The following is a 140,600-nucleotide window of genomic DNA, read 5'->3' on the forward strand; positions in this document are numbered from 1 at the left end:
CAGGTGTGAGGTGTCCGTCCTACATGAGCCACCAAGGACTGACTGTCTGCCAGCAGCATCAAAGAAGTTAGCAGGAATCCATTCCAACGCGAATGTTAGGACCCATGTGCGGGAGAAAAATAGCAGCTCTGAATGTCAAGCACAGCCCCAGATGCAGCTGTCTGGCTCTGTGCAGGATTAGGAGCACAGACTGCAGCTTCCCTGTGAGAGCCAGGCCCCCATGGGCTGAGAGACTTGGGGTGTGGTGAGCGGAGATTTGGGGGGCCTTTTTTCCTGGCAGAGCCCAGCCAGGAAAGAGCTTTCTATTCGGGCCTTCCCTCTGGATGTCGCTGGTGCTTAACACCCAGCACAAGGCTGTACCGAGAGTGGATGACAAGGTATAATAAGACAGAGTAACATCTGATCTAACACTGCTCAACCAACCCCTTGACTTCACTGTTAGGCCCAGGGAGTGGATTCCCAAGGAAAAGATGTATTGAATCAAACCCTCTAGATGCAGCCTAGTGGCCTTACCAAGGGCTCTCGGGGGTCCCAGGGTCAAACCTGATAGGGGTTCCATGGGCTACTTAAGCATAAACAGTATATGAGAACAATGACACCGGAGGGTAGTGGACAGACCAGGGCAAACTGAGGCCCAGTGGCAAGAGTCCCAGGGCCACAGATTGGCCAGACATTGGGCAGAGAATGCCAGGCAGCACCTGAAGCCAGAGGTGGGCACTGACAGAGGTGGCGTAGAAGGTCGTGCAGCAGATGCTCTATAGATGATTCTGGCCACAGTGTCAACCTGAGTGGTGTCTCTCTCTGTGCTACCAGCCTGCAGGCTTGGCAGTCTTTGTCCAAGGTTCCCACTTCCAACTTTGTGTGAACTGTGCTGGTAACTGAATCTAGGACTTGTCTTCATTTTTTAAATGAAAACAACAACAACAAAAGACTTTCTGCTGGGCAGTGGTGGTGCACGCCTTTCATCCCAGCAGTCAGGAGGCAGAAGCAGGCAGATCTCCGAGTTCAAGGCCAGTGTTGGTTCCAGAACAAGTTCCAGCCGGGTGTTGGTGGCACACGCCTTTAATCCCAGCACTCGGGAGGCAGAGGCAGGAGGATCTCTGTGAGTTCGAGGCCGGCCTGGTCTACAGAGCAAGTTCCAGGACAGCCTCCAAAACAATACAGAGAAACCCTGTCTCGAAAAAACAAAAACAAAACAAAACAAAAAAAACCTTTCCATTTCACCTTGGAACAGAGCAGATGCAGCTGTAACTGGGAAGGGATTACCTGGGACTCAGAGGCATCCAGAGTCTACCTAGTAACAAGCTCCCAACCCCGGACGCCCAGGACCTGAGCCCGGTTAGAGGGACATAATCACAGAAAGAGGCCCTTTGAGAGGAGGCCAGGGGAGCAGGAGTGCTGCCTGAGGAAGGTTACCTGTGGGTCACAGTGCCTGAGGGGCGAGAAGTGAGGTGGCTTGGAGGATGTGGAATGATCTGAGATAAAATTTGAGGGAAGAGGACATTGTGAAAGAGGGTAGAGAGGAGGGGATGGGTTTGGACCCCTAAGGAGAAGATGGGATCCCAGCCAGGTAGAAGGGCATCCAGGTGGCACTAGAAGAAAATGCCAGATACTAGAGTTTGGTGTAGAAGGTCAGCGTCAGCCTGTACAAAACAAAATCGAGGCTAGAGTGTGGTTTCAAGCCAGCAGCTTGAAAAGCACAGGTGAGCTGTGAACCTTGTGGGTACCCGGGGTTCTCTGCTGTGGGAGCCCATTCAGCAACCTCCCTAAGCAGCCTGCTGCTCTCTGAAATCCCCTACCTTCCTTGCATACACACACACCGCTCAAGGCGGGAGGGGGGGTGGTGCTTCCCTTCAGGGACACCCCCCCAGGCTTGCAGGAACAAGGCTCGAGGAGGAAGCTCTTGGGTTCTCTTTCTGACAGCTGCTGTCCCTGACCGCATTATTGCTCCAAATACCTGGCCTCAGTTTCCCAGTCCCTGAATGAACAGGGTTCCTGCTTTGTGCCCCCATTATTATTGCTGTGGTGTTCTAGGGAAGCGGCAGAACTAGGGGTGGGTGTGGGGCCAGCAGCTCTGGTTGGGGTTCAAGCTGATAGGGGAGATATGAACAGGATAATGTGTCTCCAGGCACTTTGGGAGCACCAAGAGATGGTTCAAGAAAAACCTTTGAGGTCTCAAGGGACAAAACTCCAAACCCCATTCCTCCTACTCCACCGGTACTCGGCGCTTGCTGGGATCTGCGTACTAGGCCAGGAACAGCTTTCTTTTCAGAGGTCAACGGAAGTCAACGCCAGCTGGTTCTAGGGAGGTTAGGTTCCTTTGAGGTCAGGTCCTGTGGAACGGGGATCCACGGAAGACAGACACAGCTGGGTCTTGTGGAGTTTGGGCTCTGTGGAGGACATCAGTGCCAGTCCATACCCTAGGGATGGGCATAACAGGCAGTGGTGGAGGCCTTCTGGGACAGGCTGAGAGTGTGGGCATCCAGGGTATGCGTGACTCCAGACAAAGAGAAGGAACAGAGGACAGGCCCCGTATGATCCGCTCGGTTCTCTTCACCTGCCCCCTTACCTCCAGCTTGGACCTATGAAAGAGGCTGGAGCCAGATTTAAGGTGACCGGAGAATGTCGGAGAGATGGGGCTCTGTGACTTCCCAAAGGGAGACCCCCCACGTGGTAGGTGCGGCAACCCCCCCCCCGCCGGGTAGATTTGCCTCTTAAGCCACAAGACAGGCTGAGCCTTGGTGCTCTGGGTACAGCCAGGATGGGGCCTGAGACTGTGCAGGGATCAGCACAGAGGGCCTCTCTGTGTGCTGGCTCTGAGCAGTGGGCATTCACTGGCTCAGGTTCACGTCTAGGCTCAAGTCCCACAAACCAGGATCTGACATGCTTCTAGACCTTCTGCAGTCCTCTGGTCCTTGGGCCCCTAGTGACTAGTGTGGCTAACAAAGCCTTGTCAGCCTTGTCGCGGGTATGCCTGGGCTGACCTCCTGAGGGTCAGGTTCCAGGAGTCTGAATTTGCATCTGTTCAGAGCTCTTCAGGATCATGTGACTGCTGACAGGATTCTTCTCCTGGTGAGTACTGCCACCTGGTGGCCTTCCTGGGCATGGCCTCCGTGCCAACATCCAAAGCCACCTGGGACATCTATCCCTGAGAGGTACCTAGCATCTGGCCTGGCCCATCATAGGCCTAGGGAGTCATTCCCCAGCCGCCTTTAGACAGGTAACCCCCAGTGTCCTTCAAATCATTCTGGTTGGTGGCTCCTTGTCCACACATGCACACTCTCTCTCTCTCTCTCTCTCTCTCTCTCTCTCTCTCTCTCTCTCTCTCTCTCTCTTTCTCTTTCTCTCTCTCGATGAGGCAAGTCCCTAGTGGTCTCGGTGGAGTTTGGGGTCATAGTATATTTGGCCCAGATGTGTGCTTTGTGTACAGAGGTTCACAGACGGCCTGTAGGATGTTACTTCAGACCTGTGAGGGGTGTTGATGTCACCAAGGGAGAGGCCATCTGAGACAACTGGATGAGGTCCTCAGCTCTGGATGAGGGCCCTCTGCTGAAGGGATGAACTTGGCCGTGGGCAAAGGAGAGGAAGGGGAGGGAGGTGTCAGGAGAGAGACGCAGACAGGGGATAGACTTGGCAGATGCACATGAGTTGAGGAACAGGAAATGCTCTAGAAGACAATGCAAGGGTGTTAGGGGTCCCCAAGGCCACAGTCATGGGGCCTTGGGTTCCTCTGTACCCACGCATTGTCCCTGAATGCCCAAGCTCACTGCTTTCCTAAGGGCCGTCCCCGAGTGTCGGCTGTCCACGGGGTACTCCATAGGATACAGCAGCCCCCAGACTCAGATTAGGGACCTGCTTCTTATTCCTCCCCACCACCAGGCCACTAAACCCTATTGGTCTTTGGCTAAGGGACCCATAAGATGCCAGGAAGGTGTGACTTCCTGGTGAAGATGAGAATAGGGGATGCTCCCAGAGTGTGCACAGCATGGCCATCATTGGAAGAAACTTGCCAGAATGTACTTCCCTGCTGGCCAGAGACTCTCAGGCTCCCATACCCCAGTTTCCCTTTCTATGAGACGGAATGATAGATGACGCTGCTACCCTACAAAGGCAGGCATAACTCAGAAGGACTTGGCAGGGTACCATGGCCAGAACAGGTTGCAGAGATCCTGGGGCAGGTATGGCTCTAACCTGAGGAAGCAAACCATCCTTTATGTTCTGCTTTGTCTGTGGTCACTGACTGACTGACTGGCCAATGTCTAACCCAAGGCCATGTGACTCTGATGTGTGGACCAGGTGAGCCCAAAGGGGACACACATCTGGTGACACCCAGTCATCTTTACCCATTCTCTTAATAATGAGCTGCTTCGGGGCTGGAGAGATGGCTCAGAGGTTAAGAGCACTGACTGCTCTTCCAGGGGTCCTGAGTTCAATTCCCAGTAACCACATGGTGGCTCACAACCATCTGTAATTCAATCTGGTGCTCTCTTCTGGCATGTAGGCAGAACACCGAATATGTAACAAATAAATAAATCCTAAAAAAAAAAAAATGAGCTGCTTCTTTTAACCAGGTATTTGGTACCCAGTAGAAATATTCCATTTCCCAACCTTGGAAGATACTCCAAAGACAGGGCACACTTTGACCAAAACTGTTTGGTTACACATACCTCTTGCCTCCTATTTAAACTCAAGCCTAATAGCAGGACCCCGAAGATGGGTTTGGTATGTGGGGACGGGGTGGTGTGAGTAGACTTCTTTATCTCCCCCATGTGGCCACACCGAGTTAAGTCTTTTTTCTGCTTCTATTCCTTCATGACTGATTGACCTATTGAGGATGAGCGGCCAAGCTAGGTTGTTCAGACTGAAAGGATCGAGCCTCTGACCCTAAAAACTCTGGTAACAGCTCCAAGGAATATAGAGCCTGGGACTCGAGAGCCCCCAAGTTGAAGTGCTGAGTGGCTGTGCCTCCCCAGATCGACCCCTCCCCAGCCCTTATACCACCTGCCAGGAGACACACGCATGCAAATGAAGAGGCCAGGCGGTCCAAGTTGAATCACTGTGTTTTACTAAGTGCACAGAGGTCCACCGGGCATCTGAACTTAACCCCGTGGTGGCAAAACTTTCCAGAGCCACCTGCATGCATCCCTGCTGCGGGATTATGCCCCGAAGTTCCCTGCGAGCACACGTCGGGCCCCCGCTCACACAGCACAAGCGTCATCCTGTTCATGTCGAGTAAGTTAGCATCTCAGCTGGTCAGTTAGAAAACTAGAGTTCATTCCCTGGGCGTCTATCCCTAGAAGACAGCGTTGTGTGCAGGTGGCGGCACGCTGGCCGAAAGGAGAAGGCCGTTCGCTGTGGCCCAAGGGCACGTACAAAATGGTTAGGGTGCACGTCAGTATGAAGGCATTATGAAGTATTCTTTGGAGCATGAACAAAAGTGCAAAGACAGCCAAAGGCAACAGCGCAGATGGGGAAGCTGCAGCCGCGGCCGCAGCCGCGGCCAGGGGACAAGACTGCAATGGGCAGGTGTGGGCTGGAAGCGCAGGGTGCGCTGCACTGTGTACGGAAACCATCCCAGGCAATTGGATGATGTCAAGGGGATCACAGCTTTGAGCCCCTCCATGTGGGACTACTGGTGGCAGCCCGTCATACCAGCACTCCTCTCCAGTCTCAGGGACGTGGAGGCGGAGCCCAGTGTGTCTGTATCAGGCAGAGGCAGGGGTGACCTTGGTGAATTTCCCTCAACATACATTTAAGGCAACAACTTTGTAAAAAGCCAGTCCCCGTTGGGTGTGCGGGTGTTAGCAATGTGCGCTCCTGCCCGAGAGTTCCAGAACAGCCTGGGGACTATCCCTTCTCTGACAGGGAGTTAGACACCAGGGGGACTTCAGGTGGGTCACGTGGGGCCAGACCCAATATTCTCTGGCAGCCGGGATACCAAGGTGTGCATCTAAGACAGAGCTCTGAGCAAACTTAAAACCCAGGCAGGCACCTCTAGGTGTTGGGTGGGGTCTCCTTCCTAGGGCATAACCCTTTCCTGGTGCCTCCCAAGGCCTGCAGCTAGAACCGCCTCGTAGACAAGCAAAATTCACCAAACCGTGGCCCCAATTCATTCACACACAGGGACACTGGGTCCCTAAACCTTAGGGCCTAAGGCATGTGTTGTGCACATGCTGAAGACTCTTCAGAAAGAAACCCCAATTTCCATCCTAATACCTCCTCCAGGAAGCTCTTGCCTGCTTAGCTCAGCTGGGGCACAGTAGGAGCCTAGGACAGACAGACAGACAGACATGCCTGCAGACTCTTCTTGGACTTCCTTCCTAACACCCTTCATCCTATGCCCTGGGAGGTCTCAGGAGAGCAGAAGGCCAGTCTCTCTGCATTGCGGTAACAGATGACCACATCGCTCCAGCCATGTGATCAAACTCTGTACAGATTCTCCACTCTAACCCCAGCCCACCCTGCTGGGATGCAAGGTGCCCCAGACCTCTCTGAGTCCCTCTACTGTGGGTCCCCTTGTTCAAACCAAGTTTTTCATGTTTATTTCAAGAGGTTGTGGCCTCAGAGAAAGGCCCATGTGTTGTCCTGTGGGTGTCGGGGTGTGAGACACGGGCAAGTGTTATTAGTCTCCACTCCGAGCACTCCTTACAGCCGGGAAACCGAAAGACACAAGCTCTGGTGTTTCAGAAAAGGCAATCCTGTCCCAGATTCTCTCACCCCTAGGGTAAGGTCTGAAGACATCTCCCGGCCTACTTCTTTCCACAAAAAAGCAAGGGTGTTCTTCACGGTGCCCCTGATGTAGGTTAAACCCATTAGGGGTAGCAAAAGGCAGGGTGGCCTCCTTTTCCATATTCTGAATCCATAACCACCAGCTCAAGGGGAGAAGGAACCTTAAACCAGTGCATTAAAGGTGGAAGTTGGCCCTGGATATGCATCTCCTATGTCTAGGGACTGGGTATGACTACATCTTAGAGAGTCCCCTCCAAAGAAGCCCATTCGGTGTCTAGTGCGGGTTTCAAGTGCGGCCCATAAGGGTGAAAGCGTTAACAGCTAGCTTAATGGACACTTGGTCTGCCCAGACCACACGTAGGACAGCAGATGGGCCCTTACCCCGGGTGTTCTGGCCCTAGAGGACAAGGTCAGAAAGGAAGATGCTAACCCAGAAAACGCTAATCACAAGCCTGGCATGATGAAGCAGGCACGTATACAGGAGGGCATGGGAACTGGCCAATACCAAGACTGACCCCAATGCACAGACTGATCTGGACCTCAGTAGGCACCAGAACTGCCCTCACCCTGACCTAGCCACAGCCTCTCTTGGCACCTATAGACAGATACCAACTACTCCAAGGAAGAGGGGCAGTGTGGGAATTCAACGGGCTGCGGGTGGTTCCTCTACCACTGTTGCCCGGAGCTCACACCCCAGTCAACGTTCAAATTTTTAGAACATTTATCATTAACTCTTGCGGCACCCTCCCCAGGTAGCTCCCATCAGGAAGAGCCAATGAGAAAAAGACTAGTGCGTGTGGGGGGGGGGGCATGAAGCCTGTGTGCATATATGTGAATATGCAGGTATAAAAGTGGGTATTTGCTGTATGTGCATATGTGGAGTTAATATGTAGCCTGTATGGTCACATGTGTTCATATGTATGTGTATATATACCTGTTATATGAGTGGCCTGGCAAACTGTGTGTGAGCTTTCGTGTGTATGTGTGTAACAAGGAATACGTACTTGAAAGCACGCCTGTTCTTTGTTGACTCTTCATGTGAGCCCTTACCTGTGAAGAGGAGTGGATGGGGGTGGGCTGGGGGGAAGGCAGGAGGAGGGGTGGGAGAACTGGTTGGAATGTGAAATGAAATTTAAAAGAATTATAGAAAAATACAAGAGAAACAGGAAAAAAAGAGAAAGTACACCTGTTGTATGTATAGTGTCTCTGTGTGTGTGTGTGTGTGTGTGTGTGTGTGTGTGTGTGTGTGTGTGTATGTGTATACTTGTGTGCATATGAAGGTGTGGTCTGTAACCTTTTGTGTGCACATACATGAATGTACATATATGCCCAGTGTATGGGCTTATGCTGGTAGGCATGTGAGGGAATGTGTTGGGACAAATGTTTTCTGAGGAAAATTTCGCCATGGGGCAGCTGCTGGCCTTAAGCCACACTTGGTCACATGTAAATACCCAAGAAAGTGCACAAATTTTTTGTAGGATCTTCCAGCCTCCATCCTGTCCTCCTTCCCTGAGGGTAGGGATGCCAAGGCATTGCACATTTGTGTTGCTCAGGCCTGGGTCTGGGTTCCCCAAGAAGGGGCTCAGTCATCTCTCACATCAGGGTTCCCAGGTCACCCCTTGAGATGAACTTCCTCTGAGTACCCAACACTGCGGTCTTGACCAGTGTTCCTCGTTTGCAAAGCGTCTGCCTCCCTCTTGCTGTAACCTAAATAAGGACTTCTGGTAAATTCTGCATGGTCAGGGTTTCTGGGGTGCCTGTCCACTGTCATCCCACAAGTCCCTAGCTCAGGGTATCCCAGGCTCTTGTGTCCATGGCAGCTCTGGGGGTCAGGACGTGTGGCTCCACTGTGGGGAGCATGTAGAACAGATGCAAGCCTCTTTCCAACATTCCCTGGAGCTGAGACAGCTATGGCCTAGGGCCTCTAGGGGAGGAGTACTCTGGTGGCTGATCTGTCCAGGGTAGATGTGCTTGCCCGTCTTCCTGTGTGTCAGGTGGAGAGGGTCTGAACCCAGGTTCAACTCTCCAAGAGAAGGCTAGTGAGAAGGGTAGCTCCTCCTCCTGTCTGCACTGCCTGCCGTGCCCATATAGGAAGAGGCTGCTCTCATACTGAGAAGTGGACTTCAGCACTGCCCTAGAGAACCAACGTGCACATACTGAGACACAGGTTCTCAACCAGGAGCCTAGCAGAGGCCTCCTGAGGTACAGTTCTAGCAGCCCTGACATGGAGGACTTGGAGGCCACCGCAGATGACACAACTCAGATGCCCAGATGCCTGGCAGAGACATGACCTCAGGCTTCTCCTGGGAGACAGGGTACCTCCTGCTGAGCACGGACCCCCCCCCACACCAACCTACTTCTACCCCTGCCAGAACACACTTTTTTTTTAAGGGTGGGAGAAATGAGTAGAACTGTGTTCAGGCTCAAGCTCTACAATACTTGCCCTCAGAGACCAGGAAAGTTGTTGCCTCAGAGACGCTGGGACCCCCACCCCACCCCAGAATGCTACCATTCAATGCCAAACACCTCTGGGCCAGATGTTGCAGGACCACAACTGGGGGGTCCTACCTTGTCTCCTAAAGCTGGCTGCTATATGGTCCAAGATGCGCCCCCTCACAAGATGGACAGAGAGTCCTCCTCACCAGGGTAGAGGACAAGGTGTTCCCAATTCTCCAAACACTGAGAGGCCACAGCCAAGGGACCTATAGTGGATGAATGGCTGTGGGTGGTCAGCCTCCAAGGGAAGGATCCTTGCCAGGCACAGAGGCCACGCTCTCATGTGGAGAGAGCCGGCAGTTTGACGATGTCATGTCCATTCAGCCCTGCCTGGATCTGTAGAGCCAAGTGGGCAAGCTGGTCCCCTGACTAAGGACGGTCGGTGCTGGTCTGTTTACCAGGTGGTTCTCTTGAAGTTCCCGCTACAGCCTGGAGACCAGCGCCACACCAGGAAAGAGCGAGGCCATGAGGTGTCAATCCAGACCTCCTGGGCTACAGTGCCAGGGACGAGCAGCCAGAACCTCCCAAAGAACCCCTTTCGGAAAAAAAGGCTGTGAGCTGGGTCCTCCCTCCCCTAAGAGGTGGAACCCGTGGGTGGGAGGTCCCAAGGGTCCGTTCTAAGCTCCAGGTTGATCCCTAAGGACTCACTCCCCTTCCTCGGCTCCAGGAAGAGGGTCCTGATCTAAGGGTGGCTCCCATGGAAGGGTCCACAGATTGTGGAAGAGGGAGGAAGATGCTGGCCGGCAGCTCTCTAGTTAGGTGCCCAGGGATGAGGGGCATTTCCCAGCCACACACAAACAGTGGGCCTGGTAACGCTTTTACTGGGGCAGTCAGGAACTGAGGGGTAAGCAGTCAGGTGTGAGAGTGGGCCATTCCCAGCCACCTACTGTACCTCCTGAGCTCCCAGCCTAAACTGGGAGACCCATGGGCCTCCGGACCGGCCATCAGTAGTAGACAGACCTGCTTTACCACGCCCTCCCTTGTACTTGATCCCCGCCACACCCCCACTTACAGATGCCACCATCACTCTGCTGCTCCTCACTCACAGGGCAGTATCTGTCCCCCAAGAAGATTGGGCAGGGACACCTTTGCTGCCATAGGTAGCTCCTGGGGCCTCCAGGGCCCAGCCTCAACCTCCCCCTCCTGGTTGGAAAAGAACTTCTATAAAACGGTACCGTGTGTGCCAAGGAGCCCTGCCTCATCTCCACTCCACACGAACCCTGAGAGCCAGATCCCAAGAGCACCCTCACGAACCCACACTACTCTATTCCTTCTGTCACTTTAGGAAAGGCCCTGGAACTCCAGCTCCAAACCAGGAACCAGAGTGGGTGTGGCATGGGGGGGCCCAGCAGCCCAGCCCAGTCTCACTTCCTGGGCCCTGCCCAACCCACATCTCCAAAGGGGCCCTCACCGGTGGCAGAGCGTGGGGGAGGCCCACATGGTGTGCAGAGGTCTGAGTCTGTGTCAGACTCCCCCTCTGCAATGTAGGGCCTGACCTTGGCACATGGCGCCACAGCTGCATAACAGCTGCCTAGGGCATCCAGGTTCTCCTTGGACTGGGAGATGCTGAAGCCACTGAAAGAGCGCTCTAGCTCCTCATGGTCCACAGATGGGATGGAGATGGATGTGTCGCTATCCCGCAGGGCACCCTCAGGGGGCCTGCAGGCTGGGGCGCCCTCCAGCCTCAGGAATTCGGTACTGGCCCGGTTGCCCCCACCGTAGGCAGACAGCGACCGCTCGTGTGCAGGGGGTGGTGGGATGCGTACCAGCGAGCCATGGTCTCCCACAGGGGAGGTGCCGTGGCGCTGGTGGCTCTGCTGCCACGAGGTGGATGGAGGACACTGGGTAGGGGGCATGGCTGGGGGTGCAGCGTAGTTCCTCTGGCCTGTAGAGCTGGTGGAGCGGACGATCTTGATGATGCAGCCATGCTTGTCTGCGTGGTCGCGGCTGTCCTCTGGGCTGTGGTAGGGTGGTGCCGGCTCAGGTTCCTTGGCCCCAAAATAGGCCTCTGTCTCTGCTGGTGGGATGCCCATCCGCTGCGTGTAGATGCTCACCAGGAAGTCTAGCTTCTTTTCCATGGATAAGACCTGCAAGAGTGGAAGTCGCTTGGGCTGGGCTTTTGAGGAGAGGTCCCAGGATGCACCCAGGTGAGAAGGGGCAGAGGCAGGAACCCGGAAGCTGCCTCTCTTCTACCCCAGCGTCCGTCCTACAGCTCAGCCTCTGAGCTTAGTGTGAGCCTGATCTCAGGTCAGCTGACAGAGGCACTCATGTGGTAGCTGCTAAGGGCCCATTTTCAGGAGAGTAGAGATTGGTACGCCCTTAATCCCAGCACTCGGGAGGCAGAGGCAGGTAGATCTCTGTGAGTTTGAGGCCAGGCTGGTCTGGTCTACAGCACCAGTTCCAGGATAGCCTCCAAAGCTACAAACAGAAACCCTGTCTCAAAAAAAAAAAAAGTGGGGAGAGGGGGGAGAATTTGGCCATGTGCAACTTCCGGCAAGTTCCACAGTGGTTACCACTGCCAGAGGACCCTCAAGTGAAAATCATGCCCAACAGCTACCCTTCTAGGGTACGTCCAAGCTCCAGATACTATGAGAAGGGAAAGTGCCACACCAGGGGCATCTCACAGAGCTATGCCCCCCTCTTCCTGCATCTTCTCTTATGCCTGGGCTACTCGGCAGCCACAGGCTAACAAAAATGAGACCTGAGAGACAGCAGAGGACATTCCCCTCCCAGGCTTCTCCCACCTGTTTCTCCACCTTCCCAAGCCGTCCCATCATGCTGGGGTCTTCCGGCAGCTCCGTCTCCGCTGGGCCTTTGGTGCGGTCCTTGTCCGTTATCGTTGGGCCCCGCCCCACAATCTGGTCCACTCTAGCGGGAATAGAGACCCAGCCCCCAAGTATGAGTTTGAGAGGGTATGATCAGGCCCCTGCCCCTTCTCCCTGGGCTAACCCACAGCCACCCAGATCCGAGCTCTGAACCCTATCCAGAGCCGACCGGGGGAGCAGCAGGTGCCAGGCAGATGGACACTGGTGCCTCGTGATCTCAGGCTGCCTCCTGACACCTTGGGTCCTGTTTCCTGTCTGTTTCCATCCCCCATGGGATCTGGCACATTAACAAGGAGTAAAGGGAAAAATCTCTCCCCCAAGGGCCCTCTGTAGTATGGCTCCATCCCCATTGGTCTCGCCTCATAGATCTTCCCAGGCCCAGACCCAGCTGGTCTCACAGCATACTGGGACCCGGGGGAGTCAGAGGTGGTTGGTGGGCATCCAACCGAGGGACCAGAGTAGGGGAGGTTGTACCTTTGCCCAAAGCCAACCCCCTGCCAGCTTTACTCCCACATTAATGTGCCATAGAGTTCCTTGGACCCCAGTGGGTATGACGGGGGACAATGTTAAATGTCTGCAGCAAGGACAACAGAAGCAGGGAGGTGGTGAGTGTCAGCTCCATGCGTCGGGACAAGGGGAAAGGGAACAAGGTCCACATAGGAACTGCCAAAGCACAACCAGGGGAGAGATGAGCAATGCCAACCAGGGATTTTTTTGAGGTGGGGGGTCGGAGGGTATATGCACCCAAATGTGCTGATGCATGCATGTGAGTGTGATGCATGTGTCCTCACATTGTGTGTGGGGGGTATACTCACACTCATGTGAATGTACATGTGTGCACTTAAGTGTTGGGTGAGATGAGGAATTCAACTGAGCTGATTGGTGATGATACCCTAATGCCAGCAAGAAGGGAAGGAATTCCTTCGTCCTCAGAGGATGGGCGTTCTTATCTGCCCAGTGTGGCACCGGGAGATCCATGGCATGTTATGAGGGCATGTAGGGCTGTGGCAGGGCTGGTGGGTGTCACAAGAGTGAGCTTGGGCTGGGATCCGTAGGCCACTTGAAAACAAAAAAGCCCGCATAGAGCCTGTAAGCTCACTGCACCCACAGTACGGCTGAGCGAGACTTCTCAAGATGAGCTGTGCAGCCCCACACGCAAAGCAACACCCAAGCAGGTACGTGTCAGCAGACTCTCCCTCCAGTTTCTACAAAACGGGGTGCCCTGCCTGCTTTTGTGGCAACTCCAGAGGAAGGTAGGCTCAGGCTTGCATCAGCCAGGGGCAGCCTCTGCATGCTCCGCTGGACCCATGCTGGGCTCATGCAAAGGAGGGTGGAAAGGGATGGCAGGTGGGACCTTCTGGCTCCAAGCAGATGCCAGTGACAACGGCAAGGGAACGGGTTCCCTAGTGTCCCACTGTCAGCATGGTCCAGGCACAGACGCACAGCCCCTTCACCCCCGCCACATGACGAGCCATCTGCCTGGTGGATCTTGGGTGGGCTTCAGGTTGCTGCAAGGTGGCCCAGGCAAGGGTCCTCTGAGGACCTTGTACCATCTCCTCCCCCGGGACTCAGGCCGGAGCGTCAGACTCAATCCCCGGGTGCTTCTCACCTCTTGGGTGACGTGTGCCAACTGTGCTGTTAAGACCTTCCTGTATGTGTCTGGACATCACCCTGCTGCAACACAGGAGAAGGCTGAGGGGGACTCTGAGGTCTGCAGGGCCTTCCCAGCCTATGGCCTGGATGATCAGCCCACACGGCCGGCAGAAAGACCCAGGGGACTAAGTGGGCTTCCGTCTCCTTGTCAGGTAGTGTCACGGACCACCCTTAGTCTGAATGTCATCTGACTAAGAGCTGCCTCACTCCCTGCTACCCCAGGGTCCCCTTCTCATGGACTGATATGCTCATCACATTGGCATTTGACCTCATGGCCTAAAGGGTGGACAGAGGCTCCATCTGCCAGTTCCAATTTCCCAAACTCTCTGAGCTGCCCAGAGCTCTCCTGTCCCCAGCTGACAGACAGGGCAGTGTCTACCTGCCCTCCTGAGCCTGCTCTTGAGAGTTTTTGCTTTTCCTGGACAGCCAGGCCCACCAGAGGGAGACAGGGAATTATCCGAGTGGTCCTAAGGTAGCCAGGGCTTGAAGCCTCTATTAACTACATCAGAGCTGGCTTTTGCCATCTGACTGTTCTCTGCCCACCACCCCCCCATCTGCCATCTGCCATCTGCCAATCAGCTGAGGGACAGGATAAGGTAGTCTGCCATCTTTCTTATCAATGGCATCAATGATGGTGGTGACAACTTGAAATAATACCAGAACTGACAGAGGCAGCTTGTTGCTAGGTGTACTGTGTGTATGTGTGTGCGTGTGTGTGTGTGGGGGGAGGGTGTTTCTCATCTATTTCTGCCCACCCACTGCAGTGCTGGGAACTGAACCCAGAGACTTAACACATGGCAGACAAGTGCTCTACCACCAAGCTACATCCCCAGTCTTCATGCATTCTTCAGAACAATTTTGGAGGCGGGTGCATCTCACGCCTAAGGAAGTTGCCCAGGAAAGCGTGCACCCACCCATCTGCTTTAATCTACATAGAGCCAAGGTCAGGACCATGTGCATGGTCCTGTGTGCAGGGGCAAGTGTGAAGGGCCTGAGCTGGTCAGGGTCACAGTGTCACTGGCCATCGAGGTCCTCTGCTTTAGCAGCCTCAGCAGATGTCATGGAGAAGTCCCTGGAAAGGCAGTCCCTGTAGATGGAGGACTCGGGACGCTACCTAACAGCCCTGGCAGGGACAACAAGCCCCTTCGTAAGAGAGAGAACCCAGATGCCCCCTGCCCTGTGGAAAGAAAATGCAAGGTGCTGCTCTCATGCGGCCTAGAGCAAAGGGGCTGGCCATTCAGACAGGTTGGGAGGAGGGCAGTGCATCCTAACCTAGGTGAGTACTGGGGTGACTCTCTCGAAGGGGCCGTGGGTCCTTTGGTAGGGTACTTCTTGTGCCGGGGAGTTGAAGGGGGTGGGGGGCCCACAATCATATCTATCCTGGCAGCATAAACAAGAAGAGAGACACCAGCAAAACACAATCATAAACAACCCAGGGTGACTCGCTGGGCATGCACAGAAACACGGAACAACTTGACAATAGTGATTCTTCCGGCAGGCGTGCTCAAAACGGAGCGCGGCGGACCCACACTCTGGCCCTCACATCCGTCAGGCTTTTCCCACGTCCCAGGCACTGTGTCCAACCTGCCCACTGAACCGCAGATGGAGGACAGACAGGATGGATTGATGCTGGGAGCTAAGTCCCAGAAGGGTACTACAGAGCAGCAGGACTCTGCCTCAGAGGCCGGAGGCACAGGGCTCCTCATTGGCGTCTGATTCCCAGACAGAAAGAGAAGGAAAAGGGAGTGTGGAGTGGAAGAGACTGTGCAGCAAATAGTCATGGGGATGGGCGTGGCGCTAGGCTAGAGGCTGGGGAATTCTCACTCACCCACATGCGACACATGTACAGCTTATGCTCTGGGGAAGCCAGTCAGAGGCCCCCAGCCTGAGCTGGGGGACACCTGCCTGGCTTCCACTTATGAGAGCAGCTCATGGCCTAGACCCCCTGCCTCTATGACATCTGCCTTTGCTGCAACTTTCTTTGACCACAAGGAGTTCCCCAGACTGTCTTTGTCGTCCTTACTCTCTGTCTAACCAAAACCCATGTGCCAGTTCCAGGACTGAAAAGCTGGGTGTGCCCCCTGCCTTAGGAGACAGGCTCCTCACAGGCATCACAAACACACATGCGTGTAAACGGATGTATGTGGCTAAGGGTGTGTGCCTAGGAACACGGGGAGCAGCGACACGCTGGAACAAGTTGTAGATATATATGGTCTGTGCATATACCTGTGTCCTCCTGCACATGGGGAATGAACACTTGTATGTGTTGAGGATGTGTCCCTGTGAGCATGTTGGGGGTAGGCTGAGATAATCATGGACCACGTGTCTGCATGTGCACACCGCACATGTTGAATGCATGTGTATATGTGGGTGGACCAAGGCCTTACTCATGTGTACACAATGCATGTGTATGTAACTTCTAGCGTAAGCAAGCCTGTTCTCACACACAGACAAGCCAGCGGTTGCCTCTGATGTGCTTCCTACTCAGAAAGTAGCCCCCCCCCCACCATGAGGAAGCAGATTGCTGTATCTTGGAGGAACAGATCCAGGGTTCCCAGCACTGCCTGGATGGCAGGACTCACAGAAGCCCTGTGTTTCCATCTCTTCACAGAAAACACTCCTGTCTCAGCATGTATGTGCATGCCACACACATGCATACATATGTACCAACACACATATGCACATACACAGCATAGCGCTTGGCGCCTATGCATACACCCGCACTTCATATGCACATGTTTGCACACATATATGCACACATGCATGCATACATAGACACATTCACACACATGTGCACACATATGTGCATGTGGACAAACACACACACACACTCACCACCACAGTGCAGGTGAGTGGGAGAGAAAAGGGAGGGACAGACCAAAAAAAATACTAAAAACAGAAAGATCGTGTGAAAACACAGCAGAAAGCAATGAGAAGCCAACAAGGCGGGAAGAGACCTCCAATGGTGGCACTGGCCCTGTTCTGCACACCTGTCACCCAGCCCTTGGTGCCCCTTGTGCCACGCCTGGTTTTGTCCCGGAGGGCCCTGTTCATGCCCAGACTGGACAGGCGGGGGCTCTTGCCTGGACTGCAGGCTCTTGATGCGGGACAACATGTCCAAGTGTCCAGCTGAGTACTGTTCGATGACATCCATCACGTCATATGGGCGCAGACTCTCCTTGAACTTCCGCTTAGATACCAAGAACCGCATAACGCTGCAGAGATGGATAGATCGTGAATTCCAGACAGAGACTACACTGCCAGGGGCCAGCTCCCATATCCAACTGCCTGTCGCCCTCAAACAACTCCAAGACCACACAATTCCTGGGAAGCAGCATCCATTCTCATCTGGGCTACCCACACACCCTGCCCCACCATGGGCTGGCTACTCAGTGCTCAGCCTCATGACAATCCTATTCTCCTTGGAGCCGCTGGTATGTGGCAGCTGTTGGTTTTCTGAAAAAAACCCTCCTGCCCTTGTCCTTCATTTCATTCACACAGTCAGAAGCTTGGCTCTCAGGTCCCCAGACAGCTCCACCAGGGCTCCATGGCCCTCTGGGAACAAGATGACAGGCATGGGAGCTAGAATGGGCAGGGGTCCTCCTCGGGACTCCCTGTGCTTTCCCAATAGTTACGGCCTTTGGTGACTCGGCAAGATCCCTTGAGGTCACTGATCTCATGCAGGATGGACAGGAGTCCCTCACCACACAGCTCTGATGCTGACTTTGAGGCCAGGGGTGAGATCTTCAGTCACAAACTCGCAGTTACAGCTCTTGTTGTCCTCCACAATGTCCTCCCCGGGGAGGCTTGCTTCTGGGTGGAAGGAAGCACAGGCTATGAGAACACCATCACGACAAGGTGCAATCCCCAGACTGACCACCGGGGGCCACTCAGGCTCCCCCCAGGAGACCCCTTCGATGGCTCCGCTGCACTGGAGTAACCATCCCGCCACCCTCCCCATCCCCCCACCCCCGCTTCTCTGAGGCTCTCCTTTGTCAGTCTCTTCTCCAAAAGCTATTACCTGGACAACACGAGGGCTTAAAGGACACCCCTGCCAACAGATGCATGGATGGCCACATTGTGGTCACTGTTCAGCCAAAGAAATGAAGACCACTATCACACTCCCTTCCCCCCGAAGCCACCAGCCTTGGGGTGGCAGCTGACCCACCTTCCGAGTTCTGCCGGGATGCGGCACCCTTGATGCGGAAGGCCTGGCGTGCCCGGCTGCGATCGCCAAAGCTCCAGCTCTTGGGCACCTTGCTTGGGCTGTCGTCGAGGCTCTGGTCAGCACTGGGGGACCGCCGGACCGTCTGGGCCTGGGGAGACCCCTTCCCCTTGGCAGCCACACCTCGGGGGCTGGAGAAGACACGATCTTTCAAACTGACCTTCTGACTGTTTCCAGGATAACCGACCGACCAGCAGGCAGAACCGGCATAGACAGACACACACAGAAGAAAAAAAAAAAAAGCAAGAGAAATCACTCTGGAAACAGCAAGTCATGTCTCTTGGCAGCTGACGCCCCCCCACCCCGCCCCGCCCCACCCCGCTCCACCCCACAAAGCCAGGAGGGAGATGCAAGTCCAAAGAGTAACCGACCACGCTGGGGAAGAGGGAGCAGTGGTTGGAGAAGCACAGGGTAGAGGTGAGGAGCCGCACGGGTGTGGCCAGACCTGGAGAGGCAACGCGGCGGGACTCCTAAATCATTCAGCCATCACCACCACAAGGTGCCAGAGCTCTCCCCACACTGCCCTGTCAGCTTCCCCAAATGACTCCCAGACACTGGAGACTGGATGTCTTCCCTGGACCTTTGTCTGCATTAGCCCAGCCAATGGCTTTCCCTGTTGCCCATTCCAACTGCCCCTGGAGTGTCCTGTTATCCTATGACTTCCTGTCCCAGGATCATCAGAGATCAGGGCTACTGGAAGCTAATGTGTCTAGATCCAACTTTTTCTTTGAGTCCCAGGAACTGTCTAGCCTCTATGTGGGGCTGGTGCCCAACATGTCCTGTCTCTGGACTTCAGACTCCTCCCCTTGGGATGTTTCTAGGAGGACATCGGGGATGAGGTTACTCAGAGACTAGGCTTCTACTATGTCTGGACTGGCTGTCCCAAGCCTCAGCCAGCCCCAGGCGGTGGCTGTAGAAATGGGAAAATGACAGCCAGCCCCTGCCGAAAGCTCTTTCCCCCTGGGCTACTGTTTACAGACTCTAGAAGGTCCTAGACCCTCCCTCACCCTGTGTTCTTCATAATCCCAGAGTTCAGCAGCTCACTGTGATCTAGACATCTGGTCTGTGACTAGGGTGCTTCAGACAGTAGTGGCCTTCACTCATTACTCCGGGGGCAACATGCCTCAGTCCAGGCCAGCTACTTTTTCTACTGACGACTCCACTATAACTCCAGAGGCAGAAGGCAGCAAGTCTCTTGTGAAGTGGGACTCACTTGTTCAGCCACACAGGAGTCACAGGACTTCCCAGAGTAGCTTCAGGCAGGGTCTATGGCAATACCTAGCAGCCATAAGGGTAACTCCAAGGAAGTTTCAATGCTTAGTATTGCTCATCATCAATGCCTCAGAACCCAACTTCACACCCAGCCAGTGACCCACCATGGGCCACCAGCCAGAGAGACATGCCCAAGAGATAATCACAGAGGAGATGGCCACAGTGCTAAGTCCATCCACTTGGGACTGTGGATGGGACTAGTGGCCCTCGGCACCCCATTGTGACAGTAGGCAACTTAGGAGACCATCCTTGCCTTCTCAAACTCTTTAAAGGAGGAGGAGGGAGAAGAGGAAGCCAGAGGCACAAAACCCACACAGGGAAACTGAGGCAGCTTCAAAGTGCCCTGTGTCCTGGAAGCATCAGGAGCCAGTGGTATCTGCTAGCTTTGGAAAATGTCCCTGAGTCGAGACTTCTGTGCTTCACTGAAACGCTGGCAGCCACACAAAGGCATGTAGTGGCCAGGGGCACCCAGAATCCACCTGACCTTCTGGCCCCCTTCCAAACAGAAGATTCTAGTTGGGTCTAGGGAAAACTGGATATTCAGGGGTCTGTGGCTTCCAAAATGTTTTCTCCTCCCATGGGCCCCTCTATCGCAGGAACTATTGAAGACCCAAGACAATGTGTCTCTCATGGTCCTCCCAGGGTAGACAGGGTAGAGCAGCTAGGCTGGGGGAGTTCACCCTTCCTAGTGTCACTCAGGGGTTCTTCCTCTGTCCCACCACCCATATCCCAGCTCACACAGTGAAGGAAGGGAAATGAGCCATCACTAAGCAGCCTGGCTTTGACCGCCCTGAATCAAGTTACAGAGCTGCCTGGGGGTCCCAGGAGTCACTCCGTGTTGCAACAATTTATAACCAGTGTGCATTTAACTCTGGCTGTCAGGCAGACTGAACTTGCTATAGCTGGTGATGTCGAGTCAGGTTCTCACTGCCTCCCGACACCCAGCCTCTGCTACATCAAGAGGGACTGAAACAGATCCCTCCGGTCAGGTTACCCAACGTCAGCCACTCTCCCTTCCTAGTGGTGACTTCTTCCACAGCCACCAAGAGAAGTTGTGAACCACACACACAGAGACCTGGACTCTAGCTCCACATAAGGGCTGCGGCCCACAGCGGAAGTGCAGCTGCCAGGAAAGAGGCCCCCACCCTTATTCCTGGTTCCTCAGTCTCCAGCTCTTCACACTGTCCCTTCCCTAGAAGGAGGCTCTGACAGAGAAAGGGACAAAGTGGACTGCGGTTGACATTCAGGCCCCACACAGTCTTCCACATCTCTGGGGCCTGGACAGAGGCCGTGGAGTCTCAGGGACTCCTCCTTACCTCCCAAGCCACCAAGCCAAGATCACAGCAAACATCAGGCAGGAAGCTCTCCAGAGCATCCTCTAAAGCCCCAGCAAGAAAGCCCGTAAATGACTATCCTGCCTGTGAGTTAGGAGTTAGCCAGGAGTCAGCTCAGGAAGACTCTGGGGAAGCAAGCAAACCCCAGCCTCTCTCTTCCTGCCACCCTCCCCAGAGTAAAATTCAAAAGGAAATCAGCCATGAGATGGTCCTCGCCCTAGTCAGTGCATGGGGACCCAGACTCAGCAATGCAGGGAGCCAGCATCCATAGATGAACTGCCCAGCCTGTGTATGGACCAAGGATGCCCAAAGGATAATCCACAAAAACACGCACAGCAAGGCGGACTTTGGCTGGGCTCCCGCAAGCCCCATCCTTCCCAGCCCTTCTGGTCTTCAAGCAGCCTGACCTTTAGCTTCTGCCCTTAGGGTCCAACCTGTGGCCAGAAGCACCTGAACACAGATGCCATGGGCAAGCAAGGCAGCTTCAGCCAGGGCCTGAGCAGGCCGCCCTCCCAGGGCAGCCCAGACACCCAGCTCCCTGTCTGCAGCTGCAACACTCTCCCCATAAGCACCCACCTCCAGTGCACAGAGCCAGCAGAGAGGCCTGTGAGGTGAGGAGGTGGCCTTCAAGCCCCTCTCCCAGTGGAGAAGGACACAGAGCATGCACGGGTGCAAATGCACAGCATGCTGCTCGGCACAGCTGGCCACATGCACGTGATGGGGGTGGGAGGCTCCCCCATGCGGGGGCCACCACAGCTGCCTGCATATGGCTGGGTTGCACCAGCCAGGAAAGGGACAGGCATGGGAGGGCAACCAGGAGGCAGGGGTCCCAGAGCAAGCAGGACAGATGCCTTCACACATGGACGACAGACAGGGGAATGGGACGGAAAAGGTGTAATCAAGGTGCAAAGGGTTAGGAGGCTTTTCACCATCCCGTTTCCAGTCTTCCCTAAACCAGGCCTGCAAGTCAGAAGGGGGAGACATGGCCTCTGGCTTTTGGGGGCCCTCAAGAGCCCAGAACACAGCGAGCTGCCTCCCTCAGTGAGGTGCCGGCTAAGGGTCGGTCCTTAATGCCTAGTAGAGGTACCAGAGTGGCCGGCCCCAGAGGAAAGGTTTCCTGAGGGACATTGGACTGTTTCTACAGCAGTAACCCTGGCCAGCCAGCCCCTGCTCTGACAGGAGGGGTCTCCATCTAGAGTTGGAGGCCAGGCGCCCAACTCTGCCCTGTGCTTAGGCATCATGGGACTCAGAGTTGGGTGGGCACTGTGCCGGCTCATCCTGAACCTCTAGTAAGCAGGGAGGGCAGGAGCGTGCAGCGTGGTCAGTCCGTGCGAGCATTGCGTGGTACCTAGAGTGTCCGGGGCAGCATCCACACAGGCACCCTCGGCACGGTCTGCCTTTACTGGAAATGAGGAGAGCATAGTTAGTCCCGGGGGCGGCAACAGGACCCAAACAGAGAGCAGGTAACTGAGGCACTGTGACCACCCAGGGAGTTGAGGCTCACAGCGCCCCCAGCCGCAGTGTCTGCGTCTGAGCAGGGACAGAGAGAGAGAGAGAAACGGGTGCGCGCGAAAGTCTTCCGCGGCCTGGGAAAGAAAAAAAAAAAAACAGTCCTCTATTTTTGGAGAAAAAGAATCCCCGTGGTTTTCCTCCAAAAATACCTTTTCCTTCCAAAGCCAGAGTGTGGGTTCATGTTTTAAGAGATGTATTATTTTTTGCTATATCCATGCCAACAAAAATAATAATAATAACACATGAACCAAGATGTTGCAGGAGGGCAGGTGTGGATGGAGATAGAGTGTGATGTGACTGCCGCAAAGCAAGCTCTTTTTAGGGAGGGAAAAAGAAATGTGCAGTTTAGCTTTACAAACCAATTGGCAAGCGGCGAGGTTTTGCCACACCAGCCTACAGCCCCGTTGGCAGTGGACTTGGATTTATCCGGGAGGTAACCGCTGTCCTCAATTAGAAGGAAGTTCAAGAGAAGAGGCTTGGGGACACACTCGTATTTAGAAGGACTGACCAAGTACATTCATCTGGGATTCCACGAGTCCACCTCATTGCCATGGCCTGAGTCAACAGAGCTCCAAGGAGGTACCTGAGGTACCTTAGCAAAATCCTAGCCAACACTGGCCCTTTCCAAGAATTCCCTCCAAACTCTTGAGATTTGTTTTGCATTAGAACATGCAAAAAAAACTTTAAGTAAAAAAAAAGAAGAGAAAGAAGAAGAAGAAAATGGTGTCTAAGACCAGTCTGGTCTACAGAGTGAGTTCCAGGATAGCCAGGACTATGCAGAGAAACCCTGTCCTGAAAGAAAAAGAAAGAAAGAAAGAAAGAAAGAAAGAAAGAAAAAGAAAAAAGAAAAGGGGAAAGGAAAAACAAAGAAAATAACAAAACACTCTTTTTTTCCTCCAAGCCTTCCCTCTTCCTATGTAGTTAAAACAGCACTTTGCAAATTTTGCACCTGAGGAAACCAACATATAGGACCATCTCAAGTCAGAAATGAGCCCCAGGAAGAAAGTGTTCAGGGAACCATTTCCCACTACATATTTATTCAAACCACTTCCACTCTCTGCTCTGCGTCATTGACGCACGGGCCTCTCCACTTAGGAGCAAAGGACATAGTTCTCTAACTAGCGTAAACAGAAATTGGAATTAGAACTAGATTCTGGAAAGCAGGCTAGGCTAGTCGCCAAACTGTTTGTACTTCTGCCCAAGCATCCACATACGTTTGACACTCTCGGTAGACAAGCAGCTTCCGGCTCCTCACATACTCTGGGGATGTAGGACACAGGCTGGACGCATGCTACCGACCTACTACAGGGTGCTGTTGCCAGCAGCATCCCCTATGACTCAACCCCGGGTTAAACAGCCTGTTAAGCAAGTGAGCCTACCCCCTTGGACCCTGTCCATCCTAACAACAAAAGACAGGTAGTCCATTCACAGCACCTTTGACAAATGTCTTTTTTGTTCCCTAACAAAAGAAGCCAGGACCCAAGACTCTGTTTTGCAATAGAGACCATGTGTGATAGTTGTGCCGTCTAGTGGGGTAGCCACTGAACACCCCTGGCCACTGAAACTCGGGAATGAATACCAACTGTGTCCACTTTAACGAATGCCTTGTCCTTCCTGTCTGGGAAAACATGGCTTGAGCGCCTGACAAGATCTGAGGAAGAGAAAGCTTCTTCCGCAGCCTTCTCTGATTGGTGGGTGCCAAGGACTCCAATTTGTGCTGGTGTGACATTGTTCATTCCCTCCGACCCCATTTTTTTCTGCCCCATCAGTAAAGTGAAGCTCTATCCTATCTAAGAATGGTTGGCCAATCCCATTCCCAGGCAGATACCAACTAGCCAGCATACAAGGAACCCAAACTCAGTGGGGAACAGATACTCCCACAGACACTGGCTAAGGCCAGACAGGGTACCAAGACACACACACAGACACCTCCATCTGTGAAGAGTGGGACCATGTGGACAAGAAAGGAAAGGCTGGGGTTAAGGCTCCTCTAGGCATAGGGTAGGAGACAGGGAGGAAGAGGACAGGCCCACAAAGGACAGTCACAGGAACTACAGTCACAAGAAACACCAGTACAGCACAGGCCTGAGCTCCCACCTGCCCTGGATCCCCCAACCCAGATGCCCCCAGAGATTCCAGCCTAGTCATATAGGTCTCCTCAGGAACAAACCGCCCCGCGCACCTGTGCCCTGAACCACAAGATGCTGGGAAAGGTTATCTTCAGCAGCTGAGGCAGAGGTCCTGGGTTCACACTTGCCCAGATAGATAATGCTAGCTGATACTTTCGGGCAAAGTGCAAGGCTGTGCCTAGAGCCGGACAGAGCAGTGGCCACCGACTTCTGCTAGACTGGCTGAGTCCAAGGACAGCAAGACTCTGGGGAAGTAGGCTTGCCCCCACACACTTAGCATTTCAGACAAGAGCCCAGGGACAGGCTCAACCCACTATTTTCACGTAGGTAGCGATTTCCTGCACACTTCCTATGTTCTTGATACTTAAAGGGGGAGGGGTGGTTATAGCTGCCCCTGGCAGAGGCCAGAGATCCACCCCACCTTCCATTACCTGGCCAGCAGGTTATACAACCCAATGAAGGAGCTGGGGGTCTTCACTGGCAGAAACCACTCCTCACTCCCTCAACACTCAGCCCTCCAGGTGCCCCCAACCTCCTTGAGGAGCCCCAGTGTCCGTGCAAAGGTCCTGCACACCCTTCCCAGGGATGGCAAATGTGCTGCCCCCCCCCAACGGAGCATTTTGGGAGCAGAGTGTCCTGGGAGGAGGACTGGGTTGGTGGGCACTGGCCCTCAGGGAAGGGTGTGGAGGTACAGGCAGGCAGGGCCACTGACACGCGGGGAGGACAGAGGAGTGGCGGGGTGGAGAGCAGGGGAGCCACGGAACATACCGGAGAGCCGGGGGAGGGGGGGACGGGCTCCCGTGGGTCCTCACCTTGAGTCCTGATTTCAGGGTCAGCACCTCATCCCAAAAGACAGAGCAGACGAGAAAGGGGCCCAAGAAGGGCAGTGACAGTGATTAAAAGCACTTGGGGGCAGCAAGATTTTTCCAGATGGGGGCAGAAGAGGAAGAGAGAGAAAGAGAGGCTGAGACGAGAAACGCGCAGGGCGTGCTAAAGCTACGGCGACAAGTGCAAGAGACTGCTGGAGCCCAGAAGCCTCCCGGGGAACTTGCTCCCAGTCGGGGTGCGAGTGTCAGGCAGTCAGGGCAGCGTGGAGACAAGACAAAAAGCCTCCAGACCTATCACCCACCAGGGCAGTCTCGGTCCACTTGGGTGGCACAGCCGAGGGTTAGGCCAATCTCAGGCCTGGTGTCCAAGACCAAAGAGACTCCCAGGCTCAGGGTCATTGGAAACAGCGCTGAGTGAGGGACAGACCAGAATAGCCCCCGATGGACAGTGAGGAGTTGATGTGGGTGCCAGCGGCAGTGAGGGTGTCAGTACTCTCCTGTTTTACCCACATCGAGGCCAGGTGAGGCCAGCTCTCTTACCTCCACTTGTCAACAACCAAGACTGCACTACCCTGATTGCCCATCTCTCTCCAGCTAGTTTTCTTAGGGGCCAGGGCTCCCCATCATAGGTCGTCCCTCTAGCTGATTTGGGAAGCCAGTCTTGGCAATTCAGGGCACGACCCATAGGTTCTCCTTTTGTGGTGTGGGAGAGGAGGACAGTGTCCTTCTCCAGTGGATAGAGGGTGGGTTCGGCCTAATTCCACCCCCGCCTCTGCTTAAGAGCAATATATATATTAAGTCTGGGGGCCATAGCCACACTGCACCTTACGGACAGGTTACTTGGGGGAAAGGGTAACTCAGCCTAACGGCCTTGGAGACCCCAGGCATATGCACACCAAACTCAAAAATCTGTGAGATGGTCTTTCTTTGCTTATAAGTGCCAGGACAGCACGGTCTGTTTCTGTCTTTCTCTACCAGGAGGAACTCACACTGGAGCCCTGTCTAACCAGCCTGAGCACGTGGAACCTGGGAGGCCAGCAGGGACCAGGAGAGCGGGCAGTGAGGTAGGAATCTCCATGGAGGCATGAGAGGGGATGGGGCATCTCAACCTCCTCAGGAGGACTCTGGCTCTCTCCCACCCAGGGGCTGTCTATCAGGATAGCAGGAACCTCTCCCCTCTGCCAGCATCTGACCCTGTACTCCCCCCTCCCACTAGAGTGCTTGGGATTCCCAACTGGGCCGGCCAATACCTGCAGGGCACATAGGAATCTGAGCCTCAGAGTCCCCTGTGGGCCGTGTTGGGGAGAGATGACCTCAAGAAGCCCCCACCCATTTGCTGTCCGGATCCCTGTGAGGAGGCTGTAACTGAGCAGTGACCCTGGATGTGTGCCAAGGCACACTATCACACACTGCACACAGAAGCACACATGGGGTCCCATGGCAGCCCTGCCCCCGTGACACATGTACAGTGAGGGGGCAAGATGAGCGCAGCACACATCAGGGCAGCTGGAGGCGCACACATCAGGGCAGCTGGAGGCAGGAGGGACTGACCTTGGTGATGGCTCTGGCTGTGGCTCCTTCCTTCAAACAGAGGAACAGGGAGTTAGTAGACACCCACCTCCGGCATCCCCACGGCATATCCAGTACCCCAGGAACGGGGACCTCCCTCGGTACCCTTTAGGATCCCTCTGATCTACTCAGGTCCTCAGCCTCAGACCTGACACCTGTCCTCATGCCCACAGATTAGGTTGTATGCAATAAGATCCGATGCAAAGAGCCATCCTCCTAGAGTATCTGTTCTCTTGATGAGGCACTACAAGGCCCCGGAGCAAGGCTCGCGGGAAGGAAGGGACTGCCAAGGGAGCTGCGATCCTCTAACCCAGAGGGCTCTTTTATTTGAGATTAATGGATAATCATTTCAGCAGACTCATACGAGCATGATAATAAAGTATCAAAAATCCGCGGCTGAAGAAAGCTCTTGACTTAATGGGATGTCCATCCTTCTGTTCAGTTTTTCAGTGGGAACAGGAATCAGCCAAGAACTTTGCCGTGGTCCATGATCAGTGTTTGTTTCAAGGCCAGTAGTCATCCCCAGGCCCTGATTTACTTGCAGGGCTATTTTTTTGTTGGGATTGGTTCTTTCTAGTAGTGATAACTAGATGGTGGCCGGACCTTATTTAGCTGATAAGGAAAGATGAGGAGTGGCCCCTGTCACCCTCAGCCGTATAGTGCCAGACAAGTCTTTTGTGTGACAAGGATTTGCCACTACATTTCCAAATACTGTGCACAATAGCTACTGTACCACTATGATGTGGGCAGAGAAGTTAAAGCAGAGGAAAACGGGGTTCAGCCAGGTTCCGGAATCTCCTGAGGATAAGCCCAAGTCACTTCAGTTCCCTCCATGGCCCTCATGGAGGAATCACACGCCTGTGAGGGTCTAGCCCAGCAGCCCTGCTGGGAGCTCAAACGGCCTGAACAGCTGAGGAGGGCATGTGCACACCCCTACCCACCCTATCGGCCCCCAGCTGCGTCTAGAGGAAGTTAGACATTTGAATTTTCCTTTCTTGGCTTCGGGGGCCACAAATCCAAAGTCAAGGTGTGAGTAGTCACTCCTCCAGTGGACCAGGGAAATGGCTGCCTCTTCCAGCTTCGGGGGGGGGGTGTTCTCGCATCATTGGCTAACAGCTTATCTCTCAAATTTCTTCTTCCATCTTCCCCATCTGGTATCCTGTGCCTCCTCTCCTGACCTTCACGCAGAGAGTCACATAGGTGCTGAAGCTCTTCACTTTACAGACTTAGCAAGGGCCTTTTTCCAAAGTAAGGTCACAGTCACTCACAGACACGATTTGGGAGTCAGTGCTCATGCACCCCCGTTTGTGTACATGTGAGATATACCATTCGCCCCTAAATTCCTCAAGTCTCAACCCTCTCTGCAGCATCAGCTCCGTGTTTAAAAAAAAGTCACTCAACTGTCTGTTAAACCACATACTTGAGGTTATCAAGACTAGTGTGTTTGTGGGAAAGGCCTCTGCACACAGGCATGGGTCTCAAAAGTAAATCATTCATCTAGTGGCTGTGATGGCAAGACAAGCACAGGGTGACAGCTCCTTTCAAAATGAAAAGGTTGATAAAGGGGGTCCCTGGCTACCAAAGTTTGAATCCCAAATGGCAAATTCTACTTAGATTCAAGGGTTATTAAAATCTAACGCCTGGCCCTGCTGATCTCTACTTCTGCTGTGCTAGGTGCAGTATAAGTGACTGTAGGAACACTCCCACACACACGCACACACTCACATTTGTAACCATCTACAATACTGCCTATATTTCACTTGTCTCTGTCCTGTACAGTCCATTCTAGCCGTGTCTCTGCTGCCCAGAATTTTGTGGTACACCGAGGAATCTCAAGAGTGAATATTACTAGTCACAGGGGGGTCCTCTGTGTAATCCTGATGTGGCCCAAGGTGGATGGCACTAGTCAGCAGTGTCTTAATGTCGGACACTGAAGTGACCCATCGTGGGATTTACTGGTCAGGAGAGTCCACTGTAGAACCCTGAAGAGGCTCGGGATGAATGACTTAGTCAGGGGAGTCCTCTGTGTGACAAAGAGGTAGTCCAAGAATGGATTCCATTAGACATGAGCATCCTATTGGGGAACTGAGGTAGCTTGGGGAGTGGATAAGCACCTTCATTCCTGACTTCCACCAAGATGATTGATTGGATCTGAGTTGAACACACAGACTTTCTGCCTCATCTGCAGCCTATACTCTGTGTCTGAGCAGCCTCTCCCTGAACTGCTTCTCCTCAGGCATAGGTTGAGAACATCCAAGATCTCCAAGCTCAAGTTTCTCATAGGGGTTCCTCAACTTCTTTCTTCTGAAATTTGACAACAAACATCAAGGAGAAATCAGGCTGTACTCTTCAAGTTGGCAGGAAACCTCCTCCAGTGGCTGAACTTCCCAATCTACCGCTTAATGATTCTGTTTCCACCCAACAGGGGAATACAACTCAGGCAAGTCTTTGATACTCTACCCCAACTACACCCTTTCCTACTTTTCAGTAACATGTTCCATGCTTACTTCCTTCTCAGTTGGGGCCAATTCCCATTTAGTTTGGATGTGAAGTGTCTCCTTGAACATAATGTGTGCTAAAGTCTGGGTCCCCAGATAGTGGTGTTATTGAGGCATGATTGGGTTAATCCATCCACGAGTTCATAGTGAATAGGCTATTAGCAGGTACAGGGAAGGCAGATAAAGACCAGTGGTGTGTGCTTGTGAAGCGTGAGTCATGCCGCGCCCCTGGCTTCTTCCTGTCTCTCTTCTCCATAGCCATCAAAACATGGAACAGTCTTTATCCATCACATCCTTCTGCCATGACGTTTCTGCCTTCCCACATCCTACAAGCAATGGAACCGACCAACCGTAAACCGAAACATCACTTCTGTTGGGAGACCTACAAGAGTGTCTTTAACACCTATACTTCCATTAACCATCCCTTCAAGGTACTGTGTGTTTGTTCTAACATGTACTTCAAACCTCTTCCAAGCCCAATCATTACCCAGTTTGGAACTCACTGTCACACTTTTGGGTGTTTGCTACAACAGCACCCCATTTTATAGACACAGAATTTGAGTTAGGTCTGGAGCTTCAGTAACGGGACATCGTAATCAAGTTGTTGAACCCACAAAAAGTTACTCTCTCACAGTCCTGGAGTAGGGACACCAGAAGTCAAGGTGTTGGCTTCACTCCTTCCACGAACTCCAGGGGAGGATCCACCTTGCCCCTCCAGATAGCCTTGGCTTGGGGCTATATCACTCCAGTCTTTGCCTATGTCTTCATTTGGCTTTTTCCCTGTGAGTTACTCCGAAATTCCTTCTTTTTTTTTTTTTAAATGCAAACTTTATTGATGGGAAAGAGGCAGATAGAGGGGGTGCAGGGGAACAATCGGGCCCACCCTTTTCTTTTCTTTTTTTTTTAATATTTTATTTATTTATTGTGTATACAGTCTTCTGCCTGCATGCCAGCAGAGGGCACCAGATCTCATTCAAGGTGGTTGTGAGCCACCATGTGGTTGCCGGGAATTGAACTCAGGACCTCCGGAAGAACAGTCAGTGCTCTTAACCTCTGAGCCATCTCTCCAGCCCCCGAAATTCCTTCTTCTTATACGGATATTACGAATGTATCCAGGATCCACTCGGAAAATCCAGGTGTAGAATGGTTTCTGAAGGCCACATTAGCAGGTTCGGAAGCACCCATATATGTTTAGGAACAGGGCCTACCATCAGCCCCCTGCTACCCTCCTGCCCTTCCAAAGGCTCTTCAGAGACAGGAAGTTGCTTGGGGTTCTAGTTAATCCTATTCTCTGCTTCTGTAGAAAGCAAGCCCTTCTTTTGCACCCATCACTGGTCCAAACACTGTGATTCACAGATTCTCTAATTAAAGAACCAGTAGGTACAAGAACATGTTACCACCCAACACTGGGAGATGCAGTGCTGGGTCCTAAGCATGAGCCATGAATGGAGCCAGATGATCCTTTATCAAACATCACTCTTTACCCCATTCACCTTGCACCCATCCCCTCAAACAGCTACTCTTCTAGGAATAGGATCCTCAATCCAGCCAGATGAAGCAGAAGCCACCGGCATCAAGACTAGTAGTCAAAGATACCCCAGCCCCAGAGGTTTTGGTCACTGGCCAAGGTCCTGTAGCCTCTCAGGAGACTCAAGCTGCCCAGCTTGCCCAGTGTTCCCCAACCTTAGGAGGAGACACCATGCTGACCTGAAGGTGAGTCCAGATTTGCTCTTGAGGTTCCGCAGTAGCTCCAGCTGATTCAGAGGCGGGATGAGTCTGGGGCAAGAGGAGGAGAAGTGAGTAAGCCTGACCTCTGTAAGATCTGAGGTTCAGCTCTGTACATCCATATCTACTTCACCCATGGGAGCAAACAGCAGCTTTCAGAGCACGAATGTATGACACCTGAAGCTCTGGGCTTAGTGCCTCCACCTCTCCCAAGCTCCAGGGCTGTCTTTACTCTCTCTCCCTCTCTCCTCTCATGTTGCTGCTGGGGCCTCAGACACAGGAAATGGTCAAGACCCAGCATGGACGGCAGGCCACGAGGGCCTAGTCCTTCAGCATGGAGTAGATCAAGAGAGCAGAGTCCAGGTAGGATATCCCTCCCCAACTCTCTTCCATTCTGCTTCCCCGCCCCCTGAAATTTTTCAAGGTGCTGCAAACACAGCAGCTCAACCTATTCAAAGTCTCAGACCCGTATGTCCCCTGGTGGAGTTTCTTTGCCTCCAAAGGCTGGAATGGTGCAGGGGGAAGGTCACAGAAAAAGGTCTTTGCTGGGCAAAGAGAAGCTCATTTCCAGGTCTATAGGATGATTATTAGCCTGGACAACTGGTCTCAATCAGGCCCTGATGCCCCCAGGGGACCCTCAGCATGCAGCCTGACTGTTCCTTTTCCTGACCTGGCCACTCACCACTCTCAGTCCCATGCCTGGCCTCTGCCTTCCTGCCCTGGCATTTGGTCAGCCCATATCCACAGCTCCAACAGTCTCAGGGAAGGCATGCTCCCACGTGGAAGGTAAACGTATCCCTTCCCACCTAGGGGTAAAAATCTCACCCCAACCCATTTTCTGCCCTTAGATCCTCAGCTTCCTCTTGGTTAGTGTCTGTCCCATGAAATCCCCACCTCATTTTAGGATAGACACAGCAAGTCCCTTGGCTCCTGTGGCCCTGGAGGCTGACACTCTTATCCCCATTATGACCCTACCTGCTCTAGGACAGCCTCAGCGTCAGATCCTCTTGCATTACTTTCAGTACTGGCCTCCTAGAGCCCCAGCCACGCACCAGGATCCTCAGGACCCCCGGCCTGTCCTTGTCCTTCGTTCTTGACCCCTCAGCTAAAAAGTACAGAGCCTGGGTTCTTGGGCTTGGGCTCCTGCGGCAGCTGGCCACCTCCTAGCCCATCCCCTCTGCGTGACCACAGGTGCCTCCTACTGGAAATGTCCTGTGTCTTCCCCATCCCTCTGCCTACCTCGCCTAGACTCTCTCAATACTCTCACCCTACCCATTAGATCTTTCAAATATGCCCAACAGCCTTGCCATGCTCGAAGTCAAACATTTAATCAATGGCTCTCCACCACCTCCAAAACAGAAGGGTCATTGGGTTTACTGGCAAACTAGTCTTGCTCTTCAATCTTGTTCCTCCACTCAGAGAGACCCACCCTGTACCCCTGGGCCACTACTGCCTCGGACTGTCTTCTCCCCCCCCCCACCTCTTCTTTTACCTTGGCAAAGGATAGCTACATCTGGGCCCTCTTGCTTCATAGCCACTACCCCATGCTGGTTAAAAAAAACTGAAGTCCCACTCAGAGCTTCTCTCCTTATCCCTTTCTGCCTCCCCTCCCCCAAGGCCATTCACTGACCTTGACAAGTCAGCGTGAAGCAGGAGCCTAGCAATCAGAGTTAGTGGCTAGTGCCACGGTGATCCTCCCCTCCACTTTTTTCACCAGCCCTGGGGCCTGGAGCAGGGTCCTCGGCACAACCCTCTCCTGCGGACCCCCCCACACAACCAGCGCCACATAGGCCCAGGTTAGACACAGGTAAAACCATCCCTCCCAGCCACACTGGACGCATGCCCAGGACACACAAAGCAGCCACCAGGGGCAGACACATGGAAGTGGGGCCGTGCACATAGCTGGTCGCCAGTCACAGACGGCTGGGGGAGGGGCAACCCCAGGAGAGCGGCAGCTAATCTGAGGATGCTGTTGGTCTCATGGGACAACTCCAGACACACAGGTTGGGGGGGTTCTGTGTGTGTGTGTGTGTGTGTGTGTGTGTGTGTGTGTGTGTGTGGTTGGTTGGGGGGGTGCATCTTCTTTCTGGATATGGTGCTGGCTGGAGAAGATGCGCTGGAGGAAGAGCATAGTAGGACAGCACACAGGTCTTCCACCTGCCAGGGGACTAGGCTCCCCAGGAAAGGTTGGACCTTAGGGTGCTACTTCCACAGCTACATGTGCCTCTGGGGTCTGGGAAGGAGAAATCCAAGGTCGTGGTCAACTGAACAACCCTTCTGTTTTGAGAGTCAAGGGCTTACTCTCCTAGCCCAGTCCCTACAAAAGGCAGGAGACAGGTCACAGCTCCAAAGAAAAGAACCTATACCTGCTACTGGACCGGGGGGGGGGGGACACGGACGGGACACTTTGTAGGGCTGTGCTGGTATGAGAGTCTTCCTCCAGCACAGGCCCCACCCAACCAGGGAGGGTGTGGCTCGCCTTGTACGTGTTGAATAAAGCTTCCCAGGCAGCTCAGCTGCATGCAAATTGGCCCTAGCTAAACACAGCAAGAGGGAGCCACCACCCAGAATAAATAACTCTGTTTCCCAGGCCTTCGTACTTTCTCCACCGTAGTATAAAGACTCTGGAGTTGTTGGGGGGATTCAGACTCTAGGAGGGATACGCTAGAGCAGATGACCAGAGTAGGGTTCTGGTCCCGGGTATGCTCCTGGTCCTGGACATGGATCCCTCAGAAACATGGTGAGTCCCACGACCACCACTCTGCTCATAAGTGGGGGAGGCAGGGTTGAGGAATCACAGCTGTTAAGACAAGGCAGGAAGCAGGCCAAGGAACAAGACACACCGAGAACAAGGGGTCCAGCAACAGGAAAGCGGCAGCTGAGGAAGCAGGAGTCAGAGAGGCAAGGTTTGCTCACACTGCCCAGGAGGAGCTATGGGTTAACACAGGGACTCCAGGCAGGGAAGGGCCACAGGGTAACAGGGTCCAATGATGGTAGCATGAGGTCTAAAGGGCGGGTACTCTAGGGTGGGATATAGGCTCTAAAGGGTTTGCCCCACCCCAAACTTAGACAGACGAGAGCTACACACATCTTCCATCCCATGCATGTCCTACCTGGAGGCCCCATAGGTTTGAGTTTGCGAGCTTTCAAGGGTTTCACACATACACACAAAGGGGAAAAGAACCAAAAAAATTTTTTAAAAGAACGGGATAAGAAAAAGAAAACGAAAAATAAAGTGGAGGGAAATAGGGGAAACAACAGAATAAAGAAAATTAGCCCATAGCTCAATCCTGTCCCAATGCCCTGCAAGGAGCATGGAGCTTGGGGCAGGGCCAGCCAAGGGCTCAAGGCTCCAGAGGAGCCAGGGGTGGGTGCTGAAGAAGGAATGGCAAGGCCACCTTTGTCCTAAGCAATGCCCTGCCAAGACTAATGCAGGCAGAATGGCGTACGGTCCATCTGACCATTGCTGGTCGTCAGGTCCCTGACGGTAGACAGTCCCAAGCCCAGGAGCCCTGGCAGAGCTCTGTGCCCAGTGCTACCTGGAGATGACTCAGATGGAATGAAGTGCTCTGCCATCGGTAATGGAGCTGGCCCAGTCTCGTCTCTCTCAGTTCAGGGTGAAGGGATAGCACCAAAAGGGCTCTGACTTAACCTATCTATCTTCAAGTATCACACCTTCAGCTAAGCGCAAGCTTTGTGCACACAGTCCCCAAACCAGGGCTGCCACCTGCATTCTGAGCAGCGGTTCACAGGCCAGCTGGCACTGCTCCCTGGCGGCCCCCAGAAAGGCTCTTCCTGACCTCTTCCTGCTTTCTAGATTTTCCTGGGGTATCCCGGACTATCCTGGGGTATCCTGTGCTCTATTTTGCTGTGGATGCCCGGAGCCCATTGGACAATAAGGTGACTTTCCTCTAGACTCCCACTTTAGTCTGCGTTATTACACACACACACACACACACACACACACACACACACACACACACACCATAGTTTCCCTGGTCTTTTCTGGAGAACACAGTCACCACTACCCTTCGTCTTAAGTCTTGGGCTGCTGGAGGCTTCTTGGCATTGCAGCACTAAGTCCATCACTCATCTCATGGGACAGCTCGGGTTGGGGATCACAACACAATGTACCCAAAAAGAGGGGTGGAGGGCGAAGGATGAGTACAAGACTAAGAAATGAAAGCCACAACACTCACTGTAAAACAAGGAACAAAATCAATACTGCGAAATAAACCGCACAGAATCCTTTGTGGAAAAATACATACACTTGGGGGCAAAAAAAAGAAAAAGAAAAAGAAATAGAAATCAATGGGAGTAAAGAACAAATGGAAACGAAAAAAACAAACCGCCATGCAGGGTGGTGAGGCGGGGCCTGGCGCGGTACCTGTACATGGGGACAGTGACTGTGCGCTCGTAGTATTGCCACGTGGAGTGCAGGTCGGTGCGTGAGAGGTTAGTAGCATAGAATCTCCAGGCAGACTGCGGTGGAAAGAGGTGAGATTGTCGTGGCTGGGCAGAGGCTACCCTTCTCCCGGGACCTCAGCAACATAGAACTGCAACCCCATGCCTGTCTTCACCCCCACAGCCTCAGTTTAACATTGTGGGACAAGCATGATACCCAACGGAAGCTGGTGGGGTATGGGAGATACTCTTGTCTCTAGCTCAAACTGAGTCTGCGGTAAGCCTTGGTAATCTCCTTCCCTTCTGTCTTTCTTGGCATCCAGTGGGTGACTCGATTGCCCTCCCTGGCCCAAACAAGACCTAACCCCAACCCCATGAGACCTGGGAAGGGAGGTGAGGTTAGGGTGTAACTCCTTCTTCCAGGCAAGGTGGCCCAGGCTCCATCTTCCTCACTGGCTCAGGCTTCTTTCCATTCCCCTATACATGCTTTTATATATGTAGCATAATCCACATGGCATGTAGTCCATCGTTTTGATTGCTTTAAAGTACACACACCATTGTGTAACCATGGCCACTCTCTACCCACAGCTTCTGACCCTTGGAAAGGCATGCCCATACATAGACATTTCCATTCCAACCTCCTCCTAGGCTCTGGCAGCATCAGTCTTGTAGTCTCTGCAGATTTGACTGTTTTGGAAACTTCCTGTCCATGGAATCTCATGGTTATGTGGTCTGCCTGTTAGTTTCTTGCACGGAAGGCAAGGCCCTCAGAGCTGACCTGAACTTTGGTGTGCACTGAGCTTCATCCCTTTCCTTACTAAATGACACTCGGTTGTACAGATGCGTCACACGCATTTTGATCATGCCCCCAGTGAACATAGCCACCCCCCCACGCTATACAGCTGTTATGTACGGAGCACTATAAAACAGGCAGGATTTCGGTTGAACACCTGCTTTAGGTTCTAACAAGGGAGTGACCATGTGGGTAAGGAAACAATTCCATGTGTCACTTAGAATCCAGAATTTCCACACATGAGACAGATGCTCCCCCAGAGAGCCCAGCTCTGATTATTGTTTCCTGAGTGGTCGCTGCACCGTGCACCCCCTCAGTGATGTGTGAAGGCCCAATGCCACCAAGTGCCACACTTACTTTCCATTTTTTTTTTCATTTTGACCATTCCAGTGATCGTGAAGTGGCCTCTTGTGATTTGATCTTCATTCCTCTAGCAACATAACTAATCTTTTCACGGACTTGTGTCCAATTGTCTTTCCTTCTTGGAAAAGTGCCTATTTGAGTCCCCTGCTCCCAAACCCTCTGAGTTGTTTGTCTTGCTGTGATTGAGTTTTTAGGGTTCTTCATATGTCCTGGATATTGAATGCATTTCCAAGCTCTCCCCGCCTTCCCATTCAATGGGTTTTCTTTTCGCTCTTGAAGGTCCTTTGAGGCACGACTTTTAAATTTTAATGCTCTCTAGTTTTACTTTCGTTATTTGTGCTTTTTTGGTGTCACATATAGAAGATAAAAACAATAGATCTTGCTTACTTCTAAAGAGTTTAACAGTTTTAACTCTTTAATTTAAGGCAAGGTCTCACAGCGTATCCCAGCCTAGCCTCAAACTCAAGATCCTCTCGCCTCAGCCTCCAGAGTTCTGGTATTACCAGTAAGCGCCACAAAGCCTGGCCAAACATCATTTAAAAAAGAAAAAAAAGCTCCAAATAAGGCATGACAACATACGTCTGTTACACAGAATTTAGGAGGCTGAAGCAAGAGGATCACATAAGTTTGAGGCCAGCCTCTGCAATAAGACAAGCAAACGACAACGATCACAATAACAGTAAAACAGGCCTTCAGCTGCACCACACCACGTATTGAAGGAGTTCTCATCTGTAATCAGTCTACAAATGGGCTAACTCATGCATGCACGGTCCTGCTGGTACATACACTTGTCCTTGTGTGAGAACTACACTGTTTTGATCATTGCAGCTTTGCAATAAATTTAAAAATCTGAACTTGTAAGTGCCCCTACTGTCTTCTCCTGCTTCAGCGCAGGATTTCCATTTTGTTTCCACAGACACCTTTAGGATTAGCTTTTCTGCTTTTGCAGAAGGGCATGGAGGGCATTGGACTTACGAGAAGTGCACTGAGCCTGCAATATCAATGTTTGGGAAGAACATTTTAACGAGGTTAGATCTTCTAGTCCGTGAACATGAGATGCCTTACTTTGGTCTCCATCGATAATTTCAGTAACATCACGGACTACATGGTGTCCAGGCTGGCGAGGCTGACTTCTACAGAATGGAGATGCTTTTGGGGGCACAGGAGGCCCTGGGACCTCCTCTGAGACTCCCCTCTGAGATTTTTTTTCTGCTTGGGAGTCAGAATCAAACTCAGGTGATAAGCCTTTTGAAAAAATCAATCCTTCTATCCTGGCCACTGGGGTCACTGCTAACCAAATCTTTGAACCCCCAAAGTACAGGAAGGTCAGCCTTGCTCGGAGGAAGGATCTTTGGATCCGCTATTCTGCCACACTGCCTTTACCCTATGATCACGCATCATGAATGGGTTGGAGACGTCTTGAAGCTCTAGGGACCACCTTGAAGTCCACAGTGGGGAAAACTGCAGGCAAGGCAGAGAGACCGCTCTGTCCTGATAAGGACACTTTATCCACAGGTGTCCTCTGTCACATGTGGGTAAAGCAGAGACAGCAGATGCTGTCGCTCTTTGGTGGCACTTCTGACTTTTGGAAGATTCACAGGCTGTTGTTGAATGGCCTTTGAGAGGAGTGTATGGGGGGTGGTGACATTCAGTTTTTGCTGTCCCATCTTAAACCTTTTGGCCCCATGGACCTGCAGTCACTTTCTTTTTCAAACGGGCATTCTGCTCTTCTTTTTTGTTTTGTTTTGTTTGTAGTTACAAAACAATAGCCGTGTGTTTTGTGGTGAGAGCTATGTAACACATACACAAAAGGAGGCTGGACCCAAGGTTGAGACTGTGATGGCCACATCTTTTAAAGAGAAAGACTGATATAGAGCCACATTCAACTGGCAGGAAATACTGGTCAGCGCTAGGGTCCAGAAGGAATCTCTGTCTTCTTGCATGCACGTCAGGGGGCCTCTACATCCCCCTGCCCCTCAGTGGTAAGACCAGCTGGTAGGTTTGGGGAAGGAAGGCACAGTGTTCACAGGTTGAACAGCCAGACGGAAGGACCCCAGACATGGCTCAAGAGCCACTTGCTGCCAGATTGTCAACCTCTATAAGCTGTGAGTCTCACAGCTGCACGATGTGATGAGACACCTACATCACAGGGCACTGGAGGTGATCTGGATGGTTACTGGAACAGTATGGCCTGAGCCAACTGCCCACTGGGGACAGGACCACCCAGCATCACTAGCATGAGTCACGGGGTACGGCCTCAGGTGTCAGAACACAATCCCGTCTTCCAAACATGGGCCTATCCATAGACACGGGAAAGCCTGGTACAGCCATTGTCAGTGCCAAGATCTTGGTGGGCTTCCCTTCTAGATAAGGTGGGGGTCAGAACAGGGGTTGGTCCCTAGCGGGGACTAAGGCTCACCTGGATCAGACCTGCCGCAGGGTTCCGCCGCTTCTCAAAGTGTTTTTGCCGATGCTGCTCCTGGACTTTCAGAGCAAAGCCAGATCCCAAGATGCCCTGCAAATCACCGAGGTCAGACCACATCCTGGGACCATGCCCCTCCTCACCCTTACCTACAATGCATGTGCTTCACAGGTGTCACCTACATCCTACATCCTTGGAACGCCCCAGTAGTTCATCACCTAGAGACCAGGCTGGGAATCTCTAACCGGCAAAAGGCACCCTCCTAACCTACCCTGTCCACGGGGCAGCTGCCCTCTGCCAAACCCAGTGGAGCAGTCGGCACACCCATCCCATTCTGTATAGGGTGAATGAGGACCCCACTGTCTAGGGTCATTCAGATGGGAGAGCCACAGAAGTCAACAGAGCTATGTCAAAAGGCCCGGTCTATGCCGGGCGTTAGTGGCGCGCACGCCTTTAATCCCAGCACTTGGGAGGCAGAGGCAGGCAGATCTCTGTGAGTTCAAAGCCAGCCTAGTCAACAGAGCAAGTTCCAGGACAGGCTCCAAAGCTACACAGAGAAACCTCGTCTCGAAAAACCAAAATACAACAACAACAGCAAAAAACAGGCCCGATCTGAAGACACTGTAAGTCTGCCTACTGAGGTTACAGGCATCTAAAACAGGGGATCCTCACTCTGGCCAGGTCAGGGGCCTCTCTAGAGACTGTGAACCCTACAGGGACCTGCTCCTGTCTAAGATCCTCACAGTTCACAGGTGGCTTGTAGTCAGGTCTTACAGGGAGCCTCTGAGACATCCCTAGGGCTGGAAGGGGTGTAGGACTCACTGCGGGAAGAGCGAAGAAGGAGACACCAATGAGGGTAAACGTCGCTGCCAACAGCCTCCCATTCCAGGTCTGAGGGTACTTGTCCCCGTAGCCAATGGTCGTCAGGGTGATCTGAGGAGCAGGGGGCCCTGGTTACTTGGGCAGGCTGACAATGGCCCACCAGAGGTCTACAATCCCAGGCCAGATGTCCCTACTCAGTCATGGGAAGCTCACCCAAGTAGTTTGCCTGCACCTTTGGGGGCAACTAGACACTGATGGTCACTCAGACTTCGGGTGGATGGGCGGGAGGGTCAGCCTTGTCCTGTCACCCATACTAGGGCAAAGCAAGGCCAGGGTCAGCATAGGCTGTCCTTTATCCTTTATTCCACCAAACCCCCAATCTCTTTTCATTCCCAAGGCTCCCCTGGTTAACACTTGGGACAGGTAGACTATGCAGTACACACCAGCACCAAGCAAGGACAGGAGTTTCCATCCAGGTGAATGGCTGATGTATCTGGGCCCCCTGCCCTGTGCTCAGAAATAGGGGGCACCAGTGAGCTGATGGGTACCCACCAAGTCAGGGGACAAGAGCAAGCAAATGCAGGGTGCCAGGGTCTGTAGAGGGTAAGGAGTCAGCAAAGGCCAAGGAGAGTAGGGTTCAGGGATGATGGGGTACGGACTAGGAGAAGGCCTGGCCCAGGACAGGAGGAGGCCAGTAGAGGCAGGTAGGAGGTGGCCAAGAAGACAGAAGGGTAATAGCGAGGGGACTGCATTTTAGGAACCAGTAGACATCTTAAAATACAAAGATTGCTTTGAAACGATAAAAACAAAACGTTTGCTTCAGTTCTAAAAGAGAAGGAAGGCCTAGACCCAAGACATGCTGAAGAGAATGAGCTGTATCATCCTCCAGGGCCCTGGGGCCAGCTGGTTTACATCTCAGGTCCCCTGGATGCAAAGCTGACTCCCTCGGCAGAGCCCGGGGCACGCAGTCAGACAGTCCAGCTGCCCCTGCTCAGTGTCTATCACGTACTCTCCACTGCCACGTACCTCCCAGCCTTAAACTCACTTCACTCCCAACAGTCCTGCTTCTTCCCAAGAGGACACAGGATCCCAGGCCCGTGGCCATTAGTAAGATCATTAATAAACTGCCCCGTGGCTTCATTCCAGGAGAAGTTGTCTGATCCTCTCCCAGTGACTGCAAGCACAGCACCCGTCCAGGTCACCACCTCCCGGCTCTGCCCTGAGCCCTCAAGGAGTCCAGAACATTGGGGGAGGAAGGGCTAGAAGAAACCCATTTCTGTCTAATTAGGGTGGGTCTCAGGGCTAGTGCGATGTTCAGGAAACAGGGACCTAGGAAACCTGCCATCCATACCCACTCCAAGCAGATGTCCAGTGGTATCTAAAAGGCCCTTCTGCAAAGGTGCAATGACAGAGGACTTCCGGAATATTCCAGGCAGAGTCGAGCATGGGGAGCCTCAGGCACAAAGGCCAGGTAAGGTTCTAGCATTTGGGCAGCACCAAATGGTGTAGGATTCAAGGCCACTGTCAGCAGAAAAGCCCCAGAGAGTCAGGGCCTGTGGTTTCCTTTTGCAGTGTGTGTGTGTGTGTGTGTGTGTGTGTGTGTGTGTGTGTGTGTGTGTGTGTGGTGCATGCAGTGCATGTGGTGCATGTACATGGTGTGTGGTATGTGTCTGTAAGTGTGTCTGCACACGGATGTGTGTATGTGATGTATGTGGAGTGTGTGATGTGTGTGTGTGTGTGTGTGTGTGTGCACATGCGCATACACATGTGTGGCGTGTGGGGTGAAGCCAAACTTTTACATGGGTGCTGGGGAATTCCCGTGCTTTAACAGCAAGCCCTTTACCCACTGAGCCGTCCTGCCTTTGTCCCCTCCCTTATTCCTCACAGTGACAGGCAGGACTGACTGGAGGTTGGAGTTCAGAAACAAGTGGCCTGGAATGGTGGCAACTGGCCTTGGCAATGGGAGGCCGTGACAACAATGCTGCCTCCGCCCTCCAACTGCTCCAAAATTGTGAGGGTTGTTCATACTCCTGAGCTGGGGAGCCCCGGGGATGGCTCTATACTGGTCACTACTCTCAGAACCCCAAAAATCTCCCACCCCAATCTTCCTCCTCCAAAATTCAGTGGAGGTTTCAGGAAGGCGATGGGAAGGAAGGAACCGTCTGCCCCCTGTCACATCTACCAACACAATAACCACACCAACCGCAGCCCTCATCTCCACATGCCATCATGTCTACAGCCAGCCACCAGATGGCCACCAAGAGACATGCCCATCCAGGCTAGCCTAAAGGCTGTTAGGTCTCTCCTCAGGTCCTAAGGGGCAGGGTATACTCTCAGGACGGCTGTACCAAGAGGATGTGGGGGAGGAAGCTATCAGTGACCAGGACTTACCAGGCCCCACCAGAGTGCATCTGCATAGGTGTCAAAGTGGTCATTCTCACCCTTCTCGGCCAAGTACACCAGAAACGAGGCCAGGATGAGGCAGAGGAAGCCAATGTACCAGGCAGTCACCAGCTCCTGCAAACGCAGGAGACCGTATCATTGTCCCGCTCAGGCCGACCTGGACAGTGTCAAGCATGGGAGCCCTGCCCTGAACTCTGTGTGCATCACAAGGGCTTCAGAGGATGGGATCCCCTCAAGGCACAACTAGAGTAGACATTGGTCGGGGCTGGCAACAGGGCTTGTCCTGAACAATCAAGGGTGGCTGCTGCCTATACAGTACAACTTTATCAACTGACTATTTTAGACCTGGGAGAGGGACATCCAACAGCCCGGTAAACATCCTGCCTGTGGCTGGGGAACACATACCCCAAGCCAGGAGTTGTAGTCCCCGCACTGTTTAGATACTCTGGAGATATCCTCAAGAGGGGCTCTGGGACTCAACAGGTATATATTCAGTTCCCAAGACTGAGGGTGCAATGCAGTGAGTGAGAGAGACCAGGCCTCAGGGAGCTCAACTTCCCCAGGGTCCAGCGCTGTCGTGGTCACAAAAAAAGGGGGCCCGGGCAGGTTAGAGAGCATTTGACTCGATGAGCCCATGGGGTGCACAGAGGACCCATAGTGTCACCTGGCAGAAACCAAGTCTTGCCCACCGGGGACTCCCTCAACACAGACCGTGTACACACACAGCCACTCCATGAGTACCCTGGACCAGCAGCCACCACAAGCCACAGCTTAAACAACCCCTCGGCCGGTGATTCAGGCAGAGTATCGATCGGGGCCCTCAGAACCAGGAAGGGAAATGCTCAGCTACAGGGGCTGCCAGCTATATATAGGGAGGATGGCTCAGACTGGGAACAGAAACAGCTTTCCTGGCTACGCCCAGCTTAGAGACCCCGCCCCCGGGAGGGACTTTGGAGCCAGGGTGACCAGCAGGCCCCAGGCTGGGTGGGCCAAGGCTCACCTTACTGTGAGCATACACCACCGATCCCAGGAGCTTCCAGGTGCCGCCCCTCCGGTCCATACGGATCATCCGTAAGATCTGCAGGAACCGCAGGCTCCGGAGTGCAGAAGTGGCAAAGACATTTCCCTGGGAGCCAGCAGCCAGCACAGCAATGGAAGCGATCAACACCATGATGTCTGTTGGAGACACGCGCACAACTCACAGGGTCTCCCTCCCCTGGGCCCCAAAGGAAGGGATCAGTGGCCCCATAGACATGCCAGGTCATGTAGGGCCCTGGGAAGGGCGGTTTCCTGTGCCCACCCCGCTGCCTACCTGTGGTACCCAGGGCAGGCTGCCCACCACTTTGTCCCTCCCGACATCTATTGCCCTGTGGGCACCAACTCCAAGTCACACTTGGAAGCAGTTCCTGCCCCAGACCCAACTCTGCTGGCTATGCCCACCAGGCCTCACCAATCACACAGAACGGCTTCCTGGCAAACTTGAGCCTTCCCCTCCAGCCTCGGTACCGGCAGCAGCAGCCTGCGGCCCAGATCCTCACAAAGTACTCAACGCCAAACACCACGATGGTCACGATTTCCTGGGAGGTGGGAGGGATACAGATGAAGACGCTGCCAGGCACCCTTAGGAGGGCTGCCTGTATGCTACACATGCAGTCTCAGGCCAGGGCTGCATAAAGCCCCCACGGCTCAGAAGCTAGAAGTGACAGGGCCCCCAGCTCGTGTCAGCCAGGACCGGAATCCCTTCTAGACACAGATGACCTCCCAAGGACTCGCTGCTATCAACCAGTAGGTCCCGGGCCTTGGACCGCCTAAGGAACCACCCTTCTTACCTCCCTTCTGAGCTAGATCTGCCCTGTTTGAGCTGGAGTGGTAGGGCTCTGGTGTTAGTGGGCTGGGTGGGCACACTAGCAAACCCTAGCAAAGGGAGAGCAGGCTCTTCTAGAATTCAGGCAGCCCCCCCAAGGGGGGCAGTGGGGCAAAGTGGGTGGAAGAGCCTTCTAGTGGGATCACTCTCCTTGAAGGGCCACCTCCGTTACCAATAGCAACAGAGAAATTACAGTACTGTTTCCATGACGCCCACCCCTGCCCCATCACAGGGTTTATGCGAGTGAGCATCAGGGCCTCCCACCCCTTCACCCACACCTCTTGGGGAGCAAGCACCACACACGTCCAATGGGGGCACCCGTGTACTTAGAATCGGTGGTGAGAGCTGCCTGGTGTGACGTCGCTTCTCCTAGGGGCTGGGAGGCTTGGAAGGGGCTTGAGGGCCTACACCACAGTGCCAGGAGCAGCAACAGTGGCTGTGGTTGCAAGAAAGCTTTTTATTCCGGAGGAGACCCTGGATACAGAAGGCCCGGCTCACTCAAACAATCAGAGGGACCCGGGGGTCGGGAGGGCAGGCTACTGCAGAGGTCTCTCCACCCGATTAACCAGGACTCTTTACCAGCCTCCAGGCCTCTCCCCACTCCCTGCCCAAGTGTGGAGCTTACCAAGATGTAGAGGGCCCCCTCTGAGCTCTTCTCGTACTCCTTGATGGTGGAGAATACGGAAAGCACGAGGCAGGAGAAGACCAGGAGAAACCTGCGGGAGGTGAGAGGCATGCAGTCATCAGGGGGCCAGCAGTCATCAGGGGGCCAGCAGTCACCAGGGGGCCAGCAGTCACCAGGGGGCCAGCAGTCACCAGGGGGCCAGCAGTCACCAGGGGGCCAGCAGTCACCAGGGGGCCAGCAGTCATCAGTGGGCCAGCAGTCGCCGCCACATCCCAAGCCAGCAGCCCATGACTACTTGCTGGCACACCTGCTTCTAAAGCCATTGGAGGGCCCTCGGAGAACAGCAGGGAGAACACAGCCCGACACACCCCAGTTTCCAAGACTCCATAATCACACAGATTGATGACAGGGCCCTTCCCAACTCATGTCTATCTGGTTTTGGCCCCCGACAGCCTCGGCTAGTGCAAGAGCGATAAAAAGAACCAACTCCACACCGCTCACCCCCCACAGACGGCAGACACGCATACTTCTTCATGGAATGCAATGCTTCCTCCCTAGGTTCAGAGACAGAAAACTTCTCTTCCGACTAGATCTGGTGCTGGACAAGAACTTCCCAGATCACCTTTCTAGCCTTGGCCCCAGCTGCCGTGGTCTCTCCATTTCTCTTTCTAATTTAAATTTTAAAAAATTAAAAAGAGTCGGGCGGTGGTGGCGCATGCCTTTAATCCCAGCACTCGGGAGGCAGAGGCAGGCGGATCTCTGTGAGTTCGAGGCCAGGCTGGACCCATAGCCTCCAAAGCAATACAGAGAAACCCTGTCTTGTAAAAACCAAAAAAAAAAAAAAAAAATTTAAAAGACAAAGAAACAAACAAAAAAAGTTGCAATGATGCCTGCTCATCAGCCTATACTTTCTGCTGTAATTATTCCTCTCTCCTTTATTACCCAGCCTTTCCTGACCTACCAAAATTCTCCTGCAAAACTCTCCCAGCAAAATCCTCTGTCTCTTTCATGTCTTTGTGCATCCTCTGACAAGCCATCTACCGTCTCCCTGATCCTACCCCAGAGGACAAGTAACAGAGTCTACCATAGGAACCCAGCTTGTGGCCTTTGACAAGGTCATACCAACCAACCTAAACACACGATAGGCAGCATGGCAAGAACACTGCCTGCCGAGGACCACCACACCCACGTCTCATCCTGGGAGACTGGAACAGCTCCAGCTAAATCACAGAGGCAGATTCTAGGGCCAGTGAGATGGCTCAGCAGGTACAGACGCTTGCTGCCAAGCCTCAGGACCTGAGTTTCATCCCCTAGACTCACAAGGTAGAAAGAGAAAACCATCTCCCACAGAATGATCTTCTGATCTCCACGTGTGCACTGTGCAGGGCGGGGAGAGAACCAGAATACTAGAATAGACTTTTTTTTTTTTTTGGTTTTTCCAGACAGGGTTTCTCTGTATTGTTTTGGAGCCTGTCCTGGAACTCGCTCTGTAGACCAGGCTGGTCTCGAACTCACAGAGATCCGCCTGCCTCTGCCTCCCGAGTGCTGGGATTAAAGGCGTGCACCACCTTCGCCGCCCGGCTTAGAATAAACATTTTTAAACAGAAAATGCAAACCCCAACACAAATGGGATGTGTGTGTCACTTCTCAAACAGCTCAGGTAATACTAACGTTTTTCTGCAGATGGCAACCTGCCACACAAAACAGGCACATCCAACACATAGTCATCGAGTCCTGTGCACGGAACATGCTTGACCACAAGGCACCAAGAAGAGCTCCACATCCATCGGAACCACAGATCTCTTGCTCAAAGAGCTTTCTTTCACCTGCTCCCCCCTGCCAGCAGCCCCCTGCTACCTTCAAGGGCCAGACATCCGTCCACACGCCCAGCACACAATGGTAATAACGATGATGACTATGACGACAGAGGTACCATGCTCCTTCCTGTCGGGTCTTAGGGTCCTCCTACCACCATGGCTACCTTTAATAGCAGATGAGTCCCAGGGGGGTCAGGTTCCTTCCACATAAACCTCTCTCTCAGCCTAATGTGTGGAACTGGCCACTGTCCCCACCTGTTCTTCCCTCTTACCATTCTTTGATGTCCTCTATTGCAAGCCCAGGGTACGCTGTCCATGAGGACATGCCCCCTTGGGTAGTCACCCTCCAACCCAGACAGGTTGGGAACACAGCACAAAGGCCCTTGCACCCACAGATCTCCAGGAAAACCAGGAATATTAGGCACAATCATCCTCTCCAAGGAATGGACTTAAAACCTGGTCTTCCATCCAGAAATCTAGGAATTGGAGGCGATTAACAGTCTGGTGATCTGCATTATCTGTTGAGACAGGCCATATCAAGTTCTACAACCAGGACCAGAGGTGGCTAACAGCCCAAATGACCTCTACAATATCTGTATGACTGAGACCAGGCCAGGTCCTTCCTTAGGCCCCTAAGCTAATACAGGTAGTCTGTCTCTAGAGTCCATCTTCCTGGAAGAAAAAGCATGTACCCCGAGTTGAGCTTCAATGTAATTATATGCTCCCTTGTGCACCAGGAATTGTATTACACCAGAAAAGTTTTCCCCCAATTCTATTGTGCCTAAATACGCTGACAATACCCCCCACCTGGCATCAGACTCTATATTCCAGAGTCTAGGAGGTTTGGTCCAGGTTGGCAAAGTCAATCTGAACAAGGTTTCATGCTTACATCCTCACGTTTCCCTACCTGCCATAACCACCTGCAGGGTCCTTCCTGCAGACACACCCCTTGTCACATGCCTCCTAGGGGATCCACTTGACACTGAGTTACTGTTGTCAGTGTGGGAAGCATGTACCTGCCATCTCTCCTGTACAACACAGACATACTCTACCACCTAACTGTCCCTTCCAGTCCAGGGTTCAGAGATGTCCATGGGTAAAAGCCTGGCCAGCTGATGTCAGAAGTCTCAGCCCAGGGTTTTTTTTTTTTTGCCCAGACAGACCACCAGAACACAGGTGTCCCCTTCCACCTGGAATATGGCTGTGCACTTGCATCCAGCCCTGCCAGGACCTCTGGGGCATGACTAAACATTCTGTGTTTTGTTGCTGCTCCTGTAGATTAAAGACCTCTGACTTTTCTAGGCTGTAAGTGTCTGAGGGTCAGGGTAGGTCTTACTCCAAACTCACCACTCACCATAATGGTGCTGTGGTCAGTTTCTACCTAGCCCCAGATCCAGCCCCTCCCCTTCAGACAAGCCACAATGGATGAGACATAAGCCAGAAAACAAGGAGCTAGGGATCCTGCTTGGTTGGCAGAGCTCTTGCCTTGGGTTTAGCGCCCAGCAGAACATAAGCCAGGCATGGCCATGCGTTATCTATCATCCCAGCACTCGGGAGGTAGAGGCAGGAGAATCTTGAACCCCCAAAGCTGGGCTACACATCCCGAGAGGAAACAGCACACAGTACCTGATGTCTGTGTGAAGAAAAGCCTAGGACCACCAGCCTGGCAGTTTCAGACCCTCAAGGTCCAGGTCCCACACTCCCAAAGCATAACTGGCCCATCAGGAAAGTGACATAAATTCAAGAAGTTCATTGATAGAACCTGGAACATAACAGTGATCAATACATGCCCATGTTGTGTTATCAGTAGCCCGCCTGGCCACCTGAGCCCAGCAACCTGCTGTAGGTCTTACTCATAGGTGCTTACTATCTCATTCCCCCATTCAGCAGGCTCCTGGCACCACACAGGGCCCTGAGGCCAATCCCATCTCCACCCTCCATGGTCCCAAGCACCTAAACACTGTAGAGGGTCACCTCTGCTATGGTTGCTGACTCTAAGTGTCCATCACACCCGAAAACACAGCAACACCAAGATATGTGCTTGTCTAATGGGGCATACTGGCACAGTCACACCGATATATATATACAACTGACTTCTACAGGTAAGGAAAGGTCAAGAGGACTCAGCCAGGTGCTTGGGAACCCCAGCTGACTTAGTGGCCACAGGAAAATGCCCTGGTGATGCTCTAGGGCTGCATGGGAAGAGATAGGTGGCCAAGAGCTACCAGCAAATGTCTTCCATCACCCAACACTGACCTCACCCACACCCCACCCAGGACCCAGTTGCCCTACTCTCAAAATGCCAGCTGGCAGGTTCCAGGAAGACCCACGCAGACCAGTGAATCCACCATGCCATGGCCTGTGCAGCAGCAGCAGTATATCCAGCCTAATTAGATGGTGAGGGTTGGGGTGGTACTCTCAGAAAGACATCGGGAACTGGCCAAGGAAGACATACAAACTACAAAGTTAAAAAAAGCTGAAAGGAAACCCCAAGAGACCCAGAGGAGACCAGCTTGTGTGAGAGACAGTGTACCCTATCACTCCAATCCCCAGCCAGAAGTCAAGACACCAGCTTTCGCCCAGCAAGAGCTGAGGGTGCTGCGGGGCCCACCCTGCATGTTCCAGCTTGAACAGACCACAGCCACAGACAGCCAGCAGCTTTCAGTGAGCATCTGTCACCAGGAGCCTCGGTCTCAGCCTTAGATAAAGCTCCAACCACACTGGCCCTAAAGAGATGCACAGGTCCCTGACGATCTTCCTGGGTGTAGGCCCCGGGTGTGTGAATCCTGAGAAAGCCCAACGCTAGAGCCCAAGCTTCCGAGCTCCTGAACAGAGAGGCACGGGCAGCTTCTGGCACAATCAGAACGACGCAAAAGCCACGGTCACATTTCAAAACTGCAATTAATTTCCTTTGTTCATTAGTCAATTTGTTCAATTAACTAAGCCCTGAAAAATAAATAAATAAAAAGGAAGTACAGACATCTCGTATGCCTTCTAGCACTGATTTTTGACTGCCTGGGGGCATCTACTCCCAACTTGGTCAGCAGGGAAGGAGTGGAAAGGAGAATGGGGATCCCCATACCCTGATAAGAACCCTGGAGGCTTGAGTGGTAATGAAATCACAAGAGTAACACCAAAGGTGCCTGTAACAGAAAGTACACCAGGAGCAGCTTAGCCCACAAGGCAAGGCAGGAGCCCAGAGGAAGCTTCCCCAAAGAGCAGTCCCTGGAGCCAGGCCCTGCTGAGTAAGGAGGAGCTGGCTTGGCTGGGAGGGAAGCAGGGAGGGTGTTTTGACAAAACTAAGGTTTGGTAGAGAGGGTGGACATATGCTGGACCTGTGCAAAATGGAATTCAGTGTCTGGGACAGACCTACAAGGGCAGACCTCAAAAATAGAGATATCCACCCTGCCCATACCTGTAGCACTGACCACGCCCAAAACCACACTTAGTCCAGAAAATCCAGCTACAACATATTGCTTTATTGTTAAAACCCTGAAGTGCCTTCTATCCCCTATCTCACTTAACCCTTCCTGTACCAGTATCCCCTCCCCACCCCCTTCATATCATCTGTATTCTGGCCTCCCTCCTTGATACCTCCCTGTGACCCATTAATGGTTTCTTGAATTCATGCACAAGACCCGTACAAGATCAAGATCAAGCCAGAATGGGAGGGTTAAGGGGATCATGAAGTCCCACCTCTGGCTGAAGAGCTACTGGCAAATTATAGATGCTGGATGAGAGAGACTCCGTTTTCTTCAAGGATCCTGCCCCCAAGAGGCTACCTATCCCCAGTCCATGGCTTGACAACTCGTTTGAGTACCAGCAACACTAAGTGGATTCATCGTGCTTTTTTTTTAAAGAGCACATGGTGGTGGGTGGATAAGGGAGTGATTGGAGAGGAGGAGATGAGAGTAGACTTAGAATAATATTACATGTACGTATGAAATTCTTGAACAATAAAAAGTGAAAAATAAATATATGCCGGTTTTTCTTTCCCATTAAAGACAAACAAAGAGATAAGGAAAGAACCTTGAGGCTGAACCAATGAGATAGCTCAGCAGGAAAAGGAGTCTGCCACCAACCTGGACGACCTGAGTTCAATTAGACCCGCACGATGGAAGGAGAAATCAATTTGGCACATATGTGCATGCCTGCATGCAAACACACACACACACACACACACACACACACACACACACACACACACACACACACACACCAAATAGTAAGTACATAAGTAAATTTAAAGAGAAACAACTGAGATGAAGGTACTAGTTGACCAAGCCCTCTCAGAGCATTCTCGAGGACCTACAGGCAGGGGCAATTATGAATGTGGCTATGATAACCAGGATATACAAAGCAGGTCACTAATCTTGGGGGAACGCAAGCCTAGTTCCTCAGAACACTCTGGGGCAGCCAGAGGATTGTATATCATTCATTGTACAGAAGAAAGCCACTCCGGAGCCGTGCTACCCCAGCAGCTTCCAGAAAGTACCCACCATGGCTCCTCCGCTCCACGGTTTGTTTTTTAAGTTTTCAGAACAGACAGAGCAGATGGCCCCCTCCAGGAAGGCTGGTGCAGGGGAGGCTGCAAGGGACACGCAGGAAGAGTAGCGCCCACGCCGCTCTTGGAGGCTCAGAGACAGGAAGGAGCTCAGGCTGTGTGACCAAGCTTCCTCCCCAGGCAGGAAGCCTCCAAGAAGAGTGCACCTAGCCTAGCCATGTCTCCAGGCCCAAGACAACTGCCTAGACACGTGTAACCTCATCCATCTGTAAGCACCTCAGTGACTGGCAACTGTCCTGACCAGCACGTACCAGACCCAACACATCCCACACTCATGCCCACTTTAGAGATGAGGAGGGTCACTGTGGCTCCAGAAGGCTGGTGGGGCTCTAACACTTCCTACCTTCTATTCTTAGGAGCGGTAATGGATTCCCCACTAGTCTCTAGCCTCCATGATGTAGGCACTTCACAGGATCCCAGGCTCAAGCCTCAGCACGGGAAGAAACAGCAAGAGAACAATGGAGGTCTCCCTCAGACATGCCCCCTGCACAAAACCAGCCTCCTCCAGGCTAAGCCATCATGTGCCAATGACTGTTCAACCACAGGCAGAAATTGTGACTTGGGAAAGTCCATTCCCTCCCTTCTCTCCCGCCCTGCTATGCTGTGTGACACTCACAGAAACTGCAATAGGGAGCCAAGTATAACTTTCCTTCCACTCTGGGAGAAGACGGAGACCCTGGAAGTATTCAGCCAGCATGAACACCAGTGTTCAGAGGGGATTGGCCATCAAAGGAATTGCCCTGTAACAAAACATTCAGACTTGGAATTTAGTATTGTCCTCAACCAGATGGGATTGGCAGTGGGGGGGAGGGGACATAGGAGAAGCAGTTTTTTTGGGAGGGGGCTCCAGGCCCTGAGAAAGCCTCTGAGGCTTGGCCACACCTCACCACAGCACCCGCAAACCAAGGTAAGGAGCCTTGGATGAGGAGAGACTCATCACAGTCTGTAGTCCAGCTATTGCTAAGCCTGGAGACTCTGACAGGACAAGAGGCCTGGGTCAGGAAGAGGGCTGGTTTTTCTGCAGCCCAGAATTACAACACAAGGGGTTTCGGGCTAATTATGATAATAGATTCAACTTCAGGAGGCTTCCCTGACAGCAGTTGCCAAGGAGACCAGCATCACGAGCAGCTGGTCCCCAGCCCCAGATTCCGAGAGCCAGAAAGGAATAAGGCAGGGACCTCAGACAGCCCTTGGCAACCCACCCTAGCATGGGGAAAGCCACCTAGAGATGGAGTTTGCACGAAACTGTTTTGTATCTAGAGACACGTCCAGGCCCAAATCACAAGGAACCACTGGGAGAATTAAAGTCAAGCTGTCATTGTGCAGCAGCAAAAAGGAATTTATGGGAGGGACTACTCAACTCTGGGCAGAGCATGGTCACTTGAACCATGAGACAAAGAAGTAGAGACAGGCAGGGAGCAAAGGTGGGGGGGGGGGCAGAAATGCAGGGCCAAAGGGCCCTCAGTCAGGCCCAGAAACCTCACAGCCGTCAGCAATAGCTGGTGCCAGCATATGCTGAGATGCTGTGGGCACAGATTTGGATGTGTAGGCATCCTACGCGTGGATCTCTGCACACTAGGAAGGCTGCCACCCCAGGGAAACACTCTCCTCCTCCTCCTTTCTCCTCCTCCTGCCCCCTCAGTCTTATAACAGGGAATCTTTCTCTTCTGGAAAAACAACAAAGGTGCTGCCATTCCCTTCAATGCTGCCTCACACACTGGCTATCCCTCTGCCAGACCCTGAGAATATACTCTATCCCAGCTCCTGACTCAAAAGCTGACTCAAGGAGGCCACTTTCCCATTGCACGTTTAGCAACTAGGAAGAAGAAAAAAATCTAACATCCGGACAGTAGAGGAAGATAAGTTATCCCAGATCCCCAGCCCTGCTCACAACTCTTAGACTACGACTGAGAGCTGGATCCATGAGCCGAAAGTCTCCACTTGCATGCTTCATGCCAGGTGTGCGATGACCCTAAAGGCAGGCAACGCTCTTGTCCCCACTTACAAATGGGGAAAAAAAAAACAGAGGCTCCCAAGTCACTTCCATGGCCCACATGGTATCCAACTAGAGCAGACAAAGCTACCCTGTACGGGAACCCTCTCCGTAGAAGAGGCTTGTATGCTCACACAGGGCCTGCACCATCAGGATAATCCCCATTCCCATAACGTTGGGCCTTCCCACCTTTGGGGGCTGGAGTACTGTAAGGCCCGAGGAGGGCAACTACAGTGAGGCCACACACATCCCCTCTGGTGCAGATCGCACATGACTCCCCAAGGACCTCCCGCCGCCTCGTCCATTAGGCACAGCTATCGCTGTAACCTGGAATCTAATTTCTCCCCCTAATAAACTGCTCTGCTGCCAGGACCTACTGCCTCCTCCGATGTCAGAAGTAAAGCAGAGCTGGGATGCTGATGGCTGCTTCTAGTAAAAAAAAAATCACACACAGTTATTTATCCCCTGGGCTTGGATAGGACAGAGGCCACACTCCATACAAGGACCTCTCTGCTGGAATGAGTCCTAGCCTCATGCTGCCCTACCCTTGGGTAGTACCAGCCTGTGCGTCATGCCAAAGCCCATCTACCCAACCCAGAATCACCTACTAGAGCGTAAGGTCCAATGGGGATGAGAGTAAGTGGCCCAGGAGAGTCAGACAAGGCCCAGTACACACCAGATGCTCAGAAAGTGCCTTAGCGCCCCCCCCACACAGAGAGAGACCATAGCTCAAGAAGCCCCTGGTTCTCAGAGGCTCAGCTGCTCACTCACTCATTTTGAGGCCTCCATAATCAGCCTTATCTAGTCCCAATCCTGTCCCTCATCTCCAAACACCAAGGTCAGAAAGTATTCTCAAGGGACCCCTCACCCCTACTGACCCTGGTTATCTCAAGGATGGGGGTGATCCAGAGGTCAGGTGCTTCCGCCATTCCTGACCCACCTCCACACATTGCTCTCTAGTTATTCACCGCATCAGAAGCCCAAGACTCCCAAGGACTCCAGCCTCAGTCGCTTCTATAGACACCATGGGGCCTCCCCAGAAAAACCAGTTATCTGCTACAGGCGCACAGCTGAGGACCACAGAGGGCTCAGCTTGGCAGGAACCTGCCAGCTCAGCAAGGGAGAGCCCTTCCCAGGCGCCAGCTCATGACCTGGCACCTCTTACATGAGATCCCTAGAGGCTGAAGTTCCCGGTTGGTTAATTTGCTCCCATTAGTCATTGTGGGTGCTGACCAGAGCTCAGTGTACTCGGGTAGGGCTGTCCCAGGTCTGCACCCTGCATCCCTGCCTGTTGAATCATCCAAGAAGATAGCCCTACTGAAGGCTTACAGCCACCACTACCCCCAACCTAGCATCCTTTACCACTTCCCAGGAGCTTATCTCAGCCCTTCCCTCCACTATAGCCCACACTCCAGCCAATTGTGCACCCCCCTGACACCACGGGGAAACCTGTCCCATCTCAATCCTAGGAGCAGCCAGAGGGCTGTGGTGGAAATGGCTGACCATGTGCGTGAGCCCTGCTCACAGCTCTATACGGCCCCAGGGTCCTAAGATCCTGACCATACCTGGTTCTCCCAACAACAATTTCCCTTACTCAGCCTTGCCATGGCATTCCCATTCATCGGGGTCTTTGCACACCTCCTTTTGATACCTGGAGTTTCCCTCTACTCGCAAAACCCAGAGCCATCTTTTCTTCAGACTCTCCTTCCTCAGGCAAGTTCACTTTCACTGAGGACACAGCCTCATCTGTTCTGCCCTTCCCAATGCCCAGGGCGGCGCCAAGCCCATACCTGCACACGGGCCATATGTTCTGACTAGTGGGATCCTGCCCTGACCCTACTGGGCCCCCAACTCGAGAACACTCACTTGTCCCTGTCACACATGTTCTTTGTGGGGGTTCTTTGTGCTGTTCACAAGCGCAGCCAAGGAGCCTGTATAGGTCTGGGAACAGATGAGGTAGGGTCTGCACCAAGACCCTGGCCACCCCAAGCCTGGCATAGAGCAAAACAGCTCACCACAGACAAAGCTGTGTCCCCAGAGAAATTATATATGCATCCCACAAATTAGCACCTACCTTATGGCAGCTGGCCTTGCATAGCCTAATGGCAGAGATAATCCACACATCCATCAGCAGACAGAGGATCCCAGAAACCCACAGAGAGAAGTAAGGCTCCACCACCCTACAGCTCGGGCACTCAGAAGTAACCACACACAGGGAAAAGCATTGGACACGGGGAATAGGATGATCCCACTTGTAAGAAATGTCAAGAACAAATTTGTCACATACGGGAAGACATCAGTGAGCACCACGACATGGGAAGGGGCACTGTGGGGAACTGCCCATACAGATGGGTGCCCTTAACACTATAGAGCACTGACAGTCACACAATAATTACACAAACTGATTTATTCACCCACAAATGGTAAGGGTTATGCATGGAGGATTTCATCTCAATTTTAAAAAGATAGCAGGCAAACAACTCCTTGGCAGAGTAAACTATTTCTCCAGAGTGGTTAACTCCGTGCTCCAAGAAATGCTTCCTCTGTGCTTAGTGTCTCTTTGCAAGAGGACAGCCTGCATGTACTGTACCAAAGACTCTCAAGCCCATGAGCACTGGGCTCCATGGGGCCATCCTGAAGATGGAGATAAAGATGAAGGGTGCTCTCTGAGAGGCCTCTGGGGCAAGGCCAGCCCAGTCTCTCTGGGAAGGCTTGAATACGTATATCATATGTATCGTTTTCCCAGATCATGTAAAGACCTCAACAACTATGGACTGGGCATCACCTTTTCTATTGAAATGTTGAAATGATGCTGTCCTTGGTCAGTAACAGTCCCCCCACCCTCCCATGCCCAGGCACTTCTCCCATATCTGCTATTCCCTGACATTCAATGCTCAACAAAGATACTGAACTTAACCAGGGCTCCTCCCCCTATAGGCTCCACCTTGCAGCTTTGAGGGCTAGAAGTAGCATATAGAAGCCCTCATGAGAGGGGCATTTCTCCCTCGCTGCTGGGGTGAAAGATCACCATGGAATCTTAACCCCTCATGAATGTGAATCTCCATTATCTTTCATGGCTCAGGCAGCCCATCAGGTGCTAAGGGTACCTGATGGGGGGATGTCCTTCTGTATATGTTTCTCTTATTGGTTGATGAATAAGACGCTGTTCGGCCAATGAGGCAGGAAGAGAGACGGGACTAGGAGACGAGGAGAATTCTGGGAAAGGTAGGAAGGAGCCCACCGGAGTCACCATGCTGTCGGAGGAGTAACACTGTACCAGGCATTACCGGGGTAAGCCACAGCCTCGTGGCAATACACAGATTGATAGAAATGGGTTAATAATTAAGACAGAGGTAGCCCATAAGAAGCCCTAGCCACGGGTCAACAGTATTATAATTAATATAAGCCTTGTGTGTTTATTTGGGGCCAAACAGCTGCAGGAAGCTCCAGCAACAAGTACCCCAACAATGGCTCCCCTGACAGAGTACCTCACAGGCCTCCCCATCCACTATCCTAAGTTTGGTAGACAGTCATGTCCTGCCTCCTGCCCCAGCTGTGCTCCTGGGCTGGCCCCACAGCCTACAGCGTCGATTCCTTACCATGGCTGAATATGTTCTCTCATAAATGTGCCCAGCTCCAGCGATGGAGATCTGAAACCTCAGATAGAATCTTGTCCTGACATTAGCCTCTCCTGGGCCATCCCCAAGCCTCCCTTTCTCCTCACCAGTCTTCTTAGTGATCCAAGCAAGCAGAGCAAAGGACATGGCCACAGGCAGAAGCATAGCCTGCAGAAACAACCCACCTGGACAGGACATACCTGTGGCCAAAGGCATGTCTAGACATACAGGTATACAGGACACTGACTCAGACACCATCCATCCTAACCTGGGTGTCCCGGAGTGAATTAGATGGAGGGGCAGCAGTCCATAGGAGAAGACACACCAGTGTGGTGTGAACACAGGGCAGAAACCAGATCCCAGGTCTCATTCTGTTCTACAAACTCATAGAAAAGCAGAGCTGGGAAATCTCTACACACCTTGTTTCCCAGTTTCCTACATTGGGCATATAATAATAATAAAAAAAACAAATAACATCCCCAAACCAAGTGCTTCTGTGAGAGACGAAGCAAGCTGGTCATACCAGAGCCTCCAGAGCTGTCTGCCCACGCAGTTCCTTCTCCACGCTAGAATTCAGCACTTGACTAATTCAACAAGGTGTCACGGAGCGCCATTATGGAGAAGGCTTTCTCATGCTGACCCGGGAAGAAGGGAACCTCCCTGTGTCTTTGTCTATAGTCCCTGGCACCCTCTAGAAATCACCCCCTCCCAGCTCTTGCCCCTTCCAAGGCTAACACCTGTAAGCTAAGCTTCATTTTGAGGGGAGGCAGGAATAGCAATGACACCATGGAGCCACAAGGAAATAACACTGTGTGCTTTGAATCCAGGACCATGGTCAGCACCTCAGGGCCATTTCCCCCTGTCCCTTCCCAATTCCAGGGATACAGAAACTCCCACCTCCTCCCCAAGTGTAGCAGCCCCTCCTCTGTGCTGGCCACCTGATTAGAAGGGGTAACAAGAATGGTTCCAGACCCTTGCCTTGCTCCACATGCTGTCTCCCACCAGAGGCTTTCTACAAATGTAATGAACAGCAAGCATCAAATCTGTCTATCTAGCCTGAGGAGAAACACTGTTTTGGATGAGAACATTTTCACAGTAGTCAAAAGCTTCTTGCAGTATCTCTTACAGCCCGTGTGTGTGTGTGTGTGTGTGTGTGTGTGTGTGTGTGTGTGTGTTAAGAATCCAGGAGCCTCGCAGAAGCAATGTTAGCAGAGACAAAATCTCAGCTCTGTCCTTCATTTCCATCAACAAGGAACCCTTCACAGGTGTTAGGATGTGCTCAGGCAATGGGCTTTGAGTGGGGCTTTGGCACCTCCCTCACACTCAGCACAGGAAAATGCCAGGGCTGGCACAGTAAACGTGGCGAGCACAAGGCCGTTACAGATTCCATGGTGGCCTACAGAATTCCCTGGGAATTCACCTATACAACATCCCCAGAAGAGAGGAGAAGCTGGAAGACACAGCTGACCAGAGAGAAGACCAGCCTGGAGAATCACTGCACTGCAAATGACCTCATAAATCCCCAGGTTTTTTCCCACACACACATTGGCACATCTTCTGTGTGTGTGGTTCATGTGAATTGTGCCCATCCTGGAAAGAAGGGGCTAAGAAGGGTGAGAGACGCTCCCCCACAAGCTGGTCCTAATAACTACCCATACACACACACACACACACACACACACACACACACACACACACACACACCAATGCTCAAGGAACACCAAGGAAGAGAAACCAGAAGAAGGTAGAGCAGGAAGAGTGGGAGGAATACTATGAGATGTCCTCTGGACATGACATGGATGTTGCACACAGGAGCTCACAGCATCTGTGTTTATCTATACAACACTTGCACAAGTTCAAGCCAGTTAGTAATTCCAGCGCAAAGAGGAGAGGAGAGTCACCCCTATAGCTAGGGAGCTATTGACAGCTGATGGCTGCTGTGGGATGGAGAGTCACCTTTCTTAGGAAGGTGGCAGGTGGTAGGGTAACCCCACATGCATGTGTCAAAGGCCTTACTAATTGTATTCAGTGGTTATAAAAAGTAAAATAGCCAAGTGTGGTGGTGTGCGCCTTTTAATCCTAGCACTGGGGAGGTACCGGCGGGAAGATCTCTGTGAGTTTGAGTCCAGCCTGGTCTACATATCAAATTCCAGGCAGGCCAGGGTTACGTGGTAAGAACGTCTCTCAAAACTTCTTATAAACAAGATATAAAACAAGATTTTTAAAAAGGGAGGGACATGACGTAGAGAAGACAGTTGGGGAGGGGAACAGGGAGAACAGGAGTGGGTATGGTCAGGATACACCGCACATGTGAATGGAGTTAAAAAAAAATAACCAGACAAAAATAGAGCATTCAAATAGCCTCCCACCCAGTCCTGGTGCTCCAGAGGCCCTTAATGCACCTCCTGCAGGCAACACACAGCTCCATTGCATCTGGCCCAGAACCTACACTCACTGCAATATCCCTCTGCACAGCCTCTTCTGAACAGGGTTTGCAAATGCTTTCATTTCTACCCTGCTTCCCAAAACTGAGACTCATGAAGAAGCTCGCCCTTGCCTCATACCCACCAACCAGCGTCTTTCCAAGTCAAAGCAGGAAAGTCTCCAGCACAGGACAAAGCTGATGGCTCTTGGATGGAAGGGGCCAGGAACCAGGCAGAACCTGGAGTCAGGACAGCCCCTCTACTTAGAGGAAGGAAGGATTTCCAGGGACGCCACCTTGGAAGAGGCTGACACCCGTGAGATCATCAAGGAATCTGTGCAGACAGTTTCCAAGCAACTCCCATTTAGAACATTCTAGAATAACGTCTCTGCTGGGCATCCATACAACTATTCCTAATATCAAAAGGGAAATTGAAGACCTAATTCTGTTCCAGCCGGATAGCCAGCAGAGCCCAAAGACAACCAGGGGTGTGTCTGGAACATATCCTGCCTCCTTTTTCCATGCAGAGAAGCCGCTGTCCCAGAGTCCTCACTTCCTCTGCAAAGGCTTTGATAGCCCCAGCAGCCAACTGAAAGGGCCAGGGATGGCCAGGGGAAATACCAAGAGCTTCCCCTTGGGTGGGTCTCTTACCCAGATCGAAGACCACCTGCTCAGCAGGAGTGCATGGAAGCAGCTGCTATATAGTTCAAGAGCCCACAGCCTTCTCAGCATATCCCTCTGGAATATCACTCATCCTCACCCACCAAGCCCCCCTGCCTTGGGTAGTGCCTGGAATGATAAACAGAATGAAAATAGGGCTAGAGAGATGACTCAGTTGGTAAAGCTCTTGACATGCAAGCATGAGGACTTGAATTTGGCCATCAGTTCTTGTATTAAAAAAAAGTGGGAGCAGGTATGATAGTACAACACTTGTTATCCCAGCACTGAGGAGGCAAAGAAAACCTAATCAGTGAGACCCAAGTCCTGGTAAAAGACCCTGTCTCAAAAAGCAAGATGGCCAGGGCAGGGGTGGCACACACTTGGGAGGCAGAGGCAGGTGGATCTCTGTGAGTTCGAGGCCAGCCTGGGGCTATTACACAGAGAAACCCTGTCTCTAAAAATAAACAAAAACAACAACAACAAAAGGAAGATGGATAGCTCCTAAGTAAGAACATCTAAGGTTAACTTTCTGCCTCTACACACACGTACGTTCATACACAGACCTGCGCACACACAATAAGAGAGAATGCAGAATGCCAGGACTCTTGTTGTCCCCAGTCCTGCACAAGGCAGTAGCCCTAAACGGAATGGCGTGTCTCCACACTATACGGTTGCTCTCAAGACCTACCGCTTGACCATGGACACGGAGTACAACACCTGCACACAGCTCATAGGACACACTTGGGATTCTGAGAACTACAGACAAGTCAACAAGAAAGCAGGAATCAAGAGTTCACTTGGAACAGAGACCTCAGTGGAGGCCTGGCTGTACAGGGCTGGGCAGGCACAAGGCAGCCATGAGTCACTGCCAACCTGATCATTGGAGAGTCACATGTCAGACTCGGCACCCTGCATTTGCTCTCGGATCGGCTAAACTGCTCCTGCTGTTGTTAGGCAGTTGGACGGATGCTGCTGGGTTTCCTCCTCCAAAACATGGCTTGGTGTCTGGTATGTCACTGAGAGTGAGGCACTGTTTGAAGGAGCTCCTGGAGCTGTCAGCAAATTGTTGTCTGGAAGCAAAGCTCAGTTCTTAGCCGTGGAAAGGAAAGGCCCATGCTTGGCAGGCATCCACACACAGAGGACCGTGCTCACTGTAAAGGGGACCCAGCCAAGCCAACTCATCCACATCTGGGTATAAACAAGATGTCTGCAGGCCTTACAACAGAAGTTCCTCTACAGTCTGAGGAGCTTACTGGTAGAACTGGAACACTGTTTTTCAAGTCAAAAATCATTCCTCCCCTCAATGCCCTACCCTGAGGGTCCCATAACATATGTCACTCAGCTCCACACAGGAACACATCCTCAAACACACAAACACACTGTTCTGGGGGAAATGGTTGGTATTCCTGGAGCTGGCCCAGCAGATAAGCATCGGGCAAGCTTCTGAGACTCAGAACTCATGCCTAAGCCTTCTAAACCTGTCTCCTGCTAAACAATGACCCAAATAAGCTTGCCAAGATCAAGGTACAGACTGTATCCCAAGGCTTTGCCTAAGGATTGGCTGATGAATGGGAGGCTGAAAGTCACTACCTACAACTAGGCCAGCAATAGTCCCTAGCCTTCCACGCCCACTGGATAAGGTCTGACTTTGCCAAACCTCCAGCAGCACAAGCCAGTGAACATTGTGTCTAGTGACCCAAATCTATACCCACCCAGGAACATCATTCATGTATTATGGCCTGGGAAACCAAAGTCCAGAATCTGGACCTCATCAGGGGAAATAGGACCATCAGAACCCTCAGTCCCAACCCTGTCATCCTTCACCCCTAAAGGGTAACAAGAGTCCTCTGTCAGGTGGGCGGTGGTGGCACAGCACACGCCTTTAATCCCAGAACTCAGGAGGCAGAGGCAGGTGGATCTCTGTGAGTTCAAGGTCAGCCTGGTCTACAAAACTACACAGAGAAGCCCTGTCTCAAAGAAAAAAGAAAAAAGAGTTCCCTACCAACCCCATCTCCAGCAGCTACAGCACAAAGATGCACACTTGGTGGGCAGAGGACACACAGATAGTTGTGTGGCAAGGTGGTCTGCTTCACTCAGAACTATTTGTAATTAGAAGAAATGGGGCACACGCCAAAGTCCCTGAAAAGAAGCATTCTCCCTTATCAACTTTGCCTTAGAGGGGACAGCAGCTGCCAGCTCAGAGCTTACTCCCAAAATGGGGCCCAGTAATATCCACTTTAGCCTTTAAAGGATATGACCAGGATCAGGGCTAGGGCCAACCCTTCCATCCAACTTCAAGGATGCAGAAGGCACAGCACACAGGCCATATCCCTTCTCCATCTTTTCACACGTCAATTCAGCCCTCGTATGCTCTAGTCCAGCTGTTAGTACACGCCATAAAGTTCTCCAGAGAGCCCTTGGTACTAGGGACTTGCCCATTTCCCTAGACTCAACCCTACAGTAAGTGGTGAACTCACTGTTCTCACTGCAACAGACTGAGGAACACACCAGCCCTATCTTCTCAACAACAGGGGGTCAGAACACCTCACCTGGGGTCAGTGGCATAGCCAAGATCACAAGGATCTATGAAAGCTTGTGTATTTGCTCACTGGAAGACACTAAATGGCCTGCATTTACCACTGGGTTCCATCTGCTCTCAGATACTGTCCCTGGCTCCTTGAAAGTACTCCAGACTCAAGTACATTCAGAGTCAGAGAAAGGCCTCCTACCTACAAGGCCACCACCTGGGAGCATTCCCAGCACCTAGCATTTTCCATGTCCAATTTCTTCAGGCTGGTGACACACTGTGGGTCCTTCCGAGTCTCTACAGATGGCTTTGCATGCCTGACTCATGCTGGTGTCCGTAAGAATGAGGTTTCTCTGCTCTCATCTGCAACACTACCCAGAGAGCTCCCTGCCTACTTGCTAATTCATTGTTTCTTTACAGATGCAAGGGTGTTTAAAAATTTACTCTACACATAACCAGGGCAGAGGGACTGCAATTGTTCTATCCCTTCAGTGCCGTTTAAGTCATCGCTGAGGGTTGGTGAGCAGGCCTGGGAAGAAACACAGGTTTCCCTGGAAACCACAACTCTCTGAGGTATTCCCATCTTTTGGGAAATTTCCATAAGATTTTTTTCTGAATCTCAATCAATGGGGCTGCAGGAAGACCTGCTCCCGGAGAGAAGCTGAGCACATGCTGCCATTCAGTGATCAGGGTTCTCCTCTAAATGCCACATACCGTACAGTCAGAGACCAGACCTTGGGACCCCAAGTGAACATCTCTCCTATCTGCCTCAGGTGAGGACCAAGCCTGTACCTACTCCTCATATGGCCTTCCAACTCCAACTTCCAGGGCTCTTACCAGCTTTGGAGTTAAAAGCAGTTAAGTGGGCCGGGCATCAGTGGTGCACACCTTTAATCCCCAGCACTCAGGAGGCAGAGGCAGGTGGATCTCTGTGAGTTTGAGGCCAGCCTGGTCTACAGAGTGAGTTCCAGGACAGCCTCCAAAACAATACAGAGAAACCCTGTCTCGAAAAACCAAAAAAGAAAAAAAAATCAGTTAAGTGGGATGAGAAAAAGCTACAAGGCAGCCTAGACACCATTCTACTGGGGAAGGAGGCCTATCTGGGCCCAAAGCACCCAAAGACCCTTCCTTGAGCAAGGCCCTGATCCTGGATGTTGCTCTTTCTATGAAACGGGAGGTGACACCTGGTTGGACAGCCTCTGACCACAGCTCTGGAACTACTAGGGTCCCTACAGGGATACCTTGGATACTGTGGACAGAGGGGCCTTGGTGATCAGCCCAAAGAGATGAGCCATGGGCCAGCCCAGAATCTACAGTATAAATCCTCACGGCTTGGTTTTCCACTTAGTTGTTTCAAATGCCTTTTTTTTCCTAGCTGTCTACTGGCCTGGATGTTGGAAGCACCAAGTTGTCTACACTCTCAGCTCTAAGGCAGACCACCTCTCAGCTTACACAGGTAAACATTTTTATCCTCGGTTTCCCCATCAAGCTCCTCTAGCCATCAGGCAATAAGGACAGCATGTGGTAAGGGCAATATGACCCAGCAACTTTTCCCTATGAACCAAGTTACTTGTAGCTACCACCCGCCTCTCCTGAGCACAACGGATGGACATGATCCCCCCCACAATACTCCCATCTTTCTGCCTAGATTTGTCTTTGCTGTGGTTCACTTTTGAGACAGAGCTGGGCAAGCCACGGTGTCTCTGCCTGGGTGACCCCCACACACACACTGCCCTCGCTGAGTGCAGAGCTGTTTCTGAAAATATCTCACACAAGCAGTGCATAGTGGCATCACTTTGTAAAAGGAACAGGGCAGAGCCCTGTGGACCTGGGGTCTTATCAACCATGTTCACCAGGGTCCAAACCGAAGGTGGCCACTTCCCTCATGACTCTGGACTGTGGCTGACCTTCGGAGATCCAGCAGGACTGGCCAAGAGGCTGGTACAACTGGACCTCTGACAAACCAGGCTTTCATGGCCCAGGAAAACCCAGCACTGCTTAGATGAGGGACTCACTTCTATGAGCCTTGGCTCTGTTTCCCACCCCCAGATACCAGGAGGGGCTGCATCTTCTTTACTAATTAGTGAACTAACCAAATGCTGTCTAACACAGAGTGGCCCACTCTGTGGCTGTCAACTGTCAATGCAAGAGCTGACCACAAGCTCAGGAATCTCAAGCCAGTGGGTTACCTAAATCAGATAGGGGTCAGTGTGGAGAATTCCATGTCTGGAAACCGAGGGGGTGGGTCATGAGCAACAAAGGCAGTCAGAGATGTGTCATCATTCATAATGGGATCAAAAGGCAAGCCTAGAAAACATCAGTTGGTCTTTACAAAGTCCAGGGAGCCAGAAGTGGCTGTTACCACCTTACTGATGAAAAGATAAGGCTAACAGGGGTTCTGAAACTAGATACTTGTGTCTGGCCCCAAGTTAGCAACCAGAAACTCTCTGGTCTTCAATGTTCTCTCTCTCTCTCTCTCTCTCTCTCTCTCTCTCTCTCTCTCTCTCTCTCTCTCTCTCTCTCTCTCTCTCTCTCTCTCTCTCCTGACCCCAATCCCAAGACACCTCCCTGCAAGAGCCAGCCACAAAGTAAAGATGCCAAGGGGCCTGCAGGATGCCTTTATGCTACAGGTCTAAACCCTAACCAAAGTCTGGCACATTTCAGGGGCAGGGGTTACTCTATGAGGCACTGGGGCAGACTTGGGGATATGTAGGAGGGAGGAGGACAGAGTCCATAAAACAAGGGCCTCCCACACTGGACTCTGAGCTCTGGATGCTGCTGGTTTTAGGAAACAGGATGCAGGCATCAGAAATGGAGATGCTAACAAGTCAGACCCAGGAACAGGACAGGGCCCCGTGGAAGCTACAGACAAACAAAAAACAAAAGAAACAAAAAGAATCCCAGATAACTCCTGGATACCCACGCCCAGCCCTGTGGACACAGGATCTCATCCTGTCTGTGTCCCAGGAGTCACCTAGGGCCAGGACCTGGCTATCTAAGCCAGCCACAGTAGAAACCCTTAGGCCCCAAGACAGGCAGAGAGAAGGTGGCTACAGCAGAAGGACCATGAGAGACAGACACATGGACTCTTCCTTGGAGTAGAGAGAAATACAGCACCTGGGTAGAAGAAAATCAAATTCACCTCTCTGGAAGGGGTGGGGGGCTGACACCACCTTCTGCTCCCCTTGGCCAGCCTATCTGGAGAAACCTCTATTAGGACTACCCCCAGGAGCGCACACACACACACACACACACACACACACACACACACACACACACACACACACCAGGTTGTGGCTACTCCCAGGACATCATTCTGCAGGCAGCCCCCAGAATTTCCCTCTATGGACCTTCCCTCATCCCCGAACCTAACTAAATCACTTACAGAACACTCCCAGACACATTGGCCCACTCACAGGACACACACTCTGTCAAGGCCAGGACAGGTGGGTACCTTGATAGAGACTTTTCCTGAACATGGGTCTCACTCCCATCCCCAAATGCTTTTCATACAAAATGGCCGAGTCTCAGTGCTCCTCCTCTGTCCCTGGTTCCACTGGAATGGGAGAGCCAACGTCCTTGCACTGGGAGGTTATGCATACTAACACCACACACACACACACACACACACACACACACACACACACACACACACGAACACTCATATACTCATGAATGCAGGGTTGCCTCTGCCAGCTCTGCCCCAGGAGGAGTGCCAGACTTGGGGACAAGGACCAGCACCTTCCAGGCCCAAAACTGGCAGTGCTGGGGGATAACAGCGGTCCCTACTGCTGATCCCCACTTAGGGATTTAGAGCCCGGAATGTATAGAGGGGCCATCAGGTGCGAAAGGGTTGCTTGGAACATAGAGGACAAGGAGAATGGGCCTCCACGGATGGGTGTAAGCAGCTGCCCTCAGCCCAGGGCTGAGGTGATGTGATGTTAGGTCCCCTCCCCATTTCTGCAACCCGGAAGCTCAGATGGGTAGCAAGAGGTTAGGAGGATGGATGAGAAGAGGCCAGCCCTCTTCACCACCCCTATTTGGTTGTCGGGGAGATCCATGGGTGCAGAGGGGCGGATGAGTTCAAACCTAGAGCCTAGCCTAGCTCTCTCCTCGCCGGCCCTTTGTTCCGCGCTGCGGGCCGTGGGGAGGGGCCTCTAGGGCTGAGGGGGGCTGGGGCACCAGCACATCCCGTCCTGCGGGGGGGGGGAGGAGAGGAAGGGCTGGAACAATCCAGCAAGGCGGATGTAAAGACCCCCCTTCCCCCCAAAAAATGAGTCCAATATGATCTCCAAAGTCACTCTCCAGTCTCTGTCCTTCGCTTCAAACCAGGGACTGCAGTGCCGTGACCCAAACCCCACGCCCACGACGCGACCCAGGCGCGCGCGGACACGCATACCAGGGCCCCTCAGTCCACCGCAGCTGCGCCCGCAATCAACCCACGACCGGGCTAGGGTCTCGCCGGCCCACCGCGCACCTCACTGCGGGCCACTTACACGTAGGCGTGGTAAATGAACGCCCAGCCGCGGGGCCGCTCCAGCACGTTGTAGAGGAAATTCTGCAGCTTTCGGTAGAAGGCGTTGCGCTTCGGGGGCTTCCCGGCTCCCGCACCGCCCGCGCGCGGCTTGCTCAAAACGCTGCCGCGCTTGGGGGCCTCGGAGCCGGCGATGAGCAGCGCGCCGTCGCGAGTGGAGTCGGGCGCGCCCGGGTCCAGCCCCACGAAGCCCACCTTGAGCTTCTTCTCCCCGCTAGTGCCGGGGTACACGCCACCGTTGCGCGACTTCTGCACCATGGTGCCTGCTGCGCCCAGTTGGGCGCGGGCTCAGCGGGGACGGCGCGCGGGGGGTGGCGCGGGCCCCAGCCCAGGCCTCCGGTCCGGCAACCGCATGACCGAGGCGGCTGCGGCTCCGCGTTCCTACCTGGCCCGGCCGCGCGCGGGGACGCAGCAGCCACCAGGCTCCGCGCGCGCCTCGGAGCCTGGCCCGCTTCCGTGAGGGCTCCGCCCGCCGCCCCGCCCCGCCTGCCTTAACCCCTACGACGCCATTGCAGGAGCAAGCAAGAAGAACAGGTCCAGGTGTACTGCCTCACCAAGCAACCCTTCCCACTCTCTTAGCCTGGCAATCCTTGACAGGGAGTCCAACAATGCTGTCACCTCTGAGAAGGGCAAAGCTACACAAGTAAGCTCTGTGACCCAGCTCCAGCTCCCTGGGGAACCCCAAAGTGGGGCCAGAGTCGACCTGGGGTGAAGTGGACGCCTTTGGGAAAGGAGGACATTGGCCACTATGAAGTTCTGAGTTAAAGATCAGCCCACCGGGATCTTAGCTCTTAGCATCAAGTGGACCAGGCATCGGACTCCATCTCTTTTCTGGATATGCAAGGAAGTCTGTAGAGGCTCTCCAAGAAGTAGCCGGAGCAGTGCCAAAAGCCCACTCCAGGCTTACTGAGACAACTGGATCTGATTAAGAGAAGAGGCGCCACTGCCGGGGGTGGGGGGGGGTGCACGCCTTTAATCCCAGCACTCGGGAGGCAGAGGCAGGTGGATCTCTGTGACTTCGAGGTCGGGCTGGACTGATAGCCTCCAAAACAATGCAAAGAAACCCTGTCTCGTAAAAACCAGAGAGAGAGAGAGAGAGAGAGAGAGAGAGAGAGAGAGAGAGAGAGAGAGAGAGAGAGAGAGAGAGAGAGAGAGAGAGAGAGAGAGAGAGAGAGAGAGAGAGAGAGAGAGAGAGAGAGAGAGAGAGAGAGAGAGAGAGAGAGAGAGAGAGAGAGAGAGAGAGAGAAGAGGCGCCAGCCCAATCCACTCAGTCAGAGGAGGTCTTGGGTTTCCAGAGGAGAAAAAGTGCTGCCCAATCCCTGCGCAGACTGGCATTATCATGACCTCTCTGGGTCATCTTCTCCATGTAAGTCTCTAAAGAGAACTATGTAAGGCAGGCTGGAGAGATGGACTCAGTAGTTAAGAGCGCTGACTGCTCTTCCAGAGGACCTGGGTTTGGTTCCCAGCACCCACATGGCAGTTAACGACTGTCTGTAAGTAACTACGCTTCCAGGGGGAGTCAACACCTTCTTCTGGCCTCCTTGGGCACTGCAAATGTGTAGTACACATCTTAAATAATACTTTTAAAAACAACTAGTTAAGTGACTACAACTCATAGATGGCAACTGGGAAGGGCCTGGCTCATCTTATCCCTCCTCCCGGGGCAGCCATTTTTTTTTCTGATTAGAAGTCAGAGACCTGAGGGACAAAAGGCCCTAAGCATGGAAATGTGTTCCAAGAGTAGGCTCCGGGAGGAGGGCAAACTTCAAGGCTGTCTGTACTTCCATAACATCAGCAGAGACAAACTTGCTCACCTTCTCTCTCAGGAAAAAAAAAGAATAGAGACACATCCCTGAGGTTGTTAAGAGCCATCGGTGAGCCCCACTAACTCCCTGATACTTCAGAGTAAGAATACACACACACACACACACACACACACACACACACACACACACACTAGGAAAGCTCATAGGGGAGTTATATTGGCTCACATACCACTGCATTCCCAAGATCTCTGTTCTCTACCAATGCTGTTTGTACCAACGGTTTTGCCACACATTTCAGAAGATTCTAGAAAGTGACTCCTTCATCGTGGCTTATAGCTCCCTGCTTCCTCTGCTTAGGAGGACTTCCCAGCAAGCTGGCTCATTAATCATTTATGTTTTTTTTAATATCATGCCTTGCATACCTATGGGCCGTGCACTGTCAGCAGCTCAGTTACCAGTGTACCACTGGTCTCCCCAAGACCCAAGAAAATGGGTCATGAACAACCAAGTCAGAAAAGCAACAGGAATTATTTTATTTAAAAGTAGACGGGAAAAGCATACAGGCTCAGGCCATCTTTGCCAAGGCCGCATCGACAGAATTCCAGAGGGTGGGGTGGGGTGGAAAAATTCAGAGGCATGGCACATGATACCCAGCTCCAGCTGGGGAAGAGCCCTGGTCCAGGCTGCAGGCACCAGCAATGTCGTCCTTCAACCAGGCGCTGTCCCTTCAGCACCTCCTTCACAACCTGCCTGTTAGCTCTCCTGCTCCTGGGAGTCTAGGTGGGCGGCTCCCCTGTTCTGCTACCCTGAGCTACTTGAAGCAGGCAGAGACGTTGGACCATCAAAACCCAGGATCACACTGACTTCTGCTACATCAAAGAGCAGTTTGAAGTTCTTGCCAATACCCACTGCCCTTGAAATCCTATACAAAACAAATGGCCGGGGACATGGGTTGGTGGTAAAGTTCTTGCTTAGCATACATAAAGTCCTGCCTTCCATCCCCAGAGCCTTTTTAAAACTAATGTAATTTGTTCAGGAATAGTGGCTCACTCTTGTAATTCCAGAACTCGGGAGCTAAGACAGGAGGAGTACCAAAAGCTTCACGGTCTCAAGAAACAAGCAGTAAGGGGGCTGGAGAGATGGATCACTGGTTATGAGCATTAGATGCTCTTCCAGAGCATCTGGGTTCAATTACCAACACCCATATGACAGTTCCCAACTATCTATAGCTCCAGTTCCAGGGGACCTGGCATCCTCATACAGATATGCATGCAAGCAAAACTCCAACACATATTTTTTTAAAAATCTTTTTTAAAAAATCCAAAAAGGCTGGGCAGTGGTGGCACATGCCTTTAATCCCAGCACTCAGGAGGCAGAGGCAGGCAGATCTCTGTGAGTTTGAGACCAGCCTGGTCTATAAGAGCTAGTTCCAGGACAGCCTCCAAAACCACAGAGAAACCCTGCCTTGGAACTCCTCCCCCCCAAAAATTTTTAAAAAAGAAACAAGGAATAAAATCCAAGAGGTTATGGCCACAGATTTTCTGCCTGGGTCTTCCTGAGCTTGTATCTTTGTACCCAGTGTCCCAGAGACTGGTACAGGTAAGTGTCTAAAAGCCAAGGTTATTGTGGCAGCTCATGGTGGAGGCCCACCAGCATATCCTCTGGAGATCTGCACACAGCAATGCGGGTCAGAGGAACCCCAGTGCTTTCTGGATGGAGGCCCACCATCTCTTCCCCTCCAGCTGAGGTTGGGGCTCTGTTCTCACAGACACCAAGCACAGGGAGCATGAATGGAAAGGTTGTTCAGCCTCCATGGTCTGTGCTGGCCACACTGTCAGAAGCCTAGGGTGAAGCCCCAGAGAGTATGGGCAGGCAGTTGCCACCATCTGAAACCCCTGCTGGAAAGCCCAGCTTCATACTTTCAGCACACCTGACGGTTACATAATAGCATTCACACCCAGGAGTTTAGTCGTCCTCCTTCTAAGGGTCAACGATCACAGCAGTACATGGGGATGCTCCCCACTGCAGCCCTTCTGACAGAGACCTACTTCCAAACAAGATCTCAAGAAGACAGAGCAGCTGCTGAGGACCAGAAGGGAAAACGCTGCCAGCCGGGAAACAGACTCAATTTGGGGAAATGAGAAGAGACAGGTTCTCAGTCACTCTGGCTGGGCAGAGCTGTGGTTGTTTTAATCCTATAATTTGGGCAACAGGAAGTGCCTACCCAGGCAGAAAGGCCCCCCTCAAAGGAATTTTCCACTATTAAGAAGCAGGACTGTGTTAGTCTGGATCATGGAGAGCAATGAAGTGAGGAAAAGACAAGTTATGAAAGCATTGTGTTTTTTTTTTTTTGCTTTTTTAATTTGACAGGAACTGATTGAAATCAATAGGAATTTAATTTATAGTTGTTGCAATTTTTTAAGGACCAGAGCTCTCAACAAGCTGACCTAGCTAGCCCCTGGCAAACTAGCTAATTACATGAGGAACTGAACTTGTACTTCCCAGCCACCGATAATAGTTTCACTGCAGAAGTCCCCACTGCGGTGACAGAGACCGCTAGGGAATGGTGGCGACCCTAGAAGTGTCCAAAGAGGTCCCAAGACAAGCTTTCCAGACTTCTAGAAAGCTCTGACCTCTTTTGTCAAAGCCAAAGTGGTGTTAAGGGCAGGGCCAAGCCTGCTATAGAGTGTGGCCCCCAGGGGACCTTTGGCAGTCCAACGGTTTGACTCAATTTGCTTGAGCAAATCCTGCACTAGACTCAATTTGTTTGTGTCTCCCAAATTGACTTGTTAGAGTCCTACCCCAAATCGATGGTATACGTTCAGGGCATCTGGGGAGGAGCAAATGTTGAGGATGGAGCCCCATGCTCCTGTTCAAGGCTAGGGAAAGAGTTGAGGTGTAAGTATGTTCTCTGCCCCCTGCTGTATGAGGCCACTGGGAAAGTTGTAGGCCCAGAGGCAGATCCTGCCCATCCTGGACTTCCACCTCCAAGACTGGGAAATAGATTTCTCTGTTTAAGTCTTGGCTTTGGGTTCTTGTGCTACAGCTTCCAACGAAGTCTCCAGTCTTGCTCTAGCAGAAGGAGAATCACAGTCTCCTATTAGAACAGGACAAATGGCAAAACAGCCTGACCTTCTATGTCCAGCTGCTCAAAGACAGAAGAGTGCCCACAGAGACCCAGGTCTAAGCACTCACCTCTCCCATGATTCAAATACAGACCTTCCCACGGCTGCAGCAGAAGGGGTAATGCCATATAACTCAAGGTTGGTTCTTGGGAACAAGACGGTAAAACGTGCACTGTAGAGAGGCTGTCTGTTCCCAAAACTAGCACAATCACACTTAATATGGCGCCACAGTGTAAAGACATACCACCCCCACAAGAGAATTATCCAACTCAAATGCCATTGGTGCTAACCCTAACCCTAACCCCAACCATATCCTTTCCTTTTGTTGTTGTTATTGTTTTGGGTGTTTTTGAGATTGTAATATAACTATATCATTTCCATCACCTTTTCCTCCCTCCAAAGCCTCTCATATAACCCTCCTTGCTCTCTTTCAAATGGGAGCTTTCATGGTTCTAGAAAGCACCATGCAAGCTTCCAAAGAAAGGACACAACCAACAGTCAGTCCTACCTAGCTATGATGCCTGTAAGCGACAGCAATGACCCTAAGGGTGTATTAGTAGTAGTAATAGTGCCACGCTCACCTTGGCGATAACCAACAGCTCACTTATGGGACTTAAAACTCAATCAACAAGAAGGGAATCATTCTTGGTCTTAGAAACCTAGCCAATAACCCATGTGAAGTCACCGGTCTTGGAGGAGAACCTCCGGCCATCATTTTACTAAACCAACATAATCCCTAGCTACACTCCGAATATTTGACCTTATCCCCGCAGGCAAGTGTAGTTCTCACCCTTCATCAAGTAAACATCTCCTTGTAACCATTAACCGAAAAACCAATCAAAATGAAGAGTTTCAAAGCCCAGATCTACAAAGGACAGATCTACAAAACAACCCCTGGACCTAACGGTGCAGGAAACATAGAGGAAAAGGAGGTGGAAAGATTGTAAGAGCCAGAGGATCAGGGAAGTCTCCCGTGAGACTGTACCTCCTAGTAATGTCGGAAACATAGCCTGTTTGTGGTGTGTAACAATGTACAACCTAGCTCGAAACAGCCAAAATAAACAGATCTTCTCTCCCTGCCCCCACCCCAGCATTGCTGAGATGATAACTCTCTTGAAAAAGGAGGGCAGGGTGAAAGAAGGCTACCCACCCCCCAGGAAGGGCTTTTAGGACACCCAGAAAGGATTGGCGTGAGCCCAGTGTCCAACTTCAGCAAAGCAACTTTGGTGCTTTTGTTCTCAGTCAGTGGGACAGCACTCCTTTGAGAGCACTGCAGCCGTGGGACCGCCGCCTGCCTGCGTTTCACAGCTATGAGCTTAACTTCCCAGGAGTGGTTTTTGGGGGAGGTATCTGAGTCTCTGTGCCTTTGTTTCTTTACCTCTAATGGGAGTAAGACTGCAGGATTATGATGGCAGCGGGATGAAATTTGCGAAGCACTGAGGCGGCGCCTTGCGGTGTTATATAAGTGTTAAGGTAAAAATAAATGAGCCAACTCTAGCCAGCTAGGCGCATCTCTGCCGGGCTCTGCCTTCCTCAGCACTCTGGACAAACACCGAGGCCATCAGGGAAGCAGGGAGAGGGTCCCAAAGACAGCCAAAGGGCCGGTTGGAAACAGCCTCAGCCTTCTGGGAGGTGGGACTACAAGGAAGAGTTCTTTAAGCCTATGACCCACGCCATGCCCTGCACAGACCTGGGTTAGAGGATCTCTTCCCACTCAGGATGTTGACACCTAGAACAAGGCAGGGTGGCAGGTTTTTTTGTTGTTTGTTTGTTTTTTCTTTTTGCATCTTTAGGGAGACAACCAGAGAATGCAAACTTCCCCCTGTTGCGCAATCCCCTTCCCAGACTCACTATACAAACTCTGCCTATAGCTTCATCTCCAGCTCCAGCCACACCCCAAGACCCTGCTACAACCCCAGCCCCTTCTGCGCCCCCAGCTCCTGTTGTATCACTGGCCTCTGCTACAGCTACAGCTCCTACTATACCCCCAGCCATGCTGTATCCTCCTCCTGCTACGCCCCCAGTTCCTACTACAGGCCCCAACTCCTTATGCACCCTAGCTCTTGCTCCACCCCCAGATTCTGCCATTTTCCCCAGATTACACCGTACTCTCAAATCCTGCTACATCACTAGCTCCAGCCCATCCAGCCTGCCTGCCCCCCCCCCATCATGAGCAAGAGACCATTAGGAACTGCAGCCATTCCCCTAGTCCTTGGTGCTTGCAGCATCTTCCAAAGAACAGAGTGAGCCAGTGCCAGGAAGACTAGGGGTCCGTAGCCAGATAGTGACCCACCCTACCTCGTAGCCAGGACAAAGGCCTCATCACCTTCCAGCTACTTGGAGACAGAGAAGGAACAAGTAGGGATCCACATTCTCTAACACTATCCCAGTTTCTGTGCCTCCTGTCACTCAGACCCTCCATCCAAATTCTGACTCTGATTTGGTGGGACTAAGTTGATCGACTTCCCGGCAGGAGCCACGGCCAATGCCACACCTGAGCAGCTCTCTGCTTCATGAAGTCTCAGTGGCCTGGCTGCTGCTCATGACCCTCTTCTTCTGCCAACCAACCCCAAATGAGACATCAGACATAGCAAAGGAAGCCAGATCTGAGCCCGCACCTCCCAGCTCCCCAGATTCCATGTAGGGTCCCCATTCACCGCCTATAGGGAAGACATTTCCCTCAAACAGAGTCTAGAAGTAGACACCAGGCCCGTGCATGTGCCAGTACAGTCCTCCTGGTTCACATTAGCTCCATACATGACAAAAACAGCTTCTCCAGGGCTGTTTTGGTCCAGACACCCAGAAGGCCCCTCCTGGACAGTCAGCCCCAACCCAGCAGCAGAGATAGAACTAAAACAGGGACATGAAACACACACACACATACACACGCACACACACTCACACACGCACACACGCAAAGCATATACTGGTAAGCAAGAACACTCACACAAGCATATACGTGTGCAGATATAAGCTACCTCTAGCATCTCTGAGACATTCCTTCAGGTCCTCTGCTACACAGCCTCACATGAGTGCAGCTCCACACCAGGCTACAAATACACAGGCCCAGGCCCACACAAGCACACAGTTGGTAAACACCAATCCCCACACCCGCAGCCCCATTCAGAAGCTCCCATGGACACCCACAGCTATCCTCAAAGGAAGTCATTACTAAAATCACGGGATGTGGAAAACTCCAGCATCCCAAAACTGCCACAAGGCTCAGTCCTTAATGGGGGGCTCAGAAGCCACAATCCAGACAACAGACTGCTACCCTCAAGATCCTGGGGAAGGAGCCGGGCGTTGGTGGCGCACGCCTTTAATCCCAGCACTCGGGATGCAGAGGCAGGTGGATCTCTGTGAGTTCGAGGCCAGCCTGGTCTACTAAGTTCCAGGACAGCCTCCAAAGCTACAGAGAAACCCTGTCTCGAAAAACCAAAAAAAAAAAAAAAAAAAAAAAAAAGATCCTGGGGAAGGAAGGAAAAGTCCCTCTGCAAACATTACAAGAGGGTACAGCACCCCTAGTCATCCCACAACCTTCCTGTCTAGCTGCCTACCATGTGCCCCAAGCCAACATCCAGGAGCCAGCCTTCAGTCTCCACTTCAGGCTACCACTTGCCATGAGTTATCTCTGCTCTAAGTTCCCCTCCGTCTCATCCCTGGCTCAGGCAACAGTGGAAGCATGTACAAAGGTCCCTGTGTGCTCATACTTCAAACTGGGCATCCCTCAGGCAAGCAGATGCATCTCCTACCCGTTTTATCTTTCATCTCTGGCATGCGGTCAGTGGCTACTACCCTCTGCCGTCCCTCCTGACATAAGTGTGGGCAGCTCATGGAATTCCCCCAGAACCCCAGGAGGAGGTGGAGAATCAGTCCTTGCCCTCTGAAGAGATAGAGACAGGATGGACATAAGAAGCCCCAACTTGGAAGGGTCTAGGCCCTGCCCTATATGAAATGACAGACTATGGACACCCCCATGGAGGGCCTCACCCTCCCTGGGGGAATGAGGGGATAACAGGGGGGTTTGGGGGAGGGCACGGGAGGAGGAGAGGGAAAAGGAGAGGGACCTGGAACTGACTTGTGAAGCAACCTTGTTTCCTATCTAAATTTAAACTGGAAAATAAAATTTAAAAAAAAAGAAGCCCCAACTCAGAGGACCGAGGGAATGTCTTAGCAGTCTCGGAGGTGACCCCATGTGTTGGCCTCACTGACTACAGACGCCAGGAACCCAGCCCAGATTTCTGTCTCCTCCAGTGTACCACGGAGTTCTGCTCTGAACTGGAGTGTCAAGACCACAGAAAGGTCCAGAACCCTTCAGGCCTCAGACCCAGGAATTTATGCCTGCCTTCATCATCACCACATCCTTGAAGAGGGGCCCAAGGCTTAAAGACCTTCCCCAGAGGTTCCACCAGAGTCAGCAGACACTCACTTGCCAGTGACTCCAGGGGGAAGCAGGAGTGCAATCCAGAGAGCCTTTGAAATGTGTCTGCCTAGTGAGGGACAGTGTGGCCCAACCTATGCCACTGTGACCAGCTGGCTGGATAGAACTGGGACAACCTGTAGTGTTTGGGCAGCCAGGGTTCCCAGAGGACACCAAAGTTTGCTACAGCAACCAGGGACAAAAGAATGAGACAAGGTCTGCCATAGGACTTCCTTTTAACTCCAGTCAGGGGCCGTGTCTTACGTTTGTCTCAGGCTAATGAATTTCCTTAATTTGACCCCAATTCTAAGAGGACTAAGTGTTAAAACACCTTCCTGTGGCTGACACACCCTACCTGATCTCTCCTGCCAATAATGGTGGCCCAGGAAAGATCTAGAACTGACCAGATGTCCAGGAGATACCTAGTGTCCTTGGATAGAGTCATCAAACAAAATACAGGACACCCAAATCAGAATTCCAGATAAACAATGAACTCCTTTTTACTATAAATGTCTCAAATCTTTTATATTAAAAAGTATCTGCCGGGTGGTTGTAGCGCACACCTTTAGTCCCGGCACTTGGGAGGCAGAGACAGGTAGATCTCTGTGAGTTCAAGGCTAGCCTGGTCTACAGAGCAGGTTCCAGGACAGCCAGAGCTACACAGAGAAGTCCTGTCTCAAAAAAAAAAGTATCTGGCCGGGCGTTGGTGGCGCACTCCTTTAATCCCAGCACTCGGGAGGCAGAGGCAGGCGGATCTCTGTGAGTTCGAGGCCAGCCTGGTCTACAGAGCGAGTTCCAGGACAGCCTCCAAAACAATACAGAGAAACCCGGTCTCAGAAAAAAAAAGTGTCTGATATTCATCTGAAGTTCAGATTCACCTGGGTATCTGTATCCAGCAGCCTTCCCTCAGAGGCTCATTAGTTCAAAGCCACCCTGTGTGGGTCTGTTGCCATTCAGCACAGCCCTAAGGAGCCACCTTCCCAAAGACATCCCTCCCTTGCCATGCAGGTCTTCCTCCCTTCCTATCCTGCCTTCATGGATGCTGAGGTGCCCATTCTGTTTTGTGGTTAGGTGGAAGAACCCGGACCATGTGCCCAGTTCTCTGGGTGTCAGAATGCCCATCACAGCTGCATTCTCTGTCTTCACCTATCATAGAGGCTGAAGGTATTGAAGGCATCAGGGACCTGACACCCGAAACCTAGAACAGCAGCTATGTGGGAGGAAGGATTGTTGAAGATGCAATTGAGAAGGTGGGAGCTTATCAGGGCTCTCCAGTTATGCTCCACCTATAGCCATGGGTGTCCTTATAGGAGAGAGATTTCACACTCATAGAAGAAATGGGACTACCTGAAAAAAAATTTTTTAAAAAACAGACTGCAAAGGCTGGGTCATTAGCCCAGACGTGCCAACTAAGCCAAGAGAGGAAAGGAGAGCTACAATGGTTTCACCTCTGCCCAGTGGTGCTGATTGCACCATTATCTGGCTCCAAAGTCACACTACGTGTGGTCATTTGTTGCAGTAGCCCTGGGAGATTGACACAATGGGGCCTTGTGGGAACAGAACACCAAGGACCAGTGGAGCTTTACCGTGGCCCTGTGAAGGGAATCTGCTCACCCTACCCAATCTCTACCTGCAATAGCAGGAACAAACCTTGAGAGGTAAGAAGTGGGGAGGACAGCTTCCTGGGACAGCAGTGAGTGGAGAATAGTCCTACCATCTGCCTTGCCTGGCCACCAAAGTCATAGCATGTTCTGGGACAAGTGGATCAATCCCACCTCACCTGATGAGTCATTGGCCTCCTGATTTCTGGAGGAGGTGTTGCTACAATTTAAGGGTTGAAGAGCTGGGTCAAGGGGCAGCATGGACATGGGGTGGGCTCAGCAAGGCAGGAGTGGGAGCAAGACGGGCTTCTGTCAGAACCCGGAAACCTAGGGGAAAGAAGTGTGTGCCCACATCCGTGGGGAGGAGCTCTAAGGTGTCACGGTTCCTTAGCGGGTCCTTCAGGATACCCAGCCACGGTTTTGGTTCTACCAATGGTCTTGCACATCCTACCAAGACACACAAACTGAATCATAGCCATCAAAGCAATTTGATCCTTCTATCCTCACCTAGCTGGGGATTTCCAGCACCCACGCAGTGTGCCCCACCACCTACCCACGATGCTTAGGAGGGCAGTTGGCTAGGTCACCTGGCAGCGGTAACATGTGCCAGTCACCTTGGGCAACAGGACTTTGATAAAGAGGGCCCCAGCAGTAGGCACACACGGCTCTGGGGTCGCTCAGTTTATTGGGAAAATGGGCACTGAGCGTGGTGAGTGCTGGTGCGGAAGCTCGGGGCGGGGGCGCTTTTCCTCTTGAAGAATTTCCACTGGACCTTGATGGCGAGCATCCAGTCGCTGACGTAGAGCCTCTTACAAGCGGAGGTGCAGACATGCGCCTGGCAGGGGAGCGGGGTGGAGGGGCCGCGCCTGGGGCGGGGGCGGGGGCGGGGCCAGTTCCGGGGGCGGGGCTGGGGGCGCGGCGCGGCGCCGTCAGGGAGGGCCACGCCGCGGGCGCCCGAGCTTCACTTGCCCGCTTTCTGCGCCTTCTGTGCGGACTTGGTGACCTTGCCTGCGCCGCCGCTCTTCTTCTCGACGTTCTTGATGACGCCCACGGCCACAGTCTGCCGCATATCGCGCACGGCGAAGCGGCCTGTGGGGAGAGATGCGTAAACTGCGGGGGGGCGCCCAGGATGCAGTGCGCAGGTGCATTGGGCATCCGCAGAACTGCTTAATGCCGCTTAAGGGATGTTAAGGGGGGGAATCACTCGACTTGCTGTGGGTCCCGGGGAAGCCCTTTGGGGGTTCTTCCTCAGAAAAGAAGCACCATCCCAGATGTGTCTGTCAAGCACAGAGAGGGATGGATGGTGGTGTGTGTGCGTGTGCGTGCGTGTGCGTGCGTGTGCATGCGTGTGTGTGTGTGTGTAATAAAACCTCCTACTAAATGTTGCATGCTGCACGTTGCTCGGTAGTTTACCATAGTAAAGGAACCCCTGGCCCCGCCCACAAGCAGTGCATTGGTGCGTTGACCCCAGCTTGGGTCAACCACCATCTTGGGTTACACCTTGGATCACCCAGCTCACCGAGAGGTGGGTACTGTGAGAAACTCTCCACACACATGGGCTTTCCGGGAACCATCTCCACAATGGCTGCATCACCAGACTTCAGGGACTTGGGGTTGTCCTCCAGCTTCTTGCCAGAACGCCGGTCAATCTTCTCCTTCAGCTCGGCAAACTTGCAGGCAATGTGGGCCGTGTGACAGTCGATAACGGGCGAGTAGCCGGCGCTGATTTGCCCGGGGTGGTTCAGGATGATGACCTGGGAGCAGAGTTGAAGACAGGGCCAGTGCTAGGTGGGGTGGGGTGGCTCCAGTCACAGGGTCACCTCCCAGTCCCCAGGTTTTTGTGCAAGGAATGCTCGGACCACAGGAACGCCGCTTCTGGGTTCATACCCCAATAGTCTGCCAAAGCGTGTGGCAAGCCGCGAGGCAGTCAACAGATAGTTGCACTGTTTGAAAGAGCCAGGACTGCACAGACATATTAATCCTGACCAGAACCGAGGACCGGGACAAAACTGAACCTCAGTTATAGTGCTTCTATTACATTTCAATAAAGCTGTTCTAAAATCCTTGTCCCATGAAGAGATAGATGACAAAGAGGGTACAAGATGACTCTGGGACAGAGGTGTTTGCTTCCGGGTCTTGACCTGAGTTCAGTCCCTGGGAGCCGCAAGATGGAAGTGGAGAACTGATTCCAAGTTGTCCTCACCTCCATACATGTACTGTGGCGTATGCACACAAACACACACACACACACACACACACACACACGCACACACACACACACATACAAACCACAAAATAAGCGGGTGTGATATTTTTTTAAATTAAGAGAATGAAGTGCTACAGTGATACCCCAGGCAGTAAGTTAATAAAAGCCTTTCTAAAGGCCAAAGATCCCAGAGTATAACTGCCCTGATGTTCTGCTTACCTGCTGGTAACTCTGAGCACACATTTAGCCTCTGAACACTGAGTGGCCTTAGGGTGAAATGGAGGGTGTTCCCCTTCAGCGCCAGGTGAAGGGCCAGAAGCCACTGCTCTTTGACACCCCAGCCCTTCTCTCCCCCTGTTCTGAGAGAAGGGGTGTCCACACACACGCTCGTGCAGCCACCCACCTGGGAGGTAAACTGGGCAGCCTCCTGGGGAGGATCGGATTTGCTGTCCCCACAGACATTGCCCCGGCGGATGTCCTTGACAGACACGTTCTTCACGTTGAAGCCGACGTTGTCACCAGGCAGGGCCTCGCTGAGCGCCTCGTGGTGCATTTCCACAGACTTCACCTCTGTGGTGATGTTTACCGGTGCAAAGGTCACCACCATCCCAGGCCGAAGGATGCCAGTCTCCACTCGGCCCACAGGCACAGTCCCAATGCCTGGGACAAGAGGGGGTTAGGTAAGAGGGCGGGCCAGAGGAGGGGGTGCAGGGCAAAACAAAAAGCAGAGGGAGGGTCAGCGAGTAGACAGAGTTCAGGGCTTGCTCCTCTCTGAAGGTGTCAAGGGAAATGGACTCGTGGAGGGAGTAAGGAAACAGGGGGTCCCCAGACAAGCAGAGGGTGATATGACAGCAGGAGAGTCCCCCCTGGCCCAGCAAGGGAATAAGAGACGAAATCAGAGTTCCCGGGATTCAAAAGGTAAGGGTCAGGGCAGAGAAGGGGGGAATGGGGTCATCTCCCAGAGGACAGCTATCCCTCATAGGGAACATCAACAACAGCATCCTCTCTCTGTCTCTGTCTCTGTCTCTGTCTCTGTCTCTGTCTCTGTCTCTCTCTCAGAGCCACAGGCAGGCATGGGCCAACTCACTGGGATGCTCTCACCCACACAGGACTCCCCAAGTCCTGCTGTAGCATTGTGGTTCTACCACTGAAGAACCACATCTGGCCCCAGCACTTCCGGCAGGCCTGCCCACACTGGCAGTGTGGTTACCACAGGGACATCCCAATGAGCAAGTGGCCGGGCGAGGGAGCACCGCTCTCTGCCATCTCCTGGAAGCTTGGGGGTGGTGTCATTATGGGGTGATGGAGAAAAGCCAGCAGTTGTGTCCTGGGTTGGAGTAAGCATCAGCATGGTATCCTCATTCCTCCCCCTTTGCTTGTCTCATGTTTGGCTTTGGTTCCTACTGACTAATGACTTGCATTTCTCATTCCTGGACTAGGACCGCCTCCCATGAGACAGGCGTCCCCTCACCCTGCAGGTGAAGTGCAAGTCAGTTCAATGCTCCCATCTAATGTCCCCAGCTCCTAGCTGAATGCTTGGGGAGCTGGAGAGTGGAGAGGGAATCCTCTCCAGGTGAATGGGTGGATGATTGGATGGATGGATGGATGGATGGATGGATGGATGGATGGATGGATGGATGGAGATGGGTAGGAGGGGTGACTGAGTAGGCAGATAGATGTGGACGGATGGATAGAACAAGAATCAAGGGTGCTGGATAAATGGATGGGTGTGAAAGAACATGGTGTTGGGAGAGAGGTGGGAGAGAGACAACCAGCCTGAGGGTTTCTTGTTGATGTCCTTCCTGGTCGAGGTTAGGGACAGAGTCTGCAAGCCCTTACGGGGAGCAGTGAGCTCCCATACTCATCTTGGGTCTAGCGAATTCATTACCACCCGCCTTCAATGCTGAGACCTCACTCACCACCAATCTTGTACACATCCTGCAGTGGGAGGCGGAGGGGCTTGTCAGTGGGGCGGGTTGGGGGCAGGATTGTGTCCAGGGCTTCTAGCAGGGACACGCCACTTGCATTTCCTTCCTTGCGTTCTACTTTCCAGCCCTTAAACCACGGCATCTGGGCAGGAGGGAGGAAAAAAAAAAAAGGTGCCAATTATCGGGCAACCCACCTGACCACACCCTCAACATCAGATCTTTGAGATTCTGGGAGTGGCACCTGCCTAAGGGATAACCTGGGCAGGGGGGAGGCTCACTGTTAAAGCTTCAGAATAGCTTGCTCCCCATAACCTTCTCACTCACATTCCCAACCTCACAGGGACCCTGAACAAACGTAACTTAGAGAAGAGTGACGGGGCAAAAAAGCAAAACAAAACAAGCAAACCAAAACACCTCCCCAGGCTGTACTGTCATGTCCCCAACACTGACAAAGGAGACCTCCCAATTGGGCCTGATTCCCTAATCCCTCAGGGACCTGGTCAATCACAGCCCTAGACAGGTCAAGTACCAGGGGGGGCAGAGGCTCAACCCTGGCCAATAGCCTTGTCAAGGATAAAGTCCAGCCTCTGCCCCAACCCCAGAAGCTCTGCTGGTTACCAAGCTGTCTTCAAGCTCAGGGTCTACCACCACCACCACCACCATCACCACCACCAGAGCCTCTCTGGAGGATGACTTCAAACCCTCCTGACACAGAGCTCCTCACGGTCCAGCTGCCACAGACAAGAAGTAAATCCACGGGGGGGGGGGCTGTGTGTCCTCCTGCCTTTGTCTTTACGACAAGATCTCAGGCACCTCACAGGTCAACAGATGGCTCTTGAAGCATGGGTGAACAGAGCCCCCAGAGCACAATAGAGTGGTAGGAAGCAGGGAGGACCCTGCTGGTCTAAGGTCTCCAGGGGATTCTAAGGTCCTGATAATCGTACATCAGCAAGAACAACATGGAGTATCCCCTGCCTGCCAAACTCTATCCTCATACCACCCTTGGTCTCCTGCCTATCCCCAGAGAGCCTATGCAAAGCTGGCCAAAGTTGAGTGCCCACCTCTCTAGGACAGGGGTCTCTTCTGGATAGACCAAGATCTATGTCCCAGGCTCTCTCTGGAAAAAAAAAATGTCTCCCTCCTCACCCAAAACTCAGAGACCCAGAGCTGCAGAAGCTTCAAGCTTCCCAGAGGACCAGCCAAGAGACATTCTTCTACTCTCCAGGCCAACCCAGGGATATGCATGCTTCCCAGATACAACCCACTTCAGACCTCAGAGGAGGCCTTGTGACCTTGCTGGTCCTGCACAGTATCCAAAATTAGGACAGTGGCTTGGGAGAAATAAAAACTGATGCCCTCACCTCCGGCCCAACAGGCTGTGGCCAGAGGAGGAGCCTCGCCTTCCTCTTTTGGCCTCATGGGGAGGCTGAGCTAGAGGACCCCAAGTGCAGGTCCCTTACGAGGAGGTGTCCCCAGGAGGCTGGCACTCATCACTACAGAAACCCAACTGAACCACTGGAAGCTCAGCCCAGCCTGACTTAGAGTCTTGTAGCCTGGGGCTCCTGGGAAGGTCAGTACTGCCCCAACACCTATCTTCACTCACGTTGGGCGAAGGCTCCAGCATGTTGTCACCGTGCCAGCCTGAGATTGGCACGAAGGGCACCGTGGCTGGGTTGTAGCCAATCTTCTTGATGTAGGCGCTGACCTCCTTGACAATCTCGTCGTAGCGCTTCTCGCTGTAGGCTGGCTCCGTAGAGTCCATCTTGTTGACACCCACAATGAGCTGCTTTACGCCCAGAGTGTAGGCCAGGAGGGCATGTTCCCGGGTTTGCCCGTTCTTGGAGATGCCCGCCTCAAACTCACCCACACCGGCTGCCACGATCAGCACTGCACAGTCCGCCTATCCAACAGATCAGAGACGGTGAGGCTCCTGGCCCAGCCTTTTACTTAGCCCCGCCACCCACAAAATGGGACCTGGGCAGTTATCCTGGGGATAGAGACTCGGGATCTCCTCCTTTAGGGTAGCTAGCAGGGGACTCCTTCACTAAGCTCTGAGTCAAGAAGGCCCAAAACTGGTCATCAGCTCCATCACCAGCAGGCTATGTGCCCTTGGATGGGGCATTGGCTTCTGGTTCTGTCCTGCCTGCCAGTGATTGTCTGGTTCTGACTTATTTTCTACCCACATCTCGTCCCTAATGTGGCCTCTTCTACAAAAATCTGTCTGTGAAGGACATGCCTTCAGTTTCCCCTCCGTCTGACTGCTGGCCCCGACCGTGGCTGGGTAACCCTGCAGGCACCCCATCTAGCTGAGATATAAGCACTGACTCAGTCCTTGAGGAACTCTGTGCCAAGCAGGATGGAGGTGACCTGGGGTGGAGCTCTGTCCTGGCAGGGAATACAAGAGGCACTGACACCTCAGGAGAGCCCTTGGGCTCGGTACCCTCCATGCACACCTGCGATGTGCCGGTGATCATGTTCTTGATGAAGTCCCGGTGGCCTGGGGCATCAATGATGGTAATGTAGTACTTGGTGGTCTCGAACTTCCAGAGGGAGATGTCGATGGTGATACCACGCTCCCTCTCTGCCTTCAGCTTGTCCAGCACCCAGGCATATTTAAAGGAGCCCTTCCCCATCTGGAAGGGTAGGGGCACAACTCAGGATAGGGCACAAGACTCAGGGGGTCACATTCACCTGTCAGGCATGCCTTGGGCCATGGAAACAGCCATGAGAGGTTAGGGTTGGGCTAAAGCACCTTGAAGCAAGGACCTCCATACCATCTCTCTGGCACTGACGCCCAAACCCTGCTCTGCTACCCAGATCAGCCAGCCCCATTCCCACTCACCTCCTAAGTGGTTGTGGACACACAAGTCCCCCAGAAGGGGGGCGTGAGGGTCTGTATATTGCCAGACTTCATTAACCTCCCATCCCTGGTGAAGGGTCCCTCACTACCTGAGGCTAAGGTTCCACACCCTAGTCACTTATAGATCAATTATCTCATTGGGTTTGGGACTATTAAAAAAATTCTGAGTCATTATTTCAAAAAAATGAAATTAAGAAAATAAACAAATTGGTCAAGGTTTTGAGCTCTTTCTGTAGCTGATGAGTACTTCCAACTAGCTTGGAGGCATTCCCTCCCCCCCCCCGTCCCCTTACAACAAAATAGGAGAAGAAAGAACACCCCCACTCAGAGCAAGCCTAGCTTCTCTCTGCCAACTAGTGCCAGGGTGAGACTCCTACAGCCTGGGCCACAACTGTGGTCATTGCTCAGCCAGAATCTCACAGGACAGGCTTCTGCATTCCAGGGATGATGCCCAGCCTGGAGGAGCTGTCCAGACAAAACCCAGCTGGGACCTGACCCAGGTGACCTTCAATCCCTCAGCTCCCTGCTACCACCTCCCCTCAGAATAACCTCTTAAGGTATCCCCAGACACACAGAGTCGTGGCTCAAAACCCACATACACACTGGAGCAGAGGTTCAGCACAGAGAGCTGCTGCCCTCAGGCCTGGCCTTAGCTCTTTTCCAGGAGCCAGCTCTTCTTGGAGCAGAGAAGAGAATCCAGTTACAACCACTGCTCATTCGTAGGTCTCAGCCAGGAGCAGGCTACCAAGACCCCCTACTCCAGGCACCATCCTGAACCAGCAATCTTCCCCAGCTTATCTGGAGAAAGTGGAGCTGGCAAGACTGCTGCCTGTCAATCAGCTATTAATAGCATCCTTGAGCCCTGGCTGTTGCAGGGCAAGTGAGGGCAGCACCACATCCAGTATAACTTCAGCCCTGGGGAGTGAAAGGATAAGGCTTGAGGGCTCTCTGGCCCACTGAGGCCAAGAGTCCAGAGCCCTCTGGTGGATCTGGGCAGGACACACATCCTCCCTCCCTCGGTCTGGAGCAAATCCTGCAACATTCTCAGAGGGAGGCTGCCCTACTTACCCCCACCCCCCAGACACCCATATCCTTTGCACTGAAGGTATAAACCAAGCAATGCAAGCAGAAGGCCCATGGTGCTCACCTCTGCTGCCTCCTTCTCAAACTTCTCGATGGTCCTTTTGTCGATGCCCCCGCATTTGTAGATGAGATGGCCTGTCGTGGTGGACTTGCCTGAGTCCACATGGCCAATGACCACAATGTTGATGTGTGTCTTCTCCTTGACCATTCTGCCTGGTTGAGGGAGGGGTTATCACTGTGGGGGCTCTGGCACTGTGTTGAGGGTGTGCTGGGCAGGAACTCTGTGGGGCCAGTGACAAGGGAGATGGGTGATTACGAAGCCGGAGAGAGCCCAACGGAGACGCCCACACTATTCTTGTTGTTGTTTGAGAGCTTGCCCCCACCCAGCCACCTGAGGTTGGATGAGGGAGAATGGTTTGCCCCCCACCCTGATCCTAGCCCAGTATAGCCAGGTTGCACTCATAAGCCACCTGTTCCTCTACCTTAGCCCAAATGGTTCCTTGGAGTGTAAATATTTGGAGAGTTGATTTGGAAGAAAGTTCCTTAAGGAAGGGTTAATCCGGTCTGGACATCACAGAGCTGCAGGCTGAGTGATCCTCTGTGGCAGCCAGGAGCTCTGTGATGAGTCACTGTGCCCAGCTCTCCAGTGCCTCGTCCTCCCTGTCCTCGATGCCGCCACCACCACCACCACCCCCCCCCCGACACACACACACACACACACACACACACATACAGCCCAGGGAGGGACACTGCCCTACCCCCATCTGCTGCCACCATGGAGAAAAGGCCAGCACTCCTCAGCCCCTCCACAGGCAAGGGCGCCATCTTCCTATCTCTGCCCACAGGCTGGCAGGGGAGACAGCTGGATGGTGCCCAGGCATGGGCCCAGAATAGCTCAGGCCCTCCCCATACTCAAGCAGGGGGCAGCCATCAGGGCTGAGAGGTGAGTGTCCTGTTCTAGCCAGAGGAATAAAAATCTCACCCTAGTCCAGCTCAGCAAGTGCCCTCACAGATGCCCTCTCCCTTGCCCCTACCATCTGATCCAGGCCCTGGGTCTCAGTACCTGCGCATCACAGGTCAATGGAGAAGCTCGAGGCGGGGGCGGGGGTGGGAGGGGTGTGGGGGAGCAATCCTAGGGTGGGAGCCACGTAGGGCAGGGTAGGGGTCATCAGGTTTCACCACCTCTCCCGCCCCTCTCTGACAAACCACTAATACCCCCCCAGAGCCCGGAACCATACCAACACCTGCACCAACCAGCCTGTCCAGGCCCGCAGGAGAGCCCCAAGGTCATGGTGACAGTGTGATCGCAGGCTTCAGGAGAAGACCCCCCCCACAGTCCCCGCCACTGTCACCAAGTAAACAATCGCCTAGGGGGCACACTGCCCGACTGCCACAGGGACCCACCATGCCCAGTGTGCAACCGAGAGACCCCCAGCCCAGGGGTGTAGCACAGCTAGGTGCCGCGTGTCCCCTCTACCTTGGGTTGGGTTCCCAGGGAAGCGAGCCTCCGGTGGAAACCTAAGCAACAGTCGCAGACCTGGATGTGCGTCCTTACCCAGAGCCGAGGTCTCAGTCAGAGGGACTGGCGGCGGCGGCGCCGGCGGTTTTATCTCTCCAGGAGGGGGTCCACCTATTGACGGTGCCGGCGCAATGCACTGCGCCCCTGCAGTACAGCAATGCGGTACCGGCGGGGGGAGGCGGGCGCCGGGAGGCTGGCAGATGGGGTGCGAGCTATGCGCGGACGCAGGGGCCGCGCACCCACGGGCGCGGGCCGGCGTAACGAGAATCCGAGAGGACGCAGCTGCAAAGATGCACCGGGAGCAAGCGGGAGAATCAGCGATCTAGAGCGCAGACCAGGAGAGAAAAACAGGCAAAAGGGCGGGGAGCACGCAGAGGTGGGGGCAGGGAAGCAGGGCCAGGAAGGGAGGGGCAAGGATGGAGAGAAGGGAAAGCAGCAGCAGAGAGAAGAGCTGGGATAGCAGAGACAGTGGTTGCTGGAGAGCAGGGGGGAAAAAAGGCACATCCAATGTAAAAATTGTCCTCAGGAAGGTGGAACGCAAGACGGGGAGCCAGTGAGTGGAGGGGGGAGAAGAGGCCCAAGCCCACGTCAAGGTCCCTGAGAGTCCTGATGTGGGTGGACATCCAGTGTTGGCCCGGTTCGTGATCGAATCCCAGTGAACATGAAGTTTAGTTTCCAGAGGCTCTCCGTGGCGTGATCCCCCGGTACAGTGCTTGTTCACATGGGCCCAATATGGCAGGCCCTTGAGGCCATCAGCAAGTCCAGCCAGATACAACCCTTTTTCTACCTGTTCCCTTAGGTGTGTGTGTGTGTGTGTGTGTGTGTGTGTGTGTGTGTTGCAGGGGAGGGGGATACATGAAGCCCATTGGAGCTCAGGCACACTCCTGATTGCATTCCTGCTTAGACTGTCTTTGCTAAGACCATCAAGCACATCCAAACAGAGTTGAGACCAGCCTCCTTCAGCCCCCATAGATAGGAAGTAGGGAGACTTTGAGGACTCTAGGAAGATGAATAAAACCAAAATAGGTCTTGGGGAGGGGGGTGGGTTGTGGCCACCTCACCAGAGGCTTCTTCAGAGACAGCATGCCCCGTGCTAGACATAGAAGGCCCAGGTCGGGGCCCAGCACGTCCTACTGAGACAGTGCCCATGAGGAGCCCCTGGAGATGGGTGCCCAGTAGGGCAGGCAGCTAGCAAGTGGGAAGAAGGAGTAAAAGGTGAAGCCTGAGGGGTCTGCCTGGCAGAGGGCAGCCAGAGACCAGGCAGGCCTCTCAGATGACCGGGCACTTACGAAGCCTGCTGATACTGCCAACTGGGAGCCAGGAATTAAAAATAAATTCCTGGCAAGACATTAGCATTCACCCTGCCCCGCTTGCCCAGCTCATCTCTCCGCAGGATGCCTTCCTTCTTGCATGGAGATCAGGCCTGGTTTGGGATTCAGGAGGCTGGGAGGGCTCAATAGAGGTGTCAGGAGGGTCCAGGGTCGAGAATCCTTGGGAATAGCCCCCAGTCCTTCAGCTCTGGAGTTTTCACCAGACTCCCCCTTGCCTGTGTAGTCTTCCTCTGTGTACATCTGGGACACAACAAGTCAGCAAGACTCAAGGTCAGGAACCTGCCCACCTAGAGGACTGACCACTGATGACAAGATGTCATATCCTTCCTGAAACACCTATACATTGACCTAGGGGAGGCAGGTCAAAAGTACCTCCCTATCATTAGGACGTACTTTGCCTACCAGTGCAAATCCCTGAAGCCTTTGCTGGCATGGAAGATCCTAGGAATATGCAGGAAAAACAAATCTTCAGTGGGTAACAGTGCTAACCCCACTGAACAGCCTTGAAGCCCACAGTTCCAAGAGGCTACTAACCCGGCAGCATTAAACAATTGCCAGACACTCAATAGCTCCAGCAACTGAGCAGCTATTGCCCCCATCTGCATGTAGCCTCCAAGCTCAGTGCTGGGACTAAACCCCAAGGCAATAGTGCTGGGATGGGGCTTCCTAGGGGGCGTTTAGGTTCTGTGAGCTCCAGCCTTATCCATGGATTAAATGCTACCATTAAAAGTGCCTATGCCATCCTAGAACCTTCATCGAGTGACTGATGGAAGCAGAGACAGATACCCACAGCTAAACACTGAACTGCACTACTGAAACCCAGTGACAGAGATGGAGGAGTGATGGGCAAAGGGGTCAAGACCATGATGGTGAAATCCACAAAGACAGCTGACCGGATAAGGGGGAACTCTTGAATCCCAGACTGATGCCTGAGAGGCCAACAGGGGACTGGTCCAGACTCCATGAATGTAGTCTCAGTGAGGAGGCCACAGAAATCACTGGGGCCTTAGGTAGTAGATCAGTGTTTATCATGGTTTATGAATGATCTTTGGGAGCCCATTCTCTCAGCCTAGACACAGGTCCTTCTCTGGATGAAATGACAGACTTTGGAGATCCCCCCCAAGGAGGGCCTCACCCTCCCTGGGGAATGATGTGGGGATTGGGTTTGGGGCTGGGGGGGCTGGTGGAGGGACAAGGGAGGAGGGATGGGAGAGGGAGCAGGGATGGACATGTGAAACACTCATGTTTCTAATTTAAATTTAAAAAAATTTTTAAAGTGCCTATGGAGGACTCTCCTGCTGTCCACTTTCAGCTATGGGGCCTAGTTGAGCCCGTTGTCAGGATTTTGGGTTTCTAGTCTCTTCAACTGCATAGTTAGTAGTAGTACTTAAATGACTAAGAAGTCAGCAATACCGCATAAAAGCGGGTCCTATAAATAGACCTGGGGACCCCAAAACCTATGAGGAAACTGGGCAAAGAAAAGCTAAGCCCACTGCCTGAGATGACACAGCAAGTAGGTGATTGAAAACATTAGAACCATGGACAGTACGGCTTCCAGATTGAAGCTGGATCTCACCTGTGACCTGCTTCTCAGTTACTGATCACAGTGACCCTGGGAAGCCGCTAGAGGGGGGGCAGGGAAAGCAAGGAGGGGCTACAGGAAACCAGGATTCTTCCTAGGGGCAGTGTGGAGGGCAGGGCACAGGCTCTGTCCCTCCTCAGCTCCTCTGGGAGCCCCCCAGATGCCATCTTCAAGCTGCCTGGGGAGACAGCATCCCCCTCGTTGGCTGGTGGGGGTTTCACAAATGTTGGGAATGAAGATCCAGCTAAAATTAACCGTTATCAAGCTGCCAGCCCTGCAAATAAACCTGCCTCCCATTGGCTGGTGGTGATGTCACTGTCAGGTTAATAATAGCTACAGTGCCCAGCTAACCACCTGTGTGGGTGCCTTCTGTGAGCCATGGCCAGGCCAGCCTCCTGGAGTCAATGTCCAACAGATGTGTGCCATTTGGCCTCAGGTGGCTTATTCGGGGCCTTAGAGACAGGGTGAGGGTCTGGGGACGCCTTCTAGCCAGAGAGTTCCCAGGAAGCTTCACCTGGTTTGAGCTGCCAGATACCTTCTGGTCCCAAAGCACAGTCCTTGGGCATGGAGCCCTTAACCAGTCATCTACCTGAGCCTGAGTCCTGGGCAGTCACTGAAACAAAGTCCTCCCTTGAGACCAGCTTCCAGGCAGGTACCAGGAGACTGAGTGAGCTCCTGAGGCAGTAAATAAACTGAGGGGATGTCTGGGCTCTGGGGCCACTCCTTGATAATTCAGTACCTTCCTGAGTTAGAGCTGCTGGGCGGGTGGCAGATAAACTGCATACCTGGAAAACAGCTGAATTTCAGGCTAACCAGGACCCCAAATATACTATCCTCCAAGGCATTGGGCCTGTAAGGTCTGAGACATCCTGAGTCTGTCAGAGAGCCCAGAGCTGCAGGGAGCTGTTGCCATGGTGAGCAGCAGCTCAAGCAGGCAGGAGGCTCCTCCCTCCTCCTCCAGGGAGCCCAGCCCTATATCATCCAAGGAGCAGAGAGAGCTGTTCATCCTCTGGAAACCAGTAAGAGTATGACAGACACTGTGGGACACAAGTCACATTCCACCAACGCCACACAGAAGACCAGTTTCTACGCCCAGAAACAGAAGGTAAAAACCAGGAGAGTCTTCAGGCCCCCGAGCTGGCAGTCATTTCATCTAGAGGGAAACACATCAGACAAGTCACTCTCCACGGTCAAGTCCAGCAGTAGGATGGAGGGGTGTGGCAGGTCTTCTCGGGACTCACTGGATGCAAAGCTCTCTTCAGTGTCCCTGTCTTTAGTTGGGGAAAGGGCACCACAGCAGCTGTGTATTTGACTGCCCAGGGAACAGTACTCACAAGGGCCTGTAGGAGCCTCTTGAAAAGAATTGCCTTACAGTAGGCAGGAACCCTGAAGGGGACAGCCAACCTTAGGTGTAACCATGATCTGCATCATCCAGAAAACCTGGAAGGCCATCATCCAAGAGTCACACCTGGGGCCAACGGGACACAGAGTAGGTACAACATGGGGAGGGTAAAGTCCTTAAAAAAATGATTTATTCGAAACTATGTGTATGAGGGTGTGCCTATACATGTAAGTGCAAATGAGACGTTGAATCCCCCGGGCACTGGAGTTACCGATAGCCGTGAGCTGCCCGATTTTGCTGTTGGAAGCAGTTCTCCCAAAGGGCAGTACATGCTCCTAGCTACTGAACTATCTCTGGTCCCACGCAGATCCTTTTGAAAGAGCGTGAACAGACTTAGAACACTGCACAGTTTCCAGACAGTGAACACACCCTTGGGATCAACATCCAGCTGGCTCCCTTGTGCCCCTCCTGGCAATTGCTACCTCTCAGAGGGCCACCCAGTCAGGACTCCTGACACAGATTCATTGGAGCTGTTTTTTTGTTTTGTTTTGTTTTGTTTTCGGGACAGGGTTTCTCTGTATTGTTTTGGAGCCTGTCCTGGAACAAACTTGGTAGACCAGGCTTGGTCTTGAACTCACAGAGATCCACCTGCCTCCGCCTCCCGAGTGCTGGGATTAAAGGCGTGCGCCACCACCGCCTGGCTTGGAGCTGTTTTTTAAACAGTACAAAGTGAAGCCTCCAATCGGCATCCCATCTGACTCCCCTCCTCGTCAGCTTCCTGTAACCATGACAGACACCTGATAGGAGCTGCTAAGAAAGTGGCAGTCTCATCTGCCCTCAGCTTCGGGGTTCCATGCCAAGGCTGCACACTGTGGTAGGGATATGCCAAAGAACAAAATCGCTCACCTCCTATCCAGGAAGCAAAAAGAAAGAGAGAGGGCCAGGCCTCCCAGTCCTCCTCAAGGGCGCATTCCATCATCCTAAAGACCTTCTCCTTGGCCTCTGCTCTAGAGAACCCACAGTCTCCCAACAGCCCCACCTTAGGGACCACGCCTTCAGACACACGGACCTTTGAAAGCATCCACCATCCACGCCACGGTGTACATCATCATGGCTGTGAGATTCAGCCACACTGTGTCAGATGCCATAATTTGGTTTTTGTGGATGAATATTAATTATTCCACACAGTTTTAACCTGCCATGTGTAAGCAAACCTGTCATAAACGGGTGTGTTTGTGTCACGTGTGATACCTCTGAAACACAGGGTCAAAGGCTTTGGTGTACTGCCTCTTGACTCTGAATTCAACCCCTGTGATGGAGGACAGGATGTGTATCAATACCTCCGTGGGACCAGGCAGAATCTATTCTCCTGGTAACAGTGACTCACCAGGAGCAGCTGGAAGCCCTTAGTGACTGAATGACTGGGTGACTGACCTCCCTCACTGTGCATGGCACTGTCCTCATTCCTCACATATCTGGTTTCCTTTCACTGTGTACAGAGCTTTGGGAAGTGACGCTGGGTTCTGTGGTCGCCTCTGAAGATGGCTGGCCTTTGTTCAATTGACGTTCAGCTACCAGATCTACACAGACTGCTTTCCAAGGTGTTAGAGCCACCCTCGTGACTCCTCCTGGGTGCCGTTCAGCCTTCAGCCTCTGTCTCCCCTGGATGTATCTAGGGCAGGCATTACTATAAATTGAAGTCCTTCCTCAAATAAATAAAAATAAACAAGGAGGCCCACACATGCTGGCGGGACCCATTGCTGCTCGGTGCTGTTTGTTTTCTTAGAATCTCCTCTCTATTCAGACATGCGGTGGCCTCAGCCTGGATGAAGTCCAGTGATTCACACCCTTGGGTATTTCTCTGTCTTGGTTCACAGGGCCCTAAGACTGTAAGCAGCTGGAATGTGAGAGCAACTAGTACCTCCAGGCCCCATCTCATAGCCTACATGACAGATGTTCCTTCTGGCTGGGGGGAAGCCAGGAGGGTACATGCATTACTAAGGAGCTTCCAGGCTGTTAGTCAACGAGAAGAGTTAAGTTTCCCTGGTGACCAGAGAACATCTTTTCACGTAATGACTGGGTGTTTGTCCACCTCTGGAGAAAAGTCTAGTCAAGTCCTTGACCCAGTTTAAATTGAGTTATTTATCTTTTTTTTCCCCCGTGTGTCAAGTTTTGAGAATTCTTTGTAGATCTGAGCACAAGTTCTTTGTCAGATGCGTGATTTGAAAATATTTTCTTCTAGTCTATAGGCTGCTTTTCAGTCTCTTAACAGTATGCTCACAATGTGTGTGTGTGTGTGTGTGTGTGTGTGTGTGTGTGTGTGTGTGTGTATTTTTTTTCCAGCATGGTGGAGTAGACTTGCAGGGTCAGCAACTCTGGGCTTTACACACCATCAGCCTGGTGTCTGGTAGTTTTGTAACCCTCTGCTTCCAGGAGGAGTTAAATGGCTTCAGCAGCTTGTAACAAGTGACACTAAGTGACATCTTCTAATGGGACAGCTGTCACACAGGCTTTGAGTATTGGACTCCTGGCTCCATGGCAAGCATTACACCCCAGCCCAGGGTGTCTGTCTGGGGTCTAGCTTTTGGTCTAGTATATCTGAGACCCTGTGTCCTGAGGGCTCTCTGGAACACCTGCAGCTACCCAGGCATGCAGTTTCTCTCCCTTCTGTCCCTGTTTATCCCCATCTCCTAACCGCTCTTGACCTACCTGTTACTTTCACCATCTTTCGTGGTCTCTGCCCCCCCCCTTTCTCATTGTTTCTTCAGCTGACACCACGGTGCATGCCATCACCAGCCCCCTGTGCCGCGGCCACCTCTGCCACGGCCACCGCTGGTGCACTGTTTCCTGCTCAGCTCTCTCCACCAAAGGTGATCAAAAGTAGGCCAGGAAAACCACTGCGGTGTTGCAACACCAGGTGGCAGCAAAAGAAGTCATCTCCCTGCCAGCCTACAAAATAAGCACACAGCCTGAACCTCGAGCTACGGAAGGGTTCTGACCGAGGTGTGTGCACCAATCGCAACATTCCTTCATGCAAATAAAAGACCGGGTCTGTATCAATTCCAAGAGCATGCTGGGACATCAGGAGAAGTGTCCACTTTGGGTCTCTGTGCAAAAGTCTGGTGTCATCATTCTCATAGTATCTTAATCTTTTTCCACTTCTCCCTGGTCTTGGGGCTCCCCTCCCCTAAACTACCAAGACCATGGGCCTAAACATTTCAAATGTAACCCCTAAGAAAAAAATCTTCCCCCAGACTCCTTAACTTTACCTCTCTGTCTGTCCCCAGTCTATCTGTCCCAGCAGATTTCAAACCAGCTACAGACTGCTCCAGCAATTCCCCAGATCCAGGTGTTACCTCAGAATCTACATCCTAGGCGGATCCAGAGTGGCTAGCCCCAGTTGGTCCAGCCTCACAGACTGCTCCAACTTGGCCTATGGTTTCCCTAGCCCTAGATGGTCCCACAGAGCCTGGACAGCAAGTGAAAACAGCCTGTTCTTCCTGGACTTGGCCAGCATTCCAACTCTCTTGGAGCCCTAACAAGTGCACCCCAGTGTCAGCAGGAAGTAGTCAAAGAAGATGATGTTGCCTCTTATCATTTATTATCAACAAAAGGCCGGGCATTCAGTCTCAAACCCTGGGACAAATGGCTGAAGTGCCTATTTAACATATCAAAGCAGACCTGGCCACCAGGTTCTCCCAGCATCCTTCAATGGTAATCTGTTACAGGGTATGACTGGCATACCCCCGCCCTCTACCCTCCTTCCCCCAACTCTCCAGCTGAGGGTATGGGCTCCTTCCCCCAGAGGCTCTTCCCTATATAATCCAGATGTTTTGGTTACCTGATCCTTTTTATATACCTTTGTCCTGTTGGCTGCTGTACCTGGTTCCCCTCTCTTCTCCCTTCCCCTCCCACTCTCCTCACACGGCTTAGGGTCACGTCCACTCTGGACTCTCCCCCAAATGTTTCTTACTCTGGCTATGCTCTCCCTTGAATCTACAATAGACTTTCTCCTCCACCATGCCTAGGAGCAGCCATGTCCTTTCTTCTTGTTTCTTTCTTCCTCTTTTTGGTTTTTTTTTTTCATTCACCTTGTTTTTCTTTTGTCATATGTTTTTTTGGCCTGCTTGTGTTCCTGCCTTTCCAAGACTGGAAAATCCTGCTTGTATCTTTAACAGCTAAGAGGTAAAAGCATTTCAGGCTGTCTACTCCCATCTGAAAATGTACACACTAGGTATCAGTCTTACAGAGGTTCAAATATCTTTTGGGGTATGAATAATATTGACATTTATTTCATGCTATTCTACTTTAGAGAAGCAGCTTTGGAGTTGGAATTTAGCCCATCTGCTTCAGACCCAAACATGTTTGTTTAGAAGTTTCCTCCAAAGTCCTATCCTGGGTCAGACTAGTCACCTGACTGTGATAAGAGAAGGGAAGAAAAAAAAAAAAAAGAAGAAGAATAGGCCAGAAAAAGACACTTTGAACTTGAGAAAGATTAAAAAGCAAACTTTTCCCATTTTGGCTAGTGACCTTCTGAGTCACGGTTGGCACAAATGTAATTTATTTACAGCAACCGTTCTCAACCTTCCTAATGCTGCAAACCTCATGTTGTGTTGACCCCCAGTCATAAAATTACTTTCATTACTATATTATAATTATAACTTTGCTACTGTTATGAATTGTAATGTAAATATGTGATATGCAGGATGGCCTTAGGTGACCCCTGTAAAAGGGTCATTTGACCCCCTTCATGACCCAGTCATGACCCACCACTGATTTGCAGGGACAAACTTGAAAGGAAAGATCAACATTTATATATACATTGTCAAATTTAAGCCTAAAGCAAGTAAGGCAAAACAAGTTTAAGGTAAACTTGCTTAAGGTAAAATAATTTTCAAAATCAGGTCTATTTTAAAAATTGGTTATAAAAAATTGGACAATTTGGGCCAGGAGGTGGTGGCTCACGCCTTTAATCCCAGCATTCCGGAGGCAGAGGCAGGCGGATCTCTGTGAGTTTGAGGCCAGCCTGGTCTACCAGAGCTAGCTAGTTCCAGGACAGCCTCCAAAGCCACAGAGAAACCCTGTCTTGAAGAAACAAAAAAAAAGTGGACAATTTGATGCTAACAAAAATATGTATTGTCATGTTTTCAAATACTAGATATGATTGTTTAAATAGCCCAATTTTTTAAATTTCACCTTACCAAATTGTTTCTAACCAAGATTTTGTTTTACTCAAGATACTCTTTTTTTGCCCATTAAATAATAGCTGGTATCGTTAATATTTAAAATAAATACACAATGTTCATTCTACGTAAAAGCAAGGAATACCACTTAGATGCTTTCTGTTCAGATTCATCCCTTAGCTGCTGACTTCTTTTACAAAGCTTCCTCACACAGGAGCCTGATGCAACAGCTGATTGCAGTTACTTTATCCTACTATATAGTACACGTTCCAGTCAGTTGTACAACTGGATTTAACCTTACGTTAATTACATATTTGACCTTGTGTTATATTGCTTGATGCTGACATTGATGATGCAAAGGTTTCCCTCGTGTAACTTTGTCTCCTGATGTCCCCCCACGGGGTTGTACAGTTTTTAACCTCCTGACTGATGTTCTGGATCTTTGCCAGCTGTTACGTTTTATCATGTTGCTGAGAGATCAACACCCCCCAGACTCCTGAAAGCAGTTTGGGTGACCTCTAGAAGGGAGACTAATTAGTGCCGTGGGCCATCCAACTCATCCCTCTTCTTTGCACTCTGGACGTTGGCTTGGGGACTCAGAACTTAAGCAGCTGGACTGAAACCTTCTTTGAATCCGTTCACCTCCTCTGTCTCATCATCTCAGGTCAGCTTGACGTCCTTGATCAGCTGACTCCTTGACACAGCAGTACTCCAAAATTTAAGAGATTAGATCTAACTACTGGGGACAGGATTTTTTGGCCCCTTCAACAAGACCGCTTTCACGGCAACAAATCCTAACTGGTTTGTGATGGTGCCTAGAGACAGTGGCCCAACAAAAATCTCAAACACAAGCCTCCTCCTGTGAGCCGGCTTCTGGCTCCTCCCCTCACTTCCTTCTCACCTCCTCTCCCAATTACTCCTTTCCTCATTACCCTCTTACTTAATATTTTACCCTGTCTTTTAAATGTTTTACTTACTGAACTCCACCCTATCCCTAAACAAAATGTTCCACGAAAGCGCTCCCCGAAGCTCTCATCTTACAACGGCTGAATTTGTTCCTGACACGTCTGCAAAAAGACCTTTTAGAAGCTGTGGAGAAACCGGTCCTCAGGCTTGCCAACTTTCTAGCCCCCAGGAGCAGAAAAATATTTTAATTATACCCAGCTCAACAGTCTTTTCACCCCAAGCCAGACACAATTCTTTACGTTAGTCCTCTATTTTCTCCTGTTCCCTTCCTTCTTAGTAGCCCCCTGCTTCTTCCGCTGGCTCATTTGGGTGAAACAGCCCTGGCAATGGGACCAGGCACTGACACCCTGAACCAACTCTATGCAGACTTTCTCTCGCAGGCACACTCTGCCTCACCTACCTCCATTCCTCCTCCTTCCTCCAACCGTCCCAGAAAAATCTCTCTGCCTGCTTACAGCCCTCTAATAATCGTTTTCTTCAGGAATGCAGGACAACACTCGAATGATCTCACTGTAGCCGATCAAGCTAAGACTCTCCCTGTTATGTCACCAGACTCCCTCTTCAATGGGCCCAGAACTTACCCCTGTAAGGATTCAGGCATTATGTTGGCCTGCCCCTGTCACCTGGCAGAACACACTCAGGCAGGACTCTGGTCAGCCCAGGGTTCCATGACTGCACAGTCTGCATGCAGGTGCAAAGGGCCCCTTTAAAAGATAGATCCCTGACCACTTACTCTCTCTTTCTGCTCTTTTCCAGTTCTCAAAACTACTTCCTGCTGACCTGGTTGGGGGGGGTTGTTGACCGTCTTTGGGAGACCTGAGAAAGCTGGGGTGCTGCCACGTTCTGAGGTAGCTGGCTGTTTCATCGCAGTCCAAATTGTACGGAACTCTCTGGCACCTCTTAGTCCTGGCAAGATATTGGCAGACCAGAGAACAAGGTTAAGTTTAGGGGGAAAATTTTTCTTACGTCCTGGTGCTTGAGGGGAAGAGGGTCATAAGATGAGGGTGGGGGTCCCAAGATGAGGGAAGGGAGTCCCAGGACCAGGGAAAGGTTGAATAATATTTATCTAGAGTAAATCTGACCTGTTTATGTGGGTCCAACTTGACTTCCTAGAACTTATAAAAATCCTTTGAGTTTGTGAAAACATAAATTTTAGACACATTAGTGGTATAGTCGTGTCAGAAATGATTTGGTCGAAAGCATTAACACTTTTAAAACTGACAGATATCTTTAGCCCAATGAAAAGCGCCATAGTCTTGACCTTGCAGTTATGATAGCATAGTGGCATAGTATGGTGTTTTAGTAGTCTGTCTTGGATTAGTAGCTCATTAAAACTTTATTGATCAATGTTAAGACTATGAACAGCAGCATAATGAGAGAGAGAGAGAGATCTGAAACATATTTCATTCGTTTGAATGTCTCAAATCACTTTTTTTTTTTTTTTGGCCATCACTTAAGCCTTTTTTATCCTCAGACCTTCGTAACTTCCATTCACAGACCTTCACCTTACACTTTCCTGTCTTTACATGGATAAACCTTAAAACACCTGTTCCTGAAACCTGTTTTGTGACCGTTGGTGCCTTGCTTTAAGCTGGCAGAGCCACCAGTCATCAAAAGTGTGAGAGTTCTCGAGAAGGATAAAACTTTACCTGAGTTAATGATTGTAGAGCAGACACTTACTAGCCAGCAGCATGGACAGTCACAACCCTCCTCCCAAGTCCTTCACAGCTGCTGAGGGCAGAGGCTTTAAAACACCTGCCTCCTGCTGATAGCGTGGGACCTGTGGATTAGGAGCTTTAGGAAGGCTTGCCTACCACTGGCCCAAGCCATGTGGAGGAACTAGAAAAGAGCAGAAAGAGAGCGTAAGTGGGTGGGTGGGGGTCTGTCTTTTAAAGGGGGTCCTCTGCTCCTGTGTGCAGACTAGTACTCTTGGAACCCTGGGCTGACTAGAATACTGCCTGAGTGCATTCTGCCAGGTGAGAGGGACAGGCCAGCAGAATGCCGGAGTCCTTACACTAAGGCCCTACTCAGCGGAAACCGGCTATAATACTCAATGTGAATAAATGTGGTCCCACTTAAGGTTAAACCACGCCTCTCCTTCTGCCTTCCATTTCTCTAGAGCTGCCTTTTAATAATCTAACAGTTTAGAGACCAGAAAGGGCTTGGGTCTCCTAGATCTGGAATTACACACAGTAGTGGTCCACCCAACATGGGTGCTGGTAACCAAACTTTGGTTCTGGAAAAGAACAAAAATCAGTTTTACCTACTGAGTCACTTCTCCAGCCCAAGGATTCCGTTGTTTATTTGTCAGTTAGCTGAAATTGTAAGGTGGTTTTATAAGGTGTGCTGCTTAGATTTAGGGACTAGGCGAGCTTTATCAGTTAAACTGAAGGGTACACACACGTTCTGACCCCGTGTAAACACAGTATCTTATTTCTGACATCTCCTTTGAGATGTCTTTGGGACAGGCACTATCTCTGCAGACGTTTTTTAGTTTACCAGCTGTGTTGAAACCACTTGACTCTTATGCAGCAGGAAATGGAAACTGGCTCTCAGGGTGAGGGACTCCTTTCCCTCCCTGCATTCCCATAGAGATCCCCCCATTCTCTATCCTACCCCAAGTATCTCCAACAGCTGTTTTTAAAATCAAGCATTCTAATACAATATAGTCTATAAATATGCTAATTTCAGATGTACATGCTAAGAAATGACAGTAAGAAAATTATAAGTCTTTGTTTTCTGTAAATAAACCATTGTTTGCATCCCCAGAACTTAATAAAAGCTGGGCAGCCATGGCAGTCACTTAGCCTGGCACTCAGGAATCAGAAACAAAAGATCCCTGGAGCAAGCTGATTAGCTAGAATAGCCAGAATTGGCCAGCTCCAGATGTACACACACACACACACACACACACACACACACACACACACACACAGAGAGAGAGAGAGAGAGAGAGAGAGAGAACTTCTTGAAAATAAAATAATTGGTTTAACATATGTAAATCTGACCTCAGTATTTAAGACTGGAATGGCACGGTTCTCTATATTCCACTTTAGTGACTTTAACTTCTATTGCCAACTTAACTTGAACATCTGCTTGTTTGTATCTTTAAAACGCCTGGCAGATTTTCACTGAGAGTGCACGAAATCTGTAAGTCAGCTTGGATGTGTTGGCATCTGACTGTTGAATTGCAGCCTGTGGTCATGGGCTCTTTCCAGTTCTCTCCTCAGTACATAATTAAATCTTTTCTATTCCTAGGGGTGGGAAAGTCAGCAAACGTGAGGACCTGAGTTTGATTCACAGCACCCACTTAAAAAAGTGAGGTGTGCTGGCACACACTTGTCATCTCTATGTTGAGGTTGCAGCTAGATAGATCTCTGGTGCTAGTTAACCAGCTAGCCTAGACTAATCAGCAAAACCAAAGTCTCAGTGTGACATGGTCTCTCCCTTGAAACCGTTGGTTTTTAAAGATAGAGCTTCCAGGTGTAGTCCTTGTTGTCCTGACTGTGCTGGATGTCCTGGAACTCACCATGTAGACCAGGCTGCCTTTGCATCCCCAGTGCTGGGAGTAAAAGCATGCACCACCCAGTTTAGGAACCCATCTCTCTCTCTCTTTTAAAATTAATTTATTTATATTTTATGTATGAGTGCTCTGCAGGTATTCTTGCACACATAAAGAGGGCATCAGATCCTATTATAAATGGTTGTGAGCAACGTATGGTTGCTGGGAATTGAACTCAGGACCTCGAGAAGAGCAGCCAGTTCTCTTAACTGCTGAGCCATCTGTCCAGCCTGGAACCAATCTCTTAACCAACAGTTCTTCTATGCTATTTGGGCTTTGACTTGTCTGAAGCCATGGAGTGTAGAGAGCTGCAAAGTGCCGCACCCTTAAGATGGTGCTGGCTTCCGCCTCTGCTAGCCCGACAGCAAGTGCTCTCTGTGATAAACAACTCCTTATTTGGTCAAGGCTGGATATCTGGCTTGCTTCCTCGTATGTGGACCTATCTGCTGTCGCCACATGGCTTACCAGGGTTGGCCGCCCAAGGGCCTTTTTAAGCTGTGGGCGGGCACTCCCTGGGGTCAGAAGATTTGTTCAAGGTCCTGAATAAACTGCTTGTGAGAAGGATTCCTGAGTCGCGTCTTCCTTGCTGGTCGAGGTGGTCGTGACAGTTGGTGGCCCGTACGGGGAATTCAGAACTCACGGCGGTCAGGGGGTGCACCGGTAAGTCCCCAGGTAAGGCGGGGATCCGCGAAAAGAGCGGGATTATTGTTCTCACCCATAGAGAAGGGGAGAACGGTCAGCAGAGCCGCGTCAAAGCGGACGGGAAAGCTAAGCAGTAGAGCCGCGTCAAAGCGGACGGGATAAAACGAAAGTAGTAGAGCCGCGTCAAAGCGGACGGGACAAAAGGGAAAGTAGTAGAGCCGCGTCAAAGCGGCTCAGGAATCCTTCTCCTGTCTCCATGTGGCGACAGCAGATAGGTCCACATACGAGGAAGCAAGCCTGATATCCAGCCTTGACCAAATAAGGAGTTGTTTATCACAGAGAGCACTTGCTATCGGGCTAGCAGAGGCGGAAGCCAGTACCATCTTAAGGGTGCGGCATTTCGCAGCTCTCTACAGTTCCCCCTTTTTTGTTTAAAATGCAACAGGCAAGAGTAGAGGTCTGATCTCTGACAATGACAGGGACATTGTACTGATTTTTGTTTGGCGTCATCCACCCAACAAACATCAGACCCGTCCGATACCCTTTTTTTCAGAGGCGGGACTCTTGGGTACCAACCCGCATGCAATCAGACATGCTCTTCTCTGGGTCATTATTAGCTGACTCAGAGTGCAGTGCTCTGCCTCGCATCCTGAGCGTATTTAATTAGTTTTTAAGGTGGCTAACCATGCCTGTGGGGGACTGTCCTGCTTCAATAGCGGTAAAGGCCTGAATGATCATGGCTGCATTGTGTCTTTTTGTGTGACTCTACTCTTACATAGAAACCACAAGCAAACCAGGGAGACCAACACCAAGAGACCTGTTAATGCTCCTATACCCGCCCACTCCTTAAGATGGTTCATTGTAGAAGTCAGCCAGGATGATAATCCCGATGCAAAGGAAAGGTCCACTCTGGTGGAATTCACATGGACCACTGCCAGCCTCAACTCCTTCAAAGTATCTTCAAATTTAAGTGACCAATTCTGTAAAAGAAAACTGGACAAATACTTGGACAAATTTGTAGCTTTTGTAAAATTGGCATAATCCTTGCATTTTCCACTCGCAGACTCCAGGTGCCAAGATTGTCACTCACTTCTCCTTAATTTGGCAGTGATTTTCCAAGCCTTAATGGCTATCTGATCCACCTGTTCAAACACCTGTCCTGGATATCCTGTCTGCATGTTTGCAAATCTACCTTTTCATTGCTGAAAGGGGGCACTGTTCATACCATGGGAATCATGACAATAGTTTGGAGTTCCTCCTCCTCCTCCTCGGAGTCCGTAGACTCTGAGTCTTCTAGAGCTGAGTACATCTTTCTTTTCTGTTTTCCTCCCTTTTCACCGTTTGTCTGCTCTGATCTCTCCTCTTGTAATTGTTCTAAAGCATTTCTCCCCTTTTTAACTGCCTCACTACATTTCTGATCCTCAAGGGAACTTTTTACTAGTCTCCAGACAGGCCGAACACCACCTCTGAGCGTTTGAAATAATTCAGCAGCATTTATCATCAAGTGTACTTTAGCAGTTGTTCCTTCCTGAGCAATCAAAAAACTGAAAAACACAATTGTCACGACTGCTGCGCGGCCTGTGTCCGAGAACGTGCGGAGGGTGTCGGGTATTGATAACACAGAGACTCGTTCAATGATATAAAGAGAACTTTAAACAGGCTCCAAAAAGGTTCAAGAAAAACGTCCTAAGAAAGGCTCCCACCAGAGAAGCCTCTGCTCTCTCCTCTCCCCTGGCTGGTTCTGCTCTCACCAGAGGTGGATGTGTGTGGGTTTTTGAAGGTGCGGTTAGTCTCTGGACAAGGTCGAGGTCAGGGCGGTTTCCGTGGGAAGGCCTTTCCCAGGAACTTATTGTATCATTTTTAGTAAACAGGTTTTTACTAAACATTGTCTTACAGCTGCCTACTCCCAGGCAGAAGGGGAAGTGGCCAGGAACTTATTGTATCGTTTTTAGTAAACATGTTTTTACTAAACATTGTCTTACAGCTGCCTACTCCCAGGCAGAAGGGGAAGTGGGTCTCTGCTCAAGGTCTGGTGTTCCCACAATTCACCCCTTTTTATTTTCAAATGAGGCACTCCTGGCTTAGGTCAAGTAGGGTCACCCTCCCTTTCCCGTCTTTGGGGGACCTTGAACCCCTGTTTTAGGTGGGAGGGGTCTTCCCCACAGGTTGCCCGTCATCGGAGATACCCCAACCTTAAATCATCTGTAACCAACCTTTATGGCTATCGGGATTGCCATGGGCTAAGCTAAGCAATACTTGGTTACGGATCTCTTGTCTCTGGAACAAGGCACGTTTGAGCTCGGCATAAAGCCAGAATGCCTACCGCCACTGCCACCATTTCCAGGACCCCCATTGACATAGCGCCTCTCCATCACCATACCCATCACCAGATCTGGGCCATAACATTCTACCAGCCTTCATCTGTTACAAGGGTAACCCGCATGTGATTTACACTTACAATTTGATAAAGTTTCCAATTGTTTTAAGATCTGCTCAGGAAAGCATTTAGAAAGTGCACTTGCACAGATACATTGGGCACAATCATTGATGTTATACATGTAGCATTACGAAAAATATGAACAATAGTTGTCGCATTAGGACAAGTTGCATTTCTCCAGAAAAATACACTGGCCTAGTCGTGATTCCAGAAACAGGAATCATCAAGTGACCATGTCCTGTTCAAATACTGAAAAGAGGCTTTTGCCACTCATAGTCCATACCAATGTCCAAATACTTTAAATGGGTCCTTTTTTCCCCTAAAGGGAAAACTGGCAAAATGAGTTCTGTTGTTTTAAGATGTGTCAAGGGCAGACAGTTAGTCTTTTTAGTTCTCTGTTGGCTTTGGGATGAAAACTCACGGGTCCGGAAGGTTAATGCAGCAGGTCTGCTGAGAAACTGGAAATCTCGAACCAACTGTTTTTTTTCTTTCTTGGGCTCTAGATTTGATGACATCAAGAATCAGGAACACTGATTTAGGAGATCTCACTCAAACTGGCTTAGGTAGGCTCCCATGGTCTCAGGTCCAGTTTTTCTCTGCTCCATGCATCTCACTAAATGGTCTGACAGTTGCCGAAGTTTTATTCTTTTCCTGCAAGAAAACACAAACATGCCCTCGACCCCAAATTAGGGTCTTCTCCACTGTCTAGTGCATGGATGTCTCCATTTGACCTGAGCAATGGTTGCTCAAGTTCCATCATGCCAGAATCTGTCTGAAGCTCACTGGCATTCACATTATAAAATTTTTAAATGAGGAGTGTATTACTTGATGAGTCATGTGGGGACTGGGGGCATTATTTACCCTTTTTTATTTAAAAAAAATTTTTTTGAACTGTTGAAGTTGGACCATAACAGTAGAAGAATTTGTCTACCCTCCTTGGTTGACTATCTAGGTAAATTGGGATTATTACTTAGATTATTTGTAGATGCCCATTAAAAAGGACATATCCATTAAATATTTCCCAAAAACTTTTGAAAATCACTCAAAGATTGTAAACTATACTGTGTCCAAATAAGTTTTTTTTAAATTATTTGAAGTCTGTGAGTAGTCTTTCCCAATCTAACCTGTAGAGCTCTCACTAGCTGACAAGGCCTCGTTTGCATCTTAAATTTTTCTGTTAAAACATTAACAGACTGGCTGGATGTTCCTTTTGGCTATATTTAACGCAATCTAGGTAGCTTCTTAACTATTTTTGAAGGGATTTAAGTATCCTTTTAATCATATAAGCAGTTTACACTCACACATTTGCAATCACATTTCATACATACCGGTGTGGCCACACCATACATTTAGAACATACATGCATCTTTTAGTCATCCTTTTTCCCTAGGTCATGATTAGTCTGTTGTAATGAAGCTTCCTTAATTGAAATCTATGTAAAAGAACAACTCCAGTCAATCCTTGAACTAAAAAGGTTAAAAAGTCCTATATGTTTTTATCATTTTTTCATTTGAGCTACAGTCATGGGGTACAGCCGTACCTACTCCTTGTAACTCTGTAGATGTAAGGTAGAGAGGCCAGGCTTTTGGCCAAAAGTTTCTAGAGATGACTCACAAAATAGAACTTAAATGTAAACAAAACCCTCTATTTTATATACCTTTGTCTTTTTCTTTTTTTTTACTCAATACCAGTACCTCTTTACTGTTACCAATTTTTAATTTACTCACTTTTAATCCATCCTCCAACTGAGGGTGATCTCTCAGGTTCCCCTTTCTTTCCTGACCTTGGTGTCAGGCGAAGGCCTGGAGATTTAATCCAGTACCCCTAGCTTGGTACCCCTTTTTAACACATCCGCATAGCCTTACTGGCCAGCCTTTTAGATCTCTCAGTTTCCCTCAAAAATGACCAAAACCCTTCCTATCCCCTGGGGCCCTGGTCTCCAAAGGGAGGGATGCCACAGGGCAAACCTCTCCCTGTTCTAGTTTACCTAGTTCCCTCCCCGGGCTCCAGCCCCTCCCTTGCATCATCTGGGGGCCCCTGCTTTTGGACTTGGGTGCCTGAGTGGTGAGGACCACTCCCATTTCTTGCATGAGGTCCCGTCCCCAGAGGTTAATAGGGAGGCCAGGCAAAACATATGGCTGGAAAAGCCCTGTGTGGCCTTTAGAGTCTTGCCACTTTAAGATTTTGAGGCTTTTTTGGGGCACAGCCTGTCCTATTCCCTGGAGGGTCACTGTCCCTTCCTCTTTCGGCCAGGTGGGGGGCCAGAATTTATCTGAGAGGACAGAGAAATCTGCCCCAGAATCTAAGACGCCCCTAAAGGACTTGCCTTCTATCTTTAATGTAAGCTGGGGGCGGTTCTCCATAGTGGCTACCCAAAATGCTGCCGGGCCGGTACTTACAAAACCTTGGTTGCCCCTTTTCTCTTTAATTTTTCTAGCCTCACAAGGAGCTGTAGGGAGAAGGAGTATCTGAGCAATCCGTTCTCCTGCAGGGATGGCAACAACCCCACTGCCCACTGATGTCATTATTTTAATCTCCCCTCACTATCCTGGTCTATAACACCGGGGTGTACCTGGATGCCTCGAAGAATAGTACTGGACCGTCCCAAAAGTAGTCCGACCGTGCCTGGGGGCAATGGCCCATGCACCCCAGTAGGGAGGGCCTGGATCCCCATTTCCGGTGTTAGGATTGCCCGGGCAGAGGGAGCGAGGTCCAATCCTGCACTCCCCGAGGTGGTTCTAAGGAGGTCTGAGATATGAAGGGGTTGCTCTGGGGGAGAAAATGAGTCCTGCCACTGCCCAGAGCAGGGGTCATTGCCCCGTACACATTGGTTTTGGGGCCCTGGGGCGGGGCCCTCCTCCCGTTTCCCTGATTATTATTAGCAGAAAGGAAATTTCCCTCCCTGTCAGTTTTAGAGTAGCAGTTATTGGCCCAATGATATCCCCTTTGACAACGGGGGCATAAACCAGGTCTCTTGAGACCCGTAGTACTATTTTGAGGGCACTCTCTACGGAAGTGTCCCTCCCTACCGCAGCTAAAACATGTTTTTCTCCCTCCCAGAGTAGGTCTTTCTTTCCCCACTTGGGGCCGAATAGCAGCAGCTAACACTTGGCCCTGGATGAAGTTCCCATCAATGTCCCTACAGATCCGGATATAGTCATTTAGACTTTTATTGCGATAGGGGCGAAGGGCTTCCTTACAATACTTATTTGCGTTTTCAAATGCCATCTGCTTGATGACTGGCATCGCAGGCCCAATGCCCCCAAATATTCTTTCTGCTACCTGACTGAGACGGTCTACGAAGTCTTGAAAAGGTTCGGAAGGTCCTTGAAGGATTTTGGACAGATGATCCCCTCCTTCCTTGGAAGGCAATGCTTTCCAAGCCCCTTGGGCCGCTGCTGCCACTTGGGCATAGACTGCGATGTCATATTGCATTTGTTGTTGAATGGTGGCGTATTGACCACTCCCGGTAAGCATCTCCACATTTCTCTGGGGCTGTCCAGCCTGTGCATTCCTTTGGGCTGTCTGGCTGCATCTTTCCTGAAACTCACCTCTCCAAATCAAATAATCTCCCCCCCGACAGAGCTGCTCTGCAAAGCTGCTGCCAATCGCCAGGTGTCAAATTAAGAGACGCAAAAGATTCCATTAGGGAAAGTGTAAAGGGAGCCTGTGCTCCATAATTTAAAGTTGCCTCTTTAAGTTGTTTTATATCCTTAAAATTTAAAGGGTTATGATGCCGAATGACCTGTCCAGAATTGTTCGGATCTGGAACTTTCATTACTGGGGCCACCACCGGGCAGCATTGGACCCCTCCTCTGGGTCTTCCCTCCAGGTCTGAGAAGGACTGGGTTATCTCATAGGAGGAGTCCCTTTTTCAGAGTATGGGGAAGGGTTTCTCTCCCTGTCCTGTCTTTCCTTAATTAGAATCTTTTTTAGTTCTTTTTTAAGGGCTGCGATCTCAGCAAGTAACCGTTCCTTTTCAGACTGTGACGAGTCTGAGTCTGAGCTACTTCCATTTTCTAGGTCTGATAGAGAAGGATATAACCGATTTTGACCGGAGTCCTTCTTTTTGGGTCGCGCCCGGAGATCTCTACCCATTTTTTTGTTGTTACTAAGAGACTCCCCCTCATCCTCACTAACAATGGAGCCTCTAGTTTCAGTCACGGTCTCTTCATCATCACTCTCTGCCCCTGAACTCAAGGAGGCTTGAGTCTCAGTCTCTTGTAACTCTAAAAAAGCCTCTTTTGTGTCCTGAACTACCTGGCGGTGACGAACCTTATCTGTCAAAAGTGCTCCCCTCACTAATCTCCATAAGGAGAATGTCGTAGGGGGCAAGGACTCAGATCCCTCTTTTCGTAAAAGTCTATGAAGATCACGGCGAACCTCCTCCCAATCTGGAATATTTAAGCTTCCCCCAGTAATGAACCATGGACTGGCTCGTTCGATCGATTTTAGAAAGCCTTCTAGGGTTTTAGACTTGACTGCAGTCCCATGTTCTTTAAGTAACTTTTTTAGTTGATACTGTAATGATTCTAGCTTCCCGGAACTATTCCCCATAGTTTCTTAACCCCGTCCACTTACCTCGCTTTCACGATCTCGGTGGAACCTCCAATTGTCACGACTGCTGCGCGGCCTGTGTCCGAGAACGTGCGGAGGGTGTCGGGTATTGATAACACAGAGACTCGTTCAATGATATAAAGAGAACTTTAAACAGGCTCCAAAAAGGTTCAAGAAAAACGTCCTAAGAAAGGCTCCCACCAGAGAAGCCTCTGCTCTCTCCTCTCCCCTGGCTGGTTCTGCTCTCACCAGAGGTGGATGTGTGTGGGTTTTTGAAGGTGCGGTTAGTCTCTGGACAAGGTCGAGGTCAGGGCGGTTTCCGTGGGAAGGCCTTTCCCAGGAACTTATTGTATCATTTTTAGTAAACAGGTTTTTACTAAACATTGTCTTACAGCTGCCTACTCCCAGGCAGAAGGGGAAGTGGCCAGGAACTTATTGTATCGTTTTTAGTAAACATGTTTTTACTAAACATTGTCTTACAGCTGCCTACTCCCAGACAGAAGGGGAAGTGGGTCTCTACTCAAGGTCTGGTGTTCCCACACACAATAGTATACAGTATCCAGAATTTTTGTGTATTTTCCATATTGTTCCTCAGTCCCATGTCTCCCTAACTTCCAAAAATCTTAGATTCTTAGAACGAAGCAGCTCATTCAGAGCCAAAAAATTGGGTGCAACTGAGAAGCGCCCATAGCCAAACTAACAATGTTTTTACTTTTGGTTTGCTGCTAGCCAAACTAACAATGTTTCTTTTAAGCTTCTAATGTTTCTTTTTAGCTTTTACTTTGGGTTCCCTGCTAGCCAAGCTAACAATGTTTTTACTTTTGGTTCGCTGCTCCACGAACCATTTGTCCTGCTCTCTTTACCTACAGAGAGGAGCAAACCAACTGCTCTTGTTCCAGTCCTTTTTTTGCCCCGTTCTTGTCGTGGTCCCTTTTTTAGTCTAAGATTCTTTGATGGCAGCAACTCATTGAGTGCCAGAAAAATTGGGCGGGATGTGGAATTACCCATGTTTTAATAACAAACAGTGAAAAGAAAACCCAAAAAATCCTTTGTTTCACTTTTACTCCGTCTGCTTTGACGCGGCTCTACTACTTTCCCTTTAGTCCCGTCCGCTTTGACGCGGCTCTACTTTCATTTTTATCCCGTCCGCTTTGACGCGGCTCTGCTGCTTTGCTTTCCCGTCCGCTTTGACGCGGCTCTGCTGACCGTTCTCCCCTTCTCTACGGATGAGAACAATAATCCCGCTCTTTTCGCGGATCCCCACCTTACCTGGGGACTTACCGGTGCACCCCCTGACTGCTGTGAGTTCTGAATTCCTTTCTTCGTACGAGCGTCCCCGTACGGGCCACCAACTGTCACGACCACCTCGACCAGCAAGGAAGACGCGACTCAGGAATCCTTCTCACAAGCAGTTTATTCAGGACCTTGAACAAATCTTCTGACCCCAGGGAGTGCCCGCCCACAGCTTAAAAAGGCCCTTGGGCGGCCAACCCTGGTAAGCCATGTGGCGACAGCAGATAGGTCCACATACGAGGAAGCAAGCCTGATATCCAGCCTTGACCAAATAAGGAGTTGTTTATCACAGAGAGCACTTGCTATCGGGCTAGCAGAGGCGGAAGCCAGTACCATCTTAAGGGTGCGGCATTTCGCAGCTCTCTACAATGGAGTTCTTCAGTTTGTTGATCATCCTCCTCATCCTCTTTGCCATGTGAGGCTCCATGGGGTCACAGCTGTCCCTGCTGCTTCAACTCTATGCTAGTCCTGGTGCTGGAGTGTGCTAAGCTTTACCATTAAATCAACATCTCTCTCTCTCTCTCTCTCTCATACACACATACACATCTGTCTCTATCTCTATCTCTCTCTATCTTGATCTTGATCTCTCTATCTCTTGGTTTTTCAAACTAGGGTTTCTCTGTGTAAACAGCCCTGGCTGTCCTGGAATTCACTCTGTAGGCCAGACTGGTCTTGAACTCACTGAGTGGTGGGTTAAAGGTGTGCCCCACCACCAGCCAGCTAACATTTCTCTTTTTGAAAAAAGAAGAATGACATCTGGCCTACACACACACACACACACACACACACACACACACACACACGATTTTTTCTGCGTCTAACTAGATGTTGTTGGTATCTATAAGCACATTGATTTTTGTGTATGGACCTTGCGTTTTGCGATCTTGCTGCCCTCACAGATTTGTCCGATTATCTTCTTCATAGATTCCTTGAGACCCTCTACAAAAAACATCACATATGTTACCTGTTAATAGAGATAGTTTCACATCTCCATTTATAATCTGCATGCCTCTTGTGTCCTTCTGGCTAAGACTTCTTGTGGGTGTGGAATAATTGTGATGAGAGTGAAGAATCCCATCCTGCAACCAGGCCAGTGCAAGTCTGGCTGTCAAAACTTTATCCATGCTCCTTACTAGATTGAAGACGTTCCTTTCTGGTGGAGAGTATTTGTCATGAATTGACACTGGATTCCATCCAGCCCTGGCTCTCTGTTATAAGTGTTCATATTTACTTGCTGATGCATTTTGTTTTACAATCATTGCTTTGTGAGATAGTTCTAACATCTGTGTGGTCTCAGAGCTAGTGTTTGCTGCCTGTCACTTCCTGTGTGAACTGAAATTTTCCTGGTTCTTTTCTGCTGAGTTAGCAGGATAAAATTCAAAGATTTTTGTCCTGTGGTTCAGCATTTTTGGTGAATAAATATCTTCGGTTGAAATCCAGAGCACTAGGCTATATGGTGGCACATGCCTGTATTCCCAGCTCTCACAGGTAGAGGTGGAAAGAACAGGAGTTCAAGGTCATCTTTGGCTACAGAGCAAGTTAGATGCTAGCCTGGGCTACATGAGATCCTGTCTCAGAAGGAAGGAAGGAAGGAAAGAAAGAATCTAGAACACTAAAGTAAGTGCTTGGGACAGCCTTTCCCAGGTTAACCATTATATTTAGGGGGACATGGTTCGTAGATTTCCCAGCCATTATGACTGGAAATACTTTTGCAAGTATATGTATATGTAGAGTGTGTGCATGTATGTATGTATGTATATATATGTGTGTGGTGGTTTGAAAGAAAATGGCCCCCAAAGGGAGTGGCACTATTAGGAAGTGTGACTTTGTTGGAGTGGGTGTGGCCTTGTTGGAGGAAGTGTGTCACTGTGGAGGTGGGGTTTGAGGTCTCATATATGCTCAAGTCACCCAGTGTTTCAGACCACTTCCTGTTGCCTGTTGAGTCAAGATGTAAGAACTTTCAGCTCTTTCTCCAGCACCATGTCTGCCTGCATGCTGCCCTGCTTTCCGCCATGACGATAATGGACTAAACCTCTGAACTGTAAGTAAGCCGCCACAATTAAATGTTTTCCTTTTTAAGAGTTGCCAGGGTTGTTAGTATTCAGGCATTTGCACTGGCTTGCTCTTGGGGACCTGAAAGGGTGTGTCATCAGCTCCAGCAACTTCCTGTGTGCATGCACCTTATCCCCTTATAAAAAGCAAGCCCCTCCCACCTCATGCTCTCTTTCTTCCTCAGCTCTAGCCCCAGAGGTCACTTCTGCTCCTCCTCCCTTCCCTTCCCCACAATAAACATCCCACATGAGTTCTGTTGTATGGTGTAACCTTCCTTCCAACAACAACAATGGTATCTCTTCACGGCAATAGAAACTTTACGTAACACACACACACACACACAAATACATGTTAGCATTGTGTGGGCACAGGTGTAGGTGTGTGTGTGTGTGTGTGTGTGTGTGTGCGTGCATGCACACACGCACACACACATGCACACTAGCTGTGAATGTGCCTGAAAATCCAGAGGTTGATGAAGATGTGTTCCTTGATCATTCCCACATTATGTTTTGAAGTAGGGTCTCTCTCACTTAAAGCCAGGGCTTGCCCATTCAGCCAGCTTGCTCTCAGAATAGTTTCCACCTCCTGCAATTACAGTCTGACTACCACGCTCACCTGCATTATGTGGGTCCTAGAAATCCAAACTCTGGTCCTCAGGCTTATGTTGCAAATACTTCATTCACAGAGACATCTCCTCAGACCCTGAAAATCTTTAATGTCACTCTGTACTATTTGTTTTTACTTTATAAACTTTATTGTTGAAAAACCTTGCAAATAAATTGAATCATCACACACCAGAATTAACCAGATTCAATGTCTATATAACTCAGCAAATTTCTACACAGTTGGAAAGTACATTTGGTGGTTGGGTGGTGGTGGTACATGCCTTTAATCCCAGAACTCAGGAGGCAAAGGTAGATAGATCAAGGCCAGCCTGATCTATAGAACAAGTTCCAGGATAACCAAGGCTACACAGAGAAACCTTATGTAGAAATTTTAAAAAATTAAGAAAATAAAATATATTCAGAAGGGAAGATGTGGAGCTTTGCATTAAATTTTATGATTTCAGTATTGGATATATTTTATGCACTTAACCACATGGCCCAAGTGTTTCATGACAAAGGTTTCATGAAGGGTGGAAAGGCTCAAGTTTGCCTTGTAACACCTGCCAGCCACCTGCCACTCATGAGACTTGTCCCTTTATCACAAACAGTTGATGATGGAGACTTGTGAAAGGCTTGGCCACTGTTCAGTAATGGGGGTGGGACCTGCCATTGTCACCTGTATTCTACTTTACTTAAGGCCTACTACATGACCCATTCTACTTAGCTGCTAGGAACCCAGTGATGGACAGGTGCATTATCCTGTGTACTTCACTTAGCCAGCAAATGAAAAATGAAGACAAAACATTTGCCTTGTTTTGTTCTTTAAGGCAGGATCTCACTGTGTATTCTGGACGCTTTGATCCGCCTGCATCAACTTCCTGAGTACTATGATTACAAGTATAAGCTGGGGTGGGGTGCACTTGTGCTTGTGTGTATTTCTAGAGATGGGACCCAGGGCCTTGGGCAAGCACTCCTACACTGAGCAACTTCCCCACCCAATCTCTAGCTTATATTAAGCACATACCCTGAGCCAGGCACACAGATCATAGCATTTACAGGAAACTTCCTAACCTCAAGATAGCCCATCCCATAAATAAGATACTTTTGCATTTTGCAGAAAGGAAGTTGAGGGAATAAAAAGTTGCTGGCCACATAAACTACTACATATCTTGTAAGGCTTTATTAAAGTCATTTTATGTTCTTCTGCAATAGTGACACCATCTAGATGGTACCAGGTTCTGCCATCTGCAAAGGGGTTAGGGCTGGGCATTCCCCAAGAGTAGAGTAAGGAGTCCTGAGGACTCTGGTTCTGTCTCAGTCTTTGGCAGGACTCCTACTTTTATCCCAGATGCCTGTGGCTGGAGCAGAGTACAGGCAGCAAACATGGGTCCCATCCCCATTGCTCAAGAGTAATAGATCCCATGCACCCATCTGTGAGGATGCAGGCTCAGGAGTGGCAGGTGGCAGGTAGGTAGGCATTACAATGCAAACTCTGAGTACCAGCCTTTCCTTTCCACCACTCAGTGTGAAATCTTGGTCATGAGTCACTTGGGCCATGTGATATGTGCCCATCAGTGTCATCTGTACAAAGACGGCATCCAAGCAGCAATCTGGACACAACTGGCCTCTGTGCATGCCAATGGTGAACTCACATACACATAGTTTTCTGCCCTTGTTTTCTATAGCTAGAGACAGACTGCACCTCCAAACTGTCCAGCCCTGAGACATCCAGAAAGGCCCCAGGTAGGACACAGCCTTAGTCCCACTGAGCAGATTCAGAGAGGCTGCTCATCCACAGGGCAGGACAACACGGGCTGTGAGGCTCAGTCAGTGACCACAAGTCACACACACACACACACACACACACACACACACACACACACACACACACTCCCTGTTTCCTGTGGTAAGTAGGCAAGGCACCTCATTGTGCACCAAACAGGACCTGGGTTTGGGACCTGGCTCCAACCTCCTTAAGGAACCAATAATGTACTATAGTTCCTGCTGTCTCGGGATCTTCATATATGCTGAGCAGGTGCTGAGGCTGGTCTTACTCAACTTCCACTTCCTGAGTGACAAGGGCAGCTGCCTTTGCTTCAGTGAATGTATCTCTGCATGTTGACCTCCCATGGTCCCCAGCACACATCAGGATCCATTCGATGAATAGAGAGATAATCCAATCCCGGAAGAGGCACATGAGAAGCTCTGTTCCTCCCAAGAAAACCCTAAGTCCCTGATGGTCCTCCACTTCAGCCCCACCCTGGGATAGTACTATGCATATTGCCTGGACCCTTAGAGGTGGCACACTCATATCTGACCCATCTGTGTCCCTGCTGAGTAACCACCACGCCCCAAAATCAGGGCGGATGAGTAAGCAGCGTGAGTCCAACCCCTGACCCTACAAGGTGTACGAGACCCTCTTCCAAAGTTCTCTGCAGTTGGGTCCTAGTAGCCCTTTCCCTCAGACTGGTCTCTCTAGCCTTGACCTGAAGCACACAGATGTCGCATAGCTTTTCCTGGGGAACATGGACAAACATCTGTTCACCCCAGATAGGACATCAATGACAGACCAAAGAGAGTTCCGAGTTTAGCTTTGAACCAATGAGCTTATCAGAATTACCGACAAAAGCATGGGTGTGGTGGTTTTAATCCTAACTGTTAACTTGATGGAATTTCGAATCACCATGGAAACAAACCTTTGAGCACATCCGTGTGGGAGTTTCTAGATTGGAGCTGAGCCGGGAAGACGTTCCCTAAAATGTGGACAGCATTGTTTTAGCATGGGCTGTGCTATCGAATAAATGAAAAAGGGGGAGAGTGAGCCCAGAATTTCTCTTTCTCTGTCTCCTAACTCCAGACATTGTTTAGTTGGAAGCCCTCCATATCCAAAGAGGTTGGGCTGTTTGGGAGTCCCGGTCCAAGCCGCAGGCACCCTCCCCTGGAGTTGCCTCAGTCCAGACTCCGCCCCCCTAAAAAGCCTGCCATTGGCAGCTCCACCCACGAAGGCATCAAAGGCCCCCACCTCTGGGTACACCTCATGGTTTTCTCCTACCCCTGGAGCCATCCAAGAATGCTTTGCTCATCCATTTTAATAGTTTTTTTTTTCTCGTTGTTATGACAAACTACCTGACAAAAGAGACTTAAAGAAGTGTGCAGTCTGTGGTGGGACATCATGGCAGAAGGAATGTTAGGCAACTTGGTCAGCATTAAAATGGATGAAGGGTTAGTCACAAAAGTGTAGGAGACTCGGACAGCTGCATCATCAAAGGCTCACATCAGCCTGGGTGACAACACATGGGAGCTGCATGACTTGAGTTCCCCACTTGTAGGCAACTCTGCTGAAGAGTCTCCTTGTCTCCAGAAATTGTTATATAACCTGGAGAAAAGTGTAGTGCGAGTTGGAAAATCTCTTGTGAGTTCCTGTAATTGTTGCTTTGTTTTTTGTTATGCATGGTACCCCAGAGAAGAGGAATGAGGCAAGATCTTCTGAATAGATTGAGAACACAGCAAGGGGGGGGGGGAGTGAGAGCTGGGAAGAAGAGAGGGGGAGAAGAGGAAGAGATAGTAGGTCATGGGGGAACAAGAAGGTTGAGTGGAGGGTAGAATAGGGGGAAGAGGGAACCATAGGTTAGAAGACAGATCAGGTACCAGTGAGACCTCTAGTGATCTAAAGGGATGATACCAACTGGAAAGCTAAGCAATAGTGGAGAGACCACCTTGAATGCCCATTCCTTGATGTCTATAACCACCCTGGAGCCTTCATCCAGAGTCTGATGGAAGTAGAGGTGAACACCTACAGTTAAACACTGAACTGAACCCATGGAACCCAGTGACAGAGAGAAGAGCGATGAGCAAATTGGCAAAGAATGGGCTGGCAAAACCAGCAGAGACAGCTGATCTGAACAGGGGAGAGCTCTTGAACCCCAGACCGACAGCTGGGAGGCCAACATGGGACTGATCCAGCCCCCCAGAGTGTGGGGGTCAGTGAGGAGGCCTGGGCAACCTATGGGATCCTGGGCAGTGGATCAGTGTTTATCCCTGGCATATAGACAGACTTTGTGTGTCCATAACACAAAGGGGGATGCTCTCTCAGCCTGAACTCTTGGGGGAGTGCCTGGACCCTGCCCTGAGTGAGATGACAGACTCTGGGTATCCCCTATGTGGAAGGAAGTGGCGATAGGGTGGGAGGCTGGGAGGGATGGCTGGGGGGGGTGAGGGAAGAGGGGAGGGAGAGGGAACTAGGATTGACATGTGAAGCAAGCTATTTAAAATTAAAATAATAAGGCACTGGGCTGCTCTTCCAGAGGACCCAGGATCAACTCCCAGCACCCATATGGCAGCTCACAACTGTCTGTAACTCTGGTTTCAGGGGATCTGACACCTTCTATACCAATGCAAATAAAATAAAGTTAATAAATAGTTTTTAAAAAATTAAAATAATAAAATAAAAAAATTTTAAAAAGATTTATTATATATAGTGTTCTGCCTGAATGTATGCCTATGGGCCAGAAGAGGGCACCAGATCTCATTACAGATGGTTGTGAGCCAACATGTAGTTGCTGGGAATTGAACTCAGGACTTCATGAAGAACAGTCAGTACTCTTAACCTCTGAGCTATCTTTCCAGCCCTTGGTTTTGATTTTTCAAGACAGGGTTTCTTTTGTGTAGCCTTGACTGTCCTGGAACTACCTCTGTAGACCAGGTTGGCCTCGAACTCAGAGAGATCCGCCTGCCTCTGCCTGAGTGATGATGGCATTAAAGGCGTGCGCCACCACTACCACCACCGCTCCAACCTCCAGCAACTCTGCTGTTTTCTTGAACGATTCCTTATTTCCTTTCCAGAGGGAATGTTTCACTAGAAGAAACAGCTAATAACCATTGGAGATGCCCATATACTTGATCAGGGCAGTCCAGGGTAAGTCACGGAGCCTGAAGCCATGAAGCAAGCCTGGTTTGGGCAGAGGTCTCACCCTCCTGATGTCATCTGGACTGGCCAATCTGCCTTACCAGTGGTCTTACCCACTCCTGCCGCTGTAATGTCAACTGCCCCCAGCACTCTTTCATTATATCTCAACTCAAACCTTACCTATATCCCTATTGCCTCTAAACCAGCACCCCTACTGGATCACTTCTTGTCGGGTTTCCCATGCCTAGCTCAATGATTGCACAGAGTGGGTCTCAACAAATCCAAGCAAAGGATCTCAGCCAAAGCCTCCTTGAGTCCTTGGGGACATGAGAGCACTCCTTGGGTCCTACTAGTCCAGGTTCTTCCTGACCCCCCCCCCCCATGAAGGCAAGTTTAGCATCTCTGGTTATAGGAGAAGCATCCTGCGCATAGGGGGCTTACGGTCCTCCCAATCCCCATGGGGATGCGGCAGAAAACTGACTGCCTGGGAAGGGAAGGGAGGCCAGAGTATGCAGCCCTAGACCTCCAAGCACTTGATTCCCCCAAACACAGGACTCCGACCAATCGTGCAATAGTGAAGGCCTCTGCCTGATGCTAGCAACTAGAGATTGCGTCTGTTCGCAGTTCTCCCTGCCCCGCAAGCCTTCGTCTGTATCTTATCTCCCATCACTCCTTTCTAAGCAACAGAACAGTGAGTGAGAACCACGACTTGGAAGGGGCACGGGTGGCTCCTCAGCTTCCCAAGAGCGGGCTAGTCCCTGAAGGGACGCTTGGGGGCTCCAGGCACTATCCAGTGCGACAGAAAACGGGGATTGCGACGCAGAAGCTTGCAGGGTGGGGGGTGGGGTGCAGCTGCCCCTTCTTTAGTTATGTGAGTTACACAGACCCACTCTGCCAAGAATCGGAGTGCGGCACTTGGAAAACAAAGCCTGCGAGGACCCGCGCAGGCAGAGGACAGCAGCAAGTAAAGGGGAATAGACAGGCTACGTGAGGCCACACCCGAGGAGACCGCACAGACTGAGGGCACAGGTCCTGCGGGAGATACTTTAACCACTTCTATCTGGGGCAAGGTGCTCCCAGTCCGAACAAGGACGGAAAAAGCAGCAGAGTTGGACTTTGCCTAGAGGTGGACCACTGATGTTTGATCAAGGCGGTTTGGGCCAAGGTAGAACCTGCAGAGCCCAGCGTTGCAGGAAAGTGAGGCGGATCCTCGCTCGGCTCCGGGAGGAGTCGAATAGGGAAGGGCGGGTCCTTATCGTGCCAGGGCTCAGAGGGAAGGCTCAAAGATCTCTAGGATGTGGCCTCCGTGGTGGAGGCGGGTCCTTGCCGCTTGCACCGCCTCACCGTGATGCGTCTGTTGTGGCCTGTGCAGGCTGGAGAGTAGGTGCGCGCGTGCGCAGAGCGCACGGGTCGTAGCGTTGAGGGCTCCCGTGGGTTAGCCCTGCAAATGGGTTCCCAGGCCTAGTGCCCCACGCATTACCACCTGTGATCGCGCGCCGAGGTCTGCGAGGAGGGGTCGCCGCCGAGGTGAGGGCGGCGGTAGTGGCGAAGGTGGTGGCAGCCGGCTAGGGGAGGCGCGCGCCTTCTAGGGGCCGGGTGCATACAAAGCGCCTTTGTCTCACCGCGCAGCCGGTCCTGGCTGGTTGGAACCACCCGGAAGCCTGTCAGGGCCGAGGGACTCGGAACCCACTTCTCTGTGCGGTGACCAGGCCCGCGTTTTGCTCAGGTCTCCACAGCTCGCGGGTCCTGAAGTATGGCAGCCATCCCTTCTAGCGGCTCGCTCGTGGCTACCCATGACTACTATCGGCGTAAGTAGCCCCTCGCCGACCCCGCCCAGAGCTGGGCCAGCGCCCTGTGGCTGACCAGCCTCCCCTCCCCAGGACGCCTGGGCTCCTCGTCCAGCAACAGCTCCTGCGGAAGTGCAGAGTACCCCGGGGACGCCGTGCCCCAATCCCCGGGTGAGTGCAGAACCAGCAAGCAGCGTAAGGGCAAAGTTCACATCCTGAGGTGGGAGGAACGTGGAGAGGGACAGGGATGCCACTGGGATGACAACATCCTGACTCTCCTTTGCACCTCCCAGGTCTCCCCAAGGCCGACCCTGGCCACTGGTGGACCAGCTTCTTTTTCGGGAAGCCCACTCTCCCATTCATGACCACAGTGTTGGAGTCTCCTGAGCAGTGAGTCCGTCTTCCATAAGGTTGTGGGAATGGTCCCGGTTAAAACCAGCTTCTGACCCACTGACTTGTCCTCTCCCTGCAGCTCGGCAGAATCCCCCCAGGCCTCCAGAAGCCCCATCACCCGCGGCCTGGATCCTGAAACCATGAAGCAGCAGCAGCAGCCAGTCATCCATCCTGACCAGGCCAACACGAGGGCCCCGTCCTGACCTGGCAGAACCACAGCAAACTCGTCTTCAGCGAGGCTAGGCCAGAGCCCCACCCATCCGCCCCACCCTGTAAATTAGGAAGGCTGCAGCAAGCAACAGACACCAGCAGGAGCTGGAGAGAGCCCCCCCTCTTGGTTCACAGCACTGAGCTTTCCTGACCCCATAACCGTGCCTTGCACCAAGCAGAGAATAAACTCCCAGCAGCCCTCCTCCCCGTGGTGTGTTTGAGACCTTACTGAATCCCCTTTTTTGCTGGGACTGCACTGTTACCAGGGCTTCCTGATAGCTCCTTTGAGACCTTTCCCAGTGATATCCCCAGATCTGGTGAGATGTCCTCTCAAGTGTGCCTGGCCCAATAAGCTGGGGTACCTCTGTTTCTAGAGAGCTTAGAGTAGCAGTTAGCCACTAGGTAGACAATACAGAGGATGCTGGGCCTCTGGCTGAGTTTGGTAGCTCTCAGCTGGAGGGACCCTGTGCCTACAAAGGAACCTGGTGGGTGACCTTGCTGCCTGGATGACTCCCCAAGGTTGGAGATGCTGGCACAGACTGAGAGAGGATTCTAGCCACAAGTAGCCTTAGCCTCAGAGTAAGAGGGTTGTAGGAACCATGGAGGGTGGCTCAAGCCAGCAAGGGAAGGAATCTGAGGTATGGCACCGCAGGCCTTCCTGCTGCCTCACCCTTCTGCCGTAAACAAGGCACTCTCCCTAGGGAACTGAGGCCTGTGCCTCCCTCCTGCCTGCCCTTGGGGTGTCCAGGTGGCTTGTGGGGTGCTGCCCTTACTCCTGAACAAGTTGTAGGAGGAGGAGGTTGTTCCCACCTTTGGGCTCAGAACAGGAAATGTGTTCTCCTGAGGCTGCAGTGTCCAGACAGTGCCCACTGATTGCATCTCCTTATTGGAAGCTGGGGACAGCCCACCGCTCTGGGCAGCATGTAGCATTGTTCCACAGTCACAAGAGTTTCTCACTTGTGAGTTGTGGTTTCTCTGAAGGCCTGTCAGGTTGCACAGCTGCAACCGGCATGGCTGGGAAGTGGCTGTTTTAGTGGCTGCGGAAGGGTTAGGAAGCAGTTGGAAATCACAGTATAGAGAGTGATCCTCAGATAGTAAAGGGAAGAATTTGGGTTCCACTCCAGATCTTGGGTGGTGAAACATCGTAAGAGATGATGGGCCCGGTGCTGGGCACATGGTAGCTTCTGAAGTAGCCCCCTAGGATTTCAGACAGAGTAGGGCAGATCTGTTTACAAGTGGTCTGTTGGTTTACCCCGTGCAGGGAAACAGTGCAGACAGGCCCCTGTGTTTGTGACACCAGGACTTTGTTCTCAGAACCTCAGGTTAGACTTTGAAAGTGTGTTCAAGCCAGGCAGCCACATCCAGGCTAGACCACAAGGCTTTTGCTAGCAGCACCTGTGGGTTTGGGTAGCTCTCTCTTCAAAAAAGTTCCTGTGGCCGGGCGGTGGTGGTGCACGCCTTTAATCCCAGCACTCAGGAGGCAGAGGCAGGCGGATCTCTGTGAGTTCGAGGCCAGGCTGGACCGACAGCCTCCGAAACAATACAGAGAAACCTTGTCTCGTTAAACCAAAAAAAAAAAAAAAAGTTCCTGTGGATTTCTAAAGTCACACTTTGTCATAGTGAGGCAGTTATATATTCAAGGAGCCAGGCCAGTTCTTCCCACAAGTCCTTGTCACCATGAAGTCACCCTTGGTTACCAAAGTTGAGTCTGCCTGGAGCTGAGGAAATAGCTCAGTCAATAAAGGCTACTCTGCAGGTGTGAGTACCTGAGCTTCACATTAGATATGGTAAACCTTGTTATCTCAGAACTGGGAGTACAGATTCTTGGGATGAACTAGCCATCTACCCTAGTCTAATTGGTGAGAGATCCTTTCTTTTAAAAATGACACCTGAGAAACAGCGTCTGAAATTGTCCTCCGACCTTCACATGCAAATGCAGAGTATCCAGTAACACGTTACAGAGTCTAGAAAAGTCAGGAAGGAGAAAGACACGTATTTCATCTTTCACAAAGTAAGGTGGAGAGAGGGGAAAGACTTCCTTTAAAAACAAACAATAACAACAACAACAACAACAAAAAAACTTCAGAACCAGCAAAATTTAAAGTTGTCTTTAAAAATGTGAAATACCAGGTCACTCAGACAGGGAGTTCTTGTTCTGACTTACCTGGGGATGGCAGTGAGCCCACCAGTTTCGTAATAAAGTGCAGAAGCGCTAAGACAGCGATGCTAAGACGATATGGACACTTGTGTAATGTAAACATCCTGGAAGAAGTAGCCTGAGACTGAGTTGATAGATAACCTCTCATCTCCGAGAGTCAAAGTAAACATTTGTGAAAGGAAGGCATGGCTAAGGAGCTGTTAATTTTCTGTGACACATGTTAAGTATACTTAATTATACCTGGATATACCAGATTGTAGAGAGAAGCCTTTTCCTTGCCAGCAGCTTTGGTTTTTCCCCACCAGTCACCTGGGCTCTGCCACATTGTAGTTCCCAAGTAACACACAAGACGCTGTATTAATTATGAAGCTGTTGGCCTTGCTTGTCTCTTACTGGCTAGCTCTGGCTTAAGTATTTATCCCATAATTGTTAATCTAAGTATTTCTCTTACCGGAGAAAAGTTCCAGACATCTTACTTCTCTGGCGGGCTATATCGTGACTCCCTGTGTTTCTCCTACCCAGAATCCTCCTGAACTCCTAGTCCGACCTATCTTGCTTCCCTATTGGCCAACAATGCTTTATTGACATATACACAGGACTTCCCCATCACCAGATTTTCAAGAATTTTCTACAGCTCATACGAGTAACACCTGTAACAAATACAACCTAAAGAAGGCTTCATGTTTTCGTACTTGACAAAGATTCCCATAACATCAAATAAGCCTACTTTAATTGCTCCCTTTTTATAAAAGAGAGACCCTGAGGCTACAAGGCCCCCTCTGGAAACTTAAAAGTTGGCTTAAGGTTAGGATAATTGAACCTAGAGTTGGTTTCAGAATTGTCAAGCACTGGATTAGGTATGACCTTAGTTATCTATTCAAGTGAATTAATAAGATGTTTAATGGAAATCTAGGTTACGTGGTTGAGCAAAACTTGTCCTTCAGTAACCAAAGACTGAGTCACACACAACATGAAGGAAACTTGAGATTGAACACAAACCCTACCTAGGCTGGTTACCTGAGTTAAACTCATTTAAGATTGCAAGATTTTGGAACTTGCAAATAGACATCTTTCGTAATGCTAAGCTAGTTTTATATCTATATTACTACTAAATTATTCATTAAGAGTGGGGGATGTTTAAGACATGGTCTTGTGTAACCCCAAGTTGGTCTTAAACTTGCCATGTTGGAGAGGATGACCCTCCTGTTTCCACCTCCCAGATACTAGGATTTCAGGTGTCTATCACCATGCCTGGTTATTCAGCGCTGTGGGTGGAACCCAAGACTTTACGCTTATTAGGCAAGCGCTCTACCAATTGAGCCTACAGCCCCAGCCCCTAAGCTAATTTAAAATAACTAAATAGCTGGGCAGTGGTGGGGCACACCTTTGATCCCAATACTTGGGAGGCAGAGGCAAGTGGACCTATGTGAGTTGGAGGCCATCCTGGTCTACAGAGTGAGTGCCAGGACAGGCTCCAAAGCTACACATAGAAACCCTGTCTCAAAAAACAAACAAACAAACAAACAAAAGCCCTCAAAAAATCCTTTTAGTCCTTAGCTATGACAACATGAGATAAGATTCCATTGCACCAAGCCTTGTGAGTATCTAAGAAGCACCAACAAGCTGGATGTGGTAGCACATGGAGGCAGGTGGATCTAAGCCAGCCTGGTCTATAGAGTGAGCTCCGTGACAGCCAGGGCTTACACTGGGAACCCTATCTCCAAAAATATGGGGAGGGGGAATCCATCAGCTTTTTCTCCCTGTTTTTCTCTTTCGTCATCTGGAACACTCGGTGATTATCTTCCTCTCTGAATGACAGCCTTACCACAAAACGCAGTTTTCCTTGTCTGCTTTGCACACAGGTGGTTTTTAATGTTATTTCTAGTGTTTCTAATTACGTATATTATCATTCTTAACTCTTAGGTCCCCCAGTTCTAGTGCAAAAATAAGCACCCATGAACTATGGCTGCCAGCATGCCACTGAAGAAAAAACCCTTGCAGGCACTGTAGCTGCATGTCCTTCAAATTGCACAGGCTCTCATACTTACTACAGACCCAAACACATCTAACTCCTACACTCTGTGTAAAGTCAGGAGGCCACAAGCAGATCAGCCTAAGTTTATGTTTCCTGAGGAATTACTGCAGTGCTGAATTAATAACTACATTTCTCAAACCTGAACAAACTTAAGGTTTTAAGATGACTTTTATTGTTGAAAAGTTTATTTCAACTTTTGCCAGACTTAATTTCCAGTCACTCATCAGCTATGGTCATGAAGGTTTCACAAGGTGTCACCGCAAAGTTGTTCTTGTTGACAAATCAAGCAAATGTCACCAACACCACAGAAGCAAAGACAACCCCCCCAACCCTGAAGAGAATGACAAACCTAATTCAGTGATTCTCAACCTGTGGATCATGACCCCCTTGTCAAACCTCTGTCTCCAAAAATATCTACATTATGATTCATAAGAGAAACAAAGTTATGATTGTGAAGTAGCAATGAAAATAATTCTGTGGTTGGGGTTCACAATATGAATTACTGTATTAAAGGGTCGCAGCATTAGGAAGGTTGAGAACCACTGGTCTAGCTGTATTGTATTCTGAAAACACACACATTTTCAATTTTGCCGACACTCTTTTTTTAGGTTTATTTTTTAATCTATTTATTTTTATGTGCATAGACATTTTTGCCTGCATGTATGTCTGTGCAAAGGTGCCAGGCTGTTGTGAGCTGCCATGTGGGTGCTGGGAATTGAACATGGTCCCTCTGGAAGAGTAGCTGGTGCTGTACTCTTAACCACTGAGTCATCTCTGCAGCCCCCTACCAACACTCTTAGAGATTATTCTATATCATAATCTTAACATTTAACCTTGTTTCTATATTTCTGAGAGGTTTTAGGGATATTTAATGAGCACTCATCTTTAGACAAACCTGAACAGAAATGTAAGAAATATTTATTTTGATTTTTTGTTGTTGTTGTTTTTATGGGGTCTTTTGGGTTTTGTATTGTTTTGTTTTGGGGCAGGATCTCTCTATGTAGCTCTGGCTGTTCAGTAACTAATTGTGTAGACCAGGTTTGGCCTCGAACTCACAGAGATCCACCTGCTCTGCCTCCCAAGTGCTGGGATTAAAGGCATGTGCCACGAAGCCTAACCCAAATTCTGTTCTTGGCAAAAACGAAAGGTTCAGTTACTTAGAGAAATTTTTTTTTTGGTTTTTCGAGACAGGGTTTCTCTGTATTGTTTTGGAGCCTGTCTTGGAACTCGCTCAGTAGACCAGGCTTGGTCTCGAACTCACAGAGATCTACCTGCCTCTGTTTCCTGAGTGCTGGGATTAAAGGCATGCGCCACCACCGCCCGGCTAGAGAAAATTTTTGACTAATGTCTATGCAAAAGACTTAGTTCTAAGAGTTTTCATTGGCCCTGTGTCCAAATGTTTCTCTGTGTTCTCCCTATCTAAGGACAATTACATCCCTGAGAACTGTATTTTTAAAAAGACAGCTTGACTTTACAAGAAGCAGTACAGACAGACAGTGTCACCTCTTGAACACAGAGATGACATTTCCTCAAGGGAGGTTGGGACATGCTCATCCATCTTGAGAGGTCAGTCTGAAAACAGCTGGTAGATACGTAATCAAAGGGTTATGCCCACTTCTAGTAAGGCAGGCTCACCCCCTCAGAACTGGGGCCCTAATGTCCGAGTATATAAGGAGCTGACATAGAGATCAGATAGTCTGGCTGGGTTTAAGGGGTCAAGCCTGGGTTCAGGGACACTGGAGACACACGGGGAAAGCAGGCTTGGACCAGAACCATCTGGAAAGACTCGGGTCCAAACAGGAAAGGGTGAATGGTGAATGAGGCAGAGCATGAAGGCAGTAGTTTTTCTGAGAGTGTTCTGCCTCGGGAGCTCAGGACAGAAACAGCTATATCTGAAGGGAAAGGACATGAAGCTCTGAAACTTGTCCTGTGGCATAAGATCCTGTAGAATCAAGGTGCCAAGGGGTGGGGTGTGTGTGGACAATTGAGCAGAGGAGTGACCAAGGACAGGTAAGCTCTGAAAAATGATGTTCTGGCAAGAACTCCACATGCCTGTTGCTTAGACTCTTGGCTTCTCTGTCACATGAAGTCTTCACAGGAGATGGGAGGAAGAAGCCAGGATGGCTGCCTGGAACTGGGGACTGCCTCCTGGAAGAGGACAGATGGAAAGGGAACATGGCTCCTTCTACACTCGTTCCTTGACAACATGAAGTATCTGAGGTATGTCTGATATGTTTCCTATCCCAGTAAGGGGAAGGATGTTGCACACCTTCAGTGGAGGTCCAGGGTAATCGTGAAGCCCCTTTTCGGTGGGTCCTGGCCACATCCAAGGTGCTCAGACCAAGTTCTCATACCTAGTGATGCCTAAGAGTTTCTCACACAGTTCTTTGAAGCAAGGTCTCTGCTTGGGGTCCTGGCTCCAACAGCTGAGCATCAGCTTGTACATGTTGGGTGGGCATTCCAGGGGGCATGACATGCGGTAGCCGGCATCCACCCTCAGGAAGGCCTCATGATTGGACATGCCTGTGGCCCATGGGAGGAGAGAAATGAGAGATAAGAGGCTGGTGTCTACCCTCCAATCCCTGGACGCTACACACCCAGCTGCCTTTGGCTCCCTCCTTGGATGCTGTCTCCAACAAGAATGACCACCACATGCTCTGGACATTTTCCAGCACACTGTGGCTGTTGCCTTCCCTGAGGACGGTGCCTCCTGGAGGTGATCTCAGCAGCATGCTCCTGGATGCTCAAAGAATGGAACGGGGCTGGGTGGCTGGTGGAGGTTATGGAAGGTGCCCCTCCTGTCATCTCAGCCATCCAAGGCCTGCCCCCCCACCACGCCACCGCATTGCCTGACAACAGTTGGAGACATTCTTGGGACAATACCTGGGTAGGGCATCTGCCCCCTGCTGAAAATTTCATGGAGGAGAACCCCAAAAGACCAGACGTCAGATTTGATGGAGTAATGCCCTCGGGAGAGTGCCTCCGGTGCTGTCCATTTGTAGGGGATGTTGTGGTCGTGGGAAAGGTAGATGTCATCCTGTAATAAGATGACTTAAGGTGGGGCTCTGACACTAGAGGGAGCTGCCGCTTGCACCCTTCCTGTGTAACACAGACAGGCATGGATGCCATGTCCTAGTGTGGGCAGGTGTAAACACACTACCTTATCCTCTGGCCTATTGACACCACCCCACTGATACCAGAGGTAGCTGCCACGGTGCTGCTAGAATCATGGGTAGGCCCTGTGTATCAAAAGTGTCAGTTCACTGGGATTCTGGCAGGGTGGGCACAACAAGGGGAGACCTGTAATGCGTGGGGACAGGAAAAGTTCAGTGTGCATAGCTATGTCCAGGGTACCCAGAGCTGGGCCAATGTGGCGTAAACAAAGCCGTGGCTCTATGAATGAAGCCTTGCCTATTAACACCACCCTATCAAGAACTCATCTTGCCCATGGCTAGGTTCAGCTCAAGGCTTGGGAAATAAAACCCCATATCCTGCTTCAGGTTTCTTCCAGAGTCCTACCTTGACAAGCCTGGCCAGCCCAAAATCCCCCACTTTGCAGATATTGTTCTCGGCAACGAGGACATTCCTAGCAGCCAGGTCACGGTGGATGTAATTCTGAGATTCCAGGTAGCACATGCCCTCGGCAACCTGGGATGCAAAGTCCACCAGCTCCGAAATAGGCAGGGCTTTCTCATCAGAGTCTGCAGGGTGACCAGAGGCCAGAGTCAGTTGGCCAGAGCTCAGATCTCATTTGCTGGGGCTGTGAAGGCTCCAGCAAAGGGCAGCTGGTCTGGCTTATTTGGAAAGGGGACAGTCCCAGCCAGACCTTCTGCAGTACCTAGAGACAAAGAGCACACATACATGCTCTTTGTCCCGCACACCTTCTGGGAATTATAAAGCAATCTAAGGGCAAAGATGTTGCTGCAAGATATTCTTGATACAGTGTAGCCACTGAACTCTCTAGATGTTGCATACCCAACAAGTGCTACTGTTGTAATTTAAGAAAAGCAGTGCAGGAGAGAAAGGTACCACAAGACAGGGTTCAAGCAGAGGGTTTTTTATTAGCAAAAGGGATCATAAAAGGAGGAAGGGGGGGAGACCAGTCTCTGGGGATGAGAGCAGCAGGAGAAAGAAATGGAGGGAGAGAGAGAAAAGGGGGAGATAGACAGAGAGAGGGAGAGAAAGAGAGAGAGGAATGGGAGGTTGGCAGGGCCCTTTTAGAAGGGAACATAGTGAATATGCACAGGTGTTGCTCTTAGTGTCTGCAGCTGAGGGCATATCCTGTCAGAACCCCAAGGACAGGCCAGTACAGACGCCTGAATACTAACAGCTGCACCTACAAGGGGCATGCATTTGATCTCTGAAGACCACTTCCTGCCGAAGACTACACAACTTTACTCTTCCAAATGCTGTGGATATGTTATTGCATATACCCCCAGGCATGACTGTCCCACACTGCCAACATTCCCTTTCACTGTATGAAGTTGGTGGCATCTTTGCACAGCACCTCAGCTGGTGGAGATGTTTCTGGTTTTGTGTTGAAGAAAACAGTGGTGTCTCCTTGTAGGTGAGATGAGTTGTGTCTATATGTGTGAGGGTATGTCTATGCCACGTGTGAATGTCTGTATTTGTGTATGTCAGTGTTTTACATGTGTTTGGGAACATGGACATATAGGTATGGCTGGACAGCAGGTCTCAGGAAGAGAGAGAAGCTGGTGGGCTGATGCAGGTCACTAGCAGGCTGCATAGAGCCTATAGGAAAGTTAACTGTGTGTGTAGAAATTGTGGTTGGGTGCGCTTTTCTGTACTCATCTACAGCTTTTCAAATTTTATGATCGGCATTTGGTAGATGTGTTGTATATGTATAATGTGTATTTGTACATGAGTATGAGGTCAGAGGACAACCTTGGGTGTTAGTCTTCACCTTTGACATGTCCAGGGAGGGCTTTTTGTTGTTTACGGCAGAGCCAGATAAAGCAAGGGTTCTCCCATTTCCTCCCATCTCACTGGAGGAGCCTTGGGATGACAGATGTGGGCTTCTGTGCTTAGTTTTACATTAGTTCTGGTGATTCTAACACAGGTCCTCATGCTTGCCTAGCAAGCACTTTACCCACGGAACCATCTCCCTGGCCATTTTTTTTTAGTTTGTGTGTATAAGGGGAGGTAGTATGTGTGGTGAAAAATGTACTTGTTACTGCGGGTATGTGCACTTGTATACATGTTTATGTCTTTCCCTGTTTGTTCTCCATTGTTTTTTTAGGGGCGGCAGGGGTTAGAGACAGGGTTTCTCTGTGTAGCCCTGACTGTCCTGGAACTTGCTCTGTAGACCAGGCTGGCCTCAAATTCAGAGATCATCCTGCCTCTGGCTCCGAGTTCTGGGAGTAAAGGCACGTGTCACTATGCCCAGCTTCTATCTTTAGTTTTTAAATATGGTTTATGTGTCTGAGTATGTTTTCCTGCGTGTATGTGTATGTACATGTATGCCTGATGCCTACAGAGGTCCAAAAGAGGGTGTCAGTTCCCCTTCAACTAGAATTATGGATGGTTGTAAGCCACCGTGTGGGTGCTGGGAACTGAACCCTGGTCCTTAGCAAGAACAGTAAGTGCCCTTAACCGTTGAGCCATCTCTCCAGCCCCCACACCACCAACCACGTCTTAAAAGAAAAAAAAAAATAAGTAACTTCTTAAACAAGAAAACAACAAGTTCATCTGGGGACTCCTGGCTATTTTGTGGGGGGTCAGGAAGGGATGGGTAGGATCTGTATGTCTGTTGGCTTATTTGTTCTTTTAAATTTCATTTTACATTCCAACCACAGTTCTCCCTCCCACCCCTCCTCCCACCCCCTCCCCCCTCCCAGCCCACCCCCAGTCCACTCCTCCTCATGGGTAAGGGTTCTCATGAGGAGTCAACAAAGTCTGGTTGGGGCGGGTCCAAGCCCTTCTCCCATGCATTAAGGCTGAGGGTGGCGTCCCACCATAGGGAATGGGCTCCGGCAAGCTAGCAAGGTACTGTGCGAAGATGCCACCAGGTTTGTATCGTGTCCTACTGCCGTCTCTTTCATGGGTGTCTCCTGCTGCCTCTAACACTTTCGCCTCAGGGGAAAGGAGTGTGGAGCTTGCCACTTACCCCGAAGTAGCTGCAGCAGGCTCCCCCTTGGGCATGAGCTCCGTGATGATGTAGACAGGGTCCCCTGCAGATGCCACGGCATACAGTGCCAGGATATGCTTGTGCCGCAGTTTCTTCATGGCCTGGATCTCAGACTGGAAGGTGTGCTGGTGCAGAAGGTTGTCTGAGAGACACCAGGCTCGGTGAATATAGTCTTTGAGCTGTGCCCCGAGTAGGAGGTCCAGGCCTCCTGCAGCAGCTCAGGAAATACGGTCAGCCTAGAAAGACAAAGGCTAGCCCCCAAGCTACAGCACTAAAGCCACCACCACCAAGGCCTCGGTGCCCCAAGCCTGATGTGTCAATCTGCCCTCCTATGCCCCCACCTGGTCACAACTGCCAAAGTCAAAATTTCCCAGCTGGATGTTTTCAAGGTCTTGGCTGACCTGAATCCTTGAGGTATCAGGTGTAAACCTGAGGGTGAGGCTGGGATTCTAGGTGAAAACTCAAATTTCCAGTGACCTTTCGATAAAAATGGGTACAACCGAAAGAAATTATTCCCACCGCGATGCTGTAGGTACCCAGTAAGTGTGTTGGGATACCTCCAGTGGCGTGAGACTATAAGTGCCCACTGATAGGACTAGTGGGGAAGAAACATGTGACCAAGCTGAGTTGGGCCTGGGCCGGCTCACCTCTAGAGATCACCTTCACAGCCACACGGACCTGGCCTTTCCAGAGCCCTTCGAAGACCTCCCCAAAGTAGCCAGCCCCCAGCTTCTTACAGAGCGTGAACTCCTCCCTTGGCCTCTCCCAGTCATCCCAGTGGGGCAAGGGCTCAGTTTTGTGCTGGAGAGACAGAAAGGGTGATGGTGGTTGGGTCACTCAGCTTGTCTCCAGGAAGAGTTTGCTCTGAATCCCACACGAGGAGCCCTATTTATCTTTAAATTTAGAGCTACCCCCAGCATAGTAGTATCTGAGCGTCCTGCATTAAAAAAAAATGCAGCTGTCTTTATCCACCAAGGTCAATAAGCCCCCTCAGGCAATTGGCCAGTGACCCTTGTCACCCGCCTACCACGGGTCAGGATTTAGCAGGAGCGCAACTGAGTTCTAGTGAGTCATCATAGTAAGAGTGACAGCCAAGAGGAATACCCTCTTCTGAGCCCCTCCCACCCCTACACTGCACTCCACCTGTCTGACCCTGAGCATCTATGTCACAGGGGAGCCAGGGGCCTACCTTGCAGCAGGGCATGGTCAGTTGCAGGCCATGGGACAGGCTCTGGGTCTTGTGGTAGTCCACGAGCTCAGATAGGCTGGGGAAGGACACCGCCTCACTCAGGTGCAGCCAGCCCACGTCGTCCCTCCAGATTCTGTAATGTCGCACGGCCTGAGAATCCCGCACTGGGGTGGGTGGCCGGAGGAAGGAGGCATAAGCAGGCATCCTACCTTGCGTGCCCCCCCCCACTTCGCCTGCCCCTCCTCCCACCCTGGGACACCGCTCGCACATGGCTACCTGGCCCTCCTGTCACAAGCCATGGCTGTTCTGCCTCCTGCACGCCTTGGTTACTAGGACGTGTGCACAGTGGAACAACTGCAGAGCCTTGGCTTCCACGGCACACATAGGACACGCCGGAAAGCGCAAGGGGAACCAACCCAACCTGGTGTGCCTGGCTTCCTGCCTCAAAGGCTGAACGTGGGTAGCTGGACCCCAGGGAGGTGTCAGGGCTCCCAGTGGAAGAGGAGGATCAGAAGAAAGGCAGATCATGCGGTCAGGAAAGCCTCGGAGATAGCACAGGTGAAGGGAGGTCTGAGGAGCAGTTACCGGAGAGAACATAGTCTGCTCCTGGCTTCCGGCTGACTCTGACCAGGAAGGCACCCTTTGAGTTGTCCTCAGCCTGCAGCCTGTGCTTGGCCTCTAAGCGGGAGATGCAGCCAAAGAACCACCTGCGGGGGAGAAAGTCAGCCTCAGCCTATCGATCCTCACACTCCCACGGCCACCTGGTTTCTCAACAATCTCACCTTTGCCCTGCCTGTCTGGAGTCCTAGCTACCCCTTGGCTCCTACCTCCCACTCCCAACCCCAACTAAGCGGCTTCTCCTGTTGCTCTCAACCTCTTGGCCCATCCATGGGCCCTGAAAGACCTAAATGGCTGGTTCCGGACACCAGAACCTGTCCTAATGGCCCAGCAGTGGGATGGACGGGCAAACACTGCCTACCAACCTGCTCTGGAAGGTGACCACCCGCGGATCAGTCTGTCCCCAAAGGCCTGCAATTCCATCATGTGGATGTCTCATAACAGTTTGTGGGCCCAGAGCTGCAGACCCAGCTTCGGCCCAGAAGGAGGTGGGAAAGAGATCTCAGCAACGGCTCCCCAGCGCTGCTTCCTGGCTTATACTTTTCATACACGTGTTTACCTAATCACATGGCCATTTGCACATGTGCACTATGTGCACAGACATGAATTCCCATCCATGCGCTCACATTTGCATACTTGCACAAGCACAAGCATTCTTACCCGAGCACGCACACCCTTACGTGCTTGCACAGACACAGTGGCACATGTCTATTCTCCCATTAGAAAGCATTTGCACACGCTGGTTTCCAACACCAGGGATGGGGCATGCCTGAACTGAACTCTACAGGTAGAAGTCCTTGGAATTCCATAGGCGCTCTCTGCCCACAGAGTCTTCAACACCCTCAAAAGCAGTTGGAACATGGGTTCCACATAGGAACCTAGCGTTCAGCTCAAGCCCCTGAAGCCCACCTCCTCGGGTCCTTCAAAGCTGAAGAATGTCGCCTACTCACCCCTCTGACCCCTTTGACTCCTCAACTGTGCTCTTCCGCTGACTTCACCTGTGTTAGATTCTCCGGACCTCAGGGCCTTTGCTCTTACTATGTTGGTCACATGATCTCTTCTCTCTCCCCCTCTCTCTCCTCCCTCTCCTCCCTCTCCCTCTCCTCCCCCTCCCTCCTCTCCCTCTCCCTCTCTCGACAGGAACTCACTATGTAGAACAGGCTGCCCTTGAATTTAGAGATCCATCTGCCTTTACCTCCTGAGTGCTAAAGGCATATGCCACGACCTGGCTTTTCCCAGTCTTTTATATACACCACCCATGCCTGCCTTGTTCCCCCATCATGAGCCCCTGTCTCCGGAACTGTCCTAGGTATCGTTTATTACTCTTGTTTCTCGTCTCCTTGTGTGCTCATAATCTTCCATTGAGCACAAAAGATGCTCATTGTGAGACGAGTTGGTGGGGAGGGGGTGGTCTGAGGAGCAACACAAGAAACCCCTCCTGCTGGACCCTTCCCAGCCTTAGCTAAACAGCTTGGGTACTTGGGTGGCGTGGCCATGCCAACACCAGGTACTACTGTATGTAGTTCCTTAACGACTCTAGGGGCTCAGGTATGTGGGTGGCCAGGAGCAGTGGGCTAAGGTGCTTGAGTGGACAGGAAAAAACCACACCACTGTGTTTGCACCATGTACCCTCTACAGGTGATACAGATAGGTGTGCCCTAGCACACCTCTCCTTTAACTAGGTTGCATATCTGGTTCCGGCTGTTTGGAAAGTGAGTAAACTTCACACCCCCAACAGCGCTTGAATTCCCACACAGATCTTTTCTCTCACAGACAGCATCCTAAAAACCCGTACTAGGCCCTTCTGTGCTACCTGGGTCCCAGCAGAACAGTACTTATGGGAAGCGGTCATGGGCGGGTCAAAAGGAGAGGCCCCACTCCCCAGCGTCGCACAGAGGTACGGCCCCATCAGCAACCTTGTGTAGCAGAATGTCAAGGATCAGAGTGTGGCCAACTGAATGTCTAACTAGGATCTTATACCCTCTGGCTTCCCCAGTCCAGCCCAATGTCCACCCCACCGCCCCATGTGCCAGCTCTCCAGGGCCACTCACGGCTCAGACTCCACAGTTTCCTTCTCTGCCAGGTAATTGTGGGGCACGTAGCCCTCAGCCAGGGCTTTGCCTGCTGCGTCTAGTAGGGTGGCCCACCACCACTGGTCCTCCTTCCTGGTAACATGCAGGAGGTCTCCCGCCTGAAAGCTCAGTTCGTCGTCTGTTCGTGCCTTGAAGTCCCAGAGGCCCGTGTATTTAGGGCCCAGGTGGGTCTTGTCCCAAGACATCATGGCAGGCCCAATGGCACAGCCAGCTGTGAGCTGCTTGTGGACACTTGCTCCTGGGAGAAGTAGGCAGGGCTTTTCCCAGCAAGCTAGCTAGTCACACCCACTTCCTTATGACAGGAGAGCAGCCACACCCAGCACCCATTGGAGATGGACTACCCTGTCTCCACCCCAAAGGCCCTTTTGCCCCCTGTACGTTCTTTTGTCCTCGGGATCAAGCCACGATGAGTCAGTGGAAGTCTGCCATCTAAACGACCCCTTGACGAGACCCAGTCGCGGTTACAGGGAATAGCCCACTAGGTGGTGAGCATACAAGTATCAGCTGAACCCTCCGCCCCTGGGGTGTGAGCCTTGGAGCCAAAAGATGGGGAGGGGAGTGGGTGGAGGGAAATTTCTAGGATGGTGGCAGGTTGCTAGAGTTAACAGAGTAGAGAGCAAAGTGTTGCCTCTTCTACGAGAAAAAAAAAAAACCCTCCTACACTGGCTGGTGCATCCCGCCAATGGAGGCTTCCCTCCTGCACACACTATGAATGGAGTTATGAAGGACTTGACAGTCCTGACAGACACCACCTCCCTGGGGAGGTGTCCACCCACCAGACACTGACAGGACTAGATCTAGGGATGGCATCAAGAGAATCAGGCAGGGCCTGTGTTGGAGACAAGGGCGGGAGGGGCCTGGGTGAGACCCGTGGAACTGAGAGTTTTGAACTCCTGCTACAAAGCTCTAGTTCCTTGAAGGGAGGACACTCAGATGCCCCTCTATCCTGAGGAAGCCACTTAGGACAGCATGCTAGACCACAGCCTGACATCTGGGGAGACAACGGGAGCCAAGGGATATGAAGGCACGAACGTCGGTGTGGGTTATGGGCTGGCTTAGAGGGCTTCCTGGTGTCTTCCAACATCGTCTGTAGTCCCTAGACCTCAGCCCAAGAAGCAGGCACTGTCCTGTCTTCCCAGACAAGGACACAAGAGGGCAGCCACAAAAGGTAATGACTAGGAAGTGTCCACACCACCAGGGCCTCTGCAACCCAACCTCCCTCTTTCCCAGGCTTCCCTTCTGCTCTGTGACAACCCCGCCCCCCCCTCCAGTCCCTTAGCCCTCACTTCCATGCTATCAACCCAATTCCTAACAGCCATACTTTGAACTATTCCAGTCTTCCTGCCTGCGGGGGGGGGGGGCTCCCTCTGCCCTTAAACCTTGAAAACTCCAGATTCCCTCTCTCTCCAGAGTGGCCCTAACCACCTTTCTCACTCAGCTGATGCATTATGGGGTGCTCCTACATAGGGATCTGGAAAACAGCCGCATAGAGGGGCGGGTGGGGAGGGAAACGGACACGAGTCTGTAAGGATGAGTGACCTGGGAAATAACAATGTACGAGAGACTATGAGACTGCTATTTGAGTTTGGGGGGGGGTGGGGGCGGGTAAGGGCGTGGGCCTGCTGCTTCATGCTAAGGATCAAATCCCGGCTCACACGCATGTGATAGACATATGTTCTACCAGTGAGAACTGCGCCCAGGCCTTGAATTTTCTTTCACTGAAGAGATAAGTGCGCTACTCACCTGCTACCACCTATGAGGATTAAGAACAGCAACACGCTGTTATTAGTAGCTCCACGCCTACCCGGCCCAACCTCAGTTCCCAACGAGGTGTGGGGAAGGGGTGTTATAGGGAGAGGAAAGAAAGGTGGGCGGCACTGGGAGAGGTCAGCCTCAAGAACGCCGCGGTTGCTTTCCCTGTCTGCTCCAGAGCCCCGGGCCTTGAATCCAAGCTGTTATCCCAGACAGCCACATGTCCCTAGATGAGACTTGTGGGCAGCTCTGTGGAAGGTATCAGGTAGCTCGAAAGTCCCTGGCCTCTCCCAGGAGGGCCAGACCTGTTCATCTTTGGCTGACTAAACACACAGGAATGTGCCAGGACCCAGCCAAACCTGTTTCCATGGCTTGGCCGCAAGCCCGGCACCATCTTTCTCCCCGGGCTGTGCCATCCTATCTCTAGTGTCCTCCTAGTTTGAGTCATGGCAACCTCTTCACATCAGAATGCTATCATCTTATGCCATGCAAGCCCTTGGGCTCACACCGCTGCTCTGTGTGCTGCTGGCAAAGCAGGGAGCCCACAGCAGCCAACTGTCAGCTTCAGATTCCTCCCCATCAAGGGGTCAGGAGCTGCAGGCTGAGGCAGAGGCAGGGCGGTGCCTCCTCAGTTCCATCCCACTGCCCCTTCCTCCTACAAAGACCAGTGTCAGCACACTCTGTCGGGCTGGCCTCCACAGCTCCTAGGAGCACTCTGTTCTGAACCTGTGGGTCCCATAGTGACTGAGCCTCGCCGCCTCTGTCTATGGTGCAACTCATGCCCTCAGTTCCCCTCATCCAGCCCTGCTTCCCCATGAGAAAGCCCATGACTGGCTAAGGACCCAAACTCCTTGTTACCTGCTGGGTTACTTCACATGGGATCCCGTTCCCACCTCCCTCTTAGCCAACCCTCAGATGTGGTTGGTGATCATGAACAAATTGGCCTCTGTGAGTGCAGAGCTGGCCCCAGATTCCATCCCTTTTAGGGGAACTGCTGGCCTTTCTGCCTTATACACCTTCTAGATAGAGCTACAAAGAGAGTGAAATGGCCTGTGGATCCCTGAGCACAGCCCCCACCCCCAACCCCCAATATACTGCTCCTAGTGCCCTAAAGTGTTGAATGATTCAGGGTCCAACTTCTCAAGGCATCACACACAAACACAAAAGTGACCCAGGGAGGGCTTTGCCCCAGATGGTAGGTTGTCTGGTTGTCGGTATCCTACCTATATCTGCCTAATCCTGCCGACCAGGAAACTCTGCCTCCTAATCGCTGCCCTTCCAAAGAAACAGTCTTGAAACGCCACACTTTGGCATCTGGAAAAGGCCTGGGGGTGCAGACTACCAACCAACCAGTCTGCCCTTTCTGAAGCTGAAGAGCCTTCTGGCTTCAACCCTTGTCCAGGGAGCTGGAAATGGCTGTTCACTTGGCCCCGGCAGTCTCCACTGTTGATGTCACGGGGGTCCACATTGTAATGTAACTCTGGTTCTGGGGGGGGGTGTGGTTCAACTCTTCCTTTAAGAGCCTCCAACACTTCATTCTGGGAACTGGTGGGTGAATCTATTGGAGCATGTTTATTGAAGCTGACTCTGTGTGCCTAGGGTTTGGCAGTACCTGTGGGGGCAGTGGGTGAGGGCAGGGGATGCTGCTGCCCCCTGCGAGTACACAGCCTGTACTGGGGAGACATGCTTGGGAGCCCTAGCACTGGTGAGACGAGAGAAATCAGGCTTCTCATCCTTGATCCTAGGAGGGAGCTGAGGGAGCCCAGGGTGTGGGGAGGGCAGGGAGGAAATTGCTGCCTCTGCTGGTACTCCTTTGCCCAGCATGTCCTCACATCTCCTCTTCTATCCTTTATCAACACTTTGGAGACACCAGGGGTTCAAACTACGCCGAGAGGAGCACATCAGCTTTCATTTCTAAGTAAGTGCTCATGACCTGACCAGGCCCAGTTCGCACGTGTCCGTCAGTCCATCTGCTGTGCACATGCTGGTACCAGCCTATGTCGGTGAAGGAGACCCAGTGTTGGATTCCCTGAGGCTAGTCGCCATTCCCAGTTGTGCGGCATCTCCCATGTGTGTGGGTGACAAGTGTTTCCATGGGAGACGCCCTCCAGGAAGCAGTTTACTGTAACTGCTGCACGTGGGGCTGGAGACTTGGTCACGTGAGGCTCGGATGGAGCCGCCTGTGTATGGCATTCATCTTCTCCCTCAGTGTGGCGAAGGTGGGACGTTCCTCGGGGCTGCCCTTCCAGCACTCCACCATAAGCATGTAGACCTCTGCTGGGCAGGCAGCCGGGCGTGGCAGCCGGTACCCACGACTGATCTGCTGCAGTGTCTCATGATTGGTCATTCCTGGTAAGGGGCCAGCAAGAAGAGGGGCCAGACAGCAGTTACTTTGATTCTGCCTGGGGGGGTCACCAAAGAGATTCCCCCAACCCTATCCTCTGCATGACCAGTCTGTGCTGGTACTCCAGCCCACTGATCTTTGGGGGTCAGTGACTCCCAGGGCAGGGTGTGTCTCCTCCCTTAGGGTAGTCTGGACCCCAGACTACCTCCCGCAGGCAGGCTAAACTTTCTCTGGTGAATCACGGTTTCCTCTCAGATGGCTCACCTTCATAGGGACACTGGCCGTAAGTGAAGACCTCATACAGCAGGATGCCGAAGGACCAGACGTCTGACTTTTGGGAGAAGATGCGGTAATTAGCTGCCTCGGGAGCCGTCCACTTGACAGGGATCTTGGAGCCACTGCTTGGGGAGTAGACATCATCCTGGGGATGGGGGGGGTAACGGTGGGGAATTCAGAGTAGTGCCTTCCCCTCTGCGGGAGTTAGGAGCCTAGAGCCCCCACTGACCTTGAGCAGCCTGGCCAGGCCGAAATCAGCCACCTTGCAGGCGAGGTCATCTCCCACCAGCACGTTCCTGGCCGCCAAGTCCCGGTGAACAACACGGCGTTCTTCCAGGTAGCTCATGCCCTCGGCTACTTGGCAGGCAAACCCCAGTAGATGAGGTAGGCTCAGAGCCTTTCCCTCGGGGCCTGCACAGAGAGAGGAGAGAGAGAGTCTGGGTGGTAGTACTCCCGAGGGCACAGGATGGTGGCTGGCAAGACAAGTACTTGTGAAGCATGCTTCCTCTGTGCTTTGGTTCCCCCTTCCCTGAGGAAGGGAGAGCAGCAGCACCTACTAAGGCCTAGTAGGCAATGAATAAAGTAAAAAATAAAAGATTAATAAAAAAAGGAAGTCCTGCAATCACCACAGGCCTCAGGCCGAGCTGTTTCTTGGCACCTGCCTGGGCCCCCAAGGGGAATAGTACCCAACCTGGACTCCAAGGCAACAGATCAGAGGTTAGGAACACAAAGGGAGCCTCTCCTGCCTGTACTGCAGTCCCAGCCTTCAGAACCACCAGGCTTTGACTCTCTTTAGCCAGTCTAGGCTGGGCCCAGTCCCTTGGCCTTTGCTGATCAGAGGCCCAGTAGGACCAGGTGTCTGCAACCTGGGCTACATGCGTCCCTTCCAAAGGACCAGGGACTCTTCTTTTTAGACCCAGGGCATGAATGTTATGAGGGTTAGTAGATGTGGCTGCTACAGGGTAATGTCAGGGAGTGTACTCACTGCCCAAGTGGGGGGTACTTACTGCCCAGGTAGACCTGCAAGTTGCCCTTGCCCATGAGTTCAGTAACGATGTACACAGGTTCACCCACGGAGCATATGGCGTGCAGCCGGATCAGCCGCTCGTGCCTCAAGCTCTTCAGTGCCTCAATCTCCTTGGTGAGGTCTGCCAGTTTCATGTCAGCTGTGGAAAGGGCGCTGCTCCAGGACTCTGTATGGCTACCACTGCCCCAGGCTCCAGGGTCAGAGGGCAGTACTGCCCAAACCTGGATGCAAGGCCTCACCTGATTTGATAACCTTCACCGCCACAGGTATAGAGCCCAGCCACAGGCCTTCCCACACCTCCCCGAAGAAGCCTTCACCCAGCTTTCTCCGAAGAACAAATTCTGAGCGTGGCCGTTCCCATTCGTCCTGAGCCAGGGGCATCTGTGGGAAGGGACACTCAGTGTGCTGTCTGAGACTCACCTAGCAGAGTGGGCAGGAGGGCTGAGCTACTATTTGAACCTAGCCTTCCTGTGAGTCTCAGGAAGAGCTCCAGCATCAGGCCTCAGGCCTCTCCCTGCCCAGCACATCCTTTCTCCAGACCCAGGCAGAGACAAAGGGGAGACCAGAGCTGACCTCCAGGAGGGCCAAGCCAAGAGCTATGAAGCTAATTGCTTCAGGGACTTATGCGGCCCCTTTACCAGAGCCGGACATCCGTCTGCAAACACTCATTACAACCCCTGGCTAGGCTGTCATTACAGAACCAGAGGAACCAGATTGCTGCCCTAGACCCAGTAATACCAGGTACTGGGGGAAACAATATCTCCTCTCTCAGCTTCTGCCCTCGGGACCTGGAGCAGCTCTGGGCACCTTCCCACACTAGCCTGGACTCCTCCTGTTGCCCCACAGAATTGGGTGCATCCTGTAGCCCTCCAGGGTTCCTGGTCTTTCAACAGCCTCAGAGGAGATAAAACTGGTGAAGGGGACCAACTCCATCAGAACATGGGATATTCCTGGCTAGATACAGGCCTGAAGCTTGCCAA

General features: G+C 51.5%; 5 protein-coding genes and 1 long non-coding RNA gene across 30 annotated transcripts in view; 2 read left to right on the top strand and 4 right to left on the bottom strand.

Annotated features, from left to right (window-relative positions):
- Positions 1 to 10,030: 10,030 nt before the first annotated feature.
- Positions 10,031 to 67,037, bottom strand: Kcnq2 (potassium voltage-gated channel subfamily Q member 2). Of its 20 annotated transcripts, none has more exons than XM_040732671.1 (18): positions 66,587 to 67,037; positions 44,491 to 44,581; positions 43,452 to 43,578; positions 43,002 to 43,177; positions 41,990 to 42,115; positions 39,599 to 39,709; positions 38,774 to 38,869; positions 35,182 to 35,276; positions 33,908 to 33,937; positions 30,777 to 30,845; positions 26,554 to 26,583; positions 21,883 to 21,936; positions 17,872 to 18,095; positions 17,408 to 17,513; positions 16,694 to 16,918; positions 14,976 to 15,083; positions 11,970 to 12,093; positions 10,031 to 11,312 (listed from the first exon to the last, which is right to left on the bottom strand). In XM_040732671.1, exons 1-18 carry the CDS (start codon positions 66,880 to 66,882, stop codon positions 10,590 to 10,592), a joined length of 2,811 nt encoding a protein of 936 aa, XP_040588605.1. In that variant the 5' UTR covers positions 66,883 to 67,037; the 3' UTR covers positions 10,031 to 10,589. The 20 variants fall into 20 exon arrangements, with proteins under 20 accessions (XP_040588605.1, XP_012972094.1, XP_040588603.1 ...); XM_013116640.3 differs by having other exon boundaries at positions 16,787 to 16,918; positions 17,408 to 17,516; positions 66,587 to 67,036; XM_040732669.1 differs by having other exon boundaries at positions 17,408 to 17,516; positions 66,587 to 67,036.
- Positions 67,038 to 78,204: 11,167 nt separating this feature from the next.
- Eef1a2 (eukaryotic translation elongation factor 1 alpha 2) lies at positions 78,205 to 87,453 on the bottom strand. 4 transcript variants are annotated; one of them, XM_013116701.3, is made up of 8 exons: positions 87,169 to 87,453; positions 85,678 to 85,826; positions 84,124 to 84,303; positions 83,274 to 83,570; positions 81,662 to 81,812; positions 80,146 to 80,402; positions 79,056 to 79,290; positions 78,205 to 78,625 (listed from the first exon to the last, which is right to left on the bottom strand). In XM_013116701.3, the coding sequence occupies exons 2-8, from the start codon at positions 85,819 to 85,821 to the stop codon at positions 78,498 to 78,500; spliced, it is 1,392 nt and encodes a 463-aa protein (XP_012972155.1). In that variant the 5' UTR covers positions 85,822 to 85,826; positions 87,169 to 87,453; the 3' UTR covers positions 78,205 to 78,497. The 4 variants fall into 4 exon arrangements, with proteins under 4 accessions (XP_012972155.1, XP_012972156.1, XP_005074597.1 ...); XM_013116702.3 differs by having other exon boundaries at positions 87,091 to 87,453; XM_005074540.4 differs by having other exon boundaries at positions 85,678 to 85,894; positions 87,169 to 87,452.
- Positions 87,454 to 89,690: 2,237 nt separating this feature from the next.
- Positions 89,691 to 93,145, top strand: LOC121134555. The gene is made up of 2 exons (XR_005871646.1): positions 89,691 to 91,150; positions 92,887 to 93,145. It is a non-coding gene; the product is annotated as an uncharacterized LOC121134555 (long non-coding RNA).
- Positions 93,146 to 118,943: 25,798 nt separating this feature from the next.
- Ppdpf (pancreatic progenitor cell differentiation and proliferation factor) lies at positions 118,944 to 120,182 on the top strand. 3 transcript variants are annotated; one of them, XM_040732868.1, is made up of 5 exons: positions 118,944 to 119,117; positions 119,220 to 119,398; positions 119,471 to 119,572; positions 119,671 to 119,767; positions 119,850 to 120,182. In XM_040732868.1, the coding sequence occupies exons 2-5, from the start codon at positions 119,344 to 119,346 to the stop codon at positions 119,971 to 119,973; spliced, it is 378 nt and encodes a 125-aa protein (XP_040588802.1). In that variant the 5' UTR covers positions 118,944 to 119,117; positions 119,220 to 119,343; the 3' UTR covers positions 119,974 to 120,182. The 3 variants fall into 3 exon arrangements, with proteins under 3 accessions (XP_040588802.1, XP_040588801.1, XP_040588803.1); XM_040732867.1 differs by having other exon boundaries at positions 119,317 to 119,398; XM_040732869.1 differs by having other exon boundaries at positions 118,950 to 119,117; positions 119,317 to 119,398; positions 119,471 to 119,548.
- A 5,996-nt stretch (positions 120,183 to 126,178) lies between these two features.
- Positions 126,179 to 134,453, bottom strand: Ptk6 (protein tyrosine kinase 6). The gene is given in 9 exon segments (XM_013116621.3): positions 126,179 to 126,696; positions 127,057 to 127,210; positions 127,693 to 127,874; positions 130,301 to 130,325; positions 130,327 to 130,463; positions 130,969 to 131,122; positions 131,511 to 131,674; positions 132,096 to 132,217; positions 134,180 to 134,453. Coding segments are annotated over 9 exon segments (1,356 nt in total). The 5' UTR covers positions 134,410 to 134,453; the 3' UTR covers positions 126,179 to 126,508.
- Positions 134,454 to 137,526: 3,073 nt separating this feature from the next.
- The window catches only part of Srms (src-related kinase lacking C-terminal regulatory tyrosine and N-terminal myristylation sites), a 7,216-nt gene continuing 4,142 nt past the window's right edge, over positions 137,527 to 140,600 (bottom strand). Inside the window, exons 4-8 of the mRNA XM_013116620.3 lie at positions 139,860 to 140,001; positions 139,601 to 139,759; positions 138,823 to 139,004; positions 138,582 to 138,738; positions 137,527 to 138,322 (exon numbers count right to left, since the gene is read on the bottom strand). Of these exons, the coding sequence (XP_012972074.1) occupies positions 138,129 to 138,322; positions 138,582 to 138,738; positions 138,823 to 139,004; positions 139,601 to 139,759; positions 139,860 to 140,001 (834 nt within the window). The 3' untranslated portion in view covers positions 137,527 to 138,128. The remainder of the gene's footprint in view (positions 138,323 to 138,581; positions 138,739 to 138,822; positions 139,005 to 139,600; positions 139,760 to 139,859; positions 140,002 to 140,600) is intronic.

Source organism: Mesocricetus auratus, unplaced genomic scaffold, assembly GCF_017639785.1.
Source record: "Mesocricetus auratus isolate SY011 unplaced genomic scaffold, BCM_Maur_2.0 Super-Scaffold_100028, whole genome shotgun sequence".
In the NCBI taxonomy this organism is placed as follows: Eukaryota; Metazoa; Chordata; class Mammalia; order Rodentia; family Cricetidae; genus Mesocricetus; species Mesocricetus auratus.

Bases quoted from the DNA above. Each gene is read 5' to 3' on its own strand.
- Kcnq2 (XM_040732669.1), bottom strand. From the start codon at position 66,882: ATGGTGCAGAAGTCGCGCAACGGTGGCGTGTACCCCGGCACTAGCGGG. The intron at 35,277-38,773 runs GTGAGCCTTAGT...TTTCCACCGCAG, and splicing joins CTGCGGCAGGTCTGATCCAG to TCTGCCTGGAGATTCTATGC. The intron at 18,096-21,882 runs GTACCACGCAAT...TCCTGGAAACAG, and splicing joins TGCTGCCCCGGACACTCTAG to TCAGAAGGTCAGTTTGAAAG.
- Eef1a2 (XM_013116701.3), bottom strand. From the start codon at position 85,821: ATGGTCAAGGAGAAGACACACATCAACATTGTGGTCATTGGCCATGTG. The intron at 80,403-81,661 runs GTGAGTGAGGTC...CTCTTGTCCCAG, and splicing joins GGATGTGTACAAGATTGGTG to GCATTGGGACTGTGCCTGTG. The intron at 79,291-80,145 runs GTGGGTGGCTGC...CTCTGCTCCCAG, and splicing joins CTGCCCAGTTTACCTCCCAG to GTCATCATCCTGAACCACCC.
- Ppdpf (XM_040732868.1), top strand. From the start codon at position 119,344: ATGGCAGCCATCCCTTCTAGCGGCTCGCTCGTGGCTACCCATGACTAC. The intron at 119,573-119,670 runs GTAAGGGCAAAG...TGCACCTCCCAG, and splicing joins GTGCAGAACCAGCAAGCAGC to GTCTCCCCAAGGCCGACCCT. The intron at 119,768-119,849 runs GTGAGTCCGTCT...CTCTCCCTGCAG, and splicing joins GTGTTGGAGTCTCCTGAGCA to CTCGGCAGAATCCCCCCAGG.